At 40.8% G+C, this 144,179-nt stretch overlaps 4 protein-coding genes across 7 annotated transcripts in view; 3 read left to right on the top strand and 1 right to left on the bottom strand.

The window, feature by feature from the left end:
* Nucleotides 1-17,066: 17,066 nt before the first annotated feature.
* Nucleotides 17,067-44,804, bottom strand: OSTF1 (osteoclast stimulating factor 1). The gene is made up of 10 exons (XM_074953235.1): nucleotides 44,501-44,804; nucleotides 30,705-30,751; nucleotides 28,452-28,502; nucleotides 28,289-28,352; nucleotides 24,008-24,061; nucleotides 23,300-23,407; nucleotides 22,716-22,765; nucleotides 22,521-22,599; nucleotides 21,947-22,045; nucleotides 17,067-18,092 (listed from the first exon to the last, which is right to left on the bottom strand). The coding sequence occupies exons 1-10, from the start codon at nucleotides 44,532-44,534 to the stop codon at nucleotides 18,034-18,036; spliced, it is 645 nt and encodes a 214-aa protein (XP_074809336.1). The 5' UTR covers nucleotides 44,535-44,804; the 3' UTR covers nucleotides 17,067-18,033.
* Nucleotides 44,805-44,809: 5 nt separating this feature from the next.
* On the top strand, nucleotides 44,810-99,488 carry LOC141987667 (carnosine N-methyltransferase). 4 transcript variants are annotated; one of them, XM_074953231.1, is made up of 15 exons: nucleotides 44,846-45,181; nucleotides 46,714-46,802; nucleotides 47,628-47,718; nucleotides 48,723-48,771; nucleotides 50,623-50,794; nucleotides 50,897-50,968; nucleotides 52,585-52,691; nucleotides 58,958-59,060; nucleotides 65,925-66,120; nucleotides 67,159-67,322; nucleotides 83,110-83,250; nucleotides 92,505-92,683; nucleotides 95,120-95,233; nucleotides 95,878-95,981; nucleotides 96,282-99,488. In XM_074953231.1, exons 2-15 carry the CDS (start codon nucleotides 46,774-46,776, stop codon nucleotides 96,396-96,398), a joined length of 1,638 nt encoding a protein of 545 aa, XP_074809332.1. In that variant the 5' UTR covers nucleotides 44,846-45,181; nucleotides 46,714-46,773; the 3' UTR covers nucleotides 96,399-99,488. The 4 variants fall into 4 exon arrangements, with proteins under 4 accessions (XP_074809335.1, XP_074809332.1, XP_074809334.1 ...); XM_074953233.1 differs by lacking the exons at nucleotides 65,925-66,120; nucleotides 67,159-67,322; nucleotides 83,110-83,250; ... (2 more) ...; nucleotides 95,878-95,981; nucleotides 96,282-99,488 and adding an exon at nucleotides 56,247-56,331 and having other exon boundaries at nucleotides 44,847-45,181; nucleotides 58,958-59,039; XM_074953234.1 differs by lacking the exons at nucleotides 50,897-50,968; nucleotides 65,925-66,120; nucleotides 67,159-67,322; ... (3 more) ...; nucleotides 95,878-95,981; nucleotides 96,282-99,488 and adding an exon at nucleotides 56,247-56,331 and having other exon boundaries at nucleotides 44,810-45,181; nucleotides 58,958-59,039.
* Nucleotides 99,489-100,441: 953 nt separating this feature from the next.
* On the top strand, nucleotides 100,442-107,225 carry C5H9orf40 (chromosome 5 C9orf40 homolog). Its single transcript, XM_074953236.1, has 2 exons — nucleotides 100,442-100,931; nucleotides 105,698-107,225. The coding sequence occupies exons 1-2, from the start codon at nucleotides 100,572-100,574 to the stop codon at nucleotides 105,854-105,856; spliced, it is 519 nt and encodes a 172-aa protein (XP_074809337.1). The 5' UTR covers nucleotides 100,442-100,571; the 3' UTR covers nucleotides 105,857-107,225.
* A 4,060-nt stretch (nucleotides 107,226-111,285) lies between these two features.
* The window catches only part of TRPM6 (transient receptor potential cation channel subfamily M member 6), a 146,598-nt gene continuing 113,704 nt past the window's right edge, over nucleotides 111,286-144,179 (top strand). The window contains exons 1-3 of the mRNA XM_074953237.1: nucleotides 111,286-111,348; nucleotides 136,688-136,767; nucleotides 138,018-138,056. Coding sequence (XP_074809338.1) covers nucleotides 111,340-111,348; nucleotides 136,688-136,767; nucleotides 138,018-138,056 — 128 coding nt within the window. The 5' untranslated portion in view covers nucleotides 111,286-111,339. The remainder of the gene's footprint in view (nucleotides 111,349-136,687; nucleotides 136,768-138,017; nucleotides 138,057-144,179) is intronic.

Raw genomic sequence — 144,179 nt, forward strand, 5'->3', positions numbered from 1 at the left:
GTGAGAGGTTTATTGCAGGAGTGGGTGGGTGAGATTCTGTGGCCTGTACTGTGCAGGAGGTCAGACTAGATGATCATAATGGTCCCTTCTGACCTTAATATCTATGAGTCTGAGTCAATCGCCACTTTTTCCCATGCAGATTCAGGAAGAGGAACAGGCTGTAATGGAGGGGTACATGTCACTGCTGTTTTATCATGCATTTGGCAAGTGACACAGGATTTTATGTGTACTTCAATTTGAGAGTCCATCCCTAGCCACCAATACAGATCCCGTAGTCGTTGTTTGGTTCTGACAATTCTTTGAGTATCGTGTGCCGGGTCTATGAGTTTTGACTGTAATTCTTCTGGCACAAGTAGCTGGTGTGTACCGTATACCACACAGCCATCAAGCAAAGAAAGTTCATCCCAAACTCTAAAATAAGGCAGCAAAACTGGGTCAAGGTTTTTAGGGTTACTGGGCCATCTCTTTGTCAGAAATTCCCATAGTTTTTCTTGAATTGGACACGCTGAACAAGCAGCTTGAAATTGGTCTCTTGTAACTGCAGTGAGAGTGCTTGTAAAAAGTGCAACTACTACCTCCTCCTCCTCCGGTGGACCATCTGGTGAAGGCAAAGGCAGGTGAGAAAGGCAATCAGCTACCACATTTTGGTTTCCAGGCTTATATTCCAGGTCATAATTGAAAGAGAGTAGTCTTGCAGACCATCAAGCAATAAGGTATCCTGCTCTTCCCAGTCCTTTTGTGGTGAGCAACGTCGTCAAAGGGCTGTGGTCTGTGCACAACTTGAACGTGTGGCCCCACAGGTAAGTTCTCCATTTTTCAGTAGCCCAGACACAAGCAAGTGATTCTTTTTCGACTGTAGAATATTTCCTCTCAGCATTAATTAGTGTCCTTGAAGCAAATGCAACAGTCCTCTCTGTGTTGTCCTCCTGAAGTTGTGTGAGGACAGCCCCAAGTCCATAATCAGAACCATCAGTAGTTACAATTGTGGGCAATGCAGGACTGAATAGTGCAAGTACTGGACTATTACAGTCATACAACCGTTTCAAAACTAGCTTGTGCATCCATTGTCCACACTAAGGTTGAACTTCCCAGTAGTAATTCTCGTAACGGTTCAATAACAAAAGCATAATTGGGAATGAATTTTGCATACCAGGAGGTAAGACCCAAGAAGGAACATAAGGTTTGCAAATCTGTTGGAGTAGCATTTGAAATTGCCAGGATATGATCTGGATCCAGTTTTAGTCCAGCCTGTGAAATTGTATGCCCCAGAAAGGAGAGTTCAGTTTGTCTAAATTTGCATTTGGACCTATTGAGCTGGAGGCCTGCTTTGCTGATGCACTTTAGTACAGACTGCAGGTTATTGTCATGCTCCTGAGCGCTATCTGGATGATATTATCGTGTTTGGAAATACTTCTGAAGTCCATTTTGATTCTTCAGAATCAATGACATCATTTTTTGGAAAGCACTTGAGGCAGATGCGAGATCGTATGGAACACATTTAAAACGAAATAGTCCCTCATGTGTAATAAATGCTTGGAGGTCTCTGCTGTATTCATGCAACATAACCTGGTGGTATGCAGTCTGCAAATCAAGAGTAGAAAACATCTTTGCTCCACGGGAGTTCTGCAAATACTTCTTCTATGTGAGGAAGAGGATGGCTGTCAATCACAACAGCTTTATTTGGCTCCCTTAAGTCCACACAAAGGCGAATGCCTCCACCCTTCTTCTGAGTCATTACTATAGGTGAAACCCATTCTGAGGAGTCAATCTCTTCAATAATTATCCTTTTTGAACAAGTTTTCTAAGTTCCTCTGAAACAGCTTCCCTGACTGAAAACGGTAAGCGCCGTAACTTCTGTCGTACAGGCATCACATTATTCCGCATTTTAACTTTATGCAGAAACCCATAAGCACAGTCGAGTTTCTCCTCAACCTGGTGTTGGGTCCCAGCTGAAACTGGTGTGTGTACCGCAAGAGTGCTTTGCTGAGGAAGATCAATTCGTCCATTAACTACCCTGAGATTTAAAGCAGCCAATAAATCTCTGCCAAGGATAGGAGTGCCTTTGTGGACAATGTAGAACTCTGCAGTTACACAGCAATCACCAAAAGTAACTGTTGCTGGCAGGCAGCCATGTATTGGAATATGATTTTTCAAATAGCACACCAAGTTACTGGGTTCAGTAAGAGGCACATCTTTAAAGTAATGCAAATACATGGAATCAGGTAGTATAGATACTGCTGAGCCAGTGTCCAACATTGGATCAAGTGTGATTTGCCTGAGGGTACAGCGGAAACGTTTACAGTGCACTTTATTTGTTCTGGAATATGTGCAGTAGTGATTTTGTCCACGCTCAGCACAGCAACATCTGGTATTGTAACTGGATGCACCTGTTGATGGAACTGGCTGCTGCTGCGACATACTTTTGCAAAATGTCCAATCTTTTTGCAATGATTGCAGTGAGCTACTTTTGCCTGACATCCTGTGTAGCTTGCAAGGTGTTGTGGGGATCTACAGCAAAAACATGCTTTTGCTGTATTTTGAATTTGCTGATTCAGTGGTTTTCCATTAGTTTTCCTCTTGTAATCGTTTGTCTGCAGCGATAGTGAACTTTTCTGCAAAGGAGTCACAGCCTGGACAGTGCCTCCTGTATCCATGCTCATTATTTTGGCTTCAACTGTAGATGACTCAATCTGAGTAGCAATGGTTATTGCCATTTCTAGTGTAAGTTGTGGTTCTAGAAGTAAGCGTTCTCTTACATGAAGCATGGTTATTTTCTCAATGAGCTGGTCTCTAATCATCTCATCTGCCATATTCCCAAAGTCACAAGTTACAATCAGACTTCTCAGGGAGGCAATATACTGCATTATAGTCTCCCCTGTTTTCTGCTCACGCTGGCAAAATCTGTAGCGATTAGCTACTACTTTCACTTTTGGCACAAAAAAGTTCTTTAATGGAGTGAGTGCAGTCTCATATTTATTATCTGCAAGGGGAAAAGTGTAAAATATAAGCTGCCCTTCTGCTCCAAGGCAGTGGATTAGCAGCACACACTTTCTTACTTCAGAAATCTCTGTAGCTGTGATTGCAAGCAGATAAGTCTCAAACATATGGATCCAGGCAGTAAAAGCAATTGGAGGCTCACCTGGGCTTTGGAGAAAGGGTGCAGGTGGATTCAGAGGCAGAAGATCCATCCTCATCACCAGAATGTTGTAGCAACCAGGCAAGGTACTAACAAACTTCAACAGGACTTTATTTTTAAAGTGGAAACCTCTTTACCAAGCTGCTGCTGCTGCACCCTCAGTAGCTCTCACTCTGCCTCCTCAACTTCCCATCCTCCTTCCTGTTTCCTGTCCTTTCAGACTCCCAACAGCCAGTGCTCCCAGTTCTAATAATTATAAGCAACATCTAAACACCACACTGACGAAGGATTTTTGGGGGGGGGGGAAGAGAAGGGGGTGCTGCTTTTGCGCTTTTTGGAGACTGGTGGAAAGTAGTCAATGAGATTGACTACTCTAAATTATTAAACAATAACATGCTCCTCTTAGTTTAGATAACTTCTGTCCTTTGTTAGCAATCCAACTTGTTTGTTTCAATCAATCTTTGCAAAACACTTAGTATTCTCTACTAAGAGCCAAATTTTTTCTGTGATAGATATGCATAACTTTCACTGACTTTGAAGGGAGTTGTGAAAAATTGAGCTTTATAATATTTATTTAGCTAGTGTGCTATCAAGTAAATATTCACTAATGTGAATAACTTCATTAGGCTGTACTATGCGATTGACTAGCTAGAAATTGACAGACATTGGCCATACTCTGAAATCTGTAGTGTCAGTTTTCATAACTGTGCATGTGCAACTGCATATTCAAAAATGCACTGGATTCTATTGTGCGTGTCAAGGTTCCTTCCCCACTCTGAACTCTAGGGTACAGATGTGGAGACCTGCATGAAAGACCCCTTAAGCTTATTCTCACCAGCTTAGGTTAAAAACTTCCCCAAGGTACAAACTTTGCCTTGTCCTTGAACCGTGTGCTGCCACCACCAATCGTCTTACACAAAGACCAGGGAAAGAGCCCACTTGGAGACATCTTCCCCCAAAATATCCCCCCCAACCCCTACACCCCCTTTCCTGGGGAAGGCTTGATAAGAATCCTCACCAATTTGTACAGGTGAACACAGACCCAAACCCTTTGATTTTTCATTGTTCTTAAGATCCATCAGGTTCTTAAAGGAAGAATTTTAATTAAAGAAAAGGTAAAAGAATCACCTCTGTAAAATCAAGATGGTAAATACCTTACAGGGTAATCAGATTCAAAACATAGAGAATCCCTCTAGGCAAAACCTTAAGTTACAAAATGACACAAACAGGAATATACATTCCATCCAGCACAGCTTATTTTACCAGCCATTAAACAAAAGGAAATCTAATGCATTTCTAGCTAGATTACTTACTAACTAACAGTTGTAAGGCTGCATTCCTGATCGTTCCCGGCAAAAGCATCACACAGACAGACCAACCCGTTGTTTCTCCACTCCAGATTTGAAAGTATCTTGTCTCCTCATTGGTCATTTTGTTCAGGTGCCAGCGAGGTTATCTTAGCTTCTTAACCCTTTACAGTTGAAAGGGTTTTGCCTCTGGCCAGGACGGATTTTGTAGCACTGTATACAGAAAGGTGGTTACCCTTCCCTTTATATTTATGACATGCATCAACAGGTTTGTTTACTTGGTTCCAGTCAGTTACACTTGTGAAACACATGAAACACATAGGCCCTCTGACTCCTATAAAACCCCATCTTGGCTTGCAGAACCTTTTATGTTTGGTGCAGATGCCTGAGATGGGAAGAATACAGCTTAGCTTTCAAAGCCCAGGTTGTGGTCTCAAGGATGACAGTTAAAAACAAAACACTTAAGCAGAGCACACTTGATATAGAAATCAACGAGACAAAGATGGAGCCTCACAATGACATTTTTACACTCAATTTTCAGAGTAGAACCACATTTTAAATAACTGATTTTAATTACTTAAACTTTGTTTTAGAGCTCTATGTCAGGCAACAGTGATTCTTACGAAATCTGCTCTGCTGGTATCATTCAGTTACACAAAACTTAATTAATCACTTATTGAAGTTCAAATACTATTAACTGCAATAGAATCTCATTAAAAAAACATTTTACCAGCCATTAAACAAAAGGAAATCTAACGTATTTCTAGCTAGATTACTTACTAACTAACAGTTGTAAGGCATGCATGCTCTTTGTAACTGTAACATTAGTTGAAAGTAAATTTGCTAGGATGAACATGAAATTATGGATGTTGTGCTGGAGCTAAGTACCTACCCCTTCTAGAGTATGTGCAAAGAGATTCTGCACTGAAGCTAATTTTGCCTTTGATCTGTGTGTCTGAAAGAGGCGGCATACACTATTGCCAACCCTGGATGTTCGAAAATCATTGGACCAGTTTAAATCTGTTTTGTCTTTTTGGTTTTTTTAAGTGCAGTTTGGATTATTTACCGTTTAGGGTACACTTGAATCATATTTTCAAGCTCTCTTCTGCAGCCATGAGGGCTAGAAATATACACTCGTATAAAAAATGAAAGCTCAAATTCTCATGTAGTCACATGACTCCATGAGCTGGGGTTTTACTATACCAAGTGTCCAACGCTGAACATGATCTAGTGGATAAGGCACTGAACTGGGTGTTAGGGGTGGGATCTAAAGAAATACTTAGGTGCCTAAGTTCCTGTTTTTGCTCCACAAATCCCACCAAACCCCGTAGACACCTAAACTCACTGAACACCTAAATTTCCAGAGTAAAAGCTTCCTCTGCACCTATGTTTCTGCCTCTGGGCATGTGAACTGCTGTCTCCTACTAGGCATCCAGATGCCTATCTCCTACCTAAGCCCCAGAGTGATCCACAAACCAGTGGAAAACAGGCATTCATCTACCTAACTTGCATGCGGGGCCTGATCTGGTAGGTGTGCTCAGTGTGCCTAAATGGCTCAGGCCCCATTCAGAAGAGAGCTGGAGGAGGGTGGTGTCCACTTTATAACTTTTAGCCCAACTACGGTACTCAGCAGGAGTGTGGGAGACCCAGGTTCAATTTCCCCCTTCACTGGCAGAGTGTGAGAGGATTTAAAAGTGGGGGTCTCCCACTTCTCAGGTGACTAATCAAACCGCTGGGCTAAAGGTTATAAGGTGGACATGACCACCATCTCCTCTCCCCTATCTTGTGTGGAGTGAGGCAAGTGCCTAACTCATTCCTGCAAGAAACAACATAGGTGGCTAAGCCAGGAGAGGGGCTCCTGTTTGTGGATCTCTAGGAGAGCTAGGCACCTCTCTGAAAGGGTCAGGGTTTAGCACATCAGCATCTCCCATTGGCTATCTTGAGGGGGGGTGTTCCCATGATTTCCTAGGCACCGTGATGTTCATCATTGCAACACTTACGTCCCTTTGAAGATTCCACCCTTAGGGTCAGTCATCACAAGGAAAATGATTCTTTGCTAATAGTGGGTGTCATCAATGGGTTTCACTCAACCTTTCTCAATTGAAGTGGAAGGAAATGATTTAACTGCTCTAGATGGCTTTCAATCATATTTCCTGCAACTGTTTGACAATAACCTTGTCACATTTACAGTAGCAGTTAAACAGTCTAACAGCTGATGGGGACCAGATGTGAACCATCATCATCAGTCACTTGTGTTTGAAAAACTTTAAAAGCCCTTCTATTGCAAATAAGAGTCTCACTTTATCTCATTGCTATGACACTGAGGGTTCATCTACACAGGGAAACTTGGAAGATTGAGTAATCTGGAATAAAGTCCTTTTATTCTAGAATATTGTGTCCACAGGGGTGCGTTTTATACTAGCATAGCTATAGTAGAAAGTTATTCCAGTATAACTATAACAATAGTTATACCAGTCACTTTCCATGTGTAGACAAGCCATAAAACCAAAATAAACGCTCATGGCTAGGTTTGCACCAGTCTAATTAAATTGGTATAAAACAACACTTTTAGTTAAACCAGTGGAACTTTCTTATATAGACAAGGCCTGAGCTTCTGCAACATTCTTTAAGAAATTTATTTTCCATTATCAAAATGTTTACTAGACAGTCCCTTGGTGCATGTAGTAACACAAGGCCAGATCCTCAAAGGTATTTAGGTGCTTGACTGCCATTCAAAGTAATGTGAGTTAGGCTCCTAAGGACCTCTCAGGATCTGGGTAATCCTGAAATCTATTTTTGTTTTTTTGCTGCTGTTCTTGTTTTCCTTGGAGCCAGGGGAAGGAACCGCTAGTTCAAGTGGCTTACCGTTATCCCTACGGCCCCTGGGCTGGGACCCAGAGTAGAGGGAGGGCCTGGGTCCCTCCCTCTCCACTCCCCTCCTTTAGGACACTAGTGGGGCAGTTAATACCACAGTTCAGGGGCGAGAAACGGTGCCCTGAACCCTCCCCAAGAAGAGAAAGTGCAAGACCCATCAAAGTAGTGCCAGCAATTTGCCACACTTGGTGTTAGCAGTGGAATCTATGCGCTGGGGACTTAAACCAGGGTTAGCCAAAACCCTCCCATCCCTAAGATGGACGACGTGGTCAAGGCCCTAATACAAGCCACCGCAGCCCAGCAGGAGGCTACCCGGGTCCAAGCAACCGCCCAACGGGAGGCGACTTGGATGCAGCAGGAGACTAATGGTCTGTTGATGAGTCAGGCTGCCCAGGACTGAGCCCTGCTGCAAGAGCTGATGAACCAGATGGAGGCCCTTATGGAGTTGAACCACAACTGCAATGGGACCTGGACCATATGGGCCAGCCACTGCCTACAGAAAATGACACAGGAGGATGATGTGGAGGCATACCTCCTGGCTTTTGAAAGAGCAGCCCTGTGGGAGGCCTGGCCCCGAGATCAGTGTGAGGAGGCCCAGAAGGTCATCTATGATATGGCCACGGAGACTGCAGCAGATTACCGCCAGCTGAAGGCAGAGATCCTGGCCAGATCTGGAGTAATGAAGGCATTGCGAGCCCAGAGGTTCCATGAGTGGCAGTATACGGAGGACAAGACACCCCGATCACAATTGTTTGACCTGATCCACCTGACCCGGAAATGGCTGCTCCCTGAGGCCCTCAGCTCTGAGAAGATGGAGCTCCTGGTACTGGACCGGTATATGAGGGGGCTACCTCCAGGCTTCGGTTGGCCCGAATGACCCCTCCACCTATGATGAGTTGCTCTCCCTCGCGGAAAGACAACTGGCAGCCAGCAAACTGTTCCAGACCCAGGGGGTGAGACGCGGCAAACCAGGAAGCCAGTCCCAAACGCAAGGCCCCAGACTGTTGAGAACTCCAGGAGAACCATAACTGGAAGGAAAGACACTGAGAACTGGCCTGAGGCCAAGAAGGGACCTGGGGGTTTGGGAAGAGAGGGCTGAGAGAGCTGGCCAAATAGCCCCAGGCAGAGGCGGCAACCGGAATAAGGGGGCAGTGTTATGAGTGTGGGGAATTGGGGCATATAGCAGCCCAGTGCCCCAACAGGGAAGAGCCTATGCAATGTAATCTGGGGGATCACGGGGAGCAATGTGGCCTAATTGGCCTGGTAGGGGTCGCAATGACCTCGCATGGGTATACAAGATCAGTAAAAATGAATGGAATCGAAACCATAGCATTAGTAGATTCCGGGAGTGCTGTCATGCTGGTCTCGGGAAAGTTGGTGGAGCAAGACCAACTAACCCGGGCCAAAAACACAGGGGTAACGTGCATTCATGGCACTGTAAATTTCTACCCCACAATCCCGGTATGGATTGAGATCCAGGGGAATACTACCAGGGTGACTGCAGGGGTGGTCCCCAGGCTCCTCTACACTGTCTTAATTGGTAGAGGACTTCCCCGGGTTTGAAAGTTTACTCCCCCCAGTAGAGCCAAGCGAGGGTAGCAACCCTTGGGATGAGACTGAGGCACCTACAGATAGTCTCACTCCAATGTTTGCCGAATTTGCCCCAGAGTTATTCTCATCCCCTGGAAAACCCTGAAAGTCTAGGCAGGAAAGGAGGGCAGATAAAAGGTTAGGGACCAGGATTCTAGCAGAGAACCAGAAAACCTCCGTTGTTGGTAGGTGAACCCATTCAGGAGACCAGGAGATAATTCAGGCCAGTGAGGACTCGGAGGCGGTTCCTAGCCCAAGTAGGGGCAACCCCAGGGGTGGAGTAGAAACAGGCCCCATGGAATTAGGTCAGATTGGTACTGCACTTGAGAATTTCGGGTACCAAGCCAATGAGCCGCTATATGCAAATGTGAGAGAGGAGGTAGTGGAAGTAAATGGTGTACCTGTGGAAGGAAAAACCTAAGGCCATATTATGTGCTCAAACGTGATCTGTTATACAGGATAGCGCAAATACAAGGGGAAGAAGTAGAGCAACTCTTAGTCCCACGGAAACACACAAGGGCAGTACTAGAGTTAGCTCACAGTCATCTATTTGGGGGACATCTAGGAGTAGACAAGGCACTGGATAGAGTCCTAAGAAGGCTTTATTGGCCAGGAATACGTGCAGAGGTCCAGCGTTATTGTGCCTCCTGCCTTGAATGCCAGTTGCATAGCCCCCGACCTCACTTGCCGGCCCCATTAGTACCTTTGCCTATTATTGAAGTCCCTTTCAAGAAGATAGCAATGGACATAGTGGGCCCACTGGAAAGATCGGCACGGGGCCACCGAAACGTACTAGTCATCCTGGATTACACCACGCGGTATCCAGAAGCCATTCCTTTAAGAAACCCCACATCCAAGGCAATAGCAAAAGAACTACTCCAGGCTTTTGCTAGAGTGGGCATCCCTAAGGAGATCGTGACAGACCAAGGAACCCCGTTCATGTCAAAATTAATGAAGGACTTATGTAACCTACTCTGCATCCCAGGCCATACGGACCTCAGTCTACCATCCACAAACAGATGGACTGGTTGAGCGGTTTAACCAGACCCTTAAAAGTATGATCCAGTAGGTGGCAGCACAGGACGGAGAAGACTGGGATACCCTTCTACCGTATCTAATGTTTGCTATACGGGAAGTCCCCCAGGGGTCCACTGGTTTCTCTCCCTTTGAAGTACTAAACGGACGCCACCCATGCGGAATATTAGATATTGCGAAGGAAGATTGGGAAGAACAACCCCACCCAGGAAAGAATGTCATTGAGCATGTGACACAGATGAGAGAGCGAATAACTCAAGTAACACCTATAGTACGAGAACATTTGGAAAAAGCACAAGAGGCCTAGCGGACATATTAAAACCATCGGGCAAAAGTACGGAGATTTCAGCCGGGGGAAACAGGTAATGGTGCTAGTACCGACAGCAGAAAGCAAACTCCTAGCCAGCTGGCATGGACCATATGAGATAGTGGAAGCCATTGGGGAGGTGGACTATAAGGTCAGACAACCAGACCGCCGAAGGCCAGAGCAAATCTACCACATCAACTTACTGAAGCCCTGGCATGACCGAGAGACGTGCCTGGTCATTCGGGGAGCTCCACCCCAGACAGACGACCCATGGGAGCAGGGGAAGATATCTCCTGAGTTAACTCCAGAACAACGAACAGAGGTCATTGATATGATCCAACGGAATTAGGACGTGTTCTGTACACAGCCGGGCCGTACGACACTGGTCCAACGTCATATTGTCACCAGGCCCGGAGTAAGGGTGACGATAAGACCGTACCGGATACCGGAAGCTAAAAGGGAAGAAATTAGGACAGAAGTGAAGAAGATGCTGGAACACGGGGTTATTGAAGAATCCCACAGCCAGTGGTCCAGCGCTATCGTCCTAGTCCCCAAGCCTGATGGCACCCTGAGGTTTTGCAATGACTTCCGGAAGTTGAATGAAGTATCCCAATTCGATGCCTGTCTGATACCATGCATTGACAAGCTAGTTGATCGGTTAGGCAAGGCCAGATACCTAACCACCCTGGACCTGACCAAAGGATATTGGCAAATTCCCCTGGCCGAGAATGCCAAGGAAAAGACTGCCTTCTCTATACCCGATGACCTGTTCCAATACACTGTCCTCACTTTCGGACTCCATGGGGCCCCTGCAACATTCCAACGACTTATGGACAAATTGCTGCAACCTCATGCCAAGTATGCCGCCGCCTATCTAGATGACATAGTCATCCATAGCACTGACTGGGAAACGCACATAGGAAAAGTAGAAGCGCTGCTAGATGCCCTGCAGAAGGCTGGCCTCACTGCCAACCCTCTCAAGTGCGTGAGAGGACTAGCTAAGGCCAGATACCTCAGCTATGTAGTAGGGAGAGGTTTGGTGAAACCCCCATGGAATAAAGTGGAGGCAATACAAGGTTGGCCTCGACCAGTACGCAAAAAGCAGGTCAGAGCATTTCTAGGGATAGGATACTATTGGAGATTCATCCCTCATTTCGCCACAAGAGCAGGGCCATTGACAGATTTTATAAAGGAGTGGGGCCCCGAGATAGTAAAGTGGACTGATACGGCAGAAGGAGCATTTACAGATTTAAGGACAGTCCTTTGTTGCCATCCAGTACTCATAGCCCCAGACTTCGAGAAGGAATTCATCCTACAAACAGATGCCTCGGAGGTAGGGCTAGGAGCTGTCCTTTCGCAGATGGTAGGGGACGAGGAACACCCGATCTTGTACCTCAGCTGGAAACTCCTCCCCAGGGAACAAAAGTACGCTGTTGTTGAAAAGGAATGTCTGGCGGTAAAATGGGCTATGGAGACTCCCCGCTACTACCTATTGGGGTGGCGGTTTACCATTGTGGCAGACCACGCCCCACTCCAGTGGATGCACAGAAACAAGGAGAAGAACACAAGAGTGACTAGGTGGTTCCTATCCCTGCAGCCCTTCCATTTCCGGGTACAGCATAGGGTTGGAAGCCAACACAGTGACGCTGATGGTCTATCACGACAGCACTGCTTCTCGTCCCAAGTAGCCCAACCACATAGTGTTGAGCAAGGGGCCGGGGGATATGTGATACAGCATGGCCAGAGGGCAGCAGGAGAGTGTCAGAAGGGAGCCTTATTCCCGTAGAAGGAAGAAAGTTTGCTATAAATTAAAGCACCCGAAGCCAATTAAAGCACCTGAAGCCAGTCACATGACAAAAATCCCCTGCTTCAATCAGACAAGAGGAGCAGTTGAGGCAGAGTGGATTGGTGTTGGAGCAGAGAGCAGTTTGGAGGGAAGCAGAGGAGTGTTTGGAGAAGTGCTGCAGGGGGCTAAGAAGACCAAGACTCTAGGTAAAGGGACACCTGGTTTGTGCAGCAGGAGGGCAGGAAGCCCCACATGCTGAAGGGCAGGAGAGGGAAGTAGCCCAGGGGAAGGAACCGCTAGTTCTAGTGGTTTACTGCTATCCCTAGGGCCCCTGGGCTGGAACCCAGAGTAGAGGAAGGGCCTGGGTCCCTCCCTCTCCACTCCCCTCCTCTAGGACACTAGTGGGGCAGTTAATACTCCAGTTCAGGGGCAAGAAATGGTGCCCTGAACCCCCCTCTCCCTCCAAGAAGAGAAAGCGCAAGACCCATCATAGTAGTGCTGGCAATTTGCCACATTTTGTAGAGATCTAAAAATTGGTAGACAGAGAAGGAAGAAAACTACTATGAATTTCAGATGGTGAAGTGTGCCATACCTTTTATCTATGCTCAGAAATAATACAAGAAAAAATTTAAAATCTTGTCGAGTCCAGGATAAATTATTAATGTGGAACTAAAGGTTTTAACTTTCGTTGAACAGGAAGAACCCATTAAAATCAGTTGTAAATTTTTAGGAATTTAATTATAATTTTATGTTGTAGGTCTGCGAAGAGCACTATGGACTAATTTCATTGTTATGAGATTTTCCTGGTAGACATGAATTCAAATGAAACAGTCACTAACTCTGCAATAAAGCAATGCACTGAGCCATAGAATAAACAAAACAGATCAAGCAAATAAAAATGAACTTTTATATTGGGCTTGAAGTTACACAAAAAGAGTGGGTTGGGCCTGTTGGGGCCTTGTATATCTTCACTTGTCGTCATTTAGATTGCAAGATCTTCAGACCAGAGACGTGTCTCTTGATATGCCTGGGACGTGCCCAGCATGCTTGTGGGTAGTATAAAAGATCTTTCAATCTCTATTTTATGTACTTGTATGGTCAAATCTAGGCTCACTGCAGCATTTGCAGTTCGATTAGATCTTTGCTGAGGAAAAGAGGGAAGGGAGAAGAGAGCCTCTCTCTTCGGGTGAAATTCATTATCCCCTATATAAATCCCAACCAAATCTGTGTGGAGAAATTTACCAGTACTGGTGGAAGAAAATAGATTCTCATATGCTATTACTGCCCCTATGCACCTCCTCCAAAGAGATTGGGGGTAAGTGGATATATATTAGTGCGGATCCTGAAAATTCTCCTGCATGTAACTGCGGCTGAGTAAAACTCCATTTCTCAACAGGCAGAGGGTGAGGAGGCCTCTCTACAAACTAAACACAATCCCGGTCCCACATATTGTTGGGCCTGAGTTGCACAGGTAGCCTTCCATGCTGGTGTAAATCCATGCAGAGCTATTCAACAAAGATATTTTTCATAGATCTTTGCTGTGTTCCATCCACTGAAGGAGAAGGCCTAAGCATTCTTTATCATCCTTATAGAAGGTAGGTATTTAACACGCAGAAAATAGTTCCCCTGTCCCATGAGTATTAGATTTCGGCCCTGGTCCCACCAAAGGAGGATTGGAGAGTTTGGCAGGGGAATGAAAGGCAATAGTGCAGGATTCTAGGAAGGGGCTGCAGACTGGAAGGTTGAAGGCTAGTCTGGTTGTCAGGGCAGGGTGCATCAGCATACTGGCTAGGGGAGATGCACAGACTTCACACAAATTATCACCCTTTGCCCACAGGGTAAGATGAAAAAATTTGTAACATCATAACCATCAGGTTGTCAGAGTTCAAATAAATTTTTCTGACATACCAAGCAATTGTCCTGCTCTAGACACTGTCAATTGAAATTCTGCATGTAATATTTAGGAAAGACCTTTGAGAATGACTTCTGTTAACTGTTCGTGAATCTGTCAAAATTAAAAAACACTATTTCTAGCTTCAACACTTCTATAGTGAAACTAATCAAATAACTTGTTGGATTTTCTTAAGAGTTTCTGGTGATCAAATTCACTTCCTCTGAAGAATCATGTGATACAAAGACCTGAAAAAATGCTTCTGCTTGTATGTGACGCTTTTGGATGATCAGCGTACACTGTGGTTAATAAGCTGTCTTGCAGTACTTCCCCTCAAACTTCATCTTTCATCTGTGTTTAAGAAGTTGGAGATTGATGGCCTTTTTTAAAATTTAAAATGAAATGAAATCACTTGAACTTCTAAAATTAAGCAGCCACCAGTCCAACACACAGTACTTCTAACTGGGAATGATCTGTGCTGCAAACACTTAAACATTTGAAATTCCTTCCACCTGTCACTAGCTTATCAAAAGATCAGATAAAGCACATCCTTTTCCTGGATTTTAAAAAATCATGTATAAAGCCACAATATACATGAAATATCCTCTACATTTAAAACTATTAGCAACTGCCAAACACTGACCTGAGCTGCAGATAATGTTAAAGGAAAGGGCCACATGATGTGGGTATTTTGCGTGACTTCATCTCTTTTTCCATGCTGTCTCTTGTAAATCACATGCACACAAATTGCACTTCAGGGAGATGAGACATTTGGGGATAAAAGGCTGAGTGGGTGAGTGGATTTTTTTTTAAACACCTTGCCAAAGCAGTACTACAGTAGCTTGGGATAAGTCACCTAGGCCTGGCTCCACAAAAGGACTTAGGTGTTGCAATGCCTAACTTCTAGGCACTTAGGAAATCACAGGAACAACCCACTGCAATCCACAACACCTGACTCAGGCGTGTAGGCGCCTATATAATGCAAGGGGGAGAGAGAGGGGTGTCTAAGTCTGTGATCCACAAAAATCAGCATGGGAGGCCAGGAGCTTCCTAAGCCAGCCAACGGGAGAGGCAAACACCCCTCTTTATGGGTAAACCCTGCCTAGATGCACATGTTGTAGCTCAGTGGCTAGAACAGTCTCCTCAGAGATGGGAGATCCTAGTTCAAATCTTTTCCCCCACTCAGGCAGAGGAGAGAATTGAACCCGGGTTTTCCCACATCCCAAGTGAGTGCTCTAATCACTGGACCAAAAGTTATCAGGAAGGTAGCACCTCTACCTCTGGCCAGATTTTGAATGGGACGTGATCCAGTAGGCAAACTCTGAGCTCACCCACTGGACTGGATCCCGCACACGAGATAGGCAGGCACACACTTATTTTCCTCCTATTCATCAATTTGCTCTGTGGCTTAGGTGGGAGATAGATGCTTCGGCACTCAGAGGGAGGCAGCAGTGTGCCGGCTCAGATGCAGAAGTTTATGCACCCAGGGAATTTCTAGCCTGAAAATTTAGGCACTTAGTGAATGTAGTGCCTACAGGGTTCGATGCAAGCTTTATAGATCACAGTGGTACCTAAACCCCTAAACTCAGGTGCCTAAGTACCTTTGTGGCCATGGGACTGTCCCTATAAAATCGGGACATCTGGTCACCCTACTCACAAGAGAAAGCACTATGTTTGAGTCTTTAATTCAGAGCCACAGAGTTTTTTTTTTTTTTTTTTTTTCTTCAAATAAACTAGTTTTCTTACAAGCCTGAAGCCAGCTAGCTTTGCAGAAGTTTCCAGATTTTGCAGGAAGCCTGTACTGCATTGTGGTTTCAGAGGAAAGTCATGATACCTTTTGCATGGTTTCACCTTGAACTTTGCCTCCCCCCGTTTCCAGAGTTTTATTCTGGTTTTTGAATCATTCAGAGCTAAAACTCTAAGACAGACTTGCAGATTGAAGATCCCCAGAAACTGCTTGCACATAATGCTGCAAATGAAAACCGCTGGGTCTTGTACACATCTTGTGGAACTGAGCAGCTGTGACAATTAAATGTGTTGATAGTTGTTCAAGAAAAAATGTAGCTTTTTTTTGGACACTTTGTAACTATTTTGATCCCAGAAACAGTGTTAGGGTATCAGCTGCTGCCTGACACAATCATGCACTTTTTAAAATTTCCCTTCTTAAAATAAAAATCTTGATCAATGCAGTTTAAATTTAGGCTTCTGAGTCCAACTTAATGTCTGTCACCATTCCTCCCTTTCTAGTACCTCACAAATGTCCCTTAATGGTGGCTTTGCATGAAAGTGTTACAGAGGGACCTGGAGGTGAACAGCCAGTCCCCTACTCCGATAGGAGGCTGCTAATCTCACGGGTATGCGAGTGGAAGCTGATTTTTCTTAAAATGGTGTCTCCTCTTTAGCTGCAATTGAGCAACTTGCAGGAGGATGACCAAACACAGGTTCTGCTGGAGAAGTCCTGCTTCAGGGAAAAGAGAAGAGAGCCAGCAGAGTTATCATTGCAAGCAACTCCTACTCCCACATCATGTTGACTAATTCAGTGTTAAATATTGTTCAGCACTAGAAGACTGCTGTGTCTTAACAGGTTATCTGGCTGCGGTGAACTCTATGGCCAGTTAACCACAACCAGAGATAGTGTGGAACAGGACAGTCCTTGTCTCAGTCATACTTAACCAGTGTTCCAACACCATCTTTTCCTCTACACTTGAAAGGAAATATGACCCAACATTCTGACTGAAGTGGACACGTTCATGCCATGACCTAGGTTAATTGTGAAATTCTCTGATTCTTCATCTTCCCCCTTCCTAACTTGTTTTTCAAGAGGGTAAGAACTTGCCAAATTGCCAAGTTTTTTGCTTTAAAATGTATTGTGGTGTTGGAACTGTTCAAGCTGCTAATACATACACATAACAAAATATTATCCCATTTATAACTTCATGACAGAACATATTTATCAAGAACTCCTCAGCACAGTCTAGTGCCTTGAGTACAGTTGTTTGGAAGGTATGCCAGTTGAAGGAAGCTTTTAAAGAGTAATTTCACATGAAGGCTAAAAAGTAGTGGTTCAACTTACTTTTGCCAGCTCTACTGAATTCATAGGAATAGACCATAACTTCAAGTGTTTTAAATGATTTATTCAGATTAGGCAATTTTCTCAACACTTTTTTTGGTTTAATATAATATATATAGTTTCAAAAACATTTCAGCTTTGAGGTAAAGTACTTTAAAGGAAAAACAAGAACACTTTTAAAAATAAAAGCAAAAGATCAGTAAAATTCTTAGGCAGGATAAACAGAAAAATATTCCCTCCTCACTTCAATGCTAATGATTCCAACACCAATACAATTCAAACAGCAAAGTAATCCAGTCAGAGTCCAAGTTCCTTCTTAAGGCAAAATTCTCTGATTCCAGAGGCAATTTTGCCCAAGTAAGGATTTCAGGATTAGGCCCATAATAATAAACCAAGAAACTGCTCAGGGCAGCTCTTCCCCTGCCATTGTACCCCACACCCCCACTCCCATATGGTGGAAATTAAAAGAAGCCTTACATTGTCTCTTCCTGCTCTGTGGAGGTAGATAATGCATTCACCATTGCATTATCCCATCTCTTAACTGCAGGGTTTCCCCATGTCAAATAATGCTCACCTTGCCAGCATTATGTTTTAAGCAAGTTCTTATCCACACATAAGAAAGACACCTCAAGAGGATTCTTGGGAGTGCTGCCAGTGGGAGAACATCTATGCTGACAAAGACAACAGCTAGGATTCAGGAGTGTATTCTCGAGATACGAAGTACCTGAAGGGATATCTTGGGACAACTACATGTCCCAAGGTTTAGAGGGCTAAGTCCATTCCCCATACGGCAAGATGGGGAGAGAGATCAGCATACGACCTCCAGCATGATGATTTCAAGGGAACTCTGATTTAAAATTTGGCATTTCCTAGCCTTTGTGGGGTCTCCTTGTGCAAGAGATTTCACCCTCTGTTTACATGTTATAGTGAGAGATTGCAAGACTTCATTACTCTAAGGTATTTTTTACAGTTGCAAGGATATGATTTGGGAATGACAGGCAATAGAGGTTATCGTTTTTAAGACATTATGAAGGAAGTTAATCGGAGTCTTCATCATCGAGGTATTCCTCTGCGTTACTTAATGTCCGCACTGTATCTGAAAATAAAACAATTCTACTTTAGCCAGGGACAGAATCAGGCATAAAACACAAAACTTTTAATAGTTTAAATTTGTGGTGCTGTGGGCAAACACATGTGAGCAACTCTTAACACTACATTAAGAGGGTTTTTTTTTTTGGGGGGGGGGGGAGGATTTCTTAGGGTTTAAGATATTTGTAGGTGAGGAGCTAGCCAGGAGCTGGTCAAATGGTCACCTTTTCTACACATGAACCTTTGCATACGTCTGTTGGAGAAAGTTCAGTTGATGAGACACTGGCATGCCTGCTGCTCAGTTTTCTTCATGTGAAGCTCCAGGAGCCTGGCTGCCTGAAAAGCTTTGCACACCAGAAGAAAGTTGGACACAATTTAAACCTCTCTAATGGGAAAGTTTTAAACACAGAATATCTGATTGGTGAACTAGAAGAAGTTTCCCTAGCTCACTTTGAAGGCTCTAAGCCAGTCTTCATCCTCTACTTTAACTCCCATGCAGACATCTCCTGTCTCTTCTCCTGTCATCCACTGTGCCTTGTTCTCTTCCCCACCTGGTCGTCTTCTTGTTGACTACGTGTTAGTTTTTAGACATGGACTTATACTTTCAAAAACTGCATGTATAAAACACATCTAAACCTTGTGCTCCTGGATGGCAAGGAGAAAATTGGATACAGCAGAGAGAGAGGGCATAGGACTAGTGGACACTGGGAAAGTGGTCCTCCTCACCCAGATATGTAGTAATGTCAAGAGAAGAGCATCTGGCTTGTGCTCCTTAAAGAGATGCATAGAAGGGGAATTCTTTTGTTGTTGGACAGGAGTTCCCCTCCTACAGGAGATGAGCCCTGCAAGAAGGTTCTCATTTACATCTCTTCCAGTGAAGGAATGGAAGGCGGTCCTAACCAATTACGGCTTCTGTCTGTTTCCTCAAATATGACTTATCCTGCAGAGTTGTGTTGTACAACCCATTCTCCATCAAAAATAACTGATGCATAATCTGTTCTACACTGGTTAATAAAATATATTTGATGATAAATTCTGAAGTTATGCAGTATTCAAAAAACAAACAGTCATCTTAGTAAGCCATCCCATGTCTTATATTTTGGAGTAATTGAGAAGTCAATTTTAAACTCTGATCTCGGGAATTGTTTTGCTAAAAGGGAGCCCAAAAAGACTTGTTTTTAAAATCTCAGAAAATCCATTTAATATTTAAGAGTGAGGGTAGTAAAGATGGGGAATATACACCATCTTGCTTAATAAAGGTTTAGTCCCAGCTGTAAGTGCAAATATCCACACAGCCTTATCTATCAAAGGGCTATGGCCCTTCCAGACACTGTTGTACCAAGGTCAGCCTCCGACTTCTCATTTTCAGAAAGGCCCAGCACATTTCTCTCCTATCTTCTTCCCATTCCTTTTTTCTAATTCCCTTCATCGCCTCCTCTTCTCAGGATCTTCTTTCTTTCTGCAGCTCTCTGCCAACCCCTTATCTCCTTTAAATCTACCTTTTTTACAGCCTTCCAATGAAGAATCTCTAATATCCCTTTGCAACCTTATATTTGAATACTTATCCCCAACTGTATTTGTTTGCCTGAATTACAATATAAACTTTCTGGGGAAGAGATCATGTCTTGAGTTTAATATTCTGGAGTGCATCACACTTTCCAAACATCAGAATTTCTCAAATATTCTCTCCCCTAATTCTCCAAACTTTTAAACACAACTGTTATGATTTGATGTTACTACAGTAGCTTCTGAAAAGTAAACCAACTAAGAGGGTTCCTAATGCTTTAAAAATAAGGTTTATGGAAAGAACAAATCAACTGAATGCAGTGCCATTAAGTACAAACACATTTTTAAAAACATGCACAAATTAAAATATTGTAAAATGAGGTAAAGCAGACTGCAGAAGCTATAAGTATGCCACATTCATGCTACAGGGAACATACTGGAAGCAGAACTAAACTTGGATAGTTTGATACTAGGAACAGGAAGAGTCCTAAAATAGTACATAGCAAGTACTGAAATGTAAATTGCAAGGAGTGCAATAGATGCATATGCATTTGAAAAACAAACGTAAGAAGAGGGGAAGAACAGAATCAAATATGAATGGTAAGAGAAATTCAGGGAACAAGAAAAGCACACATGTAGCTGTGACTGTGTTAACAAGAGGGAAGATTATGGAAGATCAATTTAAAGGAGAGAAGTGAGCAAGAAGTTAAACACTGATGTTGAAATGAAAACTGCAAACAATATTACAAATTACATGGTGATAGATTAGGTGGATATTGATGAAAAATGACATGATATTTGTTTCTCAGTTGTCTAGAAGGAATGAAGGAAATATTCCAGAAATAAAGATTAGCTTTCTGGAGATGGAAAAGGAAAAATTAATGTAACTAATAGGGACATTAGAACAGAGAAGGATTCAGTAGCAGATGGCTTGAATCCCAGAATTCTGAAAGAGGAAGATAAAAAATACTTCTCATGGAGATTAATTCACACTAGAAAAATGTATAGGAACCTAGGAAAAACCAGTGTGGCTTCTGTTTAGCTGTTTTTTTCTGACCCTAAGTTGACAAACGAGATATTCTGATGTTGCAGGAAATTGAATATTATGCTACTACCTCCTAACTTACTTAAATAAAGTAATCAAGGTTAAGGAGTTGTCAGATGTTTCATTAACATTATTTAAGGGTGGTTATAATAGCTCTTCCTTGCCTAGTTAAACTTCCATAAAACTATCCCCCAAACAAAACTGTTGCTAACTTTGAATTAAGATATACTTTCGTCCTATTTCGTTTTCAACTCATTCTCCACCCCTTCAACACTCCATACAAGGTTCCCCATCTCACTTCTACTCCCTCCCACAGTCCACCTATCTCACCCCTGATCCTGAACAACTGACTTTAAGCTTTTTAAAACTGCCCTGTATCAGTGTGTGTAGTATGTATAGGTGGATCTATACCTGTGTTTAAAAAGTTAATCTGTCAGGGGAGTGGCGATATGGGTGGGAAGATTGTGGAAAGATTATATTGACACACACTAGAGCACAACTCCCTTTCTCAAGCCAGCAGGAGGCTGGGGAGTATGTGAGGTGAATGGAGTGGGATGGTGTTGATGGGAAAGAGTGGTTCCAGCTTCTGGGATAAGCTGTGGGGGGAGAAATAGGCATGAAAACATTTCATATGGCTAACCACATGAAGTAAAGAGCAGGGGTGAGAACCTTTTTTTCTTTCTGAGGCCCCCACAACATTCTATAAAAACTCCACGGCCCACCAGTACCACAACAACTATTTTTCTCCACAGAACAGCTATGGCTGACACTAAGGGGTAGGAAGCAGGGCAGTTGCCCGGGGGCTCATACCACAAGGAGCACCGCAAAACTAAGTTGGTCAAGCTTCAGCCCCAGGTGCTGGAGCTCAGGGCCCTGGGCTGCAGTCCTGCAAGGTGGGGCTTCAGCTTTCTGCCCTGGGCCTGAGCGAGTCTAACACCAGCCATGCTTGGTGGACACCCTGAAACGAGCTCGTGGCCCCCCAAGGGTTGAGAACCACTAGCATAGAGTACAGCTCCTTTCTTGCCTGATTCTCCCTCCCATCACGCTCCATCCTCCAGGAATACCCTGCTTCCACAGGAGACCCCCACCTTTGCTCTCCACCAGGACACCTCTCCTTTTCTCCCTATCCAATCCCATGATCCCCCTGGACAGTCATGCTCCTCAACCTCCCTAGCCTCCTGGTGACTTAGGAAGCTCATCAGAACTCAGCTTCTCGTGGTTCATCAAAATTGCTCTGATGAACTCGAGGTCTGTTAGAGCCCTGCTCCCCGTGGTTCCAACTGAACAAAGAAGTGAGAAACAAACAATACCTCTCCCTTGTTTCTTTTTAAGCAGAGAAGCACAGGCAGCATTGGTAGCCATATCCAGAGCCAATTTCTTCTCATTGTTTCTTAAATCTGTTCTTGCCCCTTAAAAAAAATAAAGTCCAATTATGTCCAGAAATACTGCCCTAGCAAAACCTTTAGTAACAGTAAAATGAAATCCCTTCTCACACAAGTAACTTGGTCAGCATTACCAATGGGAAAGGGCAATGGACAGCTCATCTAGGGGTTTATCCAAAGTCAATAGAAAGATACCCAGTGGGCTTAGGATCAGGCTCCTACTTAGGAGCTGTGGAGCTCCCTTGCAGCTTTACTGGGTTTAGGTACCTATTTTTGTCTTCCACAGCAGAGTGAAATTTTACCCTGGATGGGTCAGCCTGTTGCACAGACAACTTTCAGGGTTTGCATGGTTTGCAAATATATGCTGGGCTAGCTAGGAACCATAACGAGATTATAGAAAACAAATTGATAAAATATGCAAATTACAAACTCAGCAGTGATTTACACACAGGAAGCAGATTTGCCACACACAGAGTATTAAAATCTTGGTGAAGATCTTTACCCTTTGCCAGTAGCATCTCTACAATATCTGCATAACCCTTCCAAGCAGCAGCATGCAAAGCTGTGTCTCCCAATTTGTTCTGTGGAGTTACAGGGAAAAGCAACAGGATTAAAACAGCAAAAAATAATCCATTTGCACTAAGAATTAACAATAACAGCACTGTAAATGTCTGAATAAACAGGATAAACTTCCTACCTGTTGATTTAGTTCTACACTTGGCTGGGTAAATAACACTTCCACTATATCTACATAAAATGAAGGGAAAGGAAAAGAAAACTTGATGAAATCAAAACTTGATTTCTTATATTCCAATTACAGCATTGAAGTCAGGATTGCACAGAGAGGATATAATTAGTTAGAGAAAATCCATATCATTAAAGCCTGTGAAGACTGCTGAGCAAGCACTACAAATAGATACAGAAGTGAAACATTAATGTAAACCTCAGTGACAAACACCATTTTTTTGCTCTTCCCCTCAGCAGTCTGCATTTCGTCTCTCATTTTTTATAATCAGACTGTGATTAAGAATGTCTGTCCGCTTTTAAAGTAAAAGGATTTAAAGATGTTCTATTTTTTAAAAAAACGCATTACATTTGACATATCTGAGCCCTTCTCTGCTGGTTTTTATTTTTATTTTTTTTTTTTTGCTAACCTGAATTACATAAGAGTATAGACTTTGTTACTGATTACAGCAGATTAAGTAGTAAGTGGTCCATTAGCCCAGCAAATAGAAAAAACTAGACCATAATCAGTAGAGTTGATTGAGTGCTATACTGTACCTTTGTGCCCACCATGGCAAGCCCAGTACAGAGCTGTGCTTCCAGCTTTGTCTAAACCATTGACACCAACTTGGTTATCTAAGCACTCTCTCAACCAGCTCACGTTTCCTGAAACAAATAAAAAACCTGTTTGTTTTTTTCAAATCACTGTTTTTAATAGAGATTTTGTTTGAAGAACTGAGTAGCAGAACCACGAAGGGCATTTAGCTCTGTATGAATACTATGTTGCATTAGAACTTAATTTTTGTTTAGCAATTCATTAGAAACCATGTTTGGCAGTAATAGTTATTGCTACAGGTTATGGAGGGGGAAAAAATAGTCCAACTACCATTAAACATCTTGTTCAGAGGACAATTTTTTCCCACCTTAAAAGCTAATCAGTAATGGAATAGGACAAACACATTATATATTGCATCCATTTGCAATCTGGTAAATTCCCTGCCCTCCCTCCCACCCCCTTTTTTTTATTTTACTCTGCTACTCAATGCTGCAGAATTTAGATACCAAATGTATTCAAAATATTCAGGTTAGCCAGCCAAAATATGCAGCACATTCCGTCTTTATTCAAATAACATTCAAATAGAATGCCTTTGTTGGCACACATGTGCATACATACACAAACCACACACAGACTTCTTTTGGCATTACAAAATTTAAAATTCTCTAAATGAGAAGTCCAGGGTATCACAGTCCAAACCACACACCCACCTCTTTTGGCAGCTTCATGCAATGGATTATCAATGGACTCAGCTTGTTCAGCCACTGAAATGAGACACACAATAAATTCTGATCAGTTTCTCATCGTAAAGGTTTTTGTATTTCATTTTTTTCAGACTCTTGATAATTAAGTCCGAGAGGCTAGTGTACAGAAGTAGATTTTGCATTTTGTTCTGATGGTGCTGAGGTTAGTGGTCTTCCTGTCTCTTGTGAAAGTGGGTTCAAGAATGATGGGTTAGTCACTGAGACTGACATGAGCTCAATTCAAAAGAGGCTGTGGAAGCTAGAGGTCCCAGGATGAAATCCTGACCCTGTTGGAAATCTATGGCAAAATTACCTCTAACTTCAACTGGGCCACAATTTCACACATGGTATTTCTTAGCCTAATGTAAGCTTGTGAAGTGACTGTAATGGTTGACCACCAGCATCTAGTGATCTGCACTCTGAAGCTCACATTTCCTGTGAGTGTTCTTTCTAGCTAAGACTTGGAATGGGGAGGAAAGCATTGACTGGTGCTGGTGAAGATCAGAAGGTGATGAGGGGTGCGCTCCAGATGCCCAGGGTGAAGCATGTGTGTTTGGTTTTCCCGGGCCCTATGCTGTTGCTGTGGGAAGTGGCAAAGCTAGTTTAACTCCACAGCAGAGCAGCAGGGAGTTGGTTTGCAAATGGAATGATTCTCTTTGGAAAAACTGAGGTGCAAGCATTAGGCAACTTTGAGGACGTGTCCGTGGTATTCATGTCAGTGGTACTCTGAAGAATGTGGTGGTAGGGGTCCCTGCTTTCCATGAAAGGATTTTAATTCCATTGTCAAATCCCCTACGCTATCCAGACCTTCTTTGAGTTTTCCATTTATGATATCACCCAAACAGTGGTTTATAATTGCACTGTTTCATATGTTGAAGTACTTGATTAATCCTGAACAAAGCAAAAATGCAAATCCGAGATTCTTTGATTATGCACACAAATGCTGTTAAACAATTAATATATGGAGGGAAAAGCAGAATTTGATCACTGTATCTTAGCCACTCTGCAAACAGAATTGCTTAATTATACAGTACACTAAAAGCACTATACAATGTGAAGAACTCTTCTTTTTATTCTATATGGATTGTACTTCTCTCAGAAGACTGAATTTCTTTTCCCATTATTTCGTACTATTGCCAAATGGCAATTTTTCCCCTCAGTTCCTTATGATGGAATTATTATGGCACTTAATATCTCCCTATTATCAGTATTGTCAAATTTACATTGGTTTTCAGTTTGTGCTTCTGCAGGTCAAGCAGATGGAGCACAAGATCATTGGATAGGCATGCTTGCTGTATCAGGGCATGTACCCTGAATTGGACCTCCTGTAATGTGTCTCTCATTTATCCATACTAAGTTTACATCAGGGTTCAGGCCAATGTACTGTGCCTCAAAGTAGCTTAGGGATGGGGTAAGGCACCATGGAACAGTTTCAGCAGGAGAGACTGAGGGATCCCCACCTTAGAATATCCCATAGTACAGTGGTTTGAGCACTCTCTGGAGAGGTGTGAGCCCCCCATGTTCAAATCCTCCCCCCGCCCCGTGGCAGAGAGGTGAGTGATGTAACCACTGGGATAAAAGTTATAAGGTGGGCACCACCTCCCGCTGGATTTTGAATGGGACCCGAGCTGGCAGGCAAGCTCAGAGGCTGCAACTCAGGTGGTAGCTGAAGAAGAAAAGACTTTGAGGAACTGGTCAGCACCATCGCAGTAGGTCATGAATTTGTCACCAGGACACTGGATTGTTGCAGCTCACTCTACCTATGGTTAATTAGGACATTCATAAAGAAGTCACCACTGGTAAACAAAACAGCGGTCCATTTTCTAAGCAGAAAGAGGCACAGGAAGCCCAATATACTGGTACTCTGCAATTTGTATTAGCTCCGTATCATTATTAGAGCCACCTAGAGATTCTGGTATTGATTTATAAATCTCTTTAAAGCAACAGGCTTATGCTATCTCAGACATCTTCTCAGAGCCACCACAGCAGTTGATTGTCAACCACAATGTATTTAAAAGATACTGTCACAGAGTGACTTGCCCCTGCAAGAAAGGGAGCAGGATTCAGTGCACCTCGACTGATTACCTGCTGCCCAGTTGGCCTTTAAGGGGAGGCACCTGGACTTTACAAAGGAGGAGACAGCTTCAGAGGGGTTGTCAGATGCCTGCAGGCACTGCAGGGAGTAAGAAGGCTCCTGAAGGACCCTGAGTTAACAGGGAGAAGGCCTAACTCCAGGCAAGAGGTGCTGGAAACACAAGAAGACAAACCCTCAGGGAGGAAGGGCTGTGCCCAGACTGTGATTGGGGAGAAAGAAGGGAAGTTTAAAGAAAGGACAAACACTCATGGATGAAGACTGCGTAAGCTTGAGTTCTGTTTTTAAAAGACTTTGTGCAGGATTTAATAAACTGAACTGCAGGAGGGGATTTTTTGTTTTGTTTTAATATCTAAACTCTGTAGACCAGTGGTTCTCAACCAGGGGTACATGTACCCTTGGGGGTACACAGAGGTCTTCCGGGGGTATGTCATAAATATAAAGGGAAGGGTAAACACCTTTAAATCCCTCCTGGCCAGAGGAAAAACCCTTTCACCTGTAAAGGGTTAAGAAGCTAGGATAACCTCGCTGGCACCTGACCAAAATGACCAATGAGGAGACAAGATACTTTCAAAGCTGAAAGGGGGGAAAAACAAAGGGTTCTCTCTGTCTGTGTTTTTGCTTTTGCTGGGACCAGAGCAGGAATACAGGTCAGAACTCCTGTAAAGGGCTAATAAGCAATCTAGTTAGATATGCGTTAGATTCTGTTTTGTTTAAACGGCTGATAAAATAAGTTGTGCTGAATGGAATGTATATTCTGTTTTTGTGTCTTTTCTTTTTGTAACTTAACGTTTTGCCTAGAGGGATTCTCTATGTTTTGAATCTGATTACCCTGTAAGGTATTTACCATCCTGATTTTACAGAGGTGATTCTTTTACTTTTTCTTCAATTAAAATTCTTCTTTTAAGAACCTGATTGTTTTTTCCTTGTTCTTAAGATCCAAGGGTTTGGGTCTGTGTTCACCTATGCAAATTGGTGAGGATTTTTATCAAGCCTTCCCCAGGAAAGGGGGTGTAGGTTTTGGGAGGAGTTTGGGGAGAAAGACGTTTCCAAGCAGGCTCTTTCCCTGTTATATATTTGTTAGACGCTTGGTGGTGGCAGCAATAAAGTCCAGGGACAAAAGGTAAAATAGTTTGTACCTTGGGGAAGTTTTAACCTAAGCTGGTAAAAATAAGCTTAGGGGATTTTTCATGCAGGTCTCCACATCTGTACCCTAGAGTTCATAGTGGGGAAGGAATCTTGACAGGGTACATCAACTCCTCTAGATATTTGCCTAGTTTAACAACAGGCTACATAAAAAGTTCTAGTGAAGTCAGTACAAACTAAAATTTCATACAGACCATGATTTATTTACACTGCTCTATGTACTATACACTGAAATGTAAGTACAATATTTAATTTCCAATTGCTTTATTTTATAATTATATGGTAATTGAGAAAGTAAGCAATTGTTCAATAATAGTGTGCTGTGACACTTTTGTATTCTTATATCTGATTTTGTAAGCAAGTAGCTGTTAAGTGAGATGAAACCTGAGGGTAAGCAAGACAAATCAGACTCCTTAAAGAGGTACAATAGTCTGGAAAGGTTGAGAGCCACTGGAGTAGGCTTTAAGGGAGCCTGAGTTAAGGGGAAACTCAGGCAGGCCTCTAAAAGCCTCTTGGACAGAAGGAGGTGCTATAGGGCAGGGACGCCCTTTGACACACATGTATAGACTGAAGGGGTTCCAAGGTGAGCCAGCAGTAGCCTTTCAAACTCCTCCACAAAGAAGGATATCTAGAATAGTCAGTTCTACCATCACCATGTTTAGTTTTTAAGATCGCTCCTTAGTCAAAGCATTTCCCAAAGAACCACAAAAAACTTGACAGCATACCAGAGTAGGAAACCGATAGTTAGAGCAAGAAGTAGGACAAAAAACTGCCTGCATGTCTGGACAGTCCCACAGGTTTCGTTTTGTTTGTTTGATTTTATAACCTATATACAATGTCTACCTATGGTGGTGATAGGTACTTGAGAAATGCTGATTAAGTATTCTGATGTACTTTGATACTGGACCCTTAACTGCAGCACTGTTACCAGTGTCCAAAAAAATAATCATATCTAGTAGTTTCTACTTAGTGATATGTAAACAAAGAGAAAAATAAATTCTAGACTTTACCATAGTTGCTTGGAATAAGTCCAGTCCTGCCTTTGCAGGTTCCCTTCCACCAATTTGTGTCACTCTGGAGGGGAAGGGGGAAAAAAAAATTAAAAAACAGTCTATTGCATTTTAAACTTAGTCAGTCTACATGTGACACCACTGCTGAAATAATGTAACTCACCATATCTGAAATGTAGATAATATCCCCTTCTTCAAAATACAACTCATCTGGCTGAAAAAACAAACAAACATAAATATGTGTGAAGAGCTAAAGCAAGTACATGAAAAGAGCACAGCAGCTTTAGTTTTTGTGGTAATATTGCACCATCCAAAAATCTCCAGTGTCAAGTCAACTGCTTGATAGTCATTTACATTCTCGGCAAGTCAAGCTACTTGTACTACAAGTAAGAAATGTGACAGGCAGTACCGTATGAGGCATGTACGCTAGAGGAGGAAGCTGGTAATCTTCCTACCATGGACTGAATGAAACTATTTAAGTGGAATGGGGAGTAATTAGGTTTTTTTTTTTTTTTTTTTTTAATTCTTCTGCTCAATATATCTTTGGGCAAACTGAATCTGCCATTTATCTGTCTGTACTAATGACATGTAATCTAGTTTTTAAAAAATAAAAATAGTGTGGAGAAGGAAACGCCAAAGATTCTAAGACATCTCAACAATTTGACTTTGGAAGGACAAGGTTAAAGCAGAGCAGTGTGTGAAATCTTACGAAGGTTAAAGCAGAGCAGTGTGTGAAATCTTATAGTGGGGCTATCACATCCTTATCATTAAGGTTGACAATAGCTTACTGTTTAATAGCCAATTTTCTAAATGTTCTAAAATGTACATAGTGCAAATAAATATTTTGGAAACTGATGAAGGGGATACAGGATAGGACTAGTGATCCAAATTTGAGGTTGTTTGAGCAAAGGGTTTTCTGAGATACAGATCTCTTCTCCCCTCCGCCCCCCGGCCAAAATCATTTTAACATTAAAATAAACTTAAAATAATATTTTAACCATTTGTGCCTACCTGGGACTCAAACTATGACTGTGATCCTCCCCAAACTGATAACCATCCACTTGGGATTGATCTCAGCTAGGATCTGGCACCCACTGCCCAGTCGGAAAGCAATATTTAAATACTTAGTCAGTATAAAAATGAATCTACAATTTGCTTTCCAAACTGACAAGCCACAGAAAGTCATTTGTGTTTATGCTGCAGGCAGGAGCTCTACTGCAAATCCATGTTTTGTAGGTAGTGTGACATCACAGTAAATGAATGTCTGAGACATGCCCAAGTAGCACCCGTGTACTAGGAGTTCAAGTGTTGATCTCGGCAGCTTACTGAGAACATCGGGTGTGGATATTAGTTGCTCTCTGCCTGCATTCTGCAGTGGCTCCTCCTGAAAGCAAAATTCTGGTTTTAAGAGCCAATATTTCAAAGTGCTCTTAAAATCCACACTTATGCTTCAGTTGTTTTGAAAATTGCTATCCTGTAACTCTATTTCCTAGTTTTTGGAGGCGTGAGTATAACCACACTTAACATTCTGGAAGGGTACAAGGCACTGTGAATGAACTTTAATTCTGTCAGGTTTTTGGCAGTGAATTGCACTCCTATTTGCCTCGTTAACACCCTTACACCTACTCTAAAGGAGGCAGACTTCAAAAAGACAACTAACTCCTGTACTGCCCCCTTTCTGATTGTAATGAAACCCTTTCTGAAAATACTCTTCTTATCCTGGGGATTCTGCCAGGGAAAGACACCTTAAGTTCTTGGTAGGACCCCACAGTAGCCCTTCTGGCAAAGGCTACTCAGAAGATGTGCTTATTCAGCACGAGTACTAAATGGCAAACTTTTAAGGGGAGGTTTGGTTTATGTTTCTCAGCTACCAATCCAATTAACCTAATTAAATGGGGATAGACAAGGAGCACAAACTAGTAGCCCCTCAAATCTGCAACCACGATGGAGGGGCAGAGGGTCAGCATTCATGGGAAAAGGTGTGCTGGTTTTATTGTAAACACCAGTGGGCTACACAAATGCTCACTAACCCCCATGTTTGATTTGCATCCCAGTCCAACCACCCCCTTTGTCCTGCTGAATTTTATGCTGCCTTTGGGAGGAGGAAAAATAAGTGAGCCCAAGTCTCAAAATTTGCTAATCCTCTATTGTGGACATGTGGTACCAAGGACACACCAGAGCTCATAGCATTACCTAATAGAAGTTGCATGTAGAGGAATCTGAGCTTGAGAAAGAAATGGACAGTGAATTCTTGTTTAGTGTTGGAAACTAGTTATAGCTGTTAAACCAATCATTTAGTTTTTATTTATATAGCAGCGTAACAAGGCTGTTTACGCTTTTTTTACAGTCCTGATGCATTAGCCCACGCAATTAGATCACTTTGTTCTATGAGTGATATGAAAACCTAAGTACTTACAGTTCTGGGTTCAAATGTATACAGGGCCCTGAACACTTTGACCTGTCCTAAAAAGAAGAAGAAAAAGCATTAATGACAGAGGAATGGGGATAGTTCTCCCTTCCTTAGGGCAGAATACATCATCAGCATTACAGATCTAGCTCAAAAAAGTCAAAGCTGCACTTCCTCCCCCAGTCGTATTATGGTTAATTTAAAATAAACAGCCCCTTATGTGTTGTTTTGTATCTATTAACTCTAAAGTCCCGCTAAGGCTCTACTCCATAGTATGGCTTTCATGTCAACAGCCAGTCTGTCAGCTAAAGAGAACCTGCCTTCTGTGGAAGGACATGGGGCCCTCATCCTGCACCATTACAGTCAACTGGAGTTTTGCCATTGACTTCAACGGAGTTCCACAAAACCAGGTTCTGAGTCTGATCAAAGCCCATTGAAATCAATGGGAATCTTTCTACTGACTCCAGTGGTGGTTGGATCAGGCCTTAAAGCACCGAGGAAGGCATAAAGGAATTAAGTGCCTAACATGATGGTCTTTGACTGTAGCATTTTTTCAAGCAGACTATATAAATGGGATTTACGCAGTCAGTTGTATCAGTTTTTTTCCTTCAGGAGTCCCCTTAAGTCCAGTAATGTGTTGTGTTTTTGTGTGTTTGTTTGTTTGTTTTTTCGCGTGTGCACACTACTACATGTTTCCCCTATCCACAAGATGAGTAGGGGGGATTCAGGTAGGGCTTCTGTTTGGAGATTTAAATTAAAATTTTATTCTACATTAGGATTGTTTGTTTTAAATAGTTTTAAAACTGTCAAGGCCACCCACTAGCTGGCATGGCTGCTCTTAATACATAAAAACTGCAGAACAAGCTTCTATACAGACATGAAATATCCTCCACTGCATTACTTTTAGGAAAACAAAGAAGGACCAAATAAATTATAGGAGAGGGTAACTTACCAGCTGTTCAAAGAACTGTTGAAACCTATAGAATTTGCTGAAAAAACATCTTACACAGACAATTCTGCAGTGCTTAGCTTTAAGTGCTTGAAGTTTCAATCATTAGTCCTTCCACATAGTATTTCTAGTTCCTAAAAATTATAATGTTTCTTATGGTGAATCAGACCAATTTGCACCCAGAATATGGTGCATCATGGTGTTGTATAACTGGGAACCACATTCTATGTTGCTCATCCTCACAGGCATCCATGAACTTAAAGTTGAGGTCTGGCACTGTAAAATAAACTGTGTGCTTAAATAGCATTTTTCAAAAGCAGATCTTTAAACCAGAAGTCAAATGGGAAGAGTTAAACTATTTCCTTAGATGCATTACCCACATGCCCCCTCAGCTTCTGTAAGGAAGGATACATATTGCTTTCTCTTCCAGTCCTGTTAGAAGGAAGCAAACTTAAGGGGTTTTTTAAAGTTGTGAGGTTTTTTTGTTTTAAATATGTTAGGCATGCAGTGATGTGTTCAAGGAGGCTGATGGAGATAGGTATTTAGCTGTGAAAGTGGTGAGACTGAGGGTCATTCTTATTTCATCTGGCAGTAAGCCCCACAGTTCTGGATTGACCTTTTTGTGTACAACACCCAGGCTCTCACCAAGAGCTATCCAGAAGCATACACTTACTGAGCTCCTGTTTTTAAAAGCCTACACAGGAGTAACCTCCAGGGAAAGACATTTCTGTAGCACAGTCTTTCATAGAATTATATTTAAATGGTATATCTTCATGAATAAACTCTAAAAGCTTTGAGTTACCAGATGCATATAGGCACTTCAGGATATGACTTTTTTTCCAATACATAACTTGACCCCTTAGCTGCACCAAAACTTTAAAAATTTGAAGAAGAAAGTAATATGGGACTTGATCAGCAAAGTGAGAACTCTCACACTCACACAAGTTCTCTACAGTCATTCCTGAGCTTAGAAACATGAAAGGTTCAAAACTCTTCAATTAGGTACATCAGACCAAGTTCTTTTTCAACAGGACCACTATTTTGAGAAGTGTCTTCATAGAGGGGCACTTAACTCAGCAAGGTGTGAGAAGCGGCTGGTCCTGCCCCCTCTGCACCTGACTGACGGGGACTGAGCGTGCTGGCGGATGGAAGGGGGGGGCGCGCAGGCACAGCAGGAGGACAGAACCCTTCTCCCTGCTCCCCCTCCACCAGCAGGCCAATCTTGGGTGGCACTTGACCCTGCATGCCCCCCCACCCCCATGTATCGCCTCTGCTGACATGCTGAGGGTCTAACCGATTTGCCATATCTAGAGTCAGGAAGGAGTTTTTCCCCAGGTAAGATTGGCAGAGACCCTGCGGGGGGAGTTCGCCTTCCTCTGCAATCTCAGGCACAGGTCACTTGCTGGTTTGAGCTAGAGTAAATAGTGGATTCTCTGGAACTTGAGATCTTTAAATCAGGCTCTGAGGACTGCAGTAACTCAGGCAGAGGTTATGGGCCTATTACAGGAGTGGGTAGGTGCGGTTCTGTGGCCTGTGATGTGCAAGAGATCAAATTACATGATCATGAGGGTCCCCTCTGGCCTTAAAGTGTGAGTCTATCATAGAACATGTAAATGACTTGTTTAACTACTGATGCTCTCTAATCAATGACCTGCTTCTGCTACTTAAGTTAAAGGAAACAACTGAACCGCATAAGGCCAACCTGGCTCTCTCTGGGCCTTTCTGGATTACTGCTCCCATAAAATGCTATTAGGCACAGAAACATGATGCTCATAGAGACTTCTAAGACTTCCTTTCCAACTAAGAAACTGGTTTGTTTGAAAACTATGAACAACACATACAGTTTACAAAAATGAAATCCTTAAAGGGCTTGCAGTGGCAAATTAGAAGCGGCATTTTGAAGTGCTGTGACTGTTCTGTTACAAACAAGCAAGATGAGTACACAACTTTATTTGTGTTTTATAATGTAATTTAAAAAGAAAAATATTCTCACATTAGAAAAAGCATTTTTTTCCTCTGAGTAACTTGCAATTTGTTTTAATTGCAGCAGTACTAATGGAGGGCTGTTTTCAAATAAGTGCCTAGTGTTTTCCTGACAAGAGGCTACAGTTTTCTCACACTAGGGTTCTTCTAATCAGTTCTTTCCTTCCCCCAATTCCAACTCTTCTGTACCAGCCTGCAGTTTTTACATACTACCATGTAACAATCCCCTCTTCTATTACACTCACTACTAAAGCTTTCCCTGTCTTCCTCTTCTTCAGCTCCACTCCTCAAAAAAATTATCCATTATGTCTGAAGCTACTTATTTCGACATCTGAGCGAGGCTGAACTTCCGGAGAGGAAGGGGAGGGAAAGCTATCAACTCTATTTGGTTAAAATAAGTTTTGCTTCTGAAGTAGAAGAAACACAAGTTAGCTTGGGGAGCTGTTTATTTATTCTTTCTAGAAAATGAACATTAAAATAAAGCAATAAACTAATATTTAGTGGAGCTGGTACTTGGCAGGGTGAGTTGATGCAACTCTTCTATTAGAATTCAGGGGCCCAGTTCTCCTGTTGTAGGATACAAACAGTTCCCATTGATTGAATTATTCATATTCTCCCACAGGAAAACAGGACACCAGGGACCAGATTCTGGCTACTGCTGTGACTGCTTTGCATTGCTGTGGCAACACCAAACATCTTAAGATAAGAAAACCATCTTAACTAGCTTAAAGGGATACCCTGAGTGTCATAAATCACCATCTTAGAACCTGGTGTAGGGAGATTTGATGCAGCACCTCTATGCCCTCAGACTTATTTAATTTTCTAATGGACTAAACTAACCCTGGGCTGGCTCTAGAATCATGGGCCTTGAGGTTGCCATACAGTCATCATCATCCTTCCACCCATTAGGCTTCACTGGGCACGGTTCAAAATCTGGGAGCAGGTGCCTAGGATTGATTTGGGTAATAAGGGCTAAATCCTAGCCCCAACACACAGCATAAATATTGGATTATGCTCTAGATATTCATGGGGCTGAGGGTAGGGAAGAAAGGAATATCTTACAGGCCTCAGAACAGTACTAAATCCAGTAGCTCCTGCATGTCCCTTCTCCCAGAACTCTCTGATGAGTTGGGGACATGGATTTTGGAACAACTTGTGAGGTATTTCCATGGCAATGGAAGTAACTGGGCAGGAGAATGATTTGCCTCTAAACAAAAGGTTGTGACAATGGGTAAGTGAGGAGAAAAGAGTTAAGTGCTCTTTCCAGAGTCCCTAATCAACACTGCAGACCAGGGTGGATTTGATTTAAATCAAATCATGATTTAAATCACTAGTCAGGAAGACTCAATTTAACCATGAATTTCTACATAAAAGTGCATTCTTGTTGGTTGTTATAACCTTAATACATATTCTTCACAACTCAGAGATCAATGTAGGTTTCAATTTTTAGAAGGTACACACTATACACTTGTTAAGCGATTTATTTTGAAAACTTTTCAGATTTGTTTTACAGCTATATCAGAAAATGAATGATTGGTTATTTCATTTACCAAAGGTAATTGAAGCAGATATTTATGAAGTCATTGGGAGGTGAACTATCTCCAATTCAACAGGTTAATCATTAATATTTGGAGGATTTTCTTGCCATGCTGTATTAGAAGAACACTACCAGACAAACATTTAAATTGTTTTATATAACTAAAACAACAACATTATGTATTCTGGATTTTTTTCCTTCAACAGCAAACATATAATATTTTAACAAAACAAGCATATGAATTTTTGAATGTATTAAACATTCACGTTTTTTAAAATAGGGTTTGTTTTTGTTAAAATTGTTTAACTAAAATAGCTAAATGAATAAAAAAAAAAACCCCCAAAATTAAAGAGACTGTCAGCCAGGTCAACATTGGCTTCTGCAGCTAACTCAGTCGTCTTCACCTTCATTTTCCTGTTTGTTCATAATCTGGAAAAGAAAAACAAGCTTTCCTGCTTTTTCAGGTCCCAAACGATTTCTCAATTTGGAATGAATTAGTCCAAAGGAAGAAAATATTCCTTCTACACCGGCAGAAGAAGCTATTGCTGTTAAAAGTGAGATTATCACTTCAACAGTCTCTGAATCCAAGTGCTTAAGTGACTTCCACCAGTTCACTGGTGTGACTTTCTTTAAAACATCATCAGCAAACATATATTTCTTGAATGGTTCTTATTCTCAAACTGGGTCTCTTTTACAGCCTGCTGCCATTATAGGTTTTCCCTTCTAGTGACAGAATGGTATGGTAAATCTCAAATCAATGAAGGCTGCACTCAGAAACACCTCAAGACTTCTGGAATCTGCCGCTCAAGCAGTTTCACTTTTGTTTCTACTGCCTGTCCCTCCCTTCTCACATTTATCTCCAGACTTCTTTTCCTTGTCCAGATCTATTCCGCCCCCAACAATCTTATATTCACTGAACTTTTTGAAACTTTGCACTTTTAGACAGAGGTAAGGGATTGACTCTGGGTACACAAATTTGAAGAGGGACAATAGGGTTGAGGTCTGTTGTTTTTCACCTCTATTATTTATTTATTTTAAAAAACATTTTTTGCTGTTAACACACATGTTATCTCTGGAGACACAAATCCACAGTTTGAGAACTGCAAAACTAAGCATCTCTGATCGTATCTTCTAGACTGAGCACTGAGTCCCATTGGGTAGATAGAAAGATTAACCTAAATAATGTATACAGAAGCCCCTGGAACCCCATAAGATTGGGTCCCTAATCCATGAACTACTGGAACTCATTTTCAAAACTTTTCTTAAACATTACATGAATATATTGTCTCAAACTATAGAATTAGAATTTATAATCCCTATTCCATGATGAGATATCTTTGAGCTATAATGCATTTTAATTAAAACTATCTTTAGATAGGTTTTTTCCTCAAAGCATTTTATCAAAAAATCAGATTTAAGTTAAAAAAAAATCCAAATTTTTTAAATGTATTTTTTTTTAAAATCATTGATTTTTATCCACCCTGCTGCAGACACACTGTTAATATTCCCACTTGGTTCAATTTGAACTCATGACTCTCTCAGGTCCAGAACTAGTATAGCAGATTTCAGAGTGGTAGCCGTGTTAGTCTATGTCAGCAAAAAAAACGAGGAGTACTTGTGGCACCTTAGAGACTAACAAATTTATTTGGGCATAGGTTTTCATGGGCTAAAACCCTCTTCATCAGATGCATGAAGTGGAAAATACAGTAGGAGGGTGTGTGTGTGTGTGTATACACACACACAGAGAGAACATGAAAAGATGGGGGTTGCCTTACCAACTCTAACGAAACAAATCAATTAAAGTGGGCTATTATCAGCAGGAGGAAAAATCACTTTTGTAGTGGTAATCAGGATGGCCCATTTCAAACAGTTGACAAGAAGGTGTGAGTAACAGTAGGGGGAAAAATTAGCATGGGGAAATAGTCTTTAGTCTGTGTAATGACCCATCCACTCCCAGTCTTTATTCAGGCCTAATTTGATGGTGTCCAGTTTACAAATTAATTCCAGTTCTGCAGTTTCTCGTTGGAGATTGTTTTTGAAGGTTTTTTGTTGTTGAAGAATTGCCACTATTAGGTCTGTAATTGAGTGTCCAGGGAGGTTGAAGTGTTCTGTGACTGGTTTTTGAATGTTATAATTCTTGATGTCTGATTTGTGTCATAGAATCATAGAATATCAGGGTTGGAAGGGACCTCAGGAGGTCATCTAGTCCAACCCCCTGCTCAAAGCAAGACCGATCCCCAATTAAATCATCCCAGCCAGGGTTTGTCAAGCCTGTCCTTTTATTCTTTTGCATAGAGACTCTCCGGTTTGGCCAATGTACACGGCAGAGGGGCATTGTTGCCAAATGATGGCATATCACATTGGTAGACGTGCAGGTGAACGAGCCCCTGATGTTGCAAATCAGAATTAAGATGCAGTGGTAAGGCCATTTGGAGAATTTTACACAGAACCTGCTTGTTCTATATCCAGTGATCTTGAGTATCACTTGTCTCATTTTTATCACCACCAGACTCATGCAAAATAGTTCTATGTCTTTGTGGATTTTAAAGTTTCAGGATTAAGAACTGACAAAAATAAACTGCTTTTTCATTGGAACTACTTTAGATAAATAAATTTGTTAGCCCCAGAAAAGCTACCAAGGTCTATCATAGGTATTTCTAATGCATCCATCACAGTATTTAATACAGGATATTTAATATCCTGATGCTGCAAAGAGTTATGAATGCAAGAAGTCCCACTGAATGCATAAGTCTGGATGAGTATTCTGTTGAAGAGATTGATTAAATGTAGATAAACTTGCAAAATGGAAGGCCATGCAAATCTGTTTGCTAATGGTGGCCTATATGGAGAGTAAGTTAGAGCACCTTAGCTATACTAATACTGTATCAATCAGCACCTCAAATATTGTAGGTGCCCAGAGTGTTTAACAGTTGTTTAAAAACAAACTGTATTGGGATATCTTCAAGGAAAAGGTATGAAAAATTATTTAACATAAAATTTACTTGCAAATAACTTTACAAGTGAAGTTCAGGTGTCCCACTGTTTAATACTGGGAACTTCAATTATTCAGAGGTCTTGATCCTGCAATGGTATGCAAGCAGACTACTGCACTTACATGGAGCTGGGCTCTGCACAGCAGTCCACCCAAGTGCAATGACTATCCAGACTGGGGCCAGAAATATCAGTTCGTATTTCCAATGTAAGTTGCTCAATATAATAAAGGTGGTGTGTGGGGGTGTTAAACAAACAAAAAAACCCCGCAGCAATTCAGTGCTCCTTAAATCCACTTTCTAAGTCATGTCTGGCTAGCAGAAAGTTTTCTTTGGCTAGCAAGGGGACCTAAACTATCAGTGAATCTAGAATGTAAGCATTTGTTTAAAAAACAAAAACAACAAAATTCCTCTGGTTCCAAAGACTTTCCAAGTATGAATGAATGCAGTGTTCCCTTCAGTGCCTCCTCTTCAGCTTTTCTTTTCTGAACCATGAAATTAACAAGAATCTTATCAGTTTCACTACTGATATTTTACAATCCTGTTTGCAAGTGTGAAGATCTATTAATGGCTGCATTTATCTGCATTAAAACAATTAACACTTATAAAAGTTGTTAAAAATAGGAACTAACCCTATGCATACGTTACACCACAAATGACTGCATAACCTTATCCTGTATAGCTCAGTTTTCCTCTTGCCATCCCTCTTCCCTATCCAATATCTCATTTTAAACTGTAAGGTTCTTGGGGCAGGGTCTTTTCTTTTCTCTGTGAAATGCTCTGCACACCTATGTGGCTAACTTATTTAATCTAGAGGATGGAGAAGTAATGCATTTTTAGTTGTTAACAGCACACTCCAAGAAGTTTGCCACAGATCTATGTACAGGCAGTCCTCGGACTTATGACACAATTGGTTCCTGAAAATTGCGTCGTAAGTCGAAAAGTCAGAACCGCAATACACTCCATTGCGGGAACAAGCATCATAAAGTTGAAACCAATTGTCATAATTGAATCAGGGGGTCAATTCAGAAATGTAAGTGCCATTCGTTGTAAGTTGAACGTCATAAAGTCGAGGACTGCCTGTACTGTTCTTATTCAGAAATACTGTATTACTGGACATAGAGCATAGTCCAAGAGCACAGCTGGCAATGGCAATTCACTTTGTCAGGTTTGCAATGTTTGTAAATAGGATTAACATCCTCAACACAAAAATTTAAATAAGTTAAAAAACTCTAAAAAGGGGATAGAATGGAACTGCTGAAAGAAAAAGGAGGATCCAAAACTTGCATAGTACTGACTATTGACAATAACTGAAATTTTCATCTTACTCCCATTCACCTGATTTGAATTGCCAAGAACAGACATATCTCGAATAGGGCACATTGTACTATTCTTGCTTCCTAGCACATACAGGGTAGAGATAGCAAAGTTTTCACAGGGGATAAAAAAAATAAATACAGCAGTCCAGGAAAGACTTTTTCCACTGACCCAAGAACCAGGTTCTCTGCTTAACCAGCTGAGAAACATGTCATATGATTTCCCAAAGACCACAGATGCCCGAAAATGAAGTTGGAGGTGATTGGGCGGAGGGAGGCAGCATCAGATTTGTAACTTCATTTGGCATGTAAGTAGATTATGTGACAGGATTACTAAACATACACAGCTGTTGTCCAATACTAAACTTTCAAATGTTAAGATTATATATACTTATTTGGCTAGGATTCTTTTTTAAAGTAACCATCATTTGCCCCCTCCCAGAGTTCTAAAACTTTTTTCTTAATGTGTACAATTCTTGATAGATTATCTCATGCTTCAGCCCCCGTCCAATTTGCAATCATATAACATCCCTGTGGCAACTACAGTTGTTGCTTGTATGCAAAACAGATATTAGGAGAGTGCTTATGTATTTTTAGATATCTTCATTGTGATTTTTTTTCTTTCTTTCTTAAAAAAAGGCCAATCAACTATTTCTTCCTCCCATCTGTTCACTTTCTGTCTACTACTAGAAATGCTTCTCTGCCACCTGGTCTGTCTCTTCTTTCTGCTCTGCTTTTCTGGACATTCCTCTGCTGCTGGTGGTTGCAATACCTGAAGACAGCTCCTGTTTTCTTATCTACTTCGCTTATGTAGTAGCAGCCCAGAGTAGAGGTAGCTAGGCTTGTTACTCCTTATTCCTGCCTGGCTTTACAGACTGGACACCTAGCAGCTGTGAACAAGAAAAATCCAGCACAGTGTGACCAACCACCATCAGGAGGTGCTCCCAAAGGAGAACTCCTACAGAGTATCCCATTGCCAAGGAAATTATACCACTGGGTGTGCTCCTCATAGCTTTATATGTCTACTTCTTTGTAACAGTGGGTACCTTTTGGAACATTTAGAACCACAAAACAAAGATTCATAGAAAAACGATAGTATTATAGGCTAATACAAGTAGCCTTATCGAGATGAAAAGCACAATATAGCCTTCATATAAAAATGGCTTCTTAATACATTTAAAGAAAGACTGACAGCCTCTCCCTGAAATGGCCTGACAAGTTATTGCTGTGAAAACTGTCTGCACAAGGCATTCTCTCAAGAATGAAGAAGTTTAGAAATGTTCAGTCAATTAAAAAAACTTCTCTGAATATCCCTTTAAAAAGTATCTGAGAGGTAATCCAGTTTATAATTTATCTGTACAAGTAGGTCTACAGATTACAAACTCATTGAAAAACCTTTTTTAAAAACCAAATTCTAACTAACCTGTCTGGTAAATTAGAAGATTAATACAATTAAAGACATAAAGATCACCCATTCACACTTGGGTCTTAAAACTGGGTCAACTCTACTAGGAATCCTCTGAATTTCACTCAGCTATAATCTTTTACAGAAAGACAAACAGTGATAGTTCCATCAGCATTTTTTAAAGCCTCATTTTCAAAGGGGCTTAGCATTCAGCAATGAAGGGGAACATCCATCACAGGCTGAAACTTGGCATTTAATGTTCAGCTGATTTTTATTTTCTATTTTTTACTGTGCTCATCACCACAACATTTGACTGCCTTCCATAGTACAGTAAGCAATGTGAGTATACATCTGTCACATTTGTCCTCTCCTTCTCTCCCCAAAGTGGTGAGTCTTGTTTTGGTAGGGCTTTTTGTGCTGTTCTTGCTTGTGTTTTTTTTTTTAAATTATTATTTATTTCTTCTTTAAATATAGCTGTTGCTATGTGTTTGTTATTAGAGAAGACAAGGTCAAAGAAATGGGTCTTACACTTGGAATGGAAACAACTGAGGTTTGTAATGGTCCTTACTTCCTGGGGGAGTTTTGTTCCTTGATTTTGGAGAAGTCTTAGAGAAAGTTCTGTCTCCCACACAGACAAGCTTTATTCTTATCGTTGAGTTCCACTGTGCCAAATGTGCAAAGCTGTTGACCATGGATGGTGAGTATCATAGGCTGGGGGAGGCTGTGCCTCCCCAAACAGCCTGTCGTGGTCCTGCCCATGTTCTGCCCCAAGACCCTCTCCTGCCATTCCCGGCATTGTACCCTGACCCAGACTGGCTGGGGCTGGCCGGCCTGCCCAGGTATATTTGTATTTCTGCAGTCCAGCCAAGAGGTGATGAAGGCATGAATAATATTTTTATACCTAGTGGGTGGCGTGTGTTCGTTGTGGGGCAATAATTTGATAGGGGAATGTCCATTTTCAGGTCCTACAAGGGGTTTTGCTTGTGTGACTTTAAACAGTCAAATGCAAAGAAGTTACTTTTAAAAACTGGCTATTTAGTCAACACTATCAACTGGGTACTTTAAGTATTTCAAGAAATATAGCAAGTGGCCAAGATATTGAAGATGAAAAATATTTTAGTGGGCACGGGGTAATTCTATTAGAGGCACCAGTCACAGCTCCACAATTACTTTAGAGTTAAGTTCTGCACTTAAAATAGGGATTCAACCTCTTACCTGTTAAAAATACAGTATATTCTCCCCCAAAATACAGCACTTAATACAGAATTTTTCTGATCATTTAAAAATCTGTTAATTAGTTTTTCCAAACAAACTTTGTGACATCTAAATAAGGATGTGTTACATATTCCAACTACATTAAAGACTAGATCCTGCAAATTGTTCAGGAAATTAGTCCTTACTCAGGAGCTTAGTTAGATTAAATTTGTGTAAGGGTTAAGGATCATCTCCTGCTCAGAGGCCCTTCCTTCTTCCATTCAGATAAATAGGCGAAGCTTCTGTTCTCCCGGTCTCCAAACACAAGTAGAAGGGGATATTCAATGAAATTGAGAAGTAGCAAAGTCAAAACTGATAAAGGAAATACTTTTTCAAACAAAGCTGTTAGACTGGAACTCACTGTCACAGGATATCATTGAGGCCAATAATTTCACAAAAATCAAAAAGGGCCTGGACATTTGTATAGATAGCAATATCCCAAGTTCTGACAGTTAATGCTAAAAGGATTATTGGAAGGGATAGAAAACCTCATGTTTCTTGGCTTAACTACCCTCCATCTATTAAGGATTAGGACGAGACATTCATGGGGGCAGATTATCCCACATCAGTCTTCTGTGGGATTTCTTGCACCTTCCTGGAAATTGACAGGATACTAGACTAGATACACCATAAATCTGATCCAATATGGCGATTTCTAAATTCCAATGACAATTTTGTTATTAATTCTAACAGAACCAAAACCGATGGTGGCTCATTAAAGGAGCCATGATTCTATTGGTAAATATGCATTGCTTCACAAAATGTGTATGTTTATAATTAAACTGCATCTCCTTGAGTAAACCAAGCATGTAGTATAGCTTTTGGTTTCTCTTTAAAAGAGATGCTATCAAGAAGTTTAAGTCACCAGATAACTTTCCTTTGCACAAGCATACAGACTGGCATAGTTACTTTCTCCCTCTTTTTTTTTTTTTTTTTTTTTAAAGAAAATTACATGACTGAATTAAAAATGGTATTTTACCTAAGTCTAAAAAGGAGAAAAAGAGCTGTAGCATATATATAAAACCCTCAATCCCTTCACACACACTTATTTTAGAAAATGCAAGAACTAGTAAAGTGTTAGCATTTTTTTAAAAATGGAAATAGACCATTCCCTACTTAACAGCAAACTAGATTTAGGATCTAATCAGCGCTTAATTTGTGCCAGGGCTGAGCCCAGGCACTTCTAGGCTTGGCAGTTCAAAGCCCCGGCACCTCTGGGTTTATACTATGTCAGTTATTAAAGTAACAAAACTGCTCAGGCCTCGGCACCTCTTTCATTACAAATCAAGCACTGAATCATCTTGATAGCATCTTTTCCTAAACGGAAATTTAAGCAACAGGATATTGTCACATATTTGCAAATGACAGAAAATTCAAAAGTTTAAGGGTGACAACTCTAAGCACCTTAAAAGTCATTGGATCCCAGTAGATCATACCTTGTATAGAGCCCTGGATCCTTATCCAAGACTCCTTTCAACAGAGGACAAACTGTGTATTCAGGCTTTGGAAGAAGATAGTGTTCTGTGCTTTGGCAATTTCAACACACTTTTACCGATCAAGCCTTGAGAGTTCACAACTCATTCTCTGATCTTTCATCAGTTATTGTCACAATTTTAATGAATTTTTTTTGGTAATAATAACTGAAAAAAATCTTGTCTTTTTAGGAGCAAGTCTCAGATTTATAGCAAGTACTAAATCACAGAATGCTATCGCAAGTAAGGAAAACTGCTCCCAAGAAGGGTGCTTGTTAGGACACCTCTTCCCACGTGGAGGCACCATAGTGACAATCAGCTTCAACTTTCTAGCTTGACATGCCTTAGTCACAGAATAATTCTCGGTGCATATGTTGCAGCTTGTTCAGCGAGCAGCCTTAGAAGAGCATTTTAACCGAAGCTTGTTTCCGTCCTTCCGCAATTGTCATGCAGCAGCGAGTTTACTAAAAAGGGTTGTAAAATGATCCCAAGACCATTTGTTTCTGCGTCTTCCTCCTCGCCACAAAGCCTCAGCGGGGGCTTTAAGAGCTCAGCTCACTTCCTACTTCTCGGCCACTAGCAAGTGCGCTCTGACAGTGACAGCCCGAGCCACGTCCCAGATAAAAAGGAAGCCCCTCGCCCTGGAGCCATAACCTTCCTGGTGCTCTGCCAGCCCGAGGAGCCTGCCCCTCCCACCCCTTCTTCAGCACATCGCAAAGGGGGCCCCGCGCCGGACACATAAAAAAGGAGCAAGGAAAAACATCGCCCACGTGTCAGAGCCCAGCTCCGTGTCTAGCGCCGAGCATGAACTTCAGGCCCGTGTGATACAAGTGCAGGCGGGGTGCAAGGCGGCTGCTGTTCCTGTGCAGGAGGAGCGCGGCGACAGGCCGCTCCCTTACCTGGTTTGGCTGGTTTAGGTGGCGGCTTGGACATCGCGGCGGCTTGGCTTAGCACAGAGCCGGGAAACCCCTTCCTCCGCCTCCCCGCAAACTGCCCTGGGCCGGTCCCTCCTCCTGCCCGGTAACCTGAGCCCAGCGGCGGCGGAGCCCCTCCTCTGCAGCGGGCGCGGGGCTCAAGGCGGAGCGGCGGCGGCTGTCCCAGCAGCGAGTCCCCGCGGAGTGCGCGCACTGCGGGCGCGGTGAGGAAGTGAGAGCAGCCGGAGCAGCAGCGAGCCGGCCGCTGGGCGCTGCTCCCTCTAGGGGCGGCTGCGGGACCAGGCGGACAGCGGGGCTGCAGGGGTGGACCCGGGAGCGCGAGGCAACCAATCTCCGCGCGCGTCGCGCCAGGCAGGCAGCTCCCCTCCCCTCGCCGACCCAGCCTGAGCCGGCCAATCCCGGCAGTCAGTGGGACAGGACGGGGTGGGCCGTGCGGGCTGCTGCCTGTCTCCGCGCGCTGGGGCGCCTGAGCGCTCGTCTTCCGGGGTGGGTGCCCGCTGCTCAGCCCTGCCGCTGGTGGGGCAGCGCTCCGCGGGGCGTCGGTCTGGCTTGGTAGTTCACGCGCACCTCTGTGCTTTCGCTGCATAGTCTTGCATTGCAGACCACCGGCCTGGGGAAGCGACGACAGAGGCCTCGGCTGCTCAGGTAACGCGGTGGGTCGCACTGGACCTGATCGTACCGCTGCGGTGCCACCTACACACCCTAACATCGCGTGAAATCCGAGCCACGGCTGCAGCAGCGCCGTTCCCTTAGTTCAGATGCTCTTGCTATGTATTTTGTGGGGCATATTTGCAAATGCTGTCCTTACGCCAGTTTCTTGAATCACGCACCGGCTAGTGACTACTGCCAAGTTGGCAGATAAAGTTGAAAATTCTCTCGGAACCTTATTTTTCTGTGCATTCCCTTACAAATCACACACACACACACACACACACATACCTGTAACTGTGCCACTTCAAATAATTTGTGCAGATACTTTACATATACCAGTAGTTTGAAGTGGCATAATTAAAAATTGCAGCTGAAAAATTAGGAAATGCAAAATTAAAGTACTAATTGTGTACATCTGTATTGGGAGGATTGGTGCCTTAATGTCTGGCATTGTAGGCTGCTCATAGTAAGCCTGATGATGACCCTGCCGTGTGCAATAAGATGGTATATTTGTACTTTTTTTATTGGTCCAACTTCTATTGGCGAAAGAGTCAAGCATTGAAGTTTACACAGAGTTCTGCCTCAAAAATTTGTGTCTCACCAACAAAAGTTGGTCCAATAGAAGATACTATCTCACCAACCTTGTGTCTCTGATATCCTGCGAACAATTGGCTACAATTACACTGCAAACAAAATATTTTATTATCTACTCTTGGTTTCCACTTTTCTTTATTTTTCATATATATACAAATAAAGTTGCCTGCTTTATTTACTCTGGAATCCTTCCTTTAAATTGTGACTATAGTTGATACAGACAATGACATAAATTAATGAGTTAAAAGTTTTCAGATATGTGTAGATGGTATCTGACTTGTCAGCTAGTACTGCTTTTTGGGTCAAAGCTTACCTGCACTGAAAGGCCTTTATTGATGTTCATTATAAAATATTTGTCATTTGCTAAGGGCTTATCTACACTTAAAATGCTACAGTGCACGGCTGCATTACTGCAGCGTTTCCGTGTAGATAGTACCTATCTCCCGTTGGCATAAGTAATCTACCTTCCCAAGAAGTGGTAGCTAGGTTGATGGAAGAATTCAGTCTAGGTGAACACCCAAAGTGTCCAAGAAAATCCTCCAAAAAATTGGGAAGACAAGATCTGAGATTCCTGATACTGTAATGTTAAAAATAAAAAATCAGAAAAGGGAGTTCCCAGAAGAAACTTGAAACAAAACAGGACACAAACTCATTCCCCCCCCCCCCCCCCCCAGGTTACGTTCAAGGGCCCAATCTGCAAACACTTTTTACTATTGCACTAAGTAGTCCTATTTTCTGCAATGGGACTGCTCATGACAGTGAGAACTATGCTTGGTAGTAAGCAATTGCAGGGTTGGGCCTTAAAGGACCCCTCATGGTAAGACTGTGAAGACAACTGAATAAAAGTGGTAGAGGTTGAAAATCTTTAAAATGCCTTTTTGGGTGATTGGTGTTTTCCTGTGTAGCAGCTGATTTTCTCATTGTCCAAATAGGTTTGTTCATTGTTCATATTTTAAACAGTGGAAAGAAGGGAACTGGATAGAACACAAATTATGAAGGTGTTAGTCATTGGACTTGGAGGGTAAGTGCAAACAAGTTCAGTCTCTGTTAAAACAAAAATGTAAGATTGCCTCAGACTCCATATTGCAATCTAACAATCCCTGAGTGTGAATATAGCTGTCTTTAATTACTTTTTTTTTTTTAAACTTAAGCTTAATATTGTACTGTCAATTGTATTTATTTCAGGGGCATAGCCACAGATGGGCCTGGGTGGGCCGTTAGCATCCAGGCCCATCCAAATCTGAGCAGGGGTATAGTGGTGCCACAGTGCCCCGGAGCATCACTATGGCACCTGAAATCCAGGACAGAGCTATGCGCCCGCCCTTCAGAAAGCTACGCTCCCATAGCTCTGCCTTGCCGTTTTCTGAGCCACCCCATGCGCATGCCCAGCTCGGCAGGTGAAGCCCTGTGTCTGGGGGTACCAGGGCTTGGAAGAGGGCATGGCATTGGGGGAGAAGCTGAGCTACCACAGTCTGTCATTGCCCGTCCACCTGAAAGTCAGGGTCCACCCAAATTTCCACTCCTAGCTATGCCACTGGTTTAATTTTTGATAACTTGTCCCACCCTCCACCATAGATTGACCCTCTCAGACATCAACTCTAGTCTTCCTCTTTTCCATAGTCCTATAAGCAGACTAAAATTAGTTAAAAGATAGAATTGTAGGACTGGAAGGGACCTCAAGAGTATTTTCCAAACTAGTATTTTCCAAACAAATGTTAGGAAACTGCAAACAGTATTTAATATTCTGAATAAAATTAGATTTTTTAATTGCCTTTTTGCTAGCACACATTGGACATTATTCATTATTTTTGTCCTGACCCACTGTTTGTTCCATTTTCAAAATCAGTGTGACAAATGGGGGGAAAACAACACTGGCAAAACGACTTGGGAAACAGCTTCCGAACTGCAGTATACTCTATCAAGATGACTTCTTTAAGGTAACCGAATTGATGGAATGACTTCATACATAAAAGTAGACTTTAAATGTAGTTCTTGCAAGACTCTATTCTTTTTTCTTGATCTACCAGTATGTGACAATTTAAAATGAATTCCGTTCATAGAGTCAATATAAAGTATTATCTAGAAGAGAGGGAAATATAATTAAGAATGCTATAATAATGTTAAAGCTTTCGGTTGCCAAAAAATATTAGGAACATGACTAACAGAATAATCATCTCGCTGCATCCTCTGATATATTTAAAGGTGAGTAGAGAAACAAATGCATTTCAGGGAATGCTTCATGCTATTGAATTCATCTTTTTGCAGTTCATTTTTAACTCTAGATAGAAAATAACAAATAGAAACAAAATAGCAACAAAAATTAAATATTGTTGCTTGTTCTTTCATATCTTAAAATGCAAAAGCATATCTGTATCTGTATGAGTGAGAGGGGCCTGTTCTTGTTCTTGATGGTGGCTATTGTTCTCGAGTAAAACTATAGTTTATTCAGAAGTTAATATTAAAATCCAGAGATGCTTGTGTTTATATAATATGCGATATATTATCAATATCAATTTCGGTAGATTAGTAAATAATTTTACCTGGATGGTACTATTTCGGGGGGACATGTGGGAAAAATTATTTTTTATTTGAAGAGTAATTTGGGGGGACCCTAGTGATACATCAAGATTAAATTGGGAGGGGCAGGGAGCAACACTCCTGCTATGTTGCAATCCACTGTTTATGAAAAATACTGTGAATATTCTACTACGGTCTTTTCCTACACCACACGCTTCTTTGGCTTCCTGTTTCTCCCCCTGCCCATGTTACATTTTCTGCTTCATATCCTAGTAACCTAACCCTTCTCCCTAAGCCGTTCACACTGGCCTTCCGGCCTTCTATCCATCCCCACCATAAATACTACACAAGGGAATTCAGAGTAATAGGGTTACTATTGCCTTGTGACCTGATGGTGGCCTTCATTGCATTTTTTTCTCTCTAGCCAGAATCTGAAGTAGAGATAGATGAACATGGATTTAAGCAATATGATGGTAAGTAAATTGGTATATTGCTTTTGAACATTATGTATTAACTTTAGCTTCTGTTTCTTTTGGATCAGTGCAGTCATCAGTGGGGACAGTGTTTTGCTTTGTTTTTTAAAAAAAAAATGGTTAGTGGGGTATGTCTGGCAAAAAAATATATATAATTCGATAGAGGATTTTTTCAGGATGTTGGTTTAACAAAAAAAAGTCAGTATTTTAAAAGTTCTTCATCATCATCGTACTGGACAGTTTAATAGAGCATACCTTTATTTGCTTATTACACAATACTATACTATGGAATGGCAGTAATATTTTAACTTCCTGCATTTATCACTGACTTTATAGCTTTCTGTTTTGCAAATTAGCTAGCCTTTTCTGTTTCTCCAGAAACAGCTCTTGCTTAGCATAGGGTATTATGAACATTTCTTCTGGTGACAGCGTGTATCTAAAGTTCTGAGGAGATGGGTCTCCAGACCGCTTCATCCAGTGCTTTCCTTTTCTAGAGGCTAGTTAAACAAACGATCTGCAACAGACTTTATTCTCTCTATTCTTGGTCTTCTAAATTATGGTGCATGACACAGCCAACTGTCTGTTGCTTATAGTGAAACCTTTTCAATTTATTAGCCTGTCAGTATTAAGACTCTTCTGAACAGCATTAGTAGTTGTGATTTCAAACCTAATACCAATTACACCATTTTACAGCGTTAAATGTTTGTTTTTGTTTGGTCATTTAGGACCATATTCTGGCATTCTAACTCATTTTGAGTAGCCTCTTGCTTCACAATAGCCCCACTAACTTAATAGGGCTACTTGTGGAGTATGTTGTCAACATGAGTATCAGAATCTGGCCCATAACGAGCAAAATGCACCTTAAAACCAAATAAGTAAAATATAGATATTAATATCTTATTCTTGTTTGATAGTAACTTAGAGAAAACTACATTCCAGAGGTGAAATTCTGACCCCCCCCCCCCCCCCAAGTCAGTGGTAGTTATATTTCAATTCCAGGCCAGTTAAATGAAATCAGATGTAATATAGAAAGTTATCAGATTAGCAAATAGTGCAATTTAATTTAAATGATTATCCCTTTTTTCCCCATTTGTAGAGTTGCACCTCATGACATGAAATGTCCTTGTTTTGTTGAATGGCTGTTAGCCTGCAAAGTTAGTGTAGGCCCAATCCTGGGAGGTTTTGAGCACTTCCTGTAACATCCTCAACTCCTAATGTGAAGTCACTGAGAATCAAGGCTGCTTAGCACCTCCCAGAATCAGATCCTAAATCAAGCAAGATTGGATCCAAGTTTCAACCTTTTTCTCATGCAAGAAGTCTCACTGAGTTCAGGACTCTACCACAGAGCAAATGTGTTGTAGATTGTAACTAAAAATGAGTCCAAATTGCAATTTGAGATCTGAATCTAAACTTTAAATTCTAGGCTAGCCATCAGGCCATCTCTAATTATAAACCTACAGTTTAATATCCTGCAGCTGATCTAAGATTTCCTGTAATACATGGGTATTTATAACATTAGCCTAAGCCTTGAATTCTGTGTTTACTACCAACATTCATCAGCTATGTAACTTCAGTTCAACTTTTGAACTTCACTCAGTTGACAATGAAACTAGATGAATCAGCTGGACATTCTGGTTCACATGCCCAAGTTCAGTGCTATTGGTTTAGGTTCCAATAGTAAATGGAAATGTTAACATTTAAATTTCCATTTCTTTTAAATTAACCCTGCTTCTTTTACTTAACACCTACATTTAGCTCTTAAACCATTTGACAGAGTTTCTGCTTAACTCAGAAATAATGCAAAAATTAAAAGCCAAAACAAAAACACTTAACCTTTTGTGTCTTTTCTAGTACTTGATGCCCTTTATTTGGAGGAAATGGTGACAAGCATACACTCATGGATGAAAAACCCAACGGGCTCTTCTGTCTCAACAGCAGAATCAAAGAGTACACCTCTCAATCTGAAAAGTACAGAAGAAGTTCACATTTTAATAGCTGAAGGTTTTCTTCTGTATAACTATGAGTAAGCAATGCTACCCAAGAAATTTTAAAATGTCATGTTATTCACGCCCCATTTACAGTTGATATTAAGGAAACAAAATGACTAAACATGCTGTCATCTTAGGCCTCTTAATGAAGTATGGGATAGAAAATATTTTCTGACCATTCCATATGAAGAATGCAAGAGGAGAAGGAGGTAATGTTTTAAAATTATTGCTCACTGCAGATCATTATGCCCTAGTACCCGTAAGATAAAGATTCCTGTATGCCAGTGTGTTCTCACACATCCACCAACTGTAACAACTCTTAGAGCAGAGACTACTGACCCTCCTCAGTCCCTTCGTGTGATCTTGCTATTGCTGAGGTAGTGAGCTCCGCCTTGTTACTATTCCATCCCTGAGGGTAGAGCCTTTGTGGTTCCCAGGGAAGTTCAAGCAGCATCTATAATCCTTAAATGTATAGATCCATCCCCTGTTTATCACTATTATTATTATTATTTATTCATATTGTAGGTGTGCATGGGGACACCAATCACTGTTCAGACTGCCAGTGTACAGACACAAAGTAAAAAGCCCCTCACCCAAGGAACTTAAAATATAGGTTAATTACAGTACAATGGCACTTAAGCATTGTTTAAGAGGGGACAGAAACAAAGTGTTTACTCTTGCAGCTACAAGAAACTGTGCCACTACAATGCTGTTCAGTGGCAGAGTTGACATGCAGTTACGTTGTGTATTATTTGAGTTAGATATTGGCCCCTTTCTGCCTTCAGTTACTGTTGCAAATCTGGTTTTGATGGTGTTATTCTAGAATGACACAAGTTAATCTAAGGTCAGAATCTGATTCACTGATTGCAGAATTCCCATATTCATAATGGCCTATGTTTTGAAAAGTGACTAGTAGATTTTGGGTTCCTTTCTTTCTAGGAGCCCAATTTAAGAGACCTTGAATTCAATCATCAAAAGGTGGGTACTCAGCACTTCTGAAAATCAGGCCCTCTAAGGCAGTGGTTCTCAATCAGGGGTATGCATACCCTTGGCGGTATGCAGAAGTCTTCAGGGGGTACATCACCTCATCTAGATATTTGCCTAGTTTTACAACAGACTACATAAAAAGCACTAGTGAAGTCACTACAAACTAAAATTTCATACAGACTATGACTTGTTTATACTGCTCTACATACTATACCCTGAAATGTAAGTACAATATTTATATTCCAATTGATTTATAATGGTAAAAATGAGAAAGTAAGCAATTTTTCAGTCAGTGTGCTGTGACACTTTTATTTTTTTTTATGTCTGATTTTGTAAGCAAGTCCAAGTCATCTTTAAGTGAGGTGAAGCTTGGGGTATTTAAGACAAATCAGATACCTGAAAGGAGTACAGTAGTCTGGAAAGGTTGAGAGCCAGTGTTCTAAGGTGTTGCAAGTTGAGCAACCAAAATCACTAGTCCCTTCTCAGAATTTAGACCAATGTGAAAAATATTATCTGTGATAGAAGTGTATTTTGGCTATTCTTATGTAAGTTTTGTTTAAGATGCAACATCTGTTTCAATAAGAATCTGCTCTTACCCAGTTTTGCAGTTGAAATGATCAGCAGAAATAGGTGATTTGATAGAGGTCATGTGGGCAATATGCTAAATCCTGTTATAATTAAGGAGTCTCCTTTGCTGTGACCAGCAGATACACAGCCTCCCTCTCTCTTAATATTTTGGATAGATATTCGTACTAAATAAACGATGAAGGGTATATGTGAGCACACCAGAAAAAAAAATGTAAAACTTGCACAAGAAAGCAAATATATTTTTCTGTAGTACCAGAGTTTATCAACCGGCAGATCCACCAGGATACTTCGATGGACATGTATGGCCTATGTATCTGAAACATAAGAGGGAAATGGAAGAAAATACAAATAATATTGGTATGATATACATAATCTTTAAAAATATAAAAATTATTAAAAGTAGTGATTTTTGCAAATCACTCTATTTTTCCTTTTTTTTTTTTTTTTTTTTTTTTGAATTTACGCTGCAGTGTTAGATGCATTTATTGTCTGCTCATAGATAAGTGATCTTCATGCAAGAAAATCTTGTAGAGATTACCCACCTTTGTGAGTTATAGGAATAAACAAAAATGTATTGGTCACCTTGACTAGTGATTCCTAAACTCCATGTGACAAACCAGTTTGTGTGTGTGTGTGTTTAACTAGAAAAATTGCGGGGAGTTATATGGCTCATTGAGTTGATGCATTAGAATGTGGCTTACAATCCTGATTTAGGTCTTAGGGCTTGTCTACACTGCCCGCTGTATCGGCAGGAAGTGATCGATCCAGCAGGAGTTGATTTATCACATCTACTATAGACACGATAAATCAACCGCTGAGTGCGCTGAAGCACATGTTTGAAAATCAGTGGGTGTGTGAGAGATGGGATGGGGGAGGGAATAGAAACTGCCTTTATTTAAAAAAAAAAAAAAAAAAAAAAAAAGCCTTGAAGGATCATTTCAGAAGTAGAGTTGTTCCTTTGGGTCACTTTCAAATGGATTATGCTGGAATTTTGGGACATATAGTCATACATAATCTTTAGCTGGGGCCCTGTTTAGAAGTAACCCATCCTGACACTGATTTACAAATAAAATCATAGAACTGGAAGGGACCTAGACAGGTAATCTAGTCCAGGCTTCTGCACTCGTGGCAGGACTAAGTATTATCTAGACCATTCCTGACAGGTGTTTGTCTAACCTGCTCTTAAAAATCTCCAATGATGGAGATTCCACAACCTCCCTATGCAATTTATTCCAGTGCTTAACCACCCTGACAGTTAGGAAGTTTTTCCTACTGTCCAACCTAAACCTTCCTTGCTGCAATTTAAGCCCCTTGCCTCTTGCCCTATCCTCAGAGGTTAAGAAAAACAATTTTTCTTCCTCCTCCTTGTAACAACCTTTTAAATACTTGAAAACTGTTATCTTGTCCCCTCTGTCTTCTCTTTTCCAGACTAAACAAACTCAATTTTTTCAATCTTCCCTCATAGGTCATGTTTTCTAGACCTTTAATCACTTTTGTTGCTCTTCTCTGGACTCTCTCCAATTTGTCCACATCCTTCCTGAAATGTGGTGCCCAGAACTGGACACAGTTCTCCAGTTGAGGCCTAATCAGTTCAGAGCAGAGCGGAAGAATTACTTCTCATGTCTTGCTTACAACACTCCTGCGAATACATCCCAGAATGATGTTCACTTTTTTTTGCAACAGTGTTACATTGTTGGCTCATATTTAGCTTGTGGTCCACGATGACCCCCAGATCCCTTTCCGCAGTACTCCTTCCTAGGCAGTCATTTCCCATTTTGTATGTGTGCAACTGATTGTTCCTTCCTAAGTGGAGTACTTTGCATTTGTCCTTATTGAATTTCATCCTATTTACTTCGGACCATTTCTCCAGTTGTCCAGATCATTTTGAAATTGAATTCTGTCCTCCAAAGCACTTGCAACCCGTCCCAGCTTGGTATCGTCTGCAAATTTTATAAGTGTACTCTCTATGCAGTTATCTAAATCATTGATGAAGATATTGAACAGAACCGGACCAGAACTGATCCCTGCAGGACCCCACTTGTTATGTCTTTCCAGCATGACTATGAACCACTGATAACTACTCTCTAGGAACAGTTTATTCCATTCTATGGCATCAAAGTATCTTTGCCTTTTTATTAAAAAAGACAACAAAACTAGCTAGCTGTTACATTTGTTAAAGCTTGTTGTTCAAAAGTGAAAAAAACCTTTACTCTGTCTGTAGCAGCGTTTTTTAACCCTTAGAGAATCTGCTTGCTTGTGTTTTTTTGGGAGTGCTGCTCTTTTCTCTTGAATGAGAGGCTGAATTATGAGACTTCGGTTTCTACTCAATTTCATAGTTAAAAAACAAAAAAAACCTTGTCTTGTGCCCAGGGAGACTGACATCCCTACTCTGTAATTAGGAGATGCTGGTCTATTTTCAGAAACCTGGATCTTTTATGGAAAACAGAAAAGGGGAATGAATGTAGGCTTCCAGAAAATGGAAGACTCTATTGAATAAGCTCCTGCAACATGGGTGTTCTCTCCGCAATCTGAGAAAATGCAGTTCAACTGTTTGAAATGAAGCTAGTGGTGCCCAAAGCCCTGATAATTTAGGAACCCTGTGTGTATGATATTGTCCCCTGCAATCCTACCCTTTCATTGTTGATCCTCTTGCCCTCTAAACGCTATGCTGAGGAATTGCCTAGTATTGTACTGGCTGAAGTGGGAATGTTTTCTTGTTCCTAAGAGGGGTCTCATCCATATACTGATCAGATCAAATCCTGCTTAGCGTGAAATTTGACATGCTCAGATAACAGAGGGCTGCAGAAGGATGCTGAGAGACTCAAATCAGCATTCTCAAAATCTCTCAAACATTCTGTCTGGTGAAGATTTTATTATTATTTTTTTTTAATGACAGAATAAATGTCAGTCCTGCAAAAAGGAACAATAAAAGAGCCATATCCAACTTTTCCTCAGGTCCGGTCTACATTAGAAATATTTTTGCTGGGATAGCAATGTCAGTTGGGGGTGTGACTTGATTTTTCTTTTTGCAGTGTTTCTATACACTGGGGCTTTTGCAGGTAGACCGTTATATTGACATAAGTGTTCTTGCTGGTCTAGCTTATTTTGCTTGCCAAGCTGGGATAAGCACCTTTTGCCAGATTGATAGGGTGCCTCCACACTAGGAGGATCTGCCAATATAACTATACTTTTCTAATGTAGACCTGGACTTCATCAACCAATCCATATTTATAGTTGGGTAGGAAAAACAGTTTTGTTAAGTTTGTCATTATTTCCTTTAGGGATGGGGAAAGTAATAAAAGAGTATGCATAGCACAAAGATTTAATCTGTCTCCCCCCCCCCCCCGGCTCAAATAAATAAATAAATAAATAAATAAAGTAAATAATATATATTTTTAACCTAAACACCCAGGAGTATTAGAGATTACAGCACATTCATCATCGTATCCTCTCCCCATTAGGAGAGTTATTACAACCTAGCTGGAGGTCCTAACGATTACATACATAGTGGGCCACAGAAGAATATTAATTTGCATTAACCATCCACTTTCTAGTTGGCTGTGCAAGTTCTGGCAGTAACGGTTCCCAACCTTCTTCACCAAGGGGCTTCCCTTACGGGAAAATTTCTGCTGAATTTCTCAGCTTACCATAGAACTAGGATTTCTGTCCTTTTGGGACGACTATGGACTATGTATTTTTAAAAATGAATCTGGTATTTTTGGGTGGATTGATCCCCTATTTATGGACTTTTATTTAAGCAATATTGGGAGAGGAAGTATTCTTGATTTCTATCGTGATAGCACCTACAGATGCCATTCGGGATTGTGCTGGGTGCTATACAAATTTATAGGAAGTTACTAATTAAAATGAACTGTAATATTGTGACCACTTTTCTCTCCCCTTCTTTCTCAGTTTATTTGGATGGAACAAAATCTGAGGAAGACCTTTTTTCACATGTGTATAATGATATAGTACAGGAGCTAGAAAAGTGGAAGAAGTAAGTCGTCTTTGGGAAATTGGAACAGGATAAGGGAACTCATTAACAAAAATCTATGCCAATATTAAGGGATAATGTAAATACCTAGCATTTGAAGTCCTGTGTTACAAAACTCTTGTCTTCCTACATAGGAAGCAAAAAGCTAAAGAAACAGCTTTTTTTGTGTGTGTGGTCTGAACCTTAGATCTAAAATATTTGGGCTCTCTGGAACCATAGATTCCAAGTACACCAATATTGGCTTAGCCCTTCATCCTTTTGTGGTATGCTAATAGAGTATACTAATTGCTTACTATGGGTGGGCTTTAAGTAAAACTTTAAAAACTGAGCCCATGTTGGTGCTTCTTGGTCAGAGAAGACCTTATGGTATTTCGTTTAGAGCTAGATTTTGACTATTTTCTTTGACCCCACAGAAAGACTGAGTTATTTTATCATTTTAGATCCCCTCTCTGTTCTCACTCTTGTTGGTGCTTGTTGCATGTTAGGAGTAACCTTTTTATTATGTTCCCCCAAATTCTCAAACCACTGCTTTTCATAAGTGGAGGAATTAGGCCTGTGGATTTATTCACAACTAGAGAGAATAGGAAGGCTCTTGAATAATTTAAATATTAAAGAACAGGGAAATTTAGTAAATCTAGTTTTCCTAATCCCCTATTCCACAGTTTATTTGATTTGTAGTTATGGGGTGATTTTATTCTCTCTCTACTGAATTCTCACAATCATTAGAGTGATTTAGCTAAAATTCCCCCTTTCTTTCTTTAGATTAGGAAGCATACACACACCTTTTTTTCTTATTATTTTTAATTAAACAGTAGTTAAAGGAGTTGCAGCACTAAGCTAACTGAAATCTGTCAAATAATATCTCAACTGGTTCTTAAAAAGAACTCTAGAGGAAGAATCAATGCATTTTTATCTGAAAGAAAAAGCAAGTTTGTGTCTTAATAGTTGATCCCATAAGTCTGGCCTTTCTACTGTGTATAACGTGTTGTCATAAATAGAAAGGGAAGGGTAAACCCCTTTAAAATCCCTCCTGGCCAGAGGAAATCTCCTCTCACCTGTAAAGGGTTAAGAAGCTAAAGGTAACCTCGCTGGTACCTGACCAAAATGACCAATGAGGAGACAAGATACTTTCAAAAGCTGGGAGGAGGGAGAGAAACAAAGGGTTTGTGGGTCTGTCTACATTTTGTCTTTGCCGGGGATAGACCAGGAATGAAGCCTTAGAACTTTTAGTAAGTAATCTAGCTAGGTATGTGTTAGATTATGATTTCTTTAAATGGCTGAGAAAAGAATTGTGCTGAATAGAATAACTATTTCTGTCTGTGTATCTTTTTTGTAACTTAAGGTTTTTGCCTAGAGGGGTTCTCTATGTTTTGAATCTAATTACCCTGTAAGGTATTTACCATCCTGATTTTACAGGGGGGATTTCTTATTTCTAATTCTATTTTTATTAAAAGTCTTCTTGTAAGAAAACTGAATGCTTTTTCATTGTTCTCAGATCCAGGGGTTTGGGTCTGTGGTCACCTATGCAAATTGGTGAGGCTTTTTATCCAACATTTCCCAGGAAAGGGAGGGTGCAAGTGTTGGGAGGATTGTTCATTGTTCTTAAGATCCAAGGGTCTGGGTCTGTAGTCACCTAGGCAAATTGGTGAGGCTTTTTACCAAACCTTGTCCAGGAAGTAGGGTGCAAGGTTTTTGGGAAGTATTTTGGGGGGAAAGACGTGTCCAAACAGCTCTTCCCCAGTAACCAGTATTTGTTTGGTGGTGGTAGCGGCCAATCCAAGGACAAAAGGGTGGAATATTTTGTACCTTAGGGAAGTTCTGAGCTAAGCTGGTAAAGATAAGCTTAGGAGGTTTTTCATGCAGGTCCCCACATCTGTACCCTAGAGTTCAGAGTGGGGAAGGAACCTTGACACGTGTGCAATGCTTTTACTACCTCTTTGATACTGATGCAGTGCAGTGAATGTATAGATATCGCTGGTCAGTCTCTACATTTATTTTGTAACTCAAAATCCATTAACATTTGAATGTTCATAAAACATACATCATACGTGATATAGACAACTGGGTACAGAGTTGTGACTGATCTTTACTATTAAAAATAAGAGAGAGGGGAAATGAGGTAGCAAAACCCCAGCCAAATAAACCTCCTGGTTATGGTTTGTGCCAATACATAGCATGCATAATAGGCATGCAGAGAAGGTCATCACAAATAACTTGCTTCACTCTGAATAGCTGGTAACATTAATTGAAAAATTTAAAATTAAGTGAAAAATAATTAAAAATACAGTCAATGATATTGTATGGATGTGCCGTCCTTATGAATGAGAGGGATGTTTAATATCTTAATGTAGATTATATAGAAATTGAATGTAAATACTTGTTTTACAACTGCTTCAGATCTGGAACAGATCAATAGCTGGATAACTTTGCAGAATTAAGAGAGATATTTGAAAGTTTTTGAGAGAAAGCGGTAACATTATGTTTGAGGGGAAAAAAGGTTTGACAAGATTTGAGCAGTAGAGGGAAAGAATTACATATTTTGAGCTTCAGGCAGGTGACAAGAATTGTGATGGATATATAATGCCCTGTAATATCTGTGAACTGATATCTTTACTTTTATTTTTTTAAGGTGAGCAGGTCACAGCAAAACCATGTGAGAAGTTGAGATTCTTTCCAGTATGGATTCAGGGTCAATTTTATGGTGTCTGGATGGATCACTTTGCCAATCTACTGTATGTACATCAGTAACACCAGTTTATACAAATCCACATTGTACTGTAGTGACTGCTATTTCTGTTAGACTTATAAATATTGATGAACAGACAGTATAGGTCATCCAGTAGTCCAGAGCAGTATTTTTAAAGTGATAGCCTTGCTCAGAGTGGCATCTGTAACTCTGCGTCAAACTTTAAACCTGATTTAATATTTAATGTAATATACAGAACATGTAATATACAGAATTTGAAAATTACTTTAATGTATGAAAATATAGCCCTGGATATTTCATAAATATACTTTCATAAGTATACACTATGTGCACAATTTCATATGCAAGTAAAATATTTTTGGAATTTAAAATCACAAATGCATAGTGATCGCATATGAGTAATATAGGGAAAAATAGAAGTAATAGCTCATAAAATATTAAATGAGTATTAAATGACATGATGTAGTTAAAGAGGCAAAAGCCATTTTGGAAGTATGTAAATAGAGGTATTGCTCTTGAGACCACAGAATTCTTCCTCTTTCACATGGTGCTTGTTACACAATACTCCAGATGTAGTCTATTGTTTGGGGCATATGGAAAGGATATTGATAATCTGAAGAGCAACTACTAGGCCATTAGAAAGAGTTGTAGGATAAGAAGAGAGGTTGGTGGTAGTTCAGATGTGTTAACAGTGATAGGATGAAAAACATGCAGCCTGGAAAATAAGAGGTTTGGAGTTGTAAAAGATTCTGGATGACAAATGCACAAAAGATGCTACAAAAAAGGAGAAGGAAAGAATAAGATTCTCATTAATCATAAATGATTAGAAATAAATGAAAAAACAATGTGATTAGAGAACAGAAAAATTATATGGTTTAGATCAGCTAAGGCAGTGTTTCCCAAACTTGGGATGCCGCTTGTTCAGGGAAAGCCCCTGGCCTGGATTGGGGAACCACGGCCAGTGGGAGCCGCGATCGGCCGAACCTGTGGACGCAGAAGGTAAACAAACCAGCCCAGCCTGCCAGGGGCTTTCCCTGAACAAGCAGCGTCCCAAGTTTGGGAAACACTGAGCTGAGGAATAGTACCAGCTTCTTCTTCATATAAAAATATATAAATACACACAGGGAGGACTTAAAACTATTTGAAAACAAACTATCTTTTGAGGATTGTCTAGATACCTTAATTCTACTCAAACTAAAGGTGAAAGCCATATAACCTACTACATTAGGGGTAGCCAACCTGTGGCTCCGGAGCCACATGCAGCTCTTCAGAAGTTAATATGCAGCTCCTTATATAGGCACCGACTCCGGGGCTGAAGCTGTAAGTGCCAACTCTCCAATGTGCCAGGGGGTGCTCACGGCTCAACCCCTGGCTCTGTACAGACCCTGCTCCTACTCCACCCCTTCCTGCCCCCTCCCCTGAGCCTTTCATGCCCTCGCTCCTCTCTTCACCCTCCCTCCCCCCCGAGACTCCTGCACGCCACGAAACAGCTGAGCGGGAGGCACTGATCGGTGGGGCTGACGGTGGGTGGGAGGCGCTGGGAGCTCGGGACGGGGCTAATGGGGAGTGGGAAGCTGCTGACGTATTACTGTGGCTCTTTGGCAATGTATGTTGGTAAATTCTGGCTGCTTCTCAGGTTCAGGTTGGCCACCCCGTACTACAGGGTCCTTCTGGCCCTAAAAGTTCTAGTATTGTTCACTTTCAGGCATTTTTGGTAGCACAGAAATGTGGTTTTTTTGGTTGGGATATTTTTAGCCTGATGACTATAATATGGTAGCTCTCTTGACTTTCTGATCATGAATGCAATATTAAGACCTTTACAGTATACAGAAAATACATTTGTGGTGATCTACTAAAACAGAAGCACAGTGTAAGTGTTTATAGAAATATGTTTAAGATGAAATACTTTCTAATGTGAATTTCTGTATCTCCATTTTATACAAAAATAAAATATACTGTTTTCTCAAATGGCTTGCGAGAACAATAAATGGCTTTAAACATGTATGTTTATTTTGCAGGGAGGTGTGCAGTCACATGGTAGCAAAGCAAGTATGTATTAGACTAGCTGCTACTTGCCAGAAACTTCTTATTTTGATGCTCAGAAATCCTGGATTCTGTCTCGGGGGTATAAGTACAGTAAGACAGATAAAACTGGGTTTGTTAAATTAGAGATTTGGGTTCTATTCCTAACTGTGGTTGGAGAAGGTAAAATAGAAATGGGTATAACGTGTTAGTTAACTTTAAGTCCTTAAGAGCTATGATCTTTGATACATCTTTAGATTTTAACTGTATTGTAAAGATATCTTTACAATACAATGTATTATACCATAGATCAGTGGTTCTCAACTGGGGTACACGTATTCCTGGGGGTACGCAGAGCTCTTTCAGGGGGTACAGCAAATCACCTAGATATTTGCCTAGTTTTACAACAGGCTATATAAAAAGAACTAGCGAAGTCAGTACAGCCAACTAGCGAAACGTCATACAGACAATGACTTGTTTATACTGCTCTATATACTATAAACTGAAATGTAAGTACAATATTTATATTCCAATTTCTTTATTTTATATTCATACGGTAAAAATTAGAAAGTAAGCAGTTTTTCAGTAATTGTGTTGTGACACTTTAGTATTTTTGTGTCTGATTTTGTAAGCAAGTAATTAAGTTAGGTGAAACTTGGGGTAAGCAAGACAATTCAGACTCCTGCAAGAGGTACAGTAGTGTGGAAAGGTTGGGGGCCACTGCCATAGATATTTTTTTTCTAAACTAGCTACCGTTAACTTTAACTGAGGCTGGAGTTATATCTGCCGTCTATTCTCAGATTTTCTCCATCTGAGGGATCCTATTTAGACACCTCTGTATCCCTGCATATTCTTATATATTTTAAAAATATATCAATGTGATAGTAATATCCTAAAAGACAGATCTATCATTAGTGTAACGTAGTGTTTTGCTGTGTTGCAGGAGCACAAGTCCTGTGGTGATAAAAATAGTTAATATAAAATAGAACAAGTAGCCAAAAGCATCTTTCATTTTCATCTAAACAAGATGCTGGACTTTGCTGTGGCTGGCCCTTGCTGTCCTCATTACCGCTTATTATAATCAAGATGACTCCTTCCTCTCACACTCTGCTCTTACTGTTTTGTGTTATGGTCCATTCCTAGGATAGGGCTCCCTCCTGCCCTCCAGTGCCATTAACAGCAAAGCTGCCCTGGAGTTAGAAAGGAGCAGAGTCCAATCACAATATATGTGTTACTGACATGCAGATTTAATTTTTTTTTTATTAACGCTAATGTTAAAAATTATACAGTACCCAGGTGAAGAAAAGAGTGTCTATAGATCTGGGTATAGAGCTTAAATTATCCAACCATGCCCTTTGCAAGGGCTGGGCCACTCACGGTGAGAGGGCGCAGTTGCCCCCTGGTACCCTGTTTCTTTACAGATAGGTATGACACCTCTTTAAACATATTTTTCAATGGAAAATAGTCACCACTGACTCATCCCTTCTCTTCTCTCTCTCTCCCCCCCCCGTTACAAACTACTGCCCCTTTCCCTGATGTCTCCTGGGGCTGCGCTACGCTCTCTGGCCAGGGAGAACGTCTCTGCTGCAGCCAGGCTGCAGTCCAGCGGCTCCGGCTCCGGCTCCCCTCCCTCGGGTGTCTAGGGCACCCGATCTGGATCCTGCCAGTAGAGGGGAGGGGTGACACCTCCCCCCGCGACAGTCCGCGGTTCGGCCGTTGACTCTTCTCTTCTCTCTTGCGTTGTCTCACGATAACTCACGAGGGGGTAGGAGGGGTCGGACGGACTTTTGTGCGGCTGCGCGGACCGTGCCCGTTGCGTATCGCCGTTGGAGGGCGGTGTCCTCCCGTCAGATAAAGCAAGTGCGCGGCGCGCGCGTGCGCCTCTTTCTCTTGTGCCGGAAGCGGGCGGGGAAAGCGTTGGAGTTGTCGGCCGCGTGCGGCCTGTCCTGGAAGGGGCAGCTCCCGCTGCAGCCGCGGCCCTGAGGGGAGGAGGACACACCTGGGTCAGGGCGATGCTCAGGGGGCGCCGGCAGGGGGACTGGGAAGGGGATGGGGGGGAACAGCGGCCGTGGCGAGACCGGGCAGGCTGCGACGACGGGGAGGTTCCGTTCAGCAGCGAGCGGCTCAGGCGAAAGCAGCCGGAGCAGGGGACGGTGAGCAGGATGGAGGAGGAGGAGGAGGAGCGGCTGGAGGGGGAGCATTTCCGGAGAATCATCAACGCCTTCCGATATTACGGGTAACCGATACTCTGCTCCGCGGAAGACCAGGGACCTCCCCCGCCAGTTTTCCTGAATCCGAGAGACGAGACCCCCTACCCAGTTCCCAGGCCTGGTCTTCCCCCGCCCTGACCCCGAAGAAACTAGCCGGGTGGAGCCAGGAAGTCACTGCCTATATAACCTTTCTGCCCATTTTCTCCCATGCACCTCTTTCTCTTTCTTCCCACCCCCCACGCCACCGGTGTGTGTCTGCTCCCCATCGCTCTCTCTCTCCCCCCATGATAGTTGTTTCTAGTTTTTCTCTTATAACTGTAGCAGTACAAACTTATAAGTGGAGCTGAGTGCATGCATAGAAGTGATAGCAGAGCATGTTGGTTAAGCTGGTGCTTTGTTAGCTGGAGAAATACTAGAAGCGGTGTTGAGGGATCTTCATATCTTCCCCTTCGGGCAAAGTTGCTTAATTACAGGAGATGAAGTGAGCAGTACATTTTTCTGTTTTTTAAGGTGAACCTGACTGAGTTTTGGATAATAAATGTAAAAGTACATAATTATCCATAAACATTTATTTTGGACTGTTGAGATTGAACTTTACAGACTATTAAAACACTGCAAAAACCAGGCCAGTTAACAGCATTGTATTCAGGACTGACGTTGAAGGATATAACTAACTCTCTGAGCTTGGTTTCCTACCAAAATAGTGCTTTATGGCCCTTCAAAAAACAATAAGCTAGAGTAGAAAGCCTCAAAAATAATTTTCTCCCGAATGTATAGAACAGAGGAGACACATCAAATAGTTTAAACCAAAAATAAATGATCTAGAGAAAGCAACTGTTTTTATAGCCACACTTGTGACATTAACTTGGAAATCATATGTCTTCCATCACTTTAGAACCTTTTAGCAAATTTAAATACATGAAACAGATTTGGGATGTTATGATCCATATTATACTTTTTACATTTCAATTGACTAACTTAGCATCTGGGGCCATTATAGTGCAGTGGTCTTGTTTGGACAATGTTAGGTGCCATTCATGATCTTTAAATTATAGGACCATCTCTTTCAAAAGAGCTTTAACCAGATTCAGTTGAAATGAGCTCCATATTTAATAATTAGTGTCAATAAAACATGTTTCAAATAGCTTTATTTTTATAAACTATACCAAGGTTATTGAAATTAAAGGGTGTCTCTTCAACAGTCCAAATGCTTGAATATAGAAATGAGTGGTTTTAGATACCCATGTAAACTGTGAATGAAGTGAGTTCCAATTCAGAGGAGTGAATGTCTCTACATGGCTGTCTTAGCAACCATTAAGAAAGGGATAGATAATAAGACAGAAAATATTCTAATGCCTCTCTCATATATATATATATATATATATATATATAAAAAAACATAATCTGTGGTATGCCTTGAATACTGCATGCAGTTCTCATCGCCCCATCTCAAAAAAGATGTATTAGAATTGGAAGAAGTATAGAGAAGGGCAACAAAATCATGGAACAGCTTCCTTGTGAGGAGAGATTAAAAAGACTGGGACTGTTCAGTTTAGAAGAGAGATGACTAAGGGGAGATATGATAGAGGTCTCTAAAATCATGAATGGTGTGGAGAAAGAGAATAAGGAAGAGTTGTTTATCCCTTCATGTAACACAAGAAATAAGGGTCACACAGCGAAAGTAATAGCCGCAGATTTGCACAATGCACAGTCAACCTGTGTAGCTTGTTGCCAGGAGATGTTGTGAAAGCCAAAAGTATAAGTGGGTTCAAAAATAATTAGATAAGTTCACGGAGGATAGGTGCATCAGTGGCTTTTAGACAAGCTGGTCAGGGATGCAACCACATGCTCTGGGTCTCCTTAAACCTCTGGTTGCCAGACGCTGGGAATGGACGATGGGATGGATCACTCGATAAGTTGCCCTCTTAAATTCATTTCCTCTGAAGCATCTGGCATCTGAAGGTGTTAGAAGACAGGATACTGGGCTAGGTGGACCATTAGTTTGACCCAGTATGTACGTTCTTCTGTTCTTAAATTTGCTATGGAATACCCTTAATTTACATTGATTTGAAAATATTGTACAGATCAGAATTAAAAATGAAGACAGCAACTTTATCCTATGTAGTTACAGTGAAATTTGTGTTCGTACTTAAATTTTCTGTTAATGAGGGGTTCAAGGTAGAGAACTAAGGCCTCAATTGTGTAGTGATTTATCCACATACTTAATTTTCCATATTGTGAGTAGTTCTGTTGATTTAATTGGACTGTTCAGTGTGAAAAGGTAAGTATGTGCATAAGTCTTTACAGGATCATGGTTCAGGTAGATATATTGACAAAAACTTCTTCCTTATAGTGATATTAAAAGTGAAGTGAGTTCTCTGTATCTTATGCAGCATAGTGTGTGTACTTTTAATATTATTTTCTTTACTTTTTCAATGCACAGTTAAAAGCTTGATGTTTTCAAACCGTTTTCCGAATCAGTCTTATTTCCATGAATTTTGGCTTGGTTAGAGGATTATTGTGAAATGAGATCTAAGCTTTTTGAGTAAAGATAGAGAAGTTATGGTAGCTGTAATCTGGGGTATCTTCAAATGTGAGTTCTTTGCATTTATAGTTGAAGCTAAACACTGACAGACCTTAACTTTTTTATTTTCTAGAACTAATATGCATGAGCAAGTGAACAGAACAGAGAGACAGTTTAGATCCCTCCCAGCTAACCAACAAAACCTACTTCCTCAATTTCTTCTTCATCTGGACAAGATTCGGAAATGCATTGATCATAATCAAGAGATCCTACAGACCATTGTGAACGAGTGCAAACATATGTTTGAAAATAAAGAATATGGAGAAGATGTATGTAAAAATTGGACGCTTTTCATATTTCAAAAGTAAAAATTTCTGTACATTTTTTAGTTTTTTATTTCTTTTTCTCACTTCAGGTTTCCATTTCTTTTATCCCCCCTCTCCCCCCCATGAATTCACTTTTGCTTAATTACCCTGCCCCCTCACCTTTGCATGTCTTATAGGCATGATGAATTATATTGTATAGTTTTTCAATAAAGGCATCTCTGGCTATTTTTTCTATATATAGGTACAGTTAATCATTCAGGAGAACAGTACTTGTCTGCTATGGCAAGTGTCAGTAATTACTCTTAATACCAGATCAGCATGATAGAACTCCAGTGGAGTTCTAACTCTACCCAAGTTATTTTTTTGAAGGTGACTTTTCACTTGGCTGCATTGACCATAAATAATGTTTCTGTAGTACATTAGTTTACACCATTCTTAATCACCTGTGAGTTTTAGGTAAGTTAACTATTTGTGGTATTATAGTTCTGTAAAATTTTAGCATAATTTTCCCCCTACTTGATCTACATTTTTCTATTTTTGTAATGAAGTTTTACACTTACGAAGCTTAAGGGACTGGCAGTGATGGAAACTGAAGTCTTTTTTTTTTTTTTTTTTTGTATCCATAGGCTGGGTACAGTTCTGGGCAGCTCCAGTGTGAGCTTCTCCATGCTGCCTCATCAATGACCTGGAGGGACCTCCCTCTCAGAGTGAGAGGTTGTTCGGTCTCCATACTAGCTCACCCCTTGTCCTTTCCTGAATAAGGACTACCAGTTGTGCTGAATTATGCTATATTATATATTGGTTTTGTGATGTGAACGCTGGTCTATTGAGGGCTGAGCTGATACCACCAAACTCATTTCATATAGGACTGTAAGCTGGGTTTGAGCCCTGGTCCCAGAGGTGAGAGGCGAGTGCTTTATCAACTAAACCACCCATATAGCTGCTACAGCATGTCTGTTTCAGTATTCAAAGCTAAGGTTGTTTGACGTCTTAAATTTCTGGATTTATTTTTTGTCTAACTTTTATTTGCCCTTTAATCAGGAAAATGGGAAGATTGTGCCAGCGTCAACGTTTGACATGGATAAATTAAAGTCCACTTTGAAACAGTTTGTAAGAGACTGGAGTGAAACGGGGAAACCTGAGAGAGATTCCTGCTACCAGCCAATCATTAATGAAATTGTAAAGAACTTTCCAAAAGAGAGATGGTAAATAGTGCTTTGTTTTTAAGATTTATTATAAAAAAAAAATATAGGCCTTCCATGTTGCACGCCACTTGTAAAAAGTTTATAGAGAGTGGGGAAAAAAAAAGCTTGAATTTAAAAATATTTAAAAATAAGCGCAAATAGCGTTGGGTTAATTGCATAAACAAAAAATGCTTGTATGGTAGGGTAGTACAGTAGAATACAAAACGTTAAACCTAGAAATAATAAATCAGAATTATGTATTGTCTCTCTCTGGGCCAATATTGATAGGTCTAAATATATTTTTATTATGTGAGTTCAAAAAGTTGTAATATAGTTAAGCCTAGTGATTCCACAGCAGCACAATACAAGGAATCAAAGTTCCAGTTTGGCAGTTGCTGAGAGTACTGTGATAGGATCCATGTCCAACTTGCCTTAGCTCAAGAGGAGGCCATAATATATGATCCCTTGAAGGGAAGGGGAAGTAAAATGTGGTTATCCTTGGTGAGAGGGGAAAGGAAATGAGTAAAAGGTTCCTTCACCCCTAGTACAGCTTTATTACATTTACAATCCTGTTTGTAAGTGTTCAGGCCCAATATTGATTTCAGACACAAGATACAATGTATCTTGTAAAAATTCTCATCTGTTTGTGTGCATATCTTGGTAAGTGACTTGACAAAGAGTAAGGCATGTCTGTGTGTCTGAAGGTAGGATGAATGCTGATATGGTAACAACCTAAAAAGAGCAAATTTATTTACCAAAAGTGATATAGTAATAAAAATGAGAAAACAATTCATTAATGAAATCCATGTCCTAAGAAGGTAAATATAAATGATTTAGTTACTGAAATTAGTGCAGTTGTCATAAATAAACATCATTTCACTTTTAAACGTACTGAGGCTCTTTTAATGAGGAAAAACAGTGGCGCACTGACACTTATGTTTTAATTTCATGTGTGAACTTGGTGTTTATAAAAGTGAGGACTGATAGCTCTGGCTATAGCCTAAGCTTGCTACGGCCAATAGCTTCCTCAGACAGTGCAAACAGTTCACCTCCAGCCTGGCCTATAAATATTTCTTGTTACCTGTCATTTGGTTTTCTGCAGTAGAGCCTGCCTACCATTACAGACAGCAAAGTGTTTTTGATGCGGTCAAACATCCAAGTTAGAGATCAGCAAATTTTTTTGGATTGACTTGTCTTGAGGTGAAATGTTACTGCATCACTTAGCCCAGTCGCTCTCAACCAGGAGTACACGTATTCAACTCATCTAGATCAGTGTTTCTCAACCTGGGGGTTTCAGCCCTTAGGGAAATCACGGGATCGGTTTAAAGGGATCACAAGTGCAGGGTCGGCATTAGGCTGTGGCAAGCAGGGCAGCTGCTTGGAGCCCCATGCCCCGGGAAGCTAAGTTTCATGCTACAGCCTCACTGCCTGTGGCTTAGGCTTCAGACAAGGCTCAGATGTGAAAAACAGGCTCAAGTATCACACTGCAATTTAGGTACAATATTTATATTCCAGTTGCTTTATTTTATAATTATATGTAAAAATGAGAATAATAAATTTTTCAGTAATAATGTGCTGTGACACTTTAGTATTTTTATGTCTGATTTTGTAAGCAAATAGTTTTTAAGTGAGGTGAAACTTTGGGTAAACAAGACAAATCAGACTCCTGAAAGGTGTACAGGAGTCTGGAGAGTTTGAGAACCACTGACTTAGCCCACTAAGATTTCATTGGAAGATGAGATTTGTATAGCACTTTCAAAAATATAACTTGAATACTCTTCCCTTGTTAGATACAAGGCATTCAGGAATGTCTTCTTATAGAAAAGGTACAGTAAGTTTAGTTTTTATACATTTAAGTAAAGTTATCTTCTGTTTAGAAATTCCCTCATAAAAATGATAAAAATAGAAAGTTGCCCTGTGTTGTGGATATTTATGCATTATTATATTATTCTAAATTTCATAGGTATGTTAGTGCAGTTCAAGCATCAATATTGTCAGTGGCTTTTTCTTGTGAAATGGAAGCCTCTGTGTAAGACAGATCCTTGTCTTAAAGGCTAACAAGTTTTTTATATTTGGCTTCATGGAATCCCTCTTTTAGTTTTGCTTTGTAGTAAGGCTATGCTGGTGCTTCACTCCCAAAACCATTTGCAGTTCCTGTAACTGAATTTGCAATGGCAACTCTGAAGCAGTTTTCTATATGAAAGCCAAATTGGATGAAAAGTGGAGAATATTTATTAAGCTTTTCACTTCAGATATCTTAAGTGTACTGTTCCTACCAGGAAAAATGATGTAGAAAGAAAATTTAAGTCTTTTTTTTTTTTGACTTGTAACCCATAGATGAAAGCAGTACTTATGAATCCATGTACGTTAAATTTGGTAAATAGTGAAAAACATTTGCTTAACAAATATTTTAAAACTTTTTATTCATTCTGTACTTCGAGAAAGAGCTTTAATTTTGGGAAAGATAACTTGCATTATGAATGAAGAATGCATGGTAAGTCTCATCTTTCAAATGCAGAACTTGCCCAAACCTTAACTGTGGAGCCATGACTAATGTTTTTATGTCAAATTGCTTTGATAGGAAAATATGTAACTGTGAAGAAATCATATTCAGAATAAACTGCTTAGTAGTATAAAATAACTGTAGCTGACCATAGTTTTGAAATACAGTAAAGATCTGAACTTGAGCCCAAAAACTGAGGTAGGAGAAATTCTTTACTTTAGAATTCTGAATCCTAATTTTTTCCTTTATGTGGCTTTTTGCCTCTACCTCTTCAGGTTATAGGAGCAAGTTAGTGTCTTCTTGCTTTCCCACCTATGGTTGACTAGCAAATCATGACTTCTTTTTAGATGTGGACCTTGCCATACTTATTATAGCTTTGTCTCATAGGATTACTGTAATGTGCTCTACAAAAAGCTACACCTAGCGACCACTCAGACTGTAGATAATGCAGCATAGCAATGCCTGTCTGTCCAGGCTTTTTGCCTGAGGGCATATTTAGAGGCCAGTGAAGTTAAAGGAAGGTGGAAAACCTCTTTTATTGGCATTGAGCCAAATTGTTCCTAATGATTTAAAAATGGTATATGTGTAAAAGCAGTTCTGATTAAATTTGTCAAGTCTAAATTATTTTCCCATTTCTTACGCGACCAGCTGGATATAAGTATTTATAAAATGTTTATGGTGCAAGCATATTATTTGTTGTTCACCGTGTTTAGAAACAGATATGTAGACTTTTCAGACTAAAGCCTATCTTGAACTATGAGTTAAAAAAAAGCTGTCATTCCTAGATAACTTTTCCCAACAAGACACATTGGATAAGACTATCCAAAGTACCGAACCCTTAAGCACTCTTCAAAATTTCATCCAATTTATATTTTTAGCACAGTATATGAAACAATAAGCTTCAGTTTTCTCAAGTATACTTAATTTTGTTTGGCTTTTCCTAAGGCAGAAGTGCTCTGTCAATTGGATTAATCATGTTGTGTTTTAACTGTAAGTGTTTCAGGTTTTACACATATTCGGAGTGAGTGTTAACAGATGCACTAAATAAATTCAAAAATAAATAAATTGGATCAGCCACTGCAAGTTAATTGACGTTTCTGTACAGATCTGTATGGGGCAGATTCTGTACAGATGCAGAGCTAAAGGAGGGATCATATTCAATTAACTTTAAGAGTAATGGTCTTAATGTTAAAAATTAACTCTCAGGTTAAAATTTTCAAAAATTTGGCCATGGAAAAGCTCACTGTGTTTCAGCATCTTAACACTGTATGCCTGAAGTGGTAAAAGTCAAAACCTTTGATTTGTGATCAACAAACTCAAGTCAAACTTTACACTTGCATGTAGGAAGCAATATCCTGGCATAGATTGACTTCAGTTGACAGCTACATGATGATTTTAAGAGTTATTTTTTTTTCGCTTAGACAAAATATTTGATATCGGTTCCATCCCAGTAGCTATATGACCAAGATATTTGTTCTAAAATGCTGGTTGGAGGTCTAGCATTGTTTTTAGTCCCCATTGGTTTAGTTTAGGCCACTCAATCATATCTCAGTTCCACTTCAGCTGAGTTTCTGTGAAATAAAAGCACAAACATCTTTTCTATGTTTTAATACTATACGTTGGATTTCTTTAATGCATACTATAGTAATTTAAAAGAATTTGCTGTGTTTAAAACGCTACTCGATGGAAATGTGAGTGGTGCTTACATAATACATTTCTTTCTCTCTGCAGTATATCATGTCTATGCTCATATCCAGGGTGGTTTATTTGCTAGAATCTGGAAGGTCTCTGGCTTCAGATTATCATGCCTCTTTGGGGCAACAGATGCAGTACAGAGTAGTACCCATTTTGAATGTTCATCTATTTTTGGAGTTTACTAGCAGTGTTCTCTTCCCATCATCCTTGCCCACTCTGTAGAAGAAGAAACTTGTATGGGCAAAAAAGGATATTACTAACCTGCTTCCTCTTTTTGGATGTTGGTGGGGAACAGCTGCTTCCCTTCATAGGAGGAATCAAGTTTGTTAAGATATGGAAGGGAATGCAAGGTGCCCCATCTGAGCAGAGAGCAGTGTTTAAGGTACTCTTGCTGTTGAATATGGGGCAGATGGTGTTTCCCCTTTCTTCCATCAGAGTTGGTTCTAGAAGGTTGGGGAGTGGGAATCTTAGAGATGTTGGAAGCTGAAAATTAAAATTTGTTTCTCTTTGCTTCTAATGGGAAAAGCAGCCACAGGATCTTGTGATCAAACCAATGGGTAGAACTTCTGACTAGACTTAGAAAATGGGACTGTTATCTAACTATATACAGAGTTTATAACTCTTAAACTTTCGAGTATGGCCATGGAATTCTGGAATTCTCTTTTATGGAGGTCTGCCCTAAGTGTACTTTGAGGATGAAACTCTCTGGTATGAACATGACCTCTCACCTAGAAAATAACATTTAAGGAATGCTATCGAGATTGGTAATGTCAACAGATTCACCTAGATGTCAAGTGTGGTTACGGGAAAATATATACACAAACGGTTATCAGTATGAGAATTGTCAGGATACGAGTCACCTTTTAGTTTCTTTTAAAATTTGTTTTGCTAGAATTATACATGCAGTACCTAGTTAGAATAATTTGTATTGGTTCACCTAGTACCTAGTTAGAATAATTTGTATTGGTTCACACACCAATGAGCGCATTTAAGAGCACTTAAGAGCCAGACCTGGAGACAGTGCCTGAATTCTGTTCAGATTACAGAGTAGCAGCTGTTAGTCTGTATTCGCAAAAAGAAAAGGAGTACTTGTGGCACCTTGGAGACTAACCAATTTATTTGAGCATAAGCTTTCGTGAGCTACAGCTCACTTCATCGGATGCATACTGTGGAAAGTGTAGAAGATCTTTATATATACACACAAAGCATGAAAAAATACCTCCTCCCACCCCACTGTCCTGCTGGTAATAGCTTATCTAAAGTGATCACTCTCCTTACAATGTGTATGATAATCAAGGTGGGCCATTTCCAGCACAAATCCAGGGTTTAACACGAACATCTGGGGGGAGGAAAAAAACAAGGGGAAATAGGTTACCTTGCATAATGACTTAGCCACTCCCAGTCTCTATTCAAGCCTCAGTTAATTGTATCAAATTTGCAAATGAATTCCAATTCAACAGTTTCTCGCTGGAGTCTGGATTTGAAGTCTTTTTGTTGTAATATAGCAACGTTCATGTCTGTAATCGCGTGACCAGAGAGATTGAAGTGTTCTCCGACTGGTTTATGAATGTTATAATTCTTGACATCTGATTTGTGTCCATTTATTCTTTTACGTAGAGACTGTCCAGTTTGACCAATGTACATGGCAGAGGGGCATTGCTGGCACATGATGGCATATATCACATTGGTGGATGTGCAGGTGAACGAGCCTCTGATAGTGTGGCTGATGTTATTAGGCCCTGTGGTGGTGTCCCCTGAATAGATATGTGGGCACAGTTGGCAACGGGCTTTGTTGCAAGGATAGGTTCCTGGGTTAGTGGTTCTGTTGTGTGGTATGTGGTTGCTGGTGAGTATTTGCTTCAGGTTGGGGGGCTGTCTGTAGGCAAGGACTGGCCTGTCTCCCAAGATTTGTGAGAGTGTTGGGTCATCCTTCAGGATAGGTTGTAGATCCTTAATAATGCGTTGGAGGGGTTTTAGTTGGGGGCTGAAGGTGACGGCTAGTAGCGTTCTGTTATTTTCTTTGTTAGGCCTGTCCTGTAGTAGGTGACTTCTGGGAACTCTTCTGGCTCTATCAATCTGTTTCTTCACTTCCGCAGGTGGGTATTGTAGTTGTAAGAATGCTTGATAGAGATCTTGTAGGTGTTTGTCTCTGTCTGAGGGGTTGGAGCAAATGCGGTTATATTGCAGAGCTTGGCTGTAGATGATGGATCGTGTGGTGTGGTCAGGGTGAAAGCTGGAGGCATGTAGGTAGGAATAGTGGTCAGTAGGTTTCCGGTATAGGGTGGTGGTTATGTGACCATTGTTTATTAGCACTGTAGTGTCCAGGAAGTGGATCTCTTGTGTGGACTGGTCCAGGCTGAGGTTGATGGTGGGATGGAAATTGTTGAAATCATGGTGGAATTCCTCAAGGGCTTCTTTTCCATGGGTCCAGATGATGAAGATGTCATCAATATAGCGCAAGTAGAGTAGGGGCGTTAGGGGACGAGAGCTGAGGAAGCGTTGTTCTAAGTCAGCCATAAAAATGTTGGCCTACTGTGGGGCCATGCGGGTACCCATAGCAGTGCCGCTGATCTGAAGGTATACATTGTCCCCAAATGTAAAATAGTTTATGGGTAAGGACAAAGTCACAAAGTTCAGCCACCAGGTTAGCCGTGACATTATCGGGGATAGTGTTCTTGACGGCTTGTAGTCCATCTTTGTGTGGAATGTTGGCGTAGAGGGCTTCTACATCCATAGTGGCCAGGATGGTGTGTTCAGGAAGATCACCGATGGATTGTAGTTTCCTCAGGAAGTCAGTGGTGTCTCGAAGGTAGCTGGGAGTGCTGGTAGCGTAGGGCCTGAGGAGGGAGTCTACATAGCCAGACAGTCCTGCTGTCAGGGTGCCAATGCCTGAGATAATGGGGCGCCCAGGATTTCCAGGTTTATGGATCTTGGGTAGTAGATAGAATATCCCAGGTCGGGGTTCCAGGGGTGTGTCTGTGTGGATTTGATCTTGTGCTTTTTCAGGGAGTTTCTTGAGCAAATGCTGTAGTTTCTTTTGGTAACTCTCAGTGGGATCAGAGGGTAATGGCTTGTAGAAAGTGGTGTTGGAGAGCTGCCGAGCAGCCTCTTGTTCATATTCCGACCTATTCATGATGACAACAGCACCTCCTTTGTCAGCCTTTTTGATTATGATGTCAGAGTTGTTTCTGAGGCTGTGGATGGCATTGTGTTCCGCACGGCTGAGGTTATGGGGCAAGTGATGCTGCTTTTCCACAGTTTCAGCCCGTGCATGTCGGCGGAAGCACTCTATGTAGAAGTCCAGTCTGCTGTTTCGACCTTCAGGAGGAGTCCACCTAGAATCCTTCTTTTTGTAGTGTTGGTAGGGAGGTCTCTGTGGATTAGTATGTTGTTCAGAGGTATGTTGGAAATATTCCTTGAGTTGGAGACGTCGAAAATAGGATTCTAGGTCACCACAGAACTGTATCATGTTCGTGGGGGCGGAGGGGCAGAAGGAGAGGCCCCGAGATAGGACAGCTGCTTCTGCTGGGCTGAGAGTATAGTTGGGTAGGTTAGCAATATTGCTGGGTGGGTTGAGGGAACCATTGCTGTGGCCCCTTGTGGCATGTAGTAGTTAGGAAGTTTAGTGTCCTTTTTCTTTTGTAGAGAAGCAAAGTGTGTGTTGTAAATGGCTTGTCTAGTTTTAGTAAAGTCCAGCCACGAGGAAGTTTGTGTGGAAGGTTGTTTTTTTATGAGAGTATCCATTTTTGAGAGCTCATTCTTAATCTTTCCCTGTTTGCTGTAGAGGATGTTGATCAGGTGATTCCGCAGTTTCTTTGAGAGGGTGTGGCACAAGCTGTCAGCATAGTCTGTGTGGTATGTAGATTGTAATGGAATTTTTACCTTCAGTCCTTTTGGTACGATGTCCATCTGTTTGCATTTGGAAAGGAAGATGATGTCTGTCTGTATCTGTACAAGTTTTTTCATGCAGTTGATAGATTTCCACTCCATACAGCTAAATGCAGTGCCTTGCATAATGATAGGTTTCAGAGTAACAGCCGTGTTAGTCTGTATTCGCAAAAAGAAAAGGAGTACTTGTGGCACCTTAGAGACTAACCAATTTATTTGAGCATAAGCTTTCGTGAGCTACAGCTCACTTCATCAGCATGCATCCGATGAAGTGAGCTGTAGCTCATGAAAGCTTATGCTCAAATAAATTGGTTAGTCTCTAAGGTGCCACAAGTACTCCTTTTCTTTTTGTGAATAATTCTTATGCAAAAGCACGATGAACATCTTTCCTCCTTTACAAAGGCACATAGAGATTAATTTCTCACGATCCAAGGACTGAAGAAGTGTTTAACCCTTAAAGTTAGCTAACATCAGTCTGGGCATTGGCTAGAGCTGATTCGCTTGAGTACAAGGAATTTCCTCAAAACCTCTATCCCCACCACTCAAGTTCCTGGATGGAGTACATCATCTCTGCCTTAGTTCAGGTCCTTGTTACTGGCACCGATAGGTTAGTAGTTTTATAGTGTGTGTTAGTGATAGTTAAATTTTTTTTATGGTGTTTATCTTTTTAAACACTTCAATTCCTGTTCTGAGTACTGTTACCATTGCCAAGGCATGCCTCAGTCACCAGGATACAAGCCCTGCCACTCCTGCAAGAAACCAGTGCTAGTGAGAGACGCCCCCCCACTCCAAGTTGCCTGAAGTGTGATGCGGAGTTGCATGTCAGCGATTGGTGTCAAATTTGCAGGGACTTTAAACTAGAACCAAGAGACACAGGGAGGCCAGACTTTAATTTCTTCTGATAGATTCAGCTCTGCTCCCTCCATCTGAGAGACTTTCCTGTTTCAAATGGGTGCCAAAGCACTTTGGTTTCAGTGAGGAGTGCTCCACCTGTAATGGCTGAGTCCTAGCACTGATTGTCTTCCTCAGAGCTGAGAAAGAAACATTGCAAGTTGGCCTCCACAGACTCAACATCAGTGGAAGGGCGATCCCCTGTACTGAAGGCTGGCAGGCATGCAGACAATGGAAATAGTCAGTTTGAAGCTGAGACCATCGACTCCAGCACAGGCATTATCAAGACCGTCCCCTGAAATGGCATCATCGAGCTAATCAGTGCAGTCTGCTTCTACCCACCAACTGGAGGCTATCCTTATGCCATCAACTCAGGAGGCATTTGCTGCGACAAGGGACTTGTTCAGCCTCTAGGTACCGGTGTTGCTCATGATACAGGTGTCTTTTCACACGGTACCAACAACTGCAGGTCACACTTTGCCAGCTACTACAATACTGTGTTAAGTACTGTGGGCACCTCTGGATATCCAAATGTCTATCATACAGTGCTGTGAAGAGGAAAGCCAGCGATGATTTCTCCGGTATCGTTGTCTGCAGGCTCCCAGCGCTTATCACAGGCACCGACAGGATCAGTCCCCCAGCCTGCCTTGGTCAGAAGAGGCTGATTTATCTTCAGACTAAAAGGTCTGTTCATACATCTCGCAGTTGTGTCGTGTACCTTGCCGTTTCCCTCAGAGGGCTTACCACTCCTTGTATCCACAGTAGAGCCCTTCCAGGCCAGCCTGTAGGGATCCATGGGCCTAAAGTAATTGAGTTTCTGGGCTTTACCAGTGCCATTCTGGAATGCTTTGGGATTCCCACAGATGTCTGGGTACTCTTTGTGCCCACCCCCTTCTGTGACATCAAGTAGGTGTTAAGAACCATCCCGCCAAGTACACCAGGAGTCAGTGACCAATACGACGCTCAGTACCATGCAGGAACTGATGCATGTTGCAGATGTTCATGTCTCCAGTTGCCAGGCGACTCTCCCTTTGAAAGGCCAGGGGGGCTCCACCTCAGCCAATTATGGCTTTGGCCTCTTCGTTACCTGATGAGGCAGTGGTTCAGATGATTAGAGGGCACACCAGGACCTTTTAAAAAGGGTGGTTTCTGCCTTGGCTATCCAGGTGGAAGAGATTTTTTTTGTCATTCCACAGGCTGATTGACATTTTAGCAACTGCTAGACTTCTTGGGTGGTGCTCTGATTAATGTAGCTATCCTGGAGCCCACCAAGGTTCTGTGGTGGACTCTGTCTTTCCTTCCCCCACATCAGAGTGAGCTGAGCGCAGATATCATGTACCCTCATAGAAGATTAGGGTTGGAAGAGACCTCAGAAGGTCATCTAGTCCTCAAAGCAGGATCAATCCCAACTAAATCATCCCAGCCAGACCTTTGTCAAGCCCTCTCCATGGTTTGAGCACCTCTGCACCCATCTCTCTCCGGGGTTGCTGGTGGTCTCAGCTGCCGATGAGAAAGCACCAGGGGCAACAGTTGTCTACTTTGCAGTCAAAGGCTGCTACAAAACTTGACCTGTTGCAGAAAGCTTTATTCGATGGCTGGCCTGCATTTCAGGATTGCTAACTGCAGGGGTTGTTAGGGTGCTATGACTTCAACTTCTGAGGTATGGTATATTAAAAAAAACAGATGGCCAGAGAATGCAAGACAGGAATTTCTTGCCTTGTTGAAGAGGTAAATTAGTGGCTAGAACCTCACTTCAGGTGGGGGTGGACACTGCCGACTCTGCTGCTAGGGTCACGGCATCAGCCATTATGATTCACAGATGTTCATGTCTCCAGTTGCCAGGTTTGCCTCGAGGTCCAACAGACCATACAAGACCTTCCTTTTGAAGGGTTGTCGCTCTTCTCTGAGCAGACTGACAGGCTGCATGGCCTGATATTCGGGCATTTAAAAGCAGTTTTGTCCTCAGGAACCACATCACTGGTTGCTTTCATTCCTCACTACCATGACCCAATGAGGAAAAAGAACAGAGATTATTGGAGAAAACTCCCCCCTTCTTCTGCAGCAGCTTCTAGTTCATCCAGACAGACTAGGAGTTCTAAGCAAGTATTTTTATGTTTATGTCAAGGACAGCATGCCAGCCTATCCTATCCCTCTGTTTACCAGCCTGCTATCTACCTGCTCAAGTGCTTGGTCTCAAATTGTTGGAGACCAGTGGATCTTAAGTACAGTGGAATTGGAATACACCCTTTAGTTCATTTCTGTCCCCCTTTTTCCAAGCCCAGGGTGACGAGATGTCCTGATATTTGGGGCTTTGTCTTAGCTAGGCACCTATATACCTCCCAATCCATTCTGATTTTTCACACTTGCTATCTGGTCACCCTATCCAAGCCCCTTCCCGGTCTCTCTTCAGGGACCACTCTCATAAGGAAGTTCTGCTTTGGGATGTGCAATCTCTCCTCCATTTGGCAGCCACAGAGGAGGTTCCGCAGTTTCTCATAGAAAAGGGATTTTATTCCTGCTATTTCCTGATCCTAAAAGCAAAAGGAGACCCATACTAGACCTGCGGTAGCTCAACAGACCTCTCTGGAAAAAGATAAAATTTAACATTGTCATGTTGTCTTCTGTTATCTCTTCCCTGGAGATGGGTATGCTGCCATCAGTTTGAAAGACTCGGGTTTCCATGTGCCAATAAATCAGAGCCCCAGGAAATTCCTGAGATATATGGTCAACCAGTGCCATTACCAATTTGCATGCCTACCATTTGGCCTGTTCAGCTCCCTATGTATGTTTGCAAACTGTGTGACAGTGGTGGTGGCATTTCTTAGAAAATCAAGATTTCAAGTTTTTTCCTACCTGGACAACTAGTTGGTGAGAGGCCAGTCCAAGACTCAGCTGCTGTCCAGCATGACAGTCATCCAGTCTATCTTCGATACGCTAGGGTTGCTTATCAGCGCAAGAGAAGTCCTATCTCCAGTGCAAAAAATAGTTCATAGGAGCAGTCTTGAACTCTGCAGAAGCCAAGGCATTTGTCCTGCAATTACAATTCCAGATGATGCTGGCTGTTCTTTTAGACCTGAAGATTCATCCCACCATGACAATATGAAATTGCCTCAGGCTTCTGGGGCGTATGGCTTCATGCATTTATGTAGTCCAGCATGCCAGGCTCCATCTCAGGAAATGGCAAGGATGGCTGGCTTCAGTTTACTTACCAATTCATCACCCTCTAGATGTGGTAGTGCAAATGCTCACTCAAATTCTGGCTACGCTGGGCTGGGGGACAGACCCCTCAAGTGTGTGCCTGGAGTGCCATTTGCTTCTCCTCAGTCAGCTTTAATCCTAGTTACAGACGCTTCTGCCCTCAGGCAGGTGGTCTCACCTGGGTTCTCTGCAGACACAAGTTTTAATCTATACAGGATTTAACTCTGCATATAAACATCAGAGAATTGAGGGCCATTCAACTGATTTGTCAAGTCTTCCTTCCTCATATCAAGAGAAGTCTACATGTACCTACAGACAAGGAGAATCTGGTTGATGCTGCTATGCCAGGAGTCATTCAGGCTGTGAGACTTGTGCATCGCCAGTTCAATCAGCCTCAAAGCCTCTCACATTGCAAGTGTGAAGAATGGTCTGGCAGACTGGTTAAGCAGATCATTTACTAGTCATGATAAGTGGTCTGTCCATCAGGACATTGCCACATCCGTTTTGTGGCTGTGGGGGACTCCGTATGTAGACGTCTTTGCAACATAAGTCAGCAGGAAGCGTAATCAGTTTTGTTCTCAACAAGGTCACAGTCCAGGGTCCCTCACGGACACTTTCCTGTTGCCCTGGGCAAGCGTGCTCTTGTATGCACTTGCTCCACTCCCACTCATACCAAGAATATTGTTGAAAATGAGGCAGGCTCATGCCCAAGTCAGAGTTACAGCTCCGGCATGACATCAGCAATGTTTTCCACTCTGCTGTCCCTCTCAGTCAAAGATCTGCTGACTCTACCACTGGATCAAAACCTGGTCTCCCAGGACCACAGTCACCTCCCCAACCTGCAGATCCTCTACCTGACAGCCTGGATGCTCTGTGGTTAATGCCCCAGGAAGAGGTTTGTTCAAAGGAAATTCAAAATCCACTTTTAAAGAATAGAAAACCGTACACTAAGTATACTTATCTGATTAAATGGAAACGATTCTTCATCTTGTCCCACTAGAAAGAGGTCTCCCAAGTCCAGTTTCCACCACATCATATTCTGAGCTATCTGTTGTTCCTGAAACAATGTCTGGCTAGTCATTTAATTAAGGTTCATTTAACAGCTATTTTAGGTTTCTACACTCCAATTGATAATTCTGTTTTTCCCCCCAATTCTATGTTAGTAAGGTTTTTGAAGGGTTTGGAAAGGTGGTACTCTCAGGTGGAACATCCTGTTCCTCCTTGGGACTTGAGTTTGGTGTTGTCAAAACTTATGGTTACTTCCTTTGAATTGTTAGCTATATGTTCCTTGTTGTGTCTCTCTATCAGGATACTCTTTTTGGTGCCAATCACTTCTGCCAGGAGAGTAGGTGAATTGCATGCTCTGTCTTCTCCTCCATACACTGTCTTCTACAAAGACAAGGTTTATCTAGGTCCACATCCAAAATTTCTTACTAAGGTGTGTCTCATTTTCGTATCAGTCAAGCAATGTACTTACCTTCTTTCTTCCCGAAGCCTCATGCTCATGAGGATGAAGAGAGACTCCACGCTTTGGATATCAGGAGAGTGGTCCTGTCCAAGTAGAACACTAACAAACAGTTTAGATCATTCTCACAGTTGTTTGTGGCAGTTGCAGATAGGAGGAAAGGTCTCCCGGTCTCTTCTCAAAGGATCTCAACTTGAATATCCTCCTGTATAGGCTTGTGTTATGACTTGGCCAGTGTAGCTTCACTAAGCAGAATACAAGCACATTCTTCTACATCACATGCAACCTCTGCAGCCTTACGAGCTCATGTGCCTGTCCTAGACATTTGTAAAGCAGCAACTTGGTCTTCAGTGCTTACCTTTGCCTCACACTGGTGACTCTCAGCAATCTAGAGATGATGCTGTATTTGGGTATGTGGTCCTCCAGTCTTTATTCAGGTAGGTTCCAAGCTGGCGGTGGGATCGAACTGCTTGTGAGTCACCTAAAGTAGAATGGATATGTGCAATCACTTGAAGAAACAGTTACTAACCTGTTCAGTAACTGTTGTTCTTGGACGTAAGTTGCATGTGCCCATTCTATAACTAACCCTCCATATCGTTCTCTCCAGTAAAAAGGAACTGATTGGATTTGGGGTGGTTCCACCCTGTATACCACCATGCATTAGTGCAGGGCAGCAGATGGGTACTTCTGAGGGGAAACTCTCCAACAGTGCACTGGGCGCACACACCTGAAGTGGAAGGGACACGTGCAACACATCTCAAAGAACAAGTTTGTAACTTTTTTTTTTTAAGGTGGATGATGTAATATCTTTTATTGAACCGACTTCTGTAGATGAGAGAGAAAAAGAAGTTAGTCCAATAAAAGATATTACCTGACCGACATGGCTATAATTATACTGCATACATGGTCTTTTTTAAAGAAGACCATCTTTAAAGCTGGTCAGCATTTTCTTCGCTGCAGTCTGGATTTGTCTCTTGAAGCCAGTCTTTCCAAAGTTAGCTGACTTTCCCCACTCCTCTTTATGCTTTGGAAACATGGTAATGCCAGCTCTTTGTAACCATTCTGGCTACCTGGTTCTCAATATTCTGAAGACTGCATTTCATTTTATCCCACCTCTACATCTTGAAAATTGGGGTTGTGTTGTCCTGCATACCAGTCGGATGCTGTTTTTAAGTGTCTTAGTTACATCCATTTAATGACTTCTTGACTTAAAGGTGACTTGTAAAGGGGGAGAAGAAGTTGAGTGCACACTATTTTTTGCTTTTATGACATACAAAAAGGGCCTGAAATTTTCTCCCCCTTCCTTCCTCCCTCAGTTTTTGTCTGCTTGTTCTTTTCTAGAAACATCAGGAATATCAAGTCTTACCTTTTCTGTTCTTATTGGTAGACGCCCTGCAGTGACGTAAATAAAGTTTGAAAGAGCTCCCAAATCCATAATCAAAGGGGGTACTGAATGTATAAAAAGTGCTTGAGTTAAATATATTACCAGTTTTTAATCAGCTGAATACTTCCATGTCAATAAATAAGATTTCATTTATTTTGTGTTTCTGATGTCAAACCCTACTAGGTCTGCAATTGTCCATAGTCCTTAAGGAAAAGCACTCTTTTAGGGTAAACAAGACTTGAATTTCTAATATTTAAAAACTTAGTAGGTTGTCACTCTGCATCAAGAGAAGGCGGGGGGGAAGGGGCACAAACCTGTTTTTTTCTTTTGCAGGTCACCTTTACAAACAAATACAGTTGTTTTTTAGAGGGCTAGTCTGAAAAGTTAAGAAAACTATTTGAAGAATAGGTGTCTTTTAATTTTGTATTACACCGCAACTAAGGATTGCCTAAGTGTGAATTATTTTACCTTTTATTCGGTGTGAATGTTGTTTTTCACAAATCAGGTTTTTGCCTATAGATTTTTTTAATCCCCCCCCCCCAAAAAGAATATTTTAAGAGATTCCATAACTTATTCTGTTACAGTATGATGGGGTTTTCCCCCCCGGGGCACCTGTTCACAACAAGTCTGGTTTGTCTGCAGAGAAATCATAACATATAAATGAAAATTCTTATCGAATTATCTCTGTTTAAATATATGAAAACCACAGTATTTAGCCAGACCATAGACATTCTATTAAGACGTATTGGCTAAAGGATTAACTACTATTTTTGTTTTGTTGCAGGGATCTCTCCAAAGTTAATATCCTGGTACCTGGTGCTGGGCTAGGTAGATTGGCCTGGGAAATAGCTATGCTCGGTTATGCTTGCCAAGGAAATGAATGGAGCCTCTTTATGCTCTTTTCTTCTAATTTTGTACTCAACAGGTACTTAGCTTATATTTTACTTGCTAGTTGCAACCTATATATACTAGGGAGGCAAAAATCAGTGACCGATCCTTTAACAAAGTAATAACCAATCAAAATAAATTTCTAAATCCCTAATCTAGATTCCCAGATCTTTTAGATCTCTTGCGTTCATGTAAATGTCTGGGAGAGGGTAGGAGGGAGGAATGGGAGATTATTCCAAAATTTGACTTGGAAATTTACTATATCCATACCTGTACGTCATAAAGATTGTAGAAGCAAGAATTGCCTTGTGATTTAAGCACTGAACTGGAACTCAGGTGATCTTGGCTCAGCCACAAATTTGAGCTTGAGTAAGTTATATAATTTCTGTGCTTCTGTTTTAAATCTGTAAAATGGACATACTTCCCATCTCATAAAAATGTTGAGTTATAAATTGATTCATATGTTCAAGGAGTTCTGATACTATGGTGATAATCATCAAAGAAAACTTATAAATAAAAATAAAATAGGTTGCATTTATTGCTAAAAGTTCAGGCAAATTTCCACAAGTATTTATTTAATTTTATATATACATTTTTTGTTGTTCGACAGAAAAATATTAATAGATGCCTCATTGCTATAAAAATATCAAAACACGTATTAGGCAAGCTTTCTCATCCAGCGGCTGTGTACACCTTCTAATTACTCACAGGCTCACAGCTGTAGAATCCACTATAAGTGTTAAGTTTAAGTGAGGCTATGATATAAGCATTACACCGCACACTTAATTAGAAGCATGACATGTTGATGTCCCATGTTCATTTTCCATTAATGACAGATATTAGTCATGTTGCTGAATGCGCTAGTGGAAGGCGCTCGGATTCTATGTTAATGAGTGCAGTATAAGAACCTATATAGAATAGAATTATTTCCATAACTAATCTTCAGTTGACAAGTCAAAACAATACTGAATCAGGAGTGCTCCAATCTTTCTTTATCCAGGTGTTAAGCTGCTTTCTGTTTTGTACCTCACCAGCTATCTCCAACAATACATTATCTGAAAAATGATATGAGCAGGAATCTGGTGCCACTTTTAGTCAGTTTCTGGCTAATGCTCTAAATTTCATTTAGAAAGATCTCACTGCAGCTCTAAATTCAGAGTCTGTTCCAGCAGGATTATAAAAGCTTCACATATGAAGTGAGTTGCTAACCATTTTTTTATTCGATACTTTCTCTTTTGGTACTTGCATTTTTATTTACTGACTTTTAAAAAACAAACAAACCCCTCGTGCTTAATTTAGTAAAAAGGACTCTTATGTATTATATCTAGATGTAAAGTGTAAATAGCATTCCTCTCTTTTCCTTTGTCCATATCTTGTTTATCACATTTTGAAAAAAAAATTGTTTCAAAAACATGCTGGTAATGTAGCTAGTTTTTGATGGATACTAAAATCCTATCTAATTGTTTGCCTTTAGCATCAACTCAAACAACTTCCATACTTCTAAATTGATATGGACTATTAACGTGTAATTAAAATCACATCCCTCTCTAAACATGTTTGCCATCAAACACTTGGTTCAGATTTGTATTTAAGTGAGTGAAGTTAACATTTGATTCAAAAGCATTGTATGCAAATTTAAGAACCATGGGAATTTGATAGGGAAGCAGAGAGAGAAGAGTGGTTGGCTGTTATCAAAGTCCGAGAAAGGAAATAGCCAATCCTACTACTGATAAGCTGTTTAGAGGAAGAACAGAAAGTGGATTTGGGGAGGGGAGATATCAAGATACAATAGTTGTTCTTATCTTGAGTTGGAATGCCAGCAAGTATATGGGAGGATATCACATTTATTATCTCCCAAGGTTCAAAAGGAACCAGATAGCCAGTAGACTGGCTCATCTGTCTGAAGTGACACACACCTGTGAAAACACTTAATACTTTGATTCTTACAATTTTTTTTAAAAAAAAGGTTTATTACTGTAGCATCCAGGAACCTTAGTTATGGACCAGGACATCCCTGTGATAGCATTGTACAAACATATATCAGAAAAATGGCCCTTGCCCCAAAGAGTTTATAGTCTAAAGTTGTGTGTACACTGCAATTAAAAACCTGTGACTGGCCTGGGCCAGCTGACTTGTGCTCAGGCTAAGAGGTTGTTTAATTGCGGCATAGACATTTGGGCTCAGGCTGCAGCCTGAGCCACAACGTCTACACTGCAATTAAACAGTCCCTTAGCCTGAGTGAGCTGGCACGGTCCAGCCATTGGTGTCTAATTACAGTGTCGTCATACTCAAGTATAAACAAGAGCCAACAGATGTATATGTACAGACAAACGGGGGAGAGGAGAGAAAGGAAATAATGACTTTGTTGTTCATTGTGATAGGCAATGATATCTCGTGGTTGGGAGACTGCTTATGTTTAGTGTTCACACTTTTATCATTCATAACCTACACATCTGAGAGATTATTCATTTAACACACCTGATTTCCTGTGTTGTGTTGAGACCCCTAAATGCAAAGTCCCCTCCCGTATAAAAATCATAAAAAGGTCTGGAAAGGACTTCAAGAGGTTATCTCGTCCATCCCCAGTTAGTTATGTGGTATAATTAATATATTCTTCAAGTAACGTCCCTATGGGTGCTCCATTCTAAGTGTGCTTGAGCTTCCTGCACCTTTGATCGGAGATTTCTCATTGTACTATCCGTTTGGCCTGCACATGCATGTTACTTAGTCTCGTGCTCTGTGCTGTTACATAGCAGTGCGTGAATGAACCGCCTTCAGTTCCTTCTCAGCCTTCTCGGCCTCAGATGGAGCCTTAGCAGTTATCTGAGTTTTTACCTCCACTGTGTCCCATGAGGTTTTTTTAGTAGTTAGTAGTAATTTTGGCTGCAGTAGTTTAAATATAAATATATAGCTATTTTTCTTAGTACGCTTTAGATAGTTTCTCCTCTCCTGGGAGTTTGATTTTTCTCGGAGGGTATGCTGGGATCTCCTGGTCTCAAATGTTGCCTTTCATGCCAGGAAGCAATCCCAATGAGTGACCGTTAGTCCTAGTGCATCTGTTCTCAGAGAATCTTATATTTCCCAAAAGTGCTATGTGGCATTAAAAATCTAGAGCCAGAAAAACAGGGAGATCAAACTTCGATTCCTCATGATGAAGAGTTCACTGCACCTGGCCTCTGCCCCTAGCCAGGGGACTCCCTCTGTACACTAGTCTGTGAATAAGTCTGCTGCCGTCACTGTTTCTGAACTGCTCTCCTTGAGGGCATCTAGACCGTCCCTCAAGTTTCTTCATGTAGCAAATCTGCCTCTAAGAAGTTGTGGTCTCCGATGACTCCTGTATTTCAGCACTCATTGCTCTCTGACCTGGTACCCACAAGGCTGCTGATTCTTCAGGCCAGTCAAACCTGAAGACTGTAGAGCATAGGTCCCCAAACTGTGGGGCGTGCCCACCGGAGGGGCATGAAGGAACTTTGGGGGGGGGGCGTGGCTAGCGCCCGGGCCAGCCCCCACAGGGGGTGGGGAGGGAGTGCCACCTAGCTCCGCTCCTGGCCCTGTGCCTGGGGCCCTGGCTGCCAGCACCAGCCTCCTTACCGCTGTCCGCATATCCCACCACCCACCCACCCCCGAGCTGCAGCTCCACTTCCAGCCAGGACGCAGATGGGGGAAAGGGGGGTGTGACCCTGAAAAGTTTGGGGACCACTGCTGCAGAGTCTTAAGCTCCAGGAGGTCATTGATACTACCAGTGGAGCAAGGCTTCAAGAAGAAGCTCTATCTCTTCTCACCCAGTACTGGAGAAGCACACTCGGCTCTGTGTTGTCCTCGAAGCAGTTGAGATTCATGGTACTGTCAACTCCTTCAGCCACTATTATTTCAGCGCAGGCCATGGACAAGGTACCGACAACACTTGGTATCACAGGAGTTTTGCTTTCCCCGTGACTTTGCTGTGCCCAGCTCATCATTACATGGCTCCAATATACTTCCATTACCGAGGGCTTCCAGATTTCCAGACATTCACCCAGTACTGATGGTTTCATCTTTCTTCCGGTGCTCCACAACTACAGAGTGATTTGGAAGAGGATGATTTTGATGAAGATCTTGTCTTAATCTCCCAAATATCTCTGCAAAGCTCTCCCTCCGTTCCTATTGAGGCTCTTTTCCAGAGATGTCTGAGGAGATTGGTGTTGCTTGTCAGAAATGGCTTGACCACTTTCTTGCTGGTATGAACACTCATGGATGCCTCCACCCATGCCACATGCACCACCCCTTTGGCCATACTGGGACCTTTGGACAGCCTATCATCAGTAATTTTCTAGCCCTTGAGAACCACTACTCACAAAAAGAAAAAGAGTACTTGTGGCATCCGATGAAGTGAGCTGTAGCTCACGAAAGCTTACGCTCAAATTTGTTAGTCTCTAAGGTGCCACAAGTACTCCTTTTCTTTTCGCGGATACAGACTAACAGAGCTGCTACTCTGAAAACTACTCACTGACCTGGTACGCACAAAGAGAGTCATCACCCTTTCTCCCTAGGAGACCAGAACCATAGGAAGAAACCTTTTGAGGAACAGGAATCTAGGGCTGATGAAAAGGTCTCTCCACCAGCCAACCTCTCTTCTTCATCCCTGGATGAGGCAGCTATGCCAACGCTTCCATCCTTGGTGGATGACTTCAAGCAATTTCAGGAACTTGCCAATAGAATTGTGGATTCTTTGCAGATCCCTCCTGAGAGGGTTAAAGAGCCACACCATAAGCTGCTTCATATCCTTCATACAGCTTCATCTGTCTGTGTTACCTTTACTGTTAGAGGCCCTACTGGACCCTGCAAAGGTTATATGGCACACCCTCGCCACCTACATGCAAGGGAGCAGATAAGAAATACAGGAACTCCTCCCGGTTAACAGGTTAACATTGTTTCGTTGCTGATCAATTAGGGATTGTGCTCGTTTAAAGTTGTGTGATGCTCCCTTCTTATGTCGTGTGGCAGCCACCTGCTTTGTCCACTGCTTGCAAGAAGAGCAGCCCGTTGCAGCTAGCTGGTGGGTGGTTGGAACCAGAGTGGACCGGCAGCCCCCCTATCAGCTCCCCCCTTCCCTAAGTTCCCTGTGCAGCAGCTGCTCAGCAGGCTATCAATTGCCTGCAGTTCAGCTGTCCCTCCCCCCACTGACGTGCTGCTCCTGCCCTCTACCTTGGAGCTGCTCCCCGAGACTCCTGCTTACTGTGTGGGGGGGAGGGGAAGAAGAGGGGGGCTAATGTCAGGGTATCCTCCTCCCCCCTGCTCCTGCACCCCGCTTACCCCATCTTCCATAGAGCAGGGGAGACACACAGAGGGAGGGAAGGCAGCAACTGCAGCTGCCCTCTGGTCTCAACTTGCTGATCTAATTAACAAGGCAGTGTACTTCTGACCCCACTCTTCATACTTAAAGGGGAAATGCGCATCTCTGTCTCTCAAACACACACAGGGGTGTGTGTGTGTCTGTCTGTCTGCACGCCCTCCCACCTTTCCTTCTGCCTTGTAGATTGTGAGAGTTAACCACTGAGGGCTCAGCCAATTGCTATTTCATTTAGCAGTAAGGCATTCCCTGGGAAATAACCCACCCTCTTGACTTCTCCACCTCAACCAAGCTTCACAGTCATCATCACTGTGTACCAGTATTAAATTGTTTGTTTAAAGCTTATAGTGTGTGTGTGTGTGTGTGTGTGTGTGTATGTATGTGTGTATATATATATAAAAAAAAATAAAATAGTCTTTTGTCTGGTGAAAAAAATTTCCCTGGAACCTAATCCCCTCATTTACATTAAGTCTTATGGGGAAATTGGATTCGCTTAACATGGTTTCGCTTAAAGTCGCATTTTTCAGGAACATACTACCATGTTAAGTGAGGAGTTCCTGTATTATATTCAGTCTAAGGACGCAAAATTTTTATTTTCTCACCCCTTTCCTAACTCCTTTGTGGTTGACACAATTAATGAATGTGGGAGGCAGCACCATGCTAAATCTATGACCTATCACAAGGAGCATAAGCACCTTGACCTGTTGGGTAGAAAATCATATTCATCAATACTTTGCAATTCAGAATTGCCAGCTACCAGCTGTTAATGGTAAAGTACAATCATACCAGTTATGTCAAGCTGAACTCATTAAGCATCTACCAGCAGAACATAGAGAGCAATTCCAGCCAATTATTACAGAAGGCTAGCTGCTCAGGCCTCTGCCGGCTCCCTCGATGCTGCTGATACTACCGCCTGTTCGATTTCTACAGCGGTAGTTATGAGGTGGGCCTGCTGGCTCCAGCTCTCAGGATTTCCAAAGCAGGTTGAAAATACGGTCGAAGACCTCCATTTTGATAAATTATTTGCTAACAGCGTGGACGAATCTCTGCATACATTGAAGGACTCCAGGGCTACTTTGCATTCTCTGAGGATCCATACAGCTGCCCAAAAGAGAAAGCTTAGTAATTTCCCGTTGGTGAAGAGATTTCATCCTGCCCAATTGTTGAGCTCCCCCAGAGACTATATGAACCTCAATGAAAGAGACAGAGATTCCAGGGAAGAAAACCACCCACTTCTCAACCTTTTACCACTCCTGGCGGGCTTGGGAGTCGGTCACTATGGACTAATGGATTTTGGAGATCAACTGCATAGGGTACTCCATCCATTTTACTTCTCTTCCACTTGCCAACACCCCTTTCCTGTCCATCTTCAGGGACCCCCCTCACAAGAACCTGCTACAAAACTAAATATGCTCTCTCCTTTTCTTGGGGGCTGAAGAATTGGTTCCTGTGCAGTACAGAGGGAAAGAGTTTTATTCTCAGTATTTTCCTGGTTTCAAAAAAGAATGGGGGTTAAAGACCCATCCCAGCTATAAGGCTCCTAACACCTTTGTGAAGGCCCCAAAATTCAAAATGGTGACACTTGCAGCAATAATTCTATCACTGAACCAAGGGGATTGGTTCTTGGCCCTTGACCTTCACAACACTCATTGCCATATTGTGATCCAAGAATCTCACAAAAGAGTCCTGTGTTTTACTGTTGGTCAGGACCATTTATAGTTCACAGTGCATCTTTTCAGCCTATTTTCTGCCCCAGTGGCCTTTTCAAAAATTGTCAGTAGTAGGGGCATACCTCCACAGAAAAGGAAATCTTGTGTTCCCTTATCTAGACAACTTCTGAAATGTTGCTCCCTGGATGTAACTTCACGGGCATGTTGTGAAGCCACAGACCTCTTCCTCAGGTTGGGCCTACTATTGAACATTCAAAACGTCCACCTTGACCCCTGTGCAAAAGTTGGAATTCATAGGAGCTTGTCTCAATTCAGTAGTGGCAAGGCAGGCCTCCCAGTGCACAGATGCGTGGCCCTATCCAACATAGTCAATGCAATCCAGATCAGCCCTCAAAACCTGGTCACGAACTGTCTTCAGCTGTTGGGGTATATAGCTGCTGGCTCTTTCATTATAGACCATGCAAGACTGTGAATGCATTGCCTTCAGCATTAGCTCAGTATACAGTCTAACTACACTACTTTCCATACGCACCTTCATAAGGGAATTTCTCAATTGGTGGAAATACCCTCACAATGTTTGTGCAGGGAGTCCCTTTCACCTGCCCTCCCCCAATGGTTGTCGTCATGACACATGCAGCCCTCTTGGTGTGGGGAGCACATCTGGACACACACATGGCCCGGAGCAGGTAGTCGCCTCCAGAAACCACTATGCACATCAACCTCCTGGAACTCAGGGCTGTCGGATATACCTGCTTTTAGTTCCTACCACTAATCTGGAGCAAACAGATAAAGGTCATGATGGACAACATGCAATGCGTGTTCTATATCAACCTGCAAGGATGGGCAAGATCCCCCTCCTCCTACACTGAGGCTGTTTGTCATCACAGCAGCTTCCCTTCCAGGAGTTCAGAATATGACTGCAAACACCTTCAGCAGGCACTTTTCTCAAGAACATGAATGCGGGGGGGCTTCATCATACCTCTCCACGTATTCCAGCAATGGGGCACCCATGGAATAGAACCGTCTGCCATGGCAATAAACAGGAAATGAACCTAGTTCTTCTTCAGAGGTGGGTGGTGTGACTGATCCTTGAGGGATGCCTTTCACTTTCTGTGTTCATCGGGTCTACTGTACGCATTCGTCTCCTCACCCCCGACTCCTCTAATATCCAAAGTTCTAGGAAACATAAATTTTGAAGGACAATTTATATCCTCAGTTATTCCTACACATTTCAACTGTCCTCAGTTATGTCTCTGCAATCCCACTTCCATTATTGGGACTGAGTGAGTATAACTGAGGGCAGAAATTTTCTGTAGTATTTTATTGGTGATGCATTGGATAGAATGAAAACAGCTTCACCTTCTGATTCCAGGATGAGTCTGCAGGGATATCCGAAAAGCATCTTTTAATAAACTGAGCAAGTGTGATCTGGAGATGTTGATACAATAAACATGGGACTCCACTATGTCATTTTAGTCACTTTTCATAGTTGAAATAGTTTGTAAGGGTTCCATGTTACTTTGCTATGTGTTGGTCCACATTGCGGTGCACAGAAAGAGAAATGGCATGAGGCTGTTAAGATGAATTGCAGTACTGTAGATGTATATGCTCAAATGATATTAGTAAAACTGCCCATTGGCAAATTATTTTACTTCGCAGATCTATTGAAATAATCTAAATACATATTTTTGTTTAAAGAATGACAGTTTCAGAAAAATGTTTTTACTTTGCTGTATTGCAAAGTCTCTTTTATTCTGACTCAAGAAAGGCAACTCTCAGCAAGAATCTAGAATGAAAATAGGTATTCTTGGGAAAATATAAAAATAAGAAAGGACTTAAGTCATCACTCTTCTCTTTATTTATAAAATAAACAAGTATCCTCTTCCATGACAAACAAATGGGAATTCTAATGGTTTAGCACAACTGAACATATGTAATGGCAATTTTCACTCATCTTACAGAAAGAACTACACTATTGGTTTTCTTTTAAGCTAGATATAAAACATGGTTGAAATACAGGAAGCAAAAAGAAGACCCCCTCCCCCCCCGCCCTTCAATAAAACTTAGTGTGTTTTATTTGTCTTGAAGAAGTTGGAATAATAACCTAAGTAAAAGCCTACAGAAATACTTTATAACATCCAGATTAGCAACTAAATTCATCATACATATTGTTCAAAATCAGATCATTTTATACTTACCAAACACATTTTATACTTGCAAAACACTTACTTTTCTAAGTAATACATGAGCAGTTAGTTGAAACTGAATCGTTCTGACTTTCATATTTTGCAGATGCTCAGAAATTAACTCTCATAAACTTTATCCCTGGATTCATCAGTTTAGCAATAACAGGAGATCTGCTGATCAGATACGACCAGTTTATTTCCCTGATGTTGACCCCCACAGTCTTCCTTCTGGTGCAAACTTTTCTATGACAGCAGGGGATTTTCAAGAAATTTACTCAGAGTGCAGTAAGTAGAGAAATTAGAGGTCAGAATTCATGAACACACTAGATATATACCAAGTATGGAAGAACAGAATTCTATTTAAAATTAAAACAAAATTATGGCTTGGATCATTAAAGTAGGCACTAAAGTTGTATATTACGACTAGATTCTTCTCAACCAAAATGAGTTGAATTGAAAGAAGCAAAAGTTATATGTGTGCTCTCGCATATTTAAGTGTCTAAATTGTATCCTTGTTGTAGGGTTATATATGCTCTGTTCTTTTAATGAGAACAGTGGTATCTTGGACAACTTCCAATACTGATCTTTCATGCCTATTTTCTTTCCTTGAATTAGACGAATGATTGATGTTAAAGAAATGCACAATATAAACAGCATATGCTTTACATGGATATAAATAAAGTGAAGTCTAATTATTTATTGTTGGTTTAAAAATAGACAACATAGCAAATTATTACTAAAACAATTTATTTACAAATAAAACAAATAGATATTCATTAAATATCAATGACCAGTATTTCAAGGATCACAATGTTCCTGTCAACACAAACATCCTTATTGTCACTTGTGAAATCTGTCTGGACAAATAATTTTTGTTGCAACTGATGAGGTAATTTTTCTCCCCTATTTCATGTACAGAAGATAACTGTACTTAAATATTTTCCACCTCAGTTCCTAGTACTAGTAAGACTGGAAGTGATGATGGATTTCTTTCTTTTATCTGGAGGTTACTTGTCTATACAAAGTACTAAATAACTAGCTGGTGCTCTTCCTTCCTTGCACTTGGCATCCATGTCTGAACCCACAATTATTCTCCTTGAGCTAGCAAGTTTTTGGCCTGCCATTTTTTAGACCTTTGCCCTGCTAAATGCTGGTTTCTTAAGAAGAAGTAATATCTTTTTCCACAGGCATAGTGGCTTGTAATCTCAGCCCCCTGCTACTGCTCAGATGTTTGTAGCTCAGACCAGGGAATGAAGGCTGTATAAGTCAGAAATAAATCTAAAAATAAATGTTTTTAAAAAAATATTTATTTGAAGGTAACAGGGCCTAACCTTTCATAACTTAAGAGAATATGGGTAGATGGAAAAAGGAAATCTGCACTTTAAAAGACTTTCCTTGTATCTATGCAAAGCATTAATTTAAAGAAAAGGTTAAATACAATAGAAAATACAAAATAAGTGTAGAAATGTGTGGTTTTGGATAAAGATATTTCAAAGTGAAATCACCAAATATTTTGTTGATGGGCAGCCTTCTGTTCTGGATTTTAAAAGTGCTAAAGAGGGCCAGAATCCAGGTACATTTTTGATTTCCTACTTTTGTGTACACAGTTGTGGTATCCATGCTCAAACAGTTGTGTGCAAAATCAATGAATTAAATTCAAGTATCAGCTTTTGAGCCTTGCTTAATGAAAATCTGGCCCTAAGGGTATGTGAACACCAGTGGTTCTCAAACTTATTTGATCGTGTCCCCCTTCTTTTTATCTGTAGTAGTTTTACATCTCATTCCCGCCACACAAGTACATATACCCATATATGCAACAGTGGTGCTTCACTTGAATCAGTTTCAGCTTCTTTGTTTTTTGCTTGTCTCCCCCACCCCCGGTGGCACGAATGAGCCAGTGATCCATTGTAATAAGAGCAAAAGCAAAACTGTAGTTGTGGTCCCTGCTTACAGTTAAATGTACACACTGCATTATAGCAGACAGATTAATGTACAGATGGCAACAACTTTGTATAATACTGTGCAAGCTTAATGGAAATCTATCAAAATGCGCAGCCCCATGTAGAGTCAAATGCACAGTGTCATCTAAAGACCTGATATGCGCAGAGGAATCTGTTTTGCTCTAGTTATTCATTACTGTGGGTAAAATGTCCACAGTAAATGTTTTTTTTTGTTTGTTTTTTTCATAAAGCTTTTCTCTCCCCCCTTCGCCTAAATGTATTCTGCCACTCAGTTTGAGAACCTCTGATCTAAAGTGCAATTAAAAACCCAGTGCTGGCAGGGCTCAGGGGAAGGGTCTGTTTAAATGTGTTATGGAAGTTCAGGCTTGTGCTGGAGCCCAGACTCCAGTAGCTGCAAGGAAGGAGGGTCCCAGAGTTCTGTCTGCAGCCTGACCCCAAATGTCTACCCCACAATTAAGCAGCCTGAGCCCGTGTCAGCTGTTATGGGCCAGCCCAGGGTTTTTAATTGCAGTGTAGGCATACCTTTTTTGTCTAGCTTTTACAGTAATACAGTATTACTGGTTTCCTTTCAATAAAATGTCAGGAAATATTTAACTTCTAGCCATTCTCTTTACTGTTAGAGAAAGCTGATCTTAGGTGTGACTAAGTACCTATATATTCTGATACTAAATGCTAAATACAAGCCAACTCTGAAGTCTTGCACAGAGGATTGATGTTGAAACTGATCATGTGCACTTGATAATATATTTTCTTTGTACAGATATGTGGGACTGCATAGCAACCTGCTTCTTCATAGACACAGCGCATAATGTCATTGATTACATTGATACAATATGGAAAATTCTCAAACCAGGAGGAATATGGATAAATTTAGGTAAATTGTTCATCATCTTGGTCTCACGTCTATTGCCTGGCATGACCAATGGCCCCTGGTGAGTGGGAGGAGCACTTGCAGGGGAAGTTTTGCTCAGCATTCATAGCCATAGAATCTTCAGCATTTTTAGCTACCTCATTCTCTCAAGCCTCTGAACATGTGTCAACAGTGATTTTCAGTTTCTTATAATTCAGCCAAATCTGAATGAATTTTCATAAGGAAACAAAATACATCTCCCTGGCCTGAGGACTGCACCCTTCAAAGTGTCACATCCATCCTCCAAAGTACCGAGGTGCTCAGTTTCTTAAATTCTTTAACCATTTCTTTTTAACATTGGCAAAACAGTGTATTTTCCCCCCAATCTTGTTCTCTCAGATGGCTGAACCATTTGTTGCTGAAACTTTAGTTTGGTAAAGCAACTGAAAATGGGCTAATAATGGAAAATGGTGGACAACCTAATTACAGGCACCACTGTCAGCTAGCTCTACGTATTATCAGTTTATTTTACAGCTCAGTGTGTCATACTTTTTTTTGTTGACTTAATACTTAGCCGAAATGCTATAGAGTTGACTTTAGATAAAAGTGTACTTCTGACAATAAAATTGGTATTAGTGTTACTGAATCCCTTTATCTTTGTATTCTAGGTCCTCTCCTTTATCACTTTGAGAACTTGGCAAATGAACTTTCTATAGAATTGAGTTATGAGGATATAAAAAATGTTATATTACAGTATGGATTCCATCTAGAGGTACGGATAGATTGTGAGTAATACTTATTGGAGTAGATGGGTCAACCAAAACTATACATATTAGGGCTTTACCTTTAAATGTTTAATATAGATTTTTAACTTTTAAGATGCTTACATGTTTATGTTGCCAATTGTAGTTATATTTAAGTTGTCTGGTTTTTAATTCATTAAAGGGCAAATAACACACTGAGTGTAAACACAACAGTGATGCCTGTTCAGAGGAGAAATACACATTTTGGAGGGAATTGCTTCAGGTGCAATTTCAGAAAATATTCTGAAAACTTCAATTTTTATTTTCAGGTGGAGAAAGAATCTGTATTGTCAACATACACTGTGAATGAACTATCCATGATGAAATACTACTATGAATGTGTGTTGTTTGTGGTTAGGAAACCAGAGTTGCAGTGTTTCAAATAGATTCTTCAGAAAAAATGCTGGAGATAATGCTAAAATTTACAACACACAATGGACTAGGTAATGACTGGATACAACCTCAAATCAGTGGTGCCTTGTTTATTCTTAACAGGAATTTGAGAGTGTCTATTTTCTTAATACCTGTATTGCTATCCAGATATATACTGTGCCATGCATATTTGTACTGTACTAGTGAAAATGGAAGAAAATGTACAGATACACTGCCCTCGTTCATCAGAATCCATAAAAACATCCCATTTTCATAAGTCTAAAACTCCTGGTTTTATGTGTGCCATGAGGTTGTCTTGATAAGGCTGGTTTAATCATTACTAAACAATACTGAAATCCAAAATAATTTCCCTTTTATCTGCAGCTGTCTGTAACATGCACAATCTACAGCTCTCAGGACCTGTTGGAAAGGATGTACAATTCTGTGTTTGATATCAGAACTGGGAATATTATTTCCACTTTTGATCTGAGGCTTAAAACAAAAATGTTTGTATTCTGCCTCAGTTTTTAAACAAAATTCTAATTGTTTTCATTTTTCCTTGTGGCTTTATGAATGTTTAGGGGTATGATACAAGCTGAGCCACAGTTTAGAAAAGGATTTCTTAACATCAATTTAAAAATAGAAAATTTACAAAATCTGAAATTATTGAACAATGCTAAAATGTTTCTTGAAAGCTGCATTCATTGTGACTTAGCGCTCCCGGACCATTTTCTGTAGGACTGAAAATAGAAACAAAAGATATAATTTAAGAGCTTCTAAAATATTTTAATTTTCTGGCCATGCTAAGCTTAGCAATCTATTCTAATAGTTTGTTGGCTTTGGTAGTTTGAATATTGGTATATGAAATCATAGTACGGAGTGAAGCAAAGCATCATGTCACAAAGGAGCGGGAGTAAATTAACCTTGAAATGGAAATAAGATTTGGTCTGGTAACGCAGGAACTGCACTCTCACTTTGCCCATTTGAAGTTTATCAGTGTAACTTATCTGTTGCTTAAATAAAGTGTTTGAAGCATTTATTTTAAGGATTACTAGACAATAGAAAAATCCTGCAACTTTTTCTTTTTAGAAAGCAGTTTACACAGTTGGGACAACTGTGCCTAGAGTGTACAGCTGTGCAGTAATAATGGGGAGTCATTAAATTTAAAATTAAGCAAATCCAATGTGAAGCGCCTTTGCCTTGCGCAGGAGCTTCCCCTGACCTGTGTCTTTGCAGAGCTCATCCCTTACCCCCTCCTCACACCTGCTGCTGGAAGCAGCTCCGTCCCTTCCCATGATGGAAAGGCAGCTACTGCCGCCCATTGACATAAACCAGCCACCTCCTGTTGCCCAGCTCCAGCACAGACAGGAGGGAGTTAAGGGTGCATTGTGCACTAGCCCAGGGAACCTGCAGAGGTGGTTGGGATCTGGCACAGAGGAGGAGGAGAAGACACCAAACCCTAGCCTACCGAGAGTAAGGGTGAGGGATCCTGGCTCCTTCCCTTCCCTGCAAATGGCACCGTCTGCCCTTTTGCACAGACAGCAGCAGCAGCCAGCTAGGGCAGCCTCATGTATGTGCCCTTGGCTGAGCATAGGGGCTCGGCCCGCTCCAGACAGTGTAAGCTACCTGCTGAAGATGGGGGACAGATGGAGGGGCACTGCCCAAGGACCGAAGGTCATTCAAAGCTACCCCCAGACTGGCAGAAATCTGGAGGTCTTAGTGCAGCATGGATAGGCTCTGAGGCTGGCTCACAGGGCATGTCTAGAGCAGCAATCAGCTTGCTATGCTCCAGCAGTGTCTCAAGGTGCTTTACAAGCTGCATTGCGCTGCTAGGAGTGAGGTGGGGATCCCTCATTATACAGAGGGGGAGGACTTGCATTTAACCTCATGCAGCTGTGCAGGCATGTGTGCGTGCACAGGGGCTGCACGTGCAGCCCTGAAAAGTGGGACCAGCTACCTTGTCCCAGCTCTCAAAGTCCATCACAGAGCCAGGAATAGAGTCCAGGGAGCTGGGATCTTGTGGCCAAAGGCCAGGCTGCACTGGGAGTGTATGGCCAAAGGTGGGGCTGGACAGAGGGCAGGGAGCTGGCTTTGAGCTGGGAGGTGCTGTGCATTGCACTGAAGAAGGCTCAACGAGTGCCTGTTAGACCATATGGCACTCCCTCCCACCCGCACACGTTGCCTCTGCTGCCAGGGTTCGTTACAGAACCATTAAATTTGCCTCTGCAGCAACCCTCATATTTCTGACCTTCTGGTGTGAACCCTGGTAGAAATCTTGGGGGCATGTGACCCCATGTGCCTGCCCCCCAGTCCCTCTGGCTGTTAGCAACAACTTCTGTATTTGTTTCAGCATACCTGGGTTAATTGTTGGATACTTGGTTGGACCATTAAGGCAATTTACCCTTGGTACTTTAAATCTACCTCTAATATTATGTTTCCTTGTTCTAAGTAAAGTACCTACTAAATAAATTAGATGGATATTAATCCACAGATTGTAATTTCATACAATCGTTTTGTATTTTGAAGTTATATAAATATTTTCTATGAGAATAATTATTAAATGGCTTGTGTTTAGAGGAAGGATCTAATTAATTGTGGTGTTCTCTTTACATTAATCTAATGGTTAATTTAGCTACACTATCATCCCCTTTGAAAATCCTTTTAAAAGTAAAAAAAAGGTATGGTAGGGAATCAAGCCTTTTCCACGGATAATAGATTTTAAAATTTATGGTATTTTAAACTTACTCTGACTCATCTAGCTATGGTCCCTTTTTCTTGGGTCATTTTTCGCTTTCTGTTTTTAAGGCAGATATTTCACGCTTCTAATTTTGCTTTAATTGAAAGTACAGTTTTAAAGTTCACGTGGGCAAAAAAGCATTTACTATTTTAAATGCTGTCTAGGACTGCATAATACTTGCACATTTTTAAAAACTGTTCTGCTCAGATCCCTAGCCAGAAAAAATATTGGATTAACAGCAGTTTCAATAAAGGTTTACTTGCAGGTAGTCTGAACTTTCTAAAAGGAACCAGATTTTTGCTTTTTTAATAAAAATAAATTAGTCCAACCTTAAGTAAAGCCTGTTGAAAGTTTAGATGCTGCCATTAAGGGAAATAAAAATAAATAAACTTGTTGCCTTAAGAAGGCAACTGATGGTCTTCTGTGGCTTTTTGTGTGTGTGTGTGTGTGTGTATGTGTACGTGTACAATCTACTTTAATCCTTTATAGATAGATACTTTCAAAAAGCCTTTTGCATTTTAAAATTTATTAAAATAAGGTACATTTAGGGTAAATGTTGATCATACTGTCCCTTTACACCTGTATTATTGCCCAGTTGCTCTTGCCCTTTTATTTCAGAATGCATTTTTTCTCTGTCTGCACACTGTGTGTTACTGATTTTATTTAGATAATCATTACTAGAAATATCAACTTGTTGCAGCCTAAGCCCAAAAAAAGTCCCAGTCCTAGACCTGGAAGGCAGTTATGCTAAAGTGACAGCAAAGTTTGTAATAGGATAAAGCTGCAACAAGGTGAATCCACATTTGAACTTCATCCCCAGAGATATGTCCCTAAGCAGGGATGTACTAAATCCCTCTTCATGTGACTTTGGTATGCCCACAGCTGGGCCCTTGTGGTGAATTGTAGGTGTCACCCTGCGCCAAGATAAATACAGGGGCTGAAACGTAGCTCCTCTGTCCCAGGCGGCATTAAATCAGCACTGCTTAGCTCTAGTTTATACCATGGGTCCTAAACAGCTGGAGCCTGGTAAATTATAGGTGGTTAGTGAGGTTGTACAGCTTCGTGTCCCCGCTCCAACACTGGGTAGCTACAAAACAGGAGAGAGTTCCGAAGCAAGCAGCCCAACCAAGAAAGGCGCGGGACGGGGTGGCATAGATAAGTGACAGAGGTTCACGCGGTAACAGCCAGAACTCGTGGCAGGCTCTAGTGTTCCCCCCTGCATTGGTGTGGAGATGGCGGCGCCCAGCCCACCCACCCCACCCACCGCGCAGAGAGAGAGCTGGTGGCATGCGCACGCCCCCTAGAGGGCACTACGAGACGCGGAAGGGGAGGGAAGGACGCTAGCCCCCCGCAAGTCGCATGCGCACCTAGCCCTGTCCCGCCCGCTGGGAGAGAAGTGCTTGGGGCCGCGCGCGCCGCGGAGGTACAGCTGCTCGCGCTCAGCCAGCTGATGGCCAAGCGGCACGCGGAGCCGTTAGTGTGTCACGTGCCCTGGAAGCGTTTCCTGCCCGAACCGTCTCCGTTGCTTCGCGTGCCCGGGAGGTGCCTGGGGGACGGCCCCGAGCTGTGGAGCCCCGGCCGCGCGGTATCCGGGGGCCCTGACAAGAAGCGGAAACTGGAGGAGGCCGAGGCGCCTCCGGGAAAGCGGCCTGGGCTCAGAGGCAACAGGCCTGGGAGGGAGCCCGGAGACCCCGCCAGCCCGGGAGGGAGGAGGCGGCAGCAGCGCGGGGGGGACGTAGGGCCCCGGCCGGAACCGGCGATGCGGGCAGGCGGCCCGGATCCTCTGGGGGAAGAGCGGGGACCCGAGGAGGTAAAGGTCGGGGTGGGGGAGGGGTCGTGCTGATTCGGGTGGATCGGCTGTTAGGGCTTCGAGAGGGTCCTAGGCTGCAGACCGGGCTTGGTTTCGGCGGTTCAGGGTCCCTGTGCCAGGCGCTGGAGGCACTGAGGGGAAAGGCGGGGTGGGAGAGACTCGGACACACACAGCTCCTCTGTGGGGGGTGTGTCCCGCATGGGTAACAAAAGCCCGGTAAAGTCAGTGCAGAAAGCACAGCGTGCCCCTCTCTTGCCCCTGCTCCTCCCTAGCTGCTCTCTTCACACCAAATTCTCTTTTGTGCCTACAGAAGGCACTTGCCATTCATGGGTATGGCCAAACAAGTGTTGGGCTTATCTGAAACACCTGGTGGTTGTTCGCTGTCCAGATACAGCTGTTCCTCCCAGCTACTTCTGTGTAAATCTTGTTTGAAGGTTGAGCATTATCATCTCTGCTTTTTAACAAAACATCTTTTGTAGCTGGACCAAGTGAGTGTTTTCCTACACAGATGGTTCTTCAGCTGGGCAATATATAAAGGTTATTTGCATCAGTCTCTAACCACAAAACCGTAGGTACTTGAAGTAGTTTCCATGCATGGTATACAGGGTTTACAGTTAGGTTCAATGGCTCTCAGCAGCCCCACTATACAGATTGTTCCACCACCGTTGCACAAAACTTACTGGTTTAACACAGTGCACAGACTTCACTTGAATTTTAACTAGATAAGATACCTTACTCTGTATTTCTAAGTTTTCTGTGTAGCTTGTGCCTCTTGTAAATGGAGTCTTCCATGGATTACGCATGCCTTCTTCAGGGGTTTTTCATCTCACTGGAACACTACGAGGACTTGTATCACCACTCTCCCTCTCTGTAGTGCTCATTCTCCAGGCAGAAGGTAAAACTGAACTTTTCCTGAACACACGACAGTTTAGTTTGACTTCACTTCACCATTGGAATACATACAAGAAGGATTCCATGTTAATGGCTGACATCATTTCTAGATTATTAAATCCACAGAGTTGAGGTTTCTCAGAGACTAATTTTTCACTGAAATTTTTCCCTGGCACAGCTGTTCTGTGCAGTGCTGCCAGAGTGACCCACTTGAAGCAACAGGTCCAGTGGGAAGATGTCACAAATAAGTATCAGTTCAATTATTATTATAGAAGTGCAATTCGCAGATCTGTGATACTGCCCATTATATTCAATATTATAGGGGGAAAGTACATACTTTTAACCTGTTGCACATCTTTAAACCTGTCATGAGGCAGAAAAATAAATGCATATTTAAAAAATAAAACTAAATGGCAATGATAGGCAAGAGTTCTACAACACTTAACTTTTGTTGAAGGAAATTCCTGAATAAAACAACTGTAAAACCTCCTCCCCAAGTATAAATTATAGAAGCTGGGGTAGAAAAGATCTATTAGTTCATCTCCCTGCCAACTTAGCTGTTTTAACTGAAAATAGAAGCCTTGACCAAATTAATGGGGCGTTCTTGGAGACTTAGTATTTTTGAAAATCTGGCCAATTATAGACTTAAGACCCCGGTTTGAGGTAACCATTTTTTAAAATCTGGGTCCTTGAAGACATAACTATGTACAACTGACAGCTGTGTTGGGCTTTCTGCTTTCCACGTACAGTATTGTGTTCTCGTCTCCTGCTCCTCTTTCTTTCCCTCATGGTCAGAAATGTACATATGAAATATGTAGAATTATCCCACAAATGAAGTGAGGAAGGATTTTTTAATCCAATGGAAAACCCATACTACGCCATGCTTCATACAAGAACATATCTCTGTTTGGAAGGAGAAAAGACCGACTCCTTCCTCCACTGAGTATTTTGATAGCACAAGTTGGTTTAAGGATATGTATTGGAAATGTTGAGTTCATTATTTATCTCTGTTTTTACCTTAAGTCAGGGTAATTGTAGTTACTAATTGTGATGATGTAAACCTTTTTTCCTGTATAGAAGGCTGTAAACATACCTTGTTCTGTCTTACTAAGGAGATAGATATGACTTGCTGAAAATAATTCTGCAGAAAGATATTTAAATGTCTGTTTTTAAAGTATCTTTTGGGCTATATGTTGACAGATAAGTCTTGACAAATTTACTAGTTTCTATAAACTCTGCTTAGGGTGCTTCTTTTTTGATATCCTCTAGTTTCAAATTTATCAGACATACACACTCCTGAAGAGGTGGAGTTTTCTGGTAACAGAGCTACTTGGTTACTCTACCCCTGTAACCTGTTTATTTGGGGTCCAGCAAACTGCTAACTCCTCCATTGATGTGTCTACTACTCATAGCTGTCCCAAACAGCAGCATAATGAAATTGACATTATTCACAATTTTATTGCTTCCTATAGATGTCATAATAACAGTAGCAAAACGGACCAGAATCTTTTTTTTTTTTTTTTAATTTCATGCTGCTGCTTGGCAAAGCTGTGAATAACTGCAGTTGTCCTAGAGCTGACTTTGCAGACTCAAGAAGACGGCATCGTTTGTCACATTTGGGAGTTTATCTTTGTATCGGTAGAGTTAGAAAAATCAGTCTTTTCAAACGAAAGATTAAATTCTATAGATATAGATGGTTTAAGGCCTTTAGGCTTTCCACTTACTCTTGACAAGTGGATTTTCAAAGCCCTGTTTTGAAAATACTCCAAGGTTATACAAAAGATCTGACCCTTCCCACACATTCTTTTTGCTAGTGTTTGGCACTTGCAGCGATCTTTTGTGGTCTGAAGTTATCCTTTCTTTGGCAGTATAGGTTGTGCATGATAAAAAGGGACTCTTTCTCTTTGTTTATTTTTTCCTTTAGGTAAATAAGCTGAGGTCCTGTTCCTACAACAGCTTACACACATGCTTAAAGTTAAGCACATGAGTGGTCTTTGCACTGGGGCCCTACATTGTAACCACTTGGGAACAGGGATTGTCTGCTATATGGTTGTACAGTTCCTATCACAATCGTACCTTAACTTGTTTGAAGCCTCTAGAAGCTTCAGCAATGTAAATCGTTACTTTTTATGTGCATCATTGATACTATGCAATATAAAAATTTAAATTTGAAAGATTTTGATGCATATAATCCCCTATATTATGAATGTAATTTTGTCTTTATTTTAATTAAAATGTAAATAGCCTTTCTATCTCTCTGGCACTACATTCTCCTACTGCTTGTGTCACAGACATCTAACGTATGGGCATACTGTGCTGTTTTAGTCTGTCTCCAAAGATCTCGTATAAATGAAAAACACAATTTGTGATGGTAAAGCACTACAGTGCCTAGCATAATGGTGTTCTGGTCCTTGACTACAGTTCCTAGGCACTATGGTAATACAAATAGTAAATAATAATGATGATAAAGTGCTGTTAGCTGAAAACATAGTGCATTTGTGCACATGTATGTGGATGTGGGCTTTGCAAAATGCCTAGAGATCTTCATAAAAACTGCATGTTGGGTTCAAACACTTAATACTATGACACCAAATGACTGCCTGATAATTTCTATGTAATTATTTGATCACATTTTGTTTTCTTCTACTGCAGAGCCAGCAGAGGGTGCAAAATTTTATTTCAAAAGCCATGTCTACACTGAATGATGCCAATTCCGCAGTTAGAAATACCATATTAATTTCAAACTCTAATAGAAATGGAAAGAATTGTTTCAAGATTCTGAGTATTAGAAACAATACAGTAAAACAAAACTATACAGAAATACGTGTCATTTTAAGTTGTGACAGGAGTAATTGTTTTTGCTTAGTCCCTTAGTGTAGGAAGGAATCATGAGTCTGGAGGAGCAACTTTTATACATAACAAATATTTTATATATTCCACAATGGATGACTTGGAGGTTTAATTATGTTCCCTTTTTTATGGTCTGTGTTTCTTCAACAGAAACAGTCTTTGCTTGGAGTGTCTCACTCCATTAACTTTAGTGCTGCTTATTTGAGTAATGATCTCTGGCTAAAAACAGATAGATTTGCCAACGGAAGGGGGGGGAAAAACAGTTTTGTAACAAATCTGTCTGCAGAGTAAATCAGTAATGAATTTGTTCCAGTCTTATTAGTTGTCATCTGCACTGCTTATCATATACCCTGGTGAAAATTCATTATTAACTTTGCTTTGTTTGTATTTACATATACGTAGATATAGAAAGAAAAAATGAACAGAAAATATTAGAAATCTTTTCTAATATTTTGCTTTCACTGTAGCTACCATTCTTTAAATAAATCTACTATAGATGTATTCAGCTCTCTACTGGGGAAATACTTATGATTCTTGTGACTGATACCACTTATGGAAATTTTCTTGAATGTTCCTTAAGCTAAGAAACGTCTCATGAGTCTCAGACTTTGAAATTGTCCATAGTGTTTGTATATTTTGTGAGAGGCAACAAAGGAGGGTTTGTGATGAAGAATTTTGATTTGTGTAAAGTTAAAGTGCAGAAACATTGCCTCTTAAATATCATTGCATGCATAAACTGTGAGCTGCAGTAGACAAGGTTGTACACAAGGTACTCAAAGACAATACAGTAGTCCTCAGCAAAAATATTTAAATAATTACGCCCAAAACAGAAGCAAATTATTTGGTTAGGATTGTCCATTATTTTTTAATATATTTTACTTTCTTAAATGTTTTAAGAAAACGTAATACATAACCCTAAAACCATCTGGGAAATATCTCTTGGCTCAGTTTCTTTTGCAAAGGGGGTTATTCTCTTCTTTCTACTGCAGTGCCATACATTAACGTGTTATGTTTTATTTCCAAAGCATGAGGAAGAAATTTGGCAATACAACTCATTCCAGTACTGGAGAGCACCATTACCTGCTATTGATCTGTCTGGCATTCTGGACTTAGATGGGGAGAACATGACAGATGCAAGAACTACTTCCAGGACTGAAATCATAGAGACTGAAATGGAGACCTGAGTAATTAATTCCTTGTAGCAAATCTATTTTGAGGGGGCTTGTTTCTGTTTGTATTCAGGTTTTTCCTACTTTGACAAAAGTATAACATTCTTTTTTCAAAATGTCAGAAACATACTTATTGTTCCAATCTGCATAAGTAAGGATGGGTTTGTCTACATTGATTGAAGGGTCGTTGTTGGACACTTGCCAATAAATTGGAAAGGTGAATTTACTTATACAATGGAGAGAAGGCTACTGACACAGCACTGGCAGAAATATTTGAAAAATGGATGTGTAACAATGTGTAGAAAATCAGAATTTATTTCTGGACTTTCATAGCCAGCAAAATGAATAGCTTGGAGCGCTACCGGTAGAAGACAAATGCCAAAACATTCCTCCTGCCCTGAACAGAAAGGATGTAGTTGCCATACATAAAAGTGAGGTTTTTATACCATGCACTTATTTAAAAAAACTACACCAAAACAACCACCTTTACAATCTTTTCTGATGTTTTTGCTTTAGATGTTGAACAAAAACAAACAAAAATCAGATACAAGTATTTCTATGCAAACCAGAAATGACTATGGTGGGATTTTCTTTTCTGCTGAGAGCTGCCCTAAGTTACTTCACCTTCTCGCTAGTGATAACTTGAATCAGTAGGTGGCTTATGAGCGTATTGTTTTCTTTTTCACGTGCTCAAGTTAGTGCTATTCCCATTTTTTGTTGTCATTGGGTTTAGAGCATTTTGTGGGGTTGAACTGCCTGAGATGTACAAAGCTGACAAGAAGAGCAGAGTGAAATGATCAGGCACACTTTTTCAGGGTTGAGTGATTTAGGTCCTGGTCCTGCAAAGACTTGTGCACGTACATAACTTTTCACACCTATGTAGTCCCATTGAATTCATGTGCTGCTGCAGGAATGGGACCTTAGTGCTCATTTTTTTTATTTGATACACTTTTGTCGCTAATAATTGTCCGAAATTAGATGTCATGTCTTTTCGGTGAACTTTGATTTCATGTGATTTGTCTCCAAGTATCCTGGAAATAAGATATTTTTGTTGGTATTATATCTGCTTTGAGAAGGTTTTTGGTGAATTTTTAAAAAACTTATTTTGTTAAAGAACAATAAAGTTTTCAATGTATATTTGAGCATTTTTGTACTATATTTAAATTACCCAACTTTTCTTCTGTCTTCAGAATGTTACTCATGTAATTGTAATTTATTGCTTGGATATGTTTGTTTACAGTACTAAGTTGGATGGCCTACTTAGTAAACATTTCGAAAATCCTTTTTAGTGTTTTTACTTTGTCTTCAGTTTTTACACTGTGTGCAGCTTGAATTCATTTTTTTGTGGTACGCACAGAGGTGAAGAAAGGGGCTAGACCTGGGCATAGCATGAAGCTTTTGCTGGAAACCTTTCTTACCATGCTGCTTGTGAACTCAGTGTATCCTGGTTCTCTCCTCAATGTTCCCCTTTGCTGCGTTTCCCTAAATAGTCTTCTTGTACGCAAGTGGCCAGTATTTCTGGATATTTGTCAGATTGTGTTGGTGTTTTTATTTGACTAGACCTCAGTTGCACTATAGCAAAACAAAATAAATTTCATTTTAATTTGTATGTGATCCTACATCTCCAGAGGTGTATCTAATGCTCTAATCATTGCTACTGTATCGAGGTCCATTTTTAAAGCTTTCAGTGTTTGTTTTGACTGTATAATTTTTATTATTTAAGTTTTACAGTATCTTGGATTTAAAGGGACACAGTCAACTTTTTTAAAAAAATCAATTGTGCATAATTTTTAAAAAATTATGTGCTTTTCAGTAACATCTATGTTTACTATAACTGAAAGAAGTTAGTAGAAAGTAAGATTTTTCTTTTTTTTTCGTAGTTGGTTTATTTGATGACATCTTTGTGTGTGGCCAGTCTCCCTATTTCCATAAGTTCTTGTGGTGTATTTACCCAACAGCAAAGTAGAAAAATCATTTTTAAAAATAGGAAAATATAAAATCAGACTCTCAAGGGAGTCAGGTGCAAGTGTAGTACCTAAAATTACTTTTAATTTGATGTTTTAAGCTAATATTTCTGGCAGTGTTTTTGTAAAGCATGAATAACATGTACATTCACAAAGGTTATGGTCATACTTCAGTACCCAGTTACTTAGCAGCTTATTGAACCAAACACTGACTAGAACTAATTACTGTTTCAAAAGGTGTCAAAATTCCAGGTAAGAAAATGTGAGGTAGAAGAATTTAGAATTTTTTTAAAAAAATGGTGTGTGTGAATTTAAACATCTTACACTACATATGCTGAAAAGGCAAATTTGGTTACGAGTATATGATTCTTTTCTATATATCATCTATGCAGGATTCTCACTCCTAGGTCATGTGTTCTTTAGTACAAGACACAGAACTCTTCACATTCTCCAGATTAGAACACAAATCATACCCCTTAATGGCTTTTGGGCACAATGCCACTTTGTGTCTAGTTGGCAAAGGAGTTTTTGGTTTTTTTTGAGAAGGGTGTGCGTGACCATATCAAAAGCCTTACTAAAGTAAAGATATACCACATCTACCACTTCCCTCCTACCCCCAAGGCTTGTTTCCCTGTCAAAGAAAGCTATTAGGTTGGTTTGACACAATTTGTTCTTGATAAATCCGTGCTAACTTGTTACTTATTTTCTAGATGTTTACAAATTGATTGCTTGATTATTTTCTCCATTATCTTTCCAGGTACTGAAGTTAAGCTGACTGGTCTGTACTTCCCCGGGTTGTCCTTATTTCTTTTTTTTTATAGATGGGCACTATATTTGCCCTTTTCCAGTTCTCTGGAATCTCTCCAGTCTTCCATGACTTTTCAAAGATAATCACTAATGGCTCAGATATCTCCTCAGACAGCTCAAAATTTTGTGCACGGAATTTTTAATTTTTTGGTGCAGAATTCCCCCAAAAGTAAAGCATGTAGAGGATCCTTAGGGTGAGTTTGTGGGGGAAGAGGTTGTAGGAAGACACTTATGCTAGGAGCATGTTAGCCCATAATTCTTGCATGTTTTCTTGAAGCATCTGGTATGGCATAGTTAGAGATGATACTAGATTGGATGGACTACTGCTGTGATAAAGCAATTCTTGTGTTCCTTAGGTGATACTGGGGTCCCCCAGGGATCTGTACTGGGCCCAGTCCTATTTAACATATTCATAAATGATCTGAAAAAAGGGGTAAACAGTGAGGTGGCAAAATTTGCAAATGATACAAAACTACTCAGGATAGTGAAGACCCAGGCAGAGTGCAAAGAGCTACAAAAGGATCTCTCAAAACAGGGTGAGTGGGCAACAAAATGGCAGATGAAATTCAATGTTGATAAATGCAAAGTAATGCACATTGGAAAATATAATCACAACTATACATACATAATTGGGTCAAAATTGGCCGTTACCACTAAAGAAAGATCTTGGAATCATTATGGATAGTTCTCTGAGAACATCCACTCAATGTGCAGCGAGTCAAAAAAGCAAACAGAATGTTGGGAATCCTAAAGAAAGGGTTTGATAATAAAATACCATATTGCCACTATATAAATCCGTGGTATGCCCATATCTTGAATACTGTGTGCAGATGTGGTCGCCCCATCTCAAAAAAAATATATATATCGGAATTGGAAAAGGTTCAGAAAAGGGCAACAAAAATTATTAGGGGTATGGAACGGCCATCGCATGAAGAGAGATTAATAAGGCTTGGACTTTTCAGCCTGGAAAAGAGAGGACGAAGGGGGGATATGATAGAGGTCTATAACACTTCCTTATTTACTTTCTCCACACCAGTTATGATTTTATTTTCTCCTCGTCATAACACACGAATTAGGGGTCAAATGAATTAATAGGCAGCAGGTTTAAAACAAATAAAAGGAAGTGTTTTTTTCACACGATGCACAGTCAACCTATGGAACTCTTTGCCAGAGGATGTTGTGAAGACCAAGACTATAACGGTTCAAAAAAGAACTCAATAAATTCATGGAGAATAGCTCCATCAATGGCTATTAACCAGGATGGGCTGGGATGGTGTCCCTAGCCTCTGTTTGCCAGAAGCTGGGAATAGGTGATGGGATGGATCACTTCATAGATATCATAGAATAGCAGGGTTGGAAGGGACCTCAGAAGGTCATCTGGTCCAACCCCCAGCTCAAAGCAGGACCAATCCCCAACTAAATCATCCAGAACAACTGAACCAAAAAGATAAGTTTGAGAACAGCAGATGTTCTTTTCCAGCTTTGTTAAGGGTATAAGAATTTCTCTTCAAAACAGAGATGATTTTAGGGAAACCAATATCCACTTGTTTCCATGCCATATCCAGAACATACCTAACATATGTCCACTCTGGTCTGATGGATCAAGCCTACTGTTCAGGAAATGCACAAAACCAGGATACTTCACTAGCCTGGCTTTAGCCAGGCAAGATCTATTGTAGGAATGTCCATATTTAATTTTGTGCTGAAAGAGGCAACACCCAACTCTGACATACATGCAAAGCTGCTACATAGGGAACTCCCAACATGTTTCTTTGTTTCTTCCTCCCCAAACACAGACTTTGGAAATAGGGTTTTACAAGTCTTTATCTCTGACTTTCTTTCACCTTTTCCGTAGCACTTTGGCTGAGAATAAGGGTTGAGGTGAAGACAAGAATGAGGAATGAAATAACTATTGGTAACAATTGCCTATATGGTTCCTTTCTTCATCTCTAAATCTATGAGCCCTCATTTGAAAATCTTTAATCCTAGTAAAGATCCTGCTCTAGGCCCTGAGTCAGATAGACCACAGGTAGAATTCTAAGGTAGATTGTAATGTTCACATTTAAATTTGTCCAGGAAACAGGATTAACACCATTACTCTATAACTTGATGATTACCTGTTCTGTTCATTATCTATGGGGCACCTGGCATTGGCCACTGTCAGAAGACAGGATACTGGGTTAGATGGACCTTTGGTCTGACCCAGTATGGCCGTTCTTATGATGATAAATAACTTTTAGACCAACCTGTACATTTGGCTGGGTTAATTATTTCAGAGCATACAGTTATAACCTTGAAACTGTAGGTGGCAGTGTACATACACAATAAACTATTGTAAAACGGAACATTTTGTTATCATTGGAATGTTATCCTGAACTGTTGCTGAAAATCCAAGTAAGTGACATTGTGAATGTTAATCATTTATTTACTGTGATTCGCAACTGAAAGCAGATGAAGGCACAAGTTCCTGATTATAAGGTAACACAAGCTCTTCAATTTCATTACAATAAAAACAGTTCACCAGAGTTTTCACAGTCGATCACCCTGTTCCTCTCTCTGAAAGCTTTTCAATTTAAGCACGTGGAAATTTGTAGTAATTGTTTCTTAGCACTGTTTCCATTAACTGCAACTGCAAAGCAAGCTTTATCTGATTGTGTGGTGTATGGAAACTTCAGTCTAAAATTCAGTGGCTGAAGGCTACATGAAGTTTATTCATTAGTCATAGGGATGAAGAAGGTAAGTATGTTAACTCATAAGAATGAGGGTTATTGTTAGGGGCAATATTTAAGAATTTGTATACAGATAACTGGCATTTAGAATGTGATGAAATTTCTAATGTGTTCTTACGGTTTTAATGAATGATTCTGCCTTTCAGTAACTAGTGAAAACAAGAATATGTTTCCTTCATTAAAGTGATCTTGAATTTAAAGTGCATATTTTATTATGGGATTTGATTTCAATACAGTAAGCTATGCAGTTTTTAATCATCAGTGTTTTTCTTTAAGTGAACTGTTCTGTTAATATGAAGGTGATTTGAGCACTTCTGTGCAATGAAATGGTAGCCAATGGTAACAAATGTACTTAAAACCAGTTTTCCTAGATTAAACCCATGCAAATCATTCCAAAGTGTTATGGACTGTTTCTTGTCTGAAGTAAAAACAGTTTCCTTAATGCTATTTATTGCTAGCATCTGAAAAACTGGAAAATTGTTTTCTAATAATATCATTTCATAGTTGAGACTGTATGGGCAATCGGACAGATTACCTTTGGATTTTCTTGGAATGACTGTGAACTGATGAAAGTGGGAACAGAGGTTTGTGAAGTATCTCTTTTTTTGTTTGTTTGTTTTATGATGACAGAATTTTTTAGGGATCTGATTTGAATATGGTGGAAACAAAACTGCATGAGAAATATGAGGCTGTGAAGAAGAAATTAAAAGAAAAAGTTGTGGCCTCAATGAAAACTTGAAGGAAAATGTTAGTTATCTCTGGTTTTTATATATAGGACCATAGAACTTTTACACAATATATGACGCCACACACAGCTCAGTTTTGTAATACCCTTGATTGGAACAATGCATAATATGCTTCTAATTACATTGAAACACATAAAATTTAGTCTCATAGGATCAAACCTTAAGTGTCAAACCTCCCCTTTCTTTTTAAAGGGAAAGTGCTGAGTGTATTTCCTTTGTGACCTTTTATATTCCAGATTCTGCAATTTTTTTGTTAGTTTGTTTCCTCTCCCTTTTCTTCTTGGAAATCTCAAACAGATACATTTTGCTTCTGATTATTTAAATGCTGTACACATTAATTTGATAAACAGATATAGACTAAATGCCACACAGTTTTATAATTGTCGCTTGTAAATCACGGTATATTTTGACCAGACAGTATCATAAAATCTTGCTACTATGCTCATATTACAGAGTTATTAATGTGCTTTTTAAGTACTAATTTTTCCGAACGTTGGAAAACCTTCTGTGGTTAAATGGTGTAGCACTATGTTTCAGAGAAAACTTTGTACTTCCTTGTAGATAACATGTAATTTAAGGAGGAATGTTAGGGGGCTTATTCCTTCACCCACTTACTTCCCTGGTCCTTCTCACATGAATAGAGAGCAACAATACCCGAAGTCCAAAGGTGCAAACAATTCGATGTTTATTGGGGTGAACTTCCAGCAAGCATGATTCCAGTTTCCTTCCTTAGTATCCTCCTTCCCAGCTCTGACACCACAGAGCCTTACACCTGTGTCCCTGTTCCCATTCCTGCCCTTAGCAAAACATGATTCCAGTTTCCTTACCCCCATTCCCTGTTCCCATTTTCCCACCCCCTCACTTCCTGATTGACTGCAGACTATATAGTAAAACTTGAGTTCTGCTTAGCTATACCTTAACCAATCATTTTCCTGAAATTTAACTAACCAATCCTAACATATTGTAACATGATTATGTAACCAATTATATCCCACCACCTTAATTAGTTTAAACCCAGCAAAATTAATTATACAGCAGTCAGGAACAATCACAGAACCAGATTGTACAAACAATAGCAAAGTGGGAACAAAACAATACAGAAGTGAGGATTTCACATCCTAGCTATTGATAAGTGAGTTCTTGTCAGACAGGATGCTATCAAACTAAGTTTCCTTTTACATTTTCTAGGCACTTTCCTTTCTCTGGAGGTGATAGGCAGTATCAGGACAAGATTGTATTCCAATAGCACCTTCTTTCAATGTGACTAGTTTGGAATGTGAGGATGTGACCGATCGCTTCCCAGTTTATGCAAAAAGAAAAGGAGTACTTGTGGCACCTTAGAGACTAACCAAATTATTTGAGCATAAGCTCATCTTCTGTATTTTCCACAGTATGCATCCGATGAAGTGAGCTGTAGCTCACGAAAGCTTATGCTCAAATAAATTGGTTAGTCTCTAAGGTGCTACAAGTACTCCTTTTCTTTTTGCGAATACAGACTAACATGGCTGTTACTCTGAAACCTTCCCAGTTTATGGCTGCCTGTTGCTTAGCCAAAGGCCTTAGCCTAAGAACAGGGCCTCAGACTGTCACAGTAAGAGAAGGACCTTACATCAGCAGACAGTGATTTTGATTCTTTCTTTTATACCTCTATAACTAGCCAAGTGATAAGAATACACCTAAATTCTTGAAGTACAGGCCTTTGCAGACAGGCCTGATTATCTATATCCTAACAAGGAATGCATGGCATGAAGGAAGAAAATTTACAGCTTTTTTCTTATAATTCAGGTGTATCAAACTCGTTCAATGTTGACAGCCAAATTGTACTTTCAGTTGCACTCTATAGTGACACCCTGAAGGCGAGGGGCAGGGAGCAGTGCAAACTTCCCTTCCCCCCAAAATAAAACCTCTTAAAATGAATAATATCCAAACTGAAGTGATTTAAAAAAATTAGCTTGAACTGGAACCCAAATAGTAAAATGCCTTAGTCACAAGCAATATGATTGCATGGTGTAACTACAAGGTAAGGTATAGATTCTTTGATGCCTTAAATGTGCATTATCATCCTTTAATATAAGGAGGTGGTGGTTTGGATTGGTTGGTTGGGTTTTTTGTTTTTGTTTTTTTTTTTGCCCTTCAATTACTGATAACTACTCTCAATCTTAACTCATTTTATGTAGTAGGATTTTTTTGGTTTTTTCCCCCTTTTGTTTGTGAATTTGTTTGTGAAGACTCCCCATTAATAAAAATAAGAAACATTTTGCCTTTCAAGACCTGATTTTCAAGGTCTGTGTTTCTTCTGTATTGTTCTACTATAAGAGATAGAAATAGCATCAGTTTTTGCAGGGGAAATGCAGTTTTCTAATTTAGAGCTCAATCCTGCAGACATTAAAAGAGTAGTACTTTACTGCTATGAGACTTAGACACTAAAATGCTGACTTCAATAGGGGCGTCCACAGTATTAAACACTAAGTTTAGTAGTAAGCGTTTGCAGGATTAAGCCCTTAGGACTCAGCAGATAAGTAATCAAGGAGACAATAATTTCCAATTATTTAAAAAATATATTTATTTGTATTCTCCACATCATCTATACATATTTTATATTTATTTGGGGATGCAAGTTACTTATTTATAAAGATAGTTTTTCAGTTCACCTTAGAGAATCAAAATACAAATACTACTAGAGGTCAATACCTGTATTCACATACACAACTAATATGCAAGCACGTGACTACCTTTGACCTGTTCATGGAAGCACCATTTGCACAGCAGAGAGCAGAATTTCACTGCAGTGTGAGTGTTACAAAATCTATTAAAAAACTGGAGAAAAGAAACGCATCACTCGGCAAAATAGCAATGTTTCAACAGATAATGAATTCAAAATAGAATACAATGGGTTAAATCCTGGCCTCATTAAAATCAGTGGCAAAATTCCATTTAATTTTTGTGGGGCCAGTATTTCACTCAAAGGATTTAACATGTTCCTAAGAGCAGGAAAACTTAAACAGCATTCTCAGAAACAAAGTAGTTGGATTTCTTTTTTGTCAGTGATTGATCCATCTATCTGCCAATTTATCTAAGATACGTTTTTATGAGACACCACGACTGTGGTAACTGAGCACCTCAAAAAATAAAAAAAGTAAATACATAAGACTATAATAGCTTGCTCACTCAGTATCTCAGTATCAGGATCTAAATTGCTTGTAAAATACTGATGGGGAAGTTGAATTTTGGGGCTTTGTTTTGGGGTGTTATCCGGTTTTTGATATATCTTTTTCTGTTCTAGACAGTTTTAACTAAAATTAAATTATTTCCCATTACCTTTATTCTTTGTATTTTTATCAATCCTTGATACAGCTTAAAGTTCATTTTTGTGTTACAGCTGTGGCACAGTTACTAAAGCCGAATATTTCTGTGCCACTCAAGAGCTAGAAATTAATTGTTACAATATAACCATTGACAACAGGTACAACACAATTAATATGACATCTCATTACTTTAAAATAGACCACTTTGTTCTCCATTCAGCAGGGACTTGAAGTTGCAGACTCTGGAGGGCATGATAAATATATTATTATTATTGGAAAATCTTACGTCCACACTTCAGCTCTCTTTGTATATAGTTGCGTTTCAACTATTCAAGGAATATGGACTTGATCCTACAAGAAACCTAGGTACTAGGAGAGAACCCTTGAAGCTGTACACTATCCCATCTCGTGGAGTTTGATCTTGCAAACTCTTCCTCCTGCGAGTAAGGATTATTCATTCCCATGAGCATAGGTTTGCAGGATCAGAACCATGGAGAGGTACTAGTACTGTATGTTTATTACAGAAAGGATAGTTGCAGAAAGCAAAGTTCTAAATGTTCAACTTCATTTTTTACAGTTTTAAAACATGGATGGATTGCTCATAAATGGTCTGTCCACTGTAGAAATATGTAGTATGTACAGCTACCATGCTCCCACTCTCAACCTGTATTATTCCTACACCAATATCTGTGACCAGAAAAATGTTTCAATTTATTAAGGCCCAGATCCTTCAAATGTGTGTGTACTTAACACATAAATCATCCCATTTAAATCAATGGGAATACTCAAGTGAGAAAATTTACATACAAGTGCTTGAAGGACTGAAGTATTTGATCTTTGGGTCTGACTGAATTGATCTAAATCCAGAACCCAAGCTGGTGGGACCAAGGTGGCTGTGCCTTTGTGTTCAAGAGTTAAAGGTGGTTTCAAGTTTGCCCTTATATGTTATAATTTGCCTGGGCAGCTGTGATCATTTTTAGATATTTTTTTATTATTTTTGTAAAGAAACAAATGCAGTTATGTTTTTTAAATGTTCTAATGAATTCCAAAAGATTTTGTAAACTCAAACTTTTTTTGAGTCTAATAAAACATTAACTTTTAGCTCTAATGACAAATATTGAAAGTGCTACTGATCAGCGTCACAGTTTGGATGGTTCTTAGTCCATGTAGAGATGTCTGGCAGCAACAACATGTGTTTACTGCTGTGTGAAGTGAATTTTCAGCTAATACACTTGGGTATATTTACCCCTTCAACAGCTAGGTGAACATTAGAACTAATTAAAATTAACTTTAAAAAAGTTTTAGGTATCACAAAGAAAGACAAAGCAAATTCAGGGTTTTTTAAAAAAATATATTCCAAATTAGATCTGGGTGTAAATTGAAGAAAGAATTACAAATAAAATATCTGCAGAATTCATATACACAAATATTTTTGAATTATTCCCCTGGCTCTATGGCCCTGATTCATCAAAACTCTTAAGCATGTACTAAGTCTCACTGAAATCAAAGCTCAAGCATGCGCTTTAGTGCTTTACTAAATGAGGGCTTAAACAGTATTTATCAAATAGCATAGGGGACAAATTACATTCTGATTAACTTTATTTGACCAGTTCTATCCCTATTCTCAATATAGCAACTTTTTGCATTACATTAACATTGTGTAATGTATTTTAATAATGATAACATGGTGTGTGTGTGTGTGTGTGTGTGTGTGTGTATAAGATATATTGCATTATGAAAAGTTTATGAATATAATTACCATTACATATATAAAGTTAATAGACTACTTTTATAGAGTAATGGTGTTAATCCTGTTTCCTGGACAAATTTAAATGTGAACATTACAATCTACCTTAGAATTCTACCTGTGGTCTATCTGACTCAGGGCCTAGAGCAGGATCTTTACTAGGATTAAAGATTTTCAAATGAGGGCTCATAGATTTAGAGATGAAGAAAGGAACCATATAGGCAATTGTTACCAATAGTTATTTCATTCCTCATTCTTGTCTTCACCTCAACCCTTATTCTCAGCCAAAGTGCTAAGGAAAAGGTGAAAGAAAGTCAGAGATAGAGACTTGTAAAACCCTATTTCCAAAGTCTGTGTTTGGGGAGGAAGAAACAAAGAAACATGTTGGGAGTTCCCTATGTAGCAGCTTTGCATGTATGTCAGAGTTGGGTGTTGCCTCTTTCAGCACAAAATTAAATATGGACATTCCTACAGTAGATCTTGCCTGGCTAAAGCCAGGCTAGTGAAGTATCCTGGTTTTGTACATTTCCTGAACAGTAGGCTTGATCCATCAGACCAGAGTGGACATATGTTAGGTATGTTCTGGATATGGCATGGAAACAAGTGGATATTGGTTTCCCTAAAATCATCTCTGTTTTGAAGAGAAATTCTTATACCCTTAACAAAGCTGGAAAAGAACATCTGCTGTTCTCAAACTTATCTTTTTGGTTCAGTTGTTCTGGATGATTTAGTTGGGGATTGGTCCTGCTTTGAGCAGGGGGTTGGACTAGATGACCTTCTGAGGTCCCTTCCAACCCTGCTATTCTATGATATCTGGATTGTGGTCAAAAGAAGACACTACACTCAGGCAGAATATCAGAAGCCAGGAATGTGCCACTCTGAAGACTTGATTCTAGTGGGTATAAGAGAGCCCCTGGCTAAGCTCACCTATTCTTCTAGATGTTGTTGCTTTTAGTCATACCTTACAGGTAAGAAATGATACATTGAAGACAAAGGATGGGTAAATGAGCTCTCTGGTCTGAAGATGAGTCCCATTGAAATAGGATTGATTGATTTTTCTAGGAAAATTGTAATAGGAACATCTCAATAATTCAGACACAAGGAGATAATGTGGTAAAGAGGTACACTCTACATAGATTCCTGATGATTAACTTGATAGTTAAGTGGTCTCTGAGGGTATGTCTACACTGCAATAAACACCTGCAGCTGGCCCATGTCAGTTGACTTATGCTTGCAGGGCTGTAAAATTGAGGTGTAGATGTTCAGACATGTTCAGGCTCCAGCCAGAGCCCAAACATTTACACTGCAGTTTTATAGCCTTGCAGCCCAATCCCCGCAAGCCCGAGTTAGCTTATGTGAGGTTAGATATATCCTGAGGTACCAAATATCAGGTCTTTAGAAAATCCTTGTATCAGATATTGGTGAATATAGTGCTAAAGTTTACAACAGCGTTAAGGTGATTGGGTTGGTGGAATATACTACGCCAGATTTCTTTATTTTTATACAATTAGTTCTAGAGATGACCCACACTGAGCTCTGTCCAATGCCAGGGAAAACATAAAATCTGTCATGACTGAAAGAATTCATATAGTTTGTAATGAGGTGTGAGAAACATGGAATTGTGAAAATGCCAAATGCCCTCAGTCCCTCACTGAAATGAACACAGACAGATGTGTGCTCCTTCTTGGACACACAATGAAGCCTATGAGACTCTATGAGGGTGCTCGGGTATACCTGTACACAACTCATTGCACAGCCAGGACCTACATTATAGGCAGTGCTAGTAGCAATGTCTGTTACTAAAGTTGTCCCACAGTTCCCACTGTAAGACCCAGTTTTTAGTTGTTTATAGGTTTACCAAAATTTAGCTGTTTGGGCTGAAAATTTCCATGCTGGGTGTCTGCCTCAGACTGAATTAATTTATTTGTTAGAAAATGTCACCCAGAATGACTCAGCTGGTTCTGAGAATAAGGTTAGAGAAAAATACATTTTGCCTATGGTAAAAAGTCATAGTGACCTTTTTCTTTGAGAAGTTTTAGCACCCGCATGTTTAGGAGTAAAAACTTTAAATTTGGCAGTTGGTTGCCTAAGGGTATCTGATATAGAGGTTTACACAGTTTAAAAAAAAGTCGTATGTCATTGCTCTCTTGTACAGCTCTGTATTACTTAACATACTTGCTTTGATGATTACTATAAAGCATGAATCCCCATGGGTATGAAGGACAACCCTGTAGACAGGGAGATATATTTTTTCCAGTTGTTAAGTACCTGTGTACAAGTAACATAGCATTTAAAATCCATAGCTTAATTATAAAATCTAGTAATTAGCAGGTACAATGGAAAAGCTACTATGAAAGAAGATTAACTACAATATAGAAAAAAAAAGGGGGGGGGGAGTGGAAGGGAGAGGTGTGTGGGTGACAGTCTCATGACCAGAATATATAAATCATTACTAAAGCTTCTTGTGATATTAGAGTTGGACAGATTTGACTGCAGTCATTAAATAATGAAGATAAGCCACCAGTCTTCTATATTGCATCCTAAAACTCAACTTTGCAGTGAGGAACCTCAGTTTTCTCCCTCTCATTGCTCCTTCTTGCCCCTGTCTAGTACAGGGTCTGTATTGAAGAATTTTGATGTCAGTCAATCTAATTTGTTGCTCTAAAATTATCAATTCCATAGATGTTTGTATTCGAAACTCACAAATGCAAAGTAGAAACTGGATGAAGGACAATTGTGCCTTTTCCCACCTGGGAAAGCATGACTGGCAGTTGCCGTTTATGGCAGCAAGGAGGAGATGTGGATCTTCCCTTTTCTTCCCCCTTCTAAACGGGGAAGCAGGTGAGGTGACTTCAAATTTTGGGTTTCAGAGTAGCAGCCGTCTTAGTCTGTATCCGCAAAAGGAAAAGGAGTACTTGTCGGCACCTTAGAGACTAACAAATTTATTTGAGCATAAGCTTTCGTGAGCTACAGCTCACTTCATCGGATGCAGGTGAATGGGGCAGGTGTTCAACTGACAACAGCCTGTCTCATCGCACAATGCTGATTCATTCTCTGAGAACCATCCATCCTGTGGAAAAAATAGTAGGTGATCATATAATAAAACTGTATTGACTGAATCAAGACTGCACCTTTAACAGGTTTCAGAGTAGCAGCCGTGTTAGTCTGTATCCGCAAAAAGAAAAGGAGGACTCGTGGCACCTTAGAGACTAACAAATTTATTAGAGCGTAAGCTTTCGTGGGCTACAGCCCACTTCATCGGATGCATCGAATGGAACATATAGTAAGATTATATATATAATACACACACACACACATACAGATAAGTTGGAAGTTACCATACAAACTGTGAGAGGCTAATTAGTTAAGATGAGCTATTATCAGCAGGAGAAAAAAACTTTTGTAGTGATAATCAAGGGTGAGGACAAAGTCACAAAGGTCAGCCACAAGGTTTGCTGTGACTTTATCGGGGATACTGTTCCTGACGGCTTGTAGTCCATCTTTGTGTGGAATGTTGGTGTAGAGGGCTTCTACATCCATAGTGGCCTGGAGGGTGTTTTCTGGAAGATCACCGATAGATTGTAGTTTCCTCAGGAAGTCAGTGGTGTCTCGAAGATAGCTGGGAGTGCTGGTAGCGTTAGGGCCTGAGGAGAGAATCTACATAGCCAGTTCTGGGAAAAGGAATTTTTTTCCCCCCTTAACACCCTCTCTCTTCAGTCAATTTCATAAAATCATAGAAATGTAGGGCTGGAAGCGGCCTCGAGAAGCCATGAAGTTCAGTCCCCTGTGCTGAAATAGGACCAATTATACCTAGACTATATCCTTGACAGGTGCTTGTCCAACGTGTTCTTAAAAACCTGGGATTCCACAATCTCCTTTAGAAGCCTATTCCAGAACGTAACTATGCTTAAAGTTAGAAAGTTTTTTTACCTTAGTATCATAGGTGTTGACTCCTTGGGTGCTCTGGGGCTGGAGCATGCACAAGAAAGAAATAGTGGGTGCTCAGTGCCCACTGGTGGCCCCACTGATCAGCTCCTCCCCTGCCGCCCGAGTGCCTCCACCAGCCCGGATTAGCTGTTCAGCAATGTGCAGGAAGGGGAGGGTGCAGAACAGGGCAGGAGTGGGAAGAAGCAGGGCAGGGCTGGGGTGGAGGGAGGCCTGGGGCAGAGCAGGGGTTGAGCAATCCTGGGGAAACTAGAAAATCGGCGCCTATGTGTAGGATTCCTTTTTTATTTTGAGGTCATTAAAGAGCTCCTGATGGCCTCTTATTATTCCTCCTATCTTTCCTTTGCATAAGGATAGTTTACAGTTGTGCCTTAATATTGTATCCTTGAGAAACTGCCAGCTCTCCTGAACTCCTTTTTCCCTTAGATTTTCTTCCCTTGGGACCTTACCTAACAGTTCTCAGAATCTGTTTAAAGCCTGATTTTTTGAAGTCCATTGCCCTTACTTTGCTGGTCTCATTCTTTTCTTTCCTTAGACTCTCAAAATCTGTCCCTTCATGATCATTTTCACCCGAATTGACTTCCACCTTCAGATTTGCTACCAATTTCTCCCTGTTGGTCAGAATTGAGTCTAAAATGGTTGCCCCTGGTTTCTTCTTCCACTTTCTGAAACAAAAAGTTATCCCCAATACTTTCTAAGAACTTAGCAGGAATTTTTTGTGTTGCCGTATTACTTTTCCAACCAATGACTTGTATATAAAGTTCCCCAATGCTACCAATTCTTGTGGCTTGGATATTTCTGTTATTTGTTCTAGAAACGCCTCATCTGCCTCCTTCCTCATTTGGTGGTCTATAGTAGACCCCTACCATTATGTCATCCCTATTTTTTACCCATTTTATCTTTACCCAGAGTCTTTCAACTGGTCTGCCTCTGACCTTGTTCTGGACCGCAGAGCAAGTAAATATACTCTTGATGTATAATGCAACATCTCTTCCCTTTTATCCTGTCTGTCCTTTCTGAAAAAGTTACACCCCTCTATACCAATATTTCAGTCATGTGACTTATCCAACTAAGCCACCCACTGTGATGCCAATTAAGTCATAATTTAGCTTGTGCTAATATTTCCTGTTTATTCTCCATACTCCTTGCATTTGTGTACAGACATCTAAGATGTTGAGCAGATTCCCCCACTGATTTCCCTCTTGTTGTGCCTATGATCCTATTGTCATTTGTCTTGTCTCCCTTCTCCCCCACCCCAACATCTAGTCCTCTGTTAATGTCACCTGCCCCCTTTGAACCTAGTGTCCTCACTAGGTTGGCAAGTCAGTGCGCGAAGATGCTCTTCCCCTTCTTGGTGAGGTGGATCCCATCTCTTTAAATGTATCTATGTATCTATAAGGGTTGGGGAGAACAAAGGAAGACAATAGCAGTTTAAAATATTCTCTGATTTCTTTTCTATGTCCGTGACAATCCAGGTGGAAGTATAAAGGTCTAATAATTGTTTTAGAGACTAGAAGATAACTAAAGTGCAAGTGTCAACATTCCCTCTGTCCATAAAACAAAGTCTGATCTCACTAAATCTATGTCTCGGTGCATGTGCACGCTATTGCAAAGTATTTACAGGATTTCACATTTAGCCTTGGCTAAAACTTCTAAAAGCCCCATTTTCAAAAGTGAACTTACACACCTAGGATCCTCAGTCCCATTGAAAATCAATGGAACCTAAGGCCCGAAGTCTCTTGAAATTGAGACTAGTCACCTAAGTCACTTAAGCATTTTTGAAAATTTTACCCCTTGTTTCTCTTCAGACACACCATTTTAACTAACAATGTGTTTTGAAATGACTTCGCTAAACCAGTGCAAAACACACTGTGGACACTCTTAGTTCAATTTAAATTTTATATTGATGTATACCGATTTAGCTTAATTTAATAACTTGTATATAATTTATGATGTACATAATATATATTAATCAAATTCAGAGTGCCACATTGTACTTTGCACTGGTATAATTAAATCATTGACATAACTGTTTTAAAGTTGAACCTGTACAGCTTTGGAAGATAGATTGCCCTTCCTGGCAACGGTTCTCTGTTGCCCTGTATCTTGTTTAGTTATTTTACACCAGTGCAACATGAGTTCAAGGTAGGTGTAAAGCACTACCCCATAGCGTTGTTAACTGCATAAGATGCAAGGCAAAAGAGAGTCTAATGTATTTGTAAAGAACTTTGGGATATCTTAAGTATTAAACATACTAGGCAAAAAAAATTATTTTATTTGAATGCTGTCATTCAAAGTTCTTCTCAACTGCTTCTGTGTACCACAGAGTCTGGTGTCTTAAAAAAAAACAATAGATTTTAACAGTCCTAGGGCCAGATTCATCCCTGGATAATATTGGCTCTTGCTCTGTTAGTGCTTCAGCAGGGGAATGTCTGCCTATGGGAAGTTGCAATGATGAAAAGTGAAAGCAATTTCCTTACTGAAGTCAAGTACAGAAGAACCTCAAAGATACGGACGCCAGAGTTATGGACTGACTGGTCAACCAGACACCATGTGAAACTGGAAGTAACCAATCAGGCAGCAGCAGAGACCAGAAAAAGAAAAAAGCAAATACTGTACTGTGCCTGTATTGCATTTTAAAGATAGGCACATCTGGGCTGCCTGTCCTCACCCCCACGTGGGACAGCCACTTGCAGCAAGACACTGGCCAGAGCCAGCAGAGCAGGAGCAGCGCCGGGGTCTGTGCTGCTTTCACCCCTCCTCTCAAAAGGGGGATGTGCTGCACTGTTTTTACCCCCTTACCCCCAGGCTGAGGACATACTGTTCTCTCTCTCTCTCACACACACACACATGGTGGGGGAGAGAGACAAGCTTGCAAACTCATGCTGGCACTGAGTAGGGAGCTCAGCTGCTGCCGAAGCCTGGCCTGGAGTGGCAGCTGCTGATCCGGAGCCCGAACTGTGCTTTTTTCAGAGTTACAGACAGCTTCCATTCCCAAGGTGTCCGTAACTCTGAGGTTCTACTGTATAGCCATAAAAATGAGTAGTGCTATATGGGAAGGGTGGGGCCAGGGAGAGTGCTCATTTGGCACATCCCTTTGGTAGCCTCCATCACTATGGCTTCTACTGAGGGTATATCTACAGTGAGCTGAAGTTGTAATTTCTAGCTTGACTAGACATACCCACACTAGCTCTGACTGAGCTAACATGTTAAAAATAGAAATGTAGTCATGGCAGTGTGAGTAGCTGGCCACTCCAAGTAGGTACCTAGGGTCTCCTAGGTGGCTACCTCCTCATGCTGCTCATGCTACTGCAAATACTTTGACTGAGCCAGTGCACTAAAAATAAGAGTTAGCAAGGGTATGGCTATCTGAGATGGAAATTACACCTTCCATCTCCAGGGTAGGCAAACCATTAGTCCCAATTGTCTACAGCTATCATCACCCTGGGAGAAACCCCAGAAGGAGGGGTGGAGATGGTAGCACCATCTGTGCTCCCTAATAATGACTAACCCTGTCATGGTCTGGCTGGCCCTTTGAGGCGGGCTGGGCTCAGCCTTGGCCATGACTTAGCATCTATTCCCCAGTCTCATTGAAGAGCTGGCAGCATAAGGGCTAATTAGTGACTCCAGATAGATGTAAAAGGGTTAATTACAAAAACTGATCCTAGCTGTGGTGGTTAAAGAGCATGAGTGAGCACTACTTAAACAGAGCTGGGAACTTATTAGAGGAAAGAAAGCCCTGGAGGGAGGAATAAGGAGAGTTCCCCTCTGGGAAGCCTGCAGCAGTCAGGCAGACTCTGTGGGAGGCCCTAGGCCCTGAGTTAGGACCTGCAAGAGCAAAATAGTTTCATGAGCAGGCTGCTGTGGGGGAGCCCTGACATAGGGCCTAAAAGGAGCAGGGAGATCCTCAGAGGTAAACTGCTAGAGTCCCTGGCCAGGGGAAGCAGTAGGGGATTTCTTCTATGGAAGAAGCAAGATAACAAGCTCTGCAGGGGCCAGGAGAAGGGCTCAAGAAGCAGAGGACTTCAGTGTCACTTGAGAGGAGCAGAAGAACTATTAATATAGGCATTTGATTTGGGCTTAGTTGGGCCTTTTTGTTATTCCAGAAGGGAGGTGAACTGTTGCATGATTTGGCTGGAGGGCTGAGCCATAGAAAACCCAGAGAGGGAGTTGGGAAAAGATGCAAGCTGGGACTGACCACTGGAGACAACAAAGTGACCAATGGGTGGGATGGAGGGGGATATGAAAGGCAAAGTCCTTGCAGTGCTACATGCAGGGATGAGTGGGTGCCCTGGAAATGAGGGTACACCTTTGCATCCCTACTGGGATGGAGAAGGGCAGGCTGGGACAAAGAAGTGTAACTGTTTTTTACCTCTGTCAGCTTTGGCGAACTGCCCCCCCACATCACCCTTCTTCTTCTTCTTCCATCCCTAACGCAATGTGCTAGGCATTGTACAAACAGAATATAAAAAGATCGTCTTTTCCCCAAGGAACTTACAGTAAGACAAGAGGCCACAAGGTGGATACAATAAAGAGGTGAAGGGAGCATAAGAAAACAGGAACAGTTATGATCAATGTGAGATGATTATTAAATATCAATATTAGAATATCAGTAATCATAACTATACTTTTGTTCCAAAATATTGGAATGTAGTAGTGAGGGTGAAATATAACGAGACCTTCTCCATTTTCTATTATTAGTTGGGGGATAATCAGCTGCTTATAAAATAGTGCAAACCACTGTGACACTTGTATAACTGTCTTTGGCTTTATGTGTAATGGGTTGGTGTGAGTCAACGTGTAACCCCTTGCCTCAGTGAGGGAGGACTTGTTGGAACTAAACTGCATGTCATCTCCATGACACTCCAGACTGTTAGCCTCCTCCACGCCCCCCATATCCTCAAAAGCTCTGCTAGCCTCTGTTTTGCCTTGCAGGTTAACCTTAGGTGCACTCTGACCCCAACCTCATTACAAAGCATTCCTCTGAAGTATCCAACCCTTGTCACTGGACACTCCCAGAAATTACCAAATCTGCTGTCTCCAAAGCGACAGTATACACACCACCCTGTTAGATCAGCTGGGGATCAGCAATTTAATATATTGCATTGAGATGAACTTATAGTACAACCAAGAATAAGCTTACTAAAAAAGAACAGAGTTTAAGTGATACTAAGCAAAGGTAATAGAAACCGAAAATAGTTACAAGTAAAACAAAAGTATAACACACTTTCTAGAGACTAATATTTAACAGGCTACAATCCTTGTCTAAGGCAATTTCTCCCATAAAGCCACCTCTCAGCATCACCAACCCACATGACTGGGGATCCACCATTCATGGATACAGAAGATGCTGACCTCTTTGTTCCCTCAGTGATGGATAACCACAATGTCTCTTTCCACCCCCACCCGCCTTAGAGTTCAGCAAACCTTTGAAAAGTATTCTTGATGTTCCCACAGTGCTGGTACCAGGTACTCTTTTCTCATCCTCTTGTTATTTTGCTTTTCCTGTTGCGTTCAGATGCAAATGTAATTCCCATTGGCTTTAGCCTACCCTGCTCCATTTACATTCCAGACCTAGGCAGACAGGCAAATCAAAATTCCTCTGTCTGGACAAACTTGTTTACCAAGCTTGCCTTGTTTCATGGTTTGAGCATATTTTTAGTACATACCCACAACTTTTTAATTGTTATCTGTACGTACACCATGCAATGATTAGGATGACCAGTCTGATATAAGTTTTCATTTAATCCCTTACACAACATTCTTTATAGATAAATACCATGACGACAATATGTTGGTAGTGAGTTTGTGAAGTCTGATAGACGGTGCTGCTACATAACAGTGAACTCTTTGCCAGTGGGCTCTTGGGTCAGAGCTGGAACTTAAGAAATGTTGTTGACTGCACAGAAAAGTTAGAATCCAGCTTGCTTCCTCTCAACTGTGCTGATTCTGCAGGATGAACAGAAGTAAAGAGTACTAAAAATATGTATTATCAATTATTTTGCTTAATGAAATATTATTATTACAGCCCCCAGTCAGGATAGGGGCTCCATTGTTGCAGGTGGAGTACAAACACACAAAGACTTTGTTGCTGCTCTAAAGAGCTCATAAACTAAGGCCTGTAATATGCACAATTTCTGTACCAGTATAATTATTAAAATTAATGGCATGACTTTTTTTTTTAACCAATAGTTATACCAGGACATGCCCTTGTTGGATGCAGTAATACCGGTATAAAGGTGTCTTATACTGGTATAGTTTATTCCTCTTCCCTATATTGATGCAACTACACCATCCAAAAGAGGGGATTGTACCACTTTACTGGTGGGCAAGGCCTATGGGCAGGTTAGATTCCTAAGTCACTTTGGAAATGGGACTTAGGTGCTTAAATTGCTTAGGTGTTACAGGATGATTGGCCCCTTTAAGAAGGAATGGGTCCTGTTCACCTGTGAGTAATTAGCCACCTCCCAATGGGGCCTGATAGAAAGCACCTGGCATCTCTAAAAACCCAAGAGGCAGTTCAGACAGGGAGGAAGAAGATGCAGGAAGGATCAGCAGTTGCTGCTGGGAACTGTTGAGGGTTCCTTGGAGCAAGCTGCTAGTTCTGCACTAGCTCTTTCCTGCCCCCCTCTACACCTTCCCTCCAAAAAAGAATAGGAGTTGAGAGCTGCTTCAGGGGAAGTGCTAGTGCACAGAAAGAACAGGAGAGAGTTGACTGGCTGGAGCTGGGGAACCTTATCAAGCAGAAAGCCCCCAGACAAAGGGGAAGATCTGGCTTAGGTAGGGGCAGGCTGAATTCAAGTGAAGAGCATGATTCTGGAGGAATTCAGCAGGGATGAGACTTGTGGGAAAAGGAGGCCTGGAGAATGGAATGCTGTGAGGAGCCTGCTCACAGAAGACCTGAGATGAGGGTTGTGGCAGAAGAGTTGTAAGAAGCTTGGAGAATGGCCAGCAGGGTGGAGGTCCTGGAGTAGGGGCACAGGTATCATGGAACAAGGATCGTGTAGATGACCTGCAGAGGTGGGGTCCTGGGAGAGGGATGACAAAACTGGTAAACTGTTCTTTTTTAGCTTGTTTTATTTTGGGATTTGTGAACAGTTTCACTTTGAGAGACCTACCAATGGATATACGCATATTAATAAATGATGCCTAGAAGAGGGCTTTTATTAGTCTCTTAGGGGGACATCATTCCTTTCCTAGGCTGATGAGATGGCCAGTGGTCCGCTCTGTGGAAAAGAGAATGGGCAATTTTCTGGCTTTGGGGAATGAAGTAATGGGAAGCTTGCAGGTTGTGCTTGTTGTGTTGTGGTCAGCCACGTGAGGGTGCCCTGTTTGGGAGCAGCTGTATGACAAGAATTTTGAAAATTCTGCTCTAAGGCCCATATCTTGCAATATGCAGTGTGCAGGTGGACTGCTGTGCCCATGTGGAGCCCCATTGGACAGGGTCCCAATTAAAGATACATTCATTTGTTGATCTTAACAAACAAGTGGAGGGAAGGCGGGGAGAATGAATGACAGAAATAAGATCAAGTGGTTACATAGGCTACCAATGTGCACAACTTGATGGCTCCAAATCATTTAAACTTTAATTATAATTAATCTACATCAAATCACTACCTACTGTGCCATTTGACATTGCCCCCAACCAAAGTGACCCTCAGCTCAGTAATTATTTATGCCATTTAAGTAGTGTGTATTTTGTTTTCTTCTTTTGTCCCTGCCCCCAGCCACCTATAAGTCTTATGAACTCCTGTTTTTATTTAAAAACAAAAAAAAAACAACCCAGAAGTTAAACAATTCCCATGATTCCTTATCCATCTCCTACTCTCCCTCTCTATAAGCCCCACACCCCAGGGTTGCTCATGTTTAATTTAAGACATCTTGGTAAAAATCCAGGTTGTCCAAACAGCTGTATAGAAGTAGCTTCAAAAATAGTGTGTATTGATTGGAACCTCTTTATATTATTGACTTCACCAAGGAAAGAGCATTTGGGGCTTTGTGAATAGCCACCCTGAGCAAGATTTTGAATTTAGAAGAAGCAAGCATATTAATGGCTAGCTGAATAGTTGAACTCTATGCCCAAAGCATCAATACCCCAGGCCCTGATTGCATTTTGACTACACAGAAAACTACACAATCACTCCAAAGCAGTGTGACCTGTAACAATTATACATATATATATATATACACACACACACACACACACCTATCCAAATTTGCAGAAAACTCATAATCTGGAAATACTGATATAAATTATAGACCGAGGGCCAAATCCTGCTCTCCTTGTTTTTATAGGAGTAGCCCTATGATTTCAGATGGAATACATGGAATACTCAGGCAGGATTTGATCAGGACATGCAAATGAAAACTGCACTTGCTTTCAAACTACCAATCTGAAAATTAATAAAGTAAGCACCACTTTTTATCATAGACTGACATATTTGAAAATATAGTGAATTAGTCAGCATTTCTTGATCTAAATTTAGTGCCTTTGCACCTTGCTAGTAGTATGGGAGCCAGCTCTAAGTGTGTGTTAAATAATTAATTACAATGACTCTGAGAAATAATGTTTTTAAATTCTAGCTGCCAAATCCTGCAGTCCTTACTCAATTGTAAAATACATGCAGGATTCTCTAGCTAATCCTTCTTGCTGATCACTCAGTGCAAGTCTAGATGCCTCATCAAAGCATTAACTTAAGAAACAGAGCTCAGCAAATGTTACGGGCCAGATCCTTAGATGGTGTAACTTGGCAGAGACTATTAATGCCAGCTGAGGATCTGGCTGTAAATGAAAATATATTAATATTTTCCATCTCCTTTAGCGCAGGAACTAGGGAGCTAACCTTCACTGAGAAGGATAGTTGCAAACCTATATTTTATTTTTCCCAATTTTGATTTGGTTATATTTACTTATTTGGTTTGTTGTGATTTTTGTTTATATCACTGTCTAAGGAACTAGACAGTGTCTCATGAGCATCAGAACATCACAAAACGTGTACTGCATGTAGTTTAATTAATCTTATTCTGATGTGAAGATAATAGCCTGACAAGTTCAGAGTTATTGCATTTTGTTTTAACCAGACTTCTTAAACATGAATACATGTGGTCCTGCAACCCAAACCTTTTAATTGTTGCCTATTATAGCTGTGTCCAACATGGAAATAACACAACAACTATATATATTTAAATTCTGTAGAAAGGCCTGACCATTTTGTCCCATGAATAAAAATTAAATAATGTAGAAATATTTGTAGGGACGAATTTTCAATTCTTTCCTGCTCCTTTCTGGTGCAAGGGGAAACTTACTTATTCCCTCAATCCAGTTTGAAATTGTGTACAATTTGAAATGTATTATTGAGAGGTACTAGTGAATGGTTTAGGAGAAGCTATTAAGAGTTCTGAAGTGGAATTAAACAAGAGATGTGAATGATGCTGTAGGGGTTGGTGCAGACTCTGGGAATTGTATACCCTCTGACAGTGTCCCCAGCTTTAGAAGGAAATTCATTGATCCTGCACTATTGAAGTAAATGGGAATTGTGCCATTGACCTTACCTGAAGCAGGATTGTATCTTTAGGGCCTGATCCAAAGTGCATTGACGTCAATAAGATTTTTTCTATTGATATCTTCAGGCTTGGCTCATTGTGATTAGAATTAGTGTGGTCAGCTATCTAAGGATTAAGTTTTATGGGGTGATTATTGCCATTATTGTTTTAATCACGGAAAAAACTGGCTGTGTATTAAAGGAATGCAAATATGCCATGGGAAGTACCCAGAACATCTGATGTCTATCTTTACCTTCTTTTTTTTTTTTTTTTTAAGAGATGTACAAATCTAATGCTAGTTCAGAATGGGTTGGTGGTGTGACGTTGCACTCCATATGTTTTATGGAAATATGCTGAGTGTGAATATAATGTAACTGGAATATGCTTCATGCAAAAGGTCTCTTGTAAGGTATCATTACAAAGTTTATAATCTACTGAGTGTGTTTATCGTATTTGTATGTATGTATCATTCTTAAATATGAAATATAATTCTGAAGTCCTATTGTAATTATGCAAAATGTGGGCCATTGATTGTGGTTTAGAATCTTGATGGCTCCATTGACTGGGACAATTGGTTGTAAAAGGCTCTGTTTACTTGCAAGCTTTCCTGCACTCCTGTAAGTCAGGCCGTGGAAAATGAAGGCTTGGGGTCTCACAGGACATGTGACCATGTCACCTGGTACTGGATTCCATCTTTAACCTGGTGCTTTTCCATTTAGAAGGAGGGGTGGGGACCCAGAGAAATAAGATTCCCGCCTTGTGCCAAAGTTATAAAAGGGGGTGGAACAGAACAAAGGGGGCTGCCAGTCATGAGAAATCCCCAAGTTACCACTTGAGCTGGAACTAAAGGTCTGTAGCGGGGAAAGGCTTGGGCCAAGAATAGGAAGGCGTCTAGTCTGTGAAAGACGCTTATTGGAACATCTCTAAGGGTGAGATTTACCTGTATTAAGTTTCTTAATGTATTAGGCATAGACTTGCGTGTTTTGTTTTATTTTGCTAGGTAACTTATTTTGTTCTGTCTGTTATTACTTGAGACCACTTAAATCCTACCTTTTAAACTTAATAAAATCACTTTTGTTTATTAATGAATCCAGAGTAAGTGATTAATACCTGGGGGAGCAACCAGCTGTGCATATCTCTCTATCAGTGTTATAGAGGGCAGAAATTTATGAGTATACCCTATATAAGCTTTATACAGAGTAAAATTGATTTATTTGGGGTTTGGATCTCATTGAGAGCTGGGTGTCTGGGTGCTGGAGACAGGAGTACTTGCTGAGCTGTTTCCAGTTAAGTTTGCAGATTTGGGGGTGTGGTTCAGACCCTAGGTCTGTGTTGCAGCACACTTGCGTGTCTGGCTCAACAAAGACAGGGTTATGGAGTCCCAAGGTGACCAAGAAAACGGGCTCAGAGGTAGTTTCAGCACATCAGGTGATAGTCCCAAGGGGGTCTCTGTGACTGAACCCGTCACAGGTGGTACGAAAAGCTGATAGTAAGGAATACAGAAAAATAAGGAAAACTACATATAGTTACCTTGCTTAATGCATTTTCTTTCTACGCTTCCGGACAATGTGAAACTGAAAGTTGTCCTTTGGCTTTGAACATTTCACCAAATGGCTATGATGTGGTGTTTGGTCTTTTCCTACTCTTTTTTTAAACTTAATAGCATATGTTATCACTTGCATTGTGTAAGGCAATGAAGAAGAATTTAAAGTTAGGCAGGCAAAACTTCTCTTGATACCATTCTCTTTCGGGCCCCAGCCTGCATCCAAAGCTTCTGTTTATAAATATTGTGATCTTTAGGGGCAGGGGCGTTACTCCTGGGGGAATTCTGTACCAATGTGCAATGAAGAATTTTGCAGAAATTAAGGTGCACACACAATTTCCTTTCCCCCTCACAGAACTAGGCCGCAGTACTGCTGGCTGCCACTAGGGGCTGCTCAACCAGGCAGAGCCCTGCTCACACATAGAAGACACTGCCAAGGGGAGAGAGCTAGAGGGTTCCTGGCAGTTTCAGTTCCCAGAACACCCTGAGGGAAGTTAGACGGCAGCGTGCAGGAAACTCCCTACAAGCCCGGGACCAAGCATTAGGCTGTTTCTCCCTCTGGATCCCTGGGCTTTTGGGGGAAAGGGGGTGCAGGTATCTGGGCAACGGGGGCACCCACGGCTGGGCTTGGTGAGGGGGAGGCAGTTTGGGTGTATTGGCAGGGGCTTTGGGGGGGGGGTGTTGTAGGTGTCTGACCCCCTGGCTGGGCTCTGGGGGGAGAGAAGGGTGCAAAGAAACAGGAACTTGGTTGTCATAGGGGTTTCTTTAACTCTCTACTCCTGGAGGAATTTTTGTGTTTGTCTGTATTATTACAGACATACTTGCTGAAAGGTATTTTGAAATAAATTGCCAAAATAATTGAAACTGGTGTGATTATGTAGTGTTATTTTCACAAATAAAATTTGCAGAATTTTAAAATATTGTGCACAGAATTTTTAACTTTTTGGCGCAGATGCCCCCAGGAGTAAGACGTCTATGGATGATTTGAGTACACTTGATCTCTTCTAGAACTACATGCTATAGAGCTGGATCTGACAGCTGGACCATAGTATTCCAACTAAGGGAATGCCTCTGGGAAATAAAAAAAAAAAAGTCTGGTAATACCTGGAAATAGTGTAGCCTAAGGAAAGTCACCTGACACCTTGAGTTACTAATCTCTTGATCTCAAAAAGGACAATTATTCTTATGACCTATTAGTGCTGCTCATAGATTGAAGTGAAAGCAGATTAGGATCTCACCTGTCTCTCAGGGCTGAGCATAGAAATATAGGGGAGGAAGGGACCTCAATTAGTTATCTACTCTATCCCCCTGTGTTGAGCCAGGTTTCATCTAACCTGTCCTTTAAAACCTCCAGTGATGGGGATTCCACAACCTTCCATCATAACCTATTCTAGCATTTAACTATCCTTAAAGTTTTTCCTAATATCTAACCTAAATTTCTCTTGCTGCAGGTTAAGTTGATTATCTTTTGTCCTACCTTCAGTGGACATGGAGAACAATTGATCACCATCCTCTTTAATATATTGAAAACTTTTATCAGTTTCCCTCTGTCATCTTTCTTTAAGACTGAACGTATCTAGTATTTTTAACCTTTCCTCATATGTTAGTTTTTCTAAATCTCTGATAATTTTTGTTGCTCTCCTGTGGACTCTTTCCAGTTTGTCCATATCTTTTCTAAAGTGTGCCTTCCAAAACTGCATACAACACTTCAGCTGAGGCTTCACCAGTGCTGAGTAGAGAGGAATAATTAGCATCCTTGTCTTAGACACAACAGTCCTGATACCCACTAGAATATTAGTCTTTTTTGCAACTGCATCACATTGTTGGCTCATACTCAATTTGTGATCCACTATAACCACCAGATCCTTTTCTGCAGTTCTACTGCCTAGACAGTTATTCCCAGATTTGTATTTGTGCTTTGGATGTTTTTCCTTCCTATGGGTAGTACTTTGCACTTATTTTTAGTGAATTTTATCTTGTTGATTTCAGATCAGTTCTCCTTTTGAATTCTAATCCTGTCCTCCAAAATGCTTACAACCCCTCACAGTGTGGTGTCATCTACCAATTTTATCAGCATATCTCCACTCCATTATCCAAGTCATTATAAACATTATTGAACAGTACTGAACCCATCTTTCTCTTGCTCCTAATGAATTTATAAACCCTCTTCTTGTCTTTTGTCCCTTGCTAGATGTAACTCATTTTGTGCCTTAGCCTTTCTGATTTTGTCTGTAGATGCTCGTGCTATTCTTTTGTATCATCCTTAGCAATTTGTCCATGTTTCCACTTTTTGTAGGATTCCTTTTTGATTTTCAGGTAATTAAAGAGCTCCTAATGGAGCCATATTGGCCTCTTACTATTCTTCCTATCTTTCCTTTGCATCAGGATAGCTTGCTGTGGTGCCTTTTAAATATTGTGTCTTTGAGAAATGGCCAGCTCTCTTCAACTCCTTTTTCTCTTCCATTTTCTTCCCCTGTTGGCTTTATCAGGGCTTCCAGGTGGTGCCCACCAAGAGAGCATGAGATTGAGTCCAGATCTCTCATGTTGTACTGTGCAGCACTAATCAAAGAGCTACTGGGTCACCCTAACATAGTCATTTTAATTAACAAGTTCAGCAAAATGAATTCTTCTTCAAGGCAGTGACTAAAATTAATGGACATGCTGTTCTCTGCCACTTCTGATAGGCTTAGAATCCACAGTGGTGGATTTTTGGAAGCCCCGTATGCTATAATGGTGTCAATTCAATTTTTTGCTTGACTGCTCAAGAAATAAGGATGGAGTTGTTTGGGAGGCATGAAGGAGTAATGGCTCCTAATAGGAATGTGTCCAAATGGTTTCTGAGAAATGTATATACAAAACCTGCTATCAAATAATGAAACTAGTCCATGCAGCTCCTACTCAACATTTCCCCTGAACTGCATTTCTATGCCTTCTTTTTAAAATTTGTAGTCCATTAATTTCTTTCTGAAATTAATATTCCTGTGTGTTTTTGAGCTCCTATCAAACTCTGAGGATTATCTTTCCCATTCATCATCTTTCTAAGATATAACTAGCCTCAACTAAATGCAGCAGTTCCCAGACGAATATACACGGAAATCATTATAAGAAATCTATTTTCTTACAAACTCTAATATTAGTAAGTTCCTCATGTGGCTCTTATTATTCAAAGGAAAGAATCCCATTGCTTTCAAGGGGAGTCAAAAGGGGACCTTTTAGACATGTTTACACCACATTTTATACAGCTCTTGATGTTCTGTACATCAGTCAAATCAACAGCCATCGATTTGGAATGAAAATATTTTAGGATTTGGAGGTGAATTAAAAAAAACCACTTGCCTGATTAGTGGAAATATGATGCTTAATCAAACAAGCTGAAGAAGATTATTCTGGGTTCTAACAGAACTTTGCTTATAAGACTCCAAACAGTATAATCTAGTAATTGAATTACTGGCATTCTCATTTGTTTTTATTATTTACTATTTTACATAGCTCTTAGAGTGTGATAGGCCCTTTATGAATACTGTAAGTATGAAGACAGATCATTGCCCTGAACATTTAATTGTCTAGATTGACATTGTGTAGATGGGGGATAGGGAACTAAAAGTACCAAAAGCAAAGTGACAGAGGAGTGAAGTTTAGCATGAGATGATGATTTATTTCTTTGGTCTTGAAATAAATCACGTGATTGGAAAAAAAAATCCTGGGGAGATTTCATGAGAAGTATCCATAGCACAGTACATGTCTAACTCACTCAATTTTATAGCCCTTCTCTAGGGGCCTTATCCAATGGAAGGACTCTGGTTGACTTCAGTAAAGGTTGGATCAACTCCTTGGAGAGGCCTTTTTCAGCATTTCTCTGTAGTTTCATATCAGTAAATGTTTAACTGGGACAACTGCAATTCTTAACATTCATCTCTAAAACAAGAAAATGCAATCCTCCATCTTTAATAAGATAGCCACATACTAGACATTTAACATATATAATCCAGAAGGAGGAGGATACTGACAGATCAACATTTATTTCTTATCTCCCCTCAGTTCTGGGTTGTCCTAGATACTTCATCTGCTATAAGTAAGTCTTAAACCTCCCCTGAGTGAGCTTTCACATTTATTAATAAGAGATGGACCCAAACTACCAAGTTCAGGTTCAGATAGAATGCCTCTAAGTTTGGGAGTGAGGTGTTGGGGTTGTTCTGATTCAGGGTTTTCATTTGGGCTCCTTGATAATGTTAATTGGCATTTGGTTTCCTGATGTCATAGTGTAACAGAGAGACAAGGTGGGTGAGGTAATAACTTCTGTTGGAACAACTTCTGTTGGTCCCATAAAAGAAGTTACCTCACCCGCCTAGTCTCTAATATCCAGGGACCTAAATTGCTATAACTACACTGCGCACATATCATTGTGTAAAGCATTCTGAGATTTTTTTATGGGTCCTGTGCTGTAGAAATTATGTCGTCACTATTTATTTTGCTTTCTGAGGTACAGGACTGTAATTCTGTTTGGCATTGTTTTTCAGTCTCAGAAATCTTGGATTGAAGAAGTCTTCAATAAAAGAGAGTGTGCAAAAGTCATACCCAGCTCAAAAGATCCTCACAGGTATAGTTGTGGTTTTGGTTTTATTTTTGTTACCTTGAAAGAGAACTAATAGATGTTATAGGGATACTGTGGATGCTGTTCTTACAGTTTTGCAGTGCCACAATTACATGAGGGCAGCATGTCCACTGCTGCAATGCAGTTAGAAGCTCACACCAACGCTTTGTTTAAATATTAAGGAAGGCACAGATTGTGTAGAATAGATGCTGCTATATATAGGAGAGGATTTAGTCACTTTTTGATGGCCAGTAAAAGTCATAACCATGGTAGGACTGCAGTGTCATTCATTAATTGTTTCATAGACAGTTCTGTCAACACACTTGTAAAGTGATGACAGCCCCATTGTTTGTTTGTTGCAAACCAAAACTGGAAGCTGTTGACCCTTCTGGACTTTCAGACATGTAGCTCTAAGTCCGGTAGCTGAAAATGTGGCCGAGCCTCCATGTGAGATGCAGTTCACAGAACTGAATTACTGGTACGTGGAAATTCTCCTTCCTACTCCAAAAATGTGACCTTGTGTCAAACAGTAAGGTAGAACCTGCTCTAAATAGAAGAAGAGAAGCTACTGTTAATCCCAGTATCCCTATCAGCAGGTCTCTGTCTTGAGGAGTGAGCTGAATCATGTTGTTCTTCCATAGAACACTGGAAAGAGTCAAAAATTAAAATGCTTCAACCCTCATTTGAGGAATGGACAAAATAAACATTTTTTTTCCCCTTGCAAGCTTTATGACTAAGTAAGTGGTAGCTTTGACTAAATAAGGCCTGTAGGATCGGATCCTAAAATTGTAAACTTCTTGGGGGTAGTACTATGATCATACAATTCTGAATGCATTGATGGTGCTCAATAAACAATGATAATTCATGGTTTCATAGAGTTTAAGACCAGAAGGAGCCATTAGATGATGTAGTCTGACATCCTGTGTGTCACAGGCCATTAAATTTTACCCAGTTATCTCAATAACTTGGGTTAGATTAAAGCATTTCAGTCCTCAAGAGACTAAACTGGTTAATGCCTTAGTAGGATGATGACTCCAGCTATGAAATACTAAGAGTATAACAGTTAAAATTCCAAATAAAACACTGAGTTTTTCGAACAAATCTTCAGATGATGACTACAGTCTATACACAAGTTTCAATACCATTGTTTAGAATTTTTTTCACACATCTTTTTATTAGCCAGTATCTAATTCATCAAATTACAGATTTTTCTTGTATATAATAACACACTGTTTTATTGATCTATATTCCTCCAGATGTCCTGAACGATGCCAGATATGCCAGAACTTAATCAGGTAAGACCTTTATAAATCTGAGGCTATGCTTTCTAAAATGGGCTAAAGAAACAATTGGTATTCTTAATCCAGCAAGCAATGGCAAAACGTTGCAGCCACTGAAATGGTCAGAACATAATTTCTGTGGTCGGTTGGAAGAATTTATTATAGATTCTGCTAAAGTAAGTTGCATACTAAGACTGAATTCACACACGCTAGGAAATGTGCAAAGAAAGATTTCTGTGGCAAATTGTCTTAATCCTGCCCTGATGGGTACCAGGCAGAAATAGTACAAAACTCCTTCCTAGGCAGCTAACAGTTCTAGCCATATGCTGAATGGCACAGGATGTGGAAGGGATGTGAGAGGCAGTAGGAATCAGAGGAGATGGGAAGTGGTTGGAATGGAATCCTTGGTGGGTGGAAGGGGGACAATACAAGGACCACGACTTTTTTTTTTCTCTCTCCAAAATTTTGGGGCTTGCATCTGTCATCAGCAGATAACATTGGTAGTTCAGGGCTCCTGCTTTGTAGAAACCAGCTTGGAAGTGTAAAGGATGTGAGGCCACTAGAAAAGTTTTTGGTCTGTTTTCTTTTAATTTATTAAGGTGGTGTCACTGTGCTTCAGTGGGTCACAATTGAGAGTACCAAATTCAGGACAAGCTGCTGAGAAATAGGGCAACCATACCCCAAAACTGGTGGTAATTCTTCCATAAGATATACCAAACCAGCAACAAAAGTAAACTTCTGTCTCATCACACTGGTTAACAAGAAGTCAGGAATGCAGCCTCCTTAGAAATTCCAGTCCTGGGTTTAACACCCAGACACTAGACTTAATGATGAGTGGTTATTTAAAATCGATTTTATCAAACAAAAGGGTTCTTCTTATCCCAAAGGACAAGCCACACGCCCAGGACAATATATAACTCAGATCTTACCCAATAATTGCGCTGTTGCCAATCCTTTAGTATCTAAAATCTAAAGGTTTATTTATAAAAATAAAGAAAGGTGAGATTTAAAGTTGGTTAAAGGAATCAAAAACATACAATAATTGCAGAAGTCTTAGTTCAGGCTTGAAGCAGTGATGAAATAAACCGCTGGTTTGTTAAGTTTCTGGTTGCTTCCAAATGATTTGGAAGGTCCTCAGGCCCTTGGTTAGAATGCTCCCATTAGTATAAGTCCATAGTCCAGAGGTTAAAGTAGGAAAGAGGCAAAATGGAGATGTTTTCAGGGCCTTTTATAGCTTCTGCCATGTGGAGAGAAACCCATTGTTCCAAACAAAGCCCTTAGCACAGTTTATGGAAAAATCCAGATAAGAAGATGGAGTTTAGGGTCATGTGATTTGGTCACATGCCATTGCATGCTTCGCTGAGTCATAGCAGAGGCCATTACCCATATTCTAGCTAGAATGTGCACAGGAAGGGCCATCAGGTAGGGATAAGCCTTATGGTCCATTGTGAGTTAAGTGTTCTTTGATGGGCTATTCAACTTGAATAGTCCCTTTACAATGTGCTGGCCTAAATAGAAATAAGCTGCCTTGTGGGTGTGACCACAGGAGCAAACACATTTGAAATACAGGCATAGAGTCAATATTCATAATAACTTCAGATAAAAAAATCATGCATGAATGCATGCATGCAAATAGGATAATCATATTCAGCAAACCATATATTTTTCATAGATACCTTACATGACATACTTTTGCACAACCTTTGTTGCAATTGTATAACAGTGGTAGCAACAATGATCTATATGGTCATATATTAATCAGATAACATCACAGATGGGAAAGGGGAATGCACTGGACCTCACATAGTTGTGTGTATTTTAACAGGGCAGTGGTCTTTTTAGGCAGCTGATATTCATACTTCTTATGTTCATCATCAGATTTTTGATCCCACCTTTGAAATTAACATGAGTGCCCGTGCACAGCTTGCACTAGTGTGCATTTAAGATGCTACTGTAAAGGCTGTTAGATCAGAATGTTGACCTTCCTTGGCACTTGTTCTATATAGAAAGTCTCCTTCCAGTCCTCCCGCTATGGTGTTTGCTGAATCTGGAAACTGAAACAAAACAACTGCATGAGTTACTGCATATTAAATCAATGGCTAACAAACTGGTAAAAATAAGAACTAGGTCCAATGATTACGATTTTTTTTTTAGTGTGCACTTTTCAGTGTTTACATTTATAAATATAAAAATTGCATCCAGCTACATTTTTCAAAACAAAGGATTTTGTTTTTTGTTGTTATTTTTTAGCTGAAAGATATGCACAAAGCTTCATTCTGAAAGGATTTTTCTGGCAAAGCTTAATACAGACATAAATGTTACAACTGGTTAAAACTGTATTTATTGGGACAAAAACTCAACCAATTTAGGCCTACTTTGGTCTAGACATTATTCATGAATCATTCCAGATGGCACTGGTTGTATTTGATATTTGTAAATATTGGCCTTATAGTTTGGGCAAATTACTTTTCAAATTGGGTTGTTTTTGACATGGGGTCTCAGAAGGAAGACATGGGGTCTCAAGGTTTGCAAACATTTAGTGAGTGCCGGTGGTTATACAAATATTTTCAAATAATGAATGGCATGACCTCACAACTAGCTGTTAATCAAATTTGAGTAGTTTAATTGTGAATATATAGGTCACTCTCCATTATTCTACCAACTTTACTAAATACATTGGAAAGGCTGACACATGCTTCTGAGCAGCATCAATTTGCAAACACAACACTATAATGACTCTGTGACAGCCCAGACTGACTCCCCCTTCTGGATGGTCACCAGGCTGCCGTATGGGATCCAAAGCTTTGGATCCCATGAGCTTTTAAGTTTACTAATCTGAACAGAAAGAAAAGGAGTACTAGTGGCACCTTAGAGACTAACCAATTTATTTGCGCATAAGCTTTCGTGAGCTACAGCTCACTTCATCGGATGCATTCAGTGGAAAATACAGTGAGGAGATTTATATACACACAGAACATGAAAAAATGGGTGTTATACACACTGTAAGGAGAGGTTTCAGAGTAACAGCCGTGTTAGTCTGTATTCACAAAAAGAAAAGGAGTACTTGTGGCACCTTAGAGACTAACCAATTTATTTGAGCATAAGCTTTCGTGAGCTACAGCTCACTTCATCGGATGCAGTGAGCTGTAGCTCACGAAAGCTTATGCTCAAATAAATTGGTTAGTCTCTAAGGTGCCACAAGTACTCCTTTTCTTTTTACTGTAAGGAGAGTGATCACTTAAGATGAGCTATTACCGGCAGGAGAGCGGGGTGGGGGGGAGAAAACCTTTTGTAGTGATAATCAAGGTGGGTCATTTCCAGCAGTTAACAGGAACGTCTGAGGAACAGTGGAGGGTGGTGGTGGGGGAATAAACATGGGGAAATAGTTTCACTTTGTGTAATGACACATCCACTCCCAGTCTCTATTCAAGCCTAAGTTAATTGTATCCAGTTTGCAAATTAATTCCAATTCAGCAGTTTCTCTTTGGAGTCTGTTTTTGAAGTCTTTTTGTTGTAATATTGCGACCTTTAGGTCTGTAATCAAGTGACCAGAGAGATTGAAGTGTTCTCCGACTGGTTTATGAATGTTATAATTCTTGACATCTGATTTGTGTCCATTTATTCTTTTACGTAGAGACTGTCCAGTTTGACCAATATACATGGCAGAGGGGCATTGCTGGCACATGATGGCATATATCACATTGGTAGATGTGCAGGTGAACGAGCCTCTGACAGTGTGGCTGATGTGATTAGGCCCTATGATGGTGTCCCCTGAATAGATATGTGGGCACAGTTGGCAACGGGCTTTGTTGCAAGGATAGGTTCCTGGGTTAGTGGTTCTGTTGTGTGGTATGTGGTTGTTGGTGAGTATCTGCTTCAGGTTGGGGGGTGTCTGTACGCAAGGACTGGCCTGTCTCCCAAGATCTGTGAGAGTGATGGGTCGTCCTTCAGGATCGGTTGTAGATCCTTGATGATGTGTTGGAGAGGTTTTAGTTGGGGGCTGAAGGTGATGGCTAGTGGCGTTCTGTTATTATTTTTGTTGGGCCTGTCCTATAGTAGGTGACTCCTGGGTACTCTTTTGGATCTGTCAGTTTGTTTCTTCACTTCAGCAGGTGGGTATTGTAGTTGTAAGAATGATTGATAGAGATCTTGTAGGTGTTTGTCTCTGTCTGAGGGGTTGGAGCAAATGCAAAGAATAAATGGACACAAATCAGATGTCAAGAATTATAACATTCATAAACCAGTCGGAGATCACTTCAATCTCTCTGGTCACTCGATTACAGACCTAAAGGTTGCAATATTACAACAAAAAGACTTCAAAAACAGACTCCAATGAGAGACTGCTGAATTGGAATTAATTTGCAAACTGGATACAATTAACTTAGGCTTGAATAGAGACTGGGAGTGGATGTGTCATTACACAAAGTAAAACTATTTCCCCATGTTTATTTCCCCACCCCACCCCCCACTGTTCCTCAGATGTTCCTGTTAACTGCTGGAAATGACCCACCTTGATTATCAGCTACAAAAGGTTTTCTCCCCCTCACCCCCCGCTCTCCTGCCGGTAATAGCTCATCTTAAGTGATCACTCTCCTTACAGTGTGTATGATAACACCCATTTTTTCATGTTCTGTGTGTATATAAATCTCCTCACTGTATTTTCCACTGAATGCATCCGATGAAGTGAGCTGTAGCTCACGAAAGCTTATGCTCATATAAATTGGTTAGTCTCTAAGGTGCCACAAGTACTCCTTTTCTTTTTGCGAATACAGACTAACACGGCTGCTACTCTGTAATCTGAACAGAATTCAGGCACTGTCTCCAGGTCTGGCTCTTAAATGCGCTCATGAGATACAAACTCCAACTCCTGGTTTCCCTTCTCAGGGCATGGGACAGTAGCTTCCCTAGACCCCAAGTTTCCCCAGGAGTTTAAGGACACCTGCACAACTCCACCCTTGTGGGTACTCTGGGTTACTGTCTCACCCTTCGGGGAGTTTGTGACAGTTAAAGGAAGTAACACAGAGACTTTGTAAAGGCACTTTTAAACACAGCTACAGCACAGTAGATATACAGAGCTATGTATAGCTGCATATATATAACTGCATGCAAGACCCTGCCTCAGTTTCCTGACCCCTCCTGAGAACCCTTTTTGTCATAGGCAGTGTCCTTCCAGGGAATCCTGGATTCTTGTGCACCCTCTTTCCACCTGCCCAGTCTTGTCTTCTGTCAGCAGATGGGTAGCTGGAGAGCGAGACCCAGTTCAGAGCAGAACTTGTCCTTTTATGAAGTTCAAGTCCCTACTATTAGGTGACCCCTTTGAGGGGCTTCAAGTCTCTTTTCAAGTGATTCATTGCTTACTTCCCACCCACCTGAAGTTCAGACTTGGAGAACTGGTTTCCCTGGGCTACAACTTGTTCCTTGTTCTAGGGAGCTTCCATTTATGGAAAGCCAAGATTGTTCTTTATTGTTAGAAGTCTGTTAGGAGCAAGAATTTCCCCAACATGTTGTGGGTGCTTCAGTTCAAGATGGAGGCCACAGTGCAGAAGTGAAGGCACAGCACAGTTTTACAATTGAAGGGGTATTCACAAAACAGAGTGGGGTTTGATGGATATACCCACGTACAGACATATGCTAATCCGTTTTAGGGTGTCTCTGTCTGTCTAACCTGGGCTCTTGCAGCGCTCTCATTATCTGTGGAATGTACTTTTTATCTCTACGGTGCATGTGTTATGTAGCCATTTCCTTTTCTGGAAATTGGCTCCCACCCAAGTAACATTTGTGAAGCAATGACTGTACTGACAATGACTCTCACTGTAATTGTCAAAGGGTTGTAGACTGTGTAAATTGCACTTTGTATGACAGTGTTTCCTATGCATATCATTTAAAAAAAGGCAACGAGAATGAGGAAAGCTCCTTGGTAAGGTCAGTGATCTTGATCTGGCTGCGTCTGGTGCCTCACTCATTTACTCTCTTTCTTCGGGGAAGATCTCCAAGTTCAGTGCTGCTGCTGAGGCTTTCACATTTTGCAGGAGTGACTATTTCCCAGCTTTGTAGTGACCTTGTAGAAACTGTCTCTGTCACAACGATACTTGAGTGTTCGCTGCAGTCAGTTTCTGAAACTGAGACTAAATTATCAGA

This window comes from Natator depressus, chromosome 5 (assembly GCF_965152275.1).
Source record: "Natator depressus isolate rNatDep1 chromosome 5, rNatDep2.hap1, whole genome shotgun sequence".
Taxonomy (NCBI): domain Eukaryota; kingdom Metazoa; phylum Chordata; order Testudines; family Cheloniidae; genus Natator; species Natator depressus.

Coding starts and splice junctions, on each gene's coding strand:
- OSTF1 (XM_074953235.1), bottom strand. CDS start 44,534: ATGTCCAAGCCGCCACCTAAACCAGCCAAACCAG. Junction 30,752..44,500: donor ACCTAAACCAGCCAAACCAG/GTAAGGGAGCGG, acceptor TCTTCTTTTTAG/GACAGGTCAAAGTGTTCAGG. Junction 22,046..22,520: donor AGAGATGCTACTGGCAAAGG/GTAAAGATCTTC, acceptor ATTTTTTTTAAG/GGGCAAGAACAGATTTAAGA.
- C5H9orf40 (XM_074953236.1), top strand. CDS start 100,572: ATGGCCAAGCGGCACGCGGAGCCGTTAGTGTGTCACGTGCCCTGGAAG. Junction 100,932..105,697: donor AAGAGCGGGGACCCGAGGAG/GTAAAGGTCGGG, acceptor TTATTTCCAAAG/CATGAGGAAGAAATTTGGCA.
- LOC141987667 (XM_074953231.1), top strand. CDS start 46,774: ATGAAGGTGTTAGTCATTGGACTTGGAGG. Junction 66,121..67,158: donor ATAAAGAATATGGAGAAGAT/GTATGTAAAAAT, acceptor CCCTTTAATCAG/GAAAATGGGAAGATTGTGCC. Junction 95,982..96,281: donor AGTATGGATTCCATCTAGAG/GTACGGATAGAT, acceptor TTTTATTTTCAG/GTGGAGAAAGAATCTGTATT.